This window comes from Anguilla anguilla, chromosome 16 (genome assembly GCF_013347855.1).
Source record: "Anguilla anguilla isolate fAngAng1 chromosome 16, fAngAng1.pri, whole genome shotgun sequence".
Classification (NCBI taxonomy): Eukaryota; Metazoa; Chordata; class Actinopteri; order Anguilliformes; family Anguillidae; genus Anguilla; species Anguilla anguilla.
The window spans coordinates 14,294,351-14,418,588 of NC_049216.1; the positions used below are offsets into that span (position 1 = coordinate 14,294,351).

At 44.2% G+C, this 124,238-nt stretch overlaps 7 protein-coding genes and 1 long non-coding RNA gene across 21 annotated transcripts; 4 read left to right on the forward strand and 4 right to left on the reverse strand.

The window, feature by feature from the left end:
- Positions 1-10,532: 10,532 nt before the first annotated feature.
- Positions 10,533-18,025, reverse strand: LOC118215744 (AN1-type zinc finger protein 6-like). 6 transcript variants are annotated; one of them, XM_035396713.1, is made up of 8 exons: positions 17,682-18,021; positions 17,484-17,572; positions 14,212-14,369; positions 13,301-13,388; positions 13,041-13,102; positions 12,186-12,214; positions 11,566-11,670; positions 10,533-11,382 (listed from the first exon to the last, which is right to left on the reverse strand). In XM_035396713.1, exons 3-8 carry the CDS (start codon positions 14,360-14,362, stop codon positions 11,041-11,043), a joined length of 777 nt encoding a protein of 258 aa, XP_035252604.1. In that variant the 5' UTR covers positions 14,363-14,369; positions 17,484-17,572; positions 17,682-18,021; the 3' UTR covers positions 10,533-11,040. The 6 variants fall into 6 exon arrangements, with proteins under 6 accessions (XP_035252604.1, XP_035252602.1, XP_035252605.1 ...); XM_035396711.1 differs by lacking the exon at positions 17,484-17,572 and having other exon boundaries at positions 17,682-18,025; XM_035396714.1 differs by lacking the exon at positions 17,682-18,021 and having other exon boundaries at positions 17,484-17,662.
- Positions 16,556-20,093, forward strand: LOC118215745. Of its 2 annotated transcripts, none has more exons than XR_004762882.1 (3): positions 16,556-16,640; positions 19,236-19,454; positions 19,907-20,093. It is a non-coding gene; the product is annotated as an uncharacterized LOC118215745 (long non-coding RNA). The 2 variants fall into 2 exon arrangements; XR_004762883.1 differs by lacking the exon at positions 16,556-16,640 and adding an exon at positions 17,298-17,367.
- A 2,224-nt stretch (positions 20,094-22,317) lies between these two features.
- Positions 22,318-47,204, reverse strand: LOC118214836 (major intrinsically disordered Notch2-binding receptor 1-like). 4 transcript variants are annotated; one of them, XM_035395094.1, is made up of 7 exons: positions 46,717-47,204; positions 45,965-46,296; positions 43,146-45,408; positions 39,784-39,984; positions 36,628-36,738; positions 22,918-23,003; positions 22,318-22,843 (listed from the first exon to the last, which is right to left on the reverse strand). In XM_035395094.1, the coding sequence occupies exons 3-7, from the start codon at positions 45,363-45,365 to the stop codon at positions 22,825-22,827; spliced, it is 2,637 nt and encodes an 878-aa protein (XP_035250985.1). In that variant the 5' UTR covers positions 45,366-45,408; positions 45,965-46,296; positions 46,717-47,204; the 3' UTR covers positions 22,318-22,824. The 4 variants fall into 4 exon arrangements, with proteins under 4 accessions (XP_035250985.1, XP_035250987.1, XP_035250988.1 ...); XM_035395096.1 differs by lacking the exon at positions 22,318-22,843 and adding an exon at positions 29,332-29,404; XM_035395097.1 differs by lacking the exons at positions 22,318-22,843; positions 22,918-23,003 and adding an exon at positions 33,393-33,860 and having other exon boundaries at positions 46,717-47,203.
- A 9,241-nt stretch (positions 47,205-56,445) lies between these two features.
- LOC118215738 (A disintegrin and metalloproteinase with thrombospondin motifs 17-like) lies at positions 56,446-74,669 on the reverse strand. Its single transcript, XM_035396705.1, has 23 exons — positions 74,374-74,669; positions 73,727-74,094; positions 71,724-71,889; positions 69,468-69,625; positions 68,075-68,158; positions 67,715-67,872; positions 66,946-66,989; positions 66,255-66,360; positions 65,386-65,526; positions 65,158-65,308; positions 64,629-64,730; positions 64,271-64,416; positions 63,958-64,118; positions 63,408-63,535; positions 63,080-63,200; positions 62,649-62,729; positions 60,772-60,929; positions 60,431-60,620; positions 59,164-59,299; positions 58,752-58,956; positions 58,319-58,471; positions 57,970-58,141; positions 56,446-57,597 (listed from the first exon to the last, which is right to left on the reverse strand). Exons 1-23 carry the CDS (start codon positions 74,444-74,446, stop codon positions 57,446-57,448), a joined length of 3,354 nt encoding a protein of 1,117 aa, XP_035252596.1. The 5' UTR covers positions 74,447-74,669; the 3' UTR covers positions 56,446-57,445.
- Positions 74,670-77,462: 2,793 nt separating this feature from the next.
- Positions 77,463-105,915, reverse strand: LOC118215161 (ceramide synthase 2-like). 2 transcript variants are annotated; one of them, XM_035395620.1, is made up of 12 exons: positions 105,857-105,915; positions 104,844-104,937; positions 85,728-85,901; positions 85,348-85,465; positions 84,777-84,895; positions 83,876-83,933; positions 82,848-82,898; positions 82,060-82,152; positions 81,713-81,841; positions 81,244-81,350; positions 79,813-79,966; positions 77,463-79,130 (listed from the first exon to the last, which is right to left on the reverse strand). In XM_035395620.1, the coding sequence occupies exons 3-12, from the start codon at positions 85,898-85,900 to the stop codon at positions 79,008-79,010; spliced, it is 1,125 nt and encodes a 374-aa protein (XP_035251511.1). In that variant the 5' UTR covers position 85,901; positions 104,844-104,937; positions 105,857-105,915; the 3' UTR covers positions 77,463-79,007. The 2 variants fall into 2 exon arrangements, with proteins under 2 accessions (XP_035251511.1, XP_035251510.1); XM_035395619.1 differs by lacking the exons at positions 104,844-104,937; positions 105,857-105,915 and adding an exon at positions 88,644-89,102.
- On the forward strand, positions 93,778-96,916 carry isg20 (interferon stimulated exonuclease gene). Of its 2 annotated transcripts, none has more exons than XM_035395622.1 (4): positions 93,778-93,850; positions 94,345-95,003; positions 95,522-95,722; positions 96,069-96,916. In XM_035395622.1, the coding sequence occupies exons 2-4, from the start codon at positions 94,362-94,364 to the stop codon at positions 96,264-96,266; spliced, it is 1,041 nt and encodes a 346-aa protein (XP_035251513.1). In that variant the 5' UTR covers positions 93,778-93,850; positions 94,345-94,361; the 3' UTR covers positions 96,267-96,916. The 2 variants fall into 2 exon arrangements, with proteins under 2 accessions (XP_035251513.1, XP_035251512.1); XM_035395621.1 differs by having other exon boundaries at positions 93,779-93,850; positions 94,360-95,003; positions 96,069-96,266.
- rlbp1b (retinaldehyde binding protein 1b) lies at positions 99,202-103,262 on the forward strand. Of its 2 annotated transcripts, XM_035395624.1 has the most exons (8): positions 99,202-99,249; positions 100,156-100,201; positions 100,674-100,802; positions 101,056-101,260; positions 101,701-101,879; positions 101,991-102,149; positions 102,300-102,410; positions 102,572-103,262. In XM_035395624.1, exons 2-8 carry the CDS (start codon positions 100,190-100,192, stop codon positions 102,695-102,697), a joined length of 921 nt encoding a protein of 306 aa, XP_035251515.1. In that variant the 5' UTR covers positions 99,202-99,249; positions 100,156-100,189; the 3' UTR covers positions 102,698-103,262. The 2 variants fall into 2 exon arrangements, with proteins under 2 accessions (XP_035251515.1, XP_035251514.1); XM_035395623.1 differs by lacking the exon at positions 99,202-99,249 and having other exon boundaries at positions 100,092-100,201.
- Positions 105,916-105,966: 51 nt separating the features above from the next.
- On the forward strand, positions 105,967-120,930 carry LOC118215160 (EGF-like repeat and discoidin I-like domain-containing protein 3). 2 transcript variants are annotated; one of them, XM_035395615.1, is made up of 10 exons: positions 105,967-106,190; positions 112,506-112,631; positions 112,767-112,898; positions 114,887-115,000; positions 115,409-115,590; positions 115,708-115,863; positions 116,001-116,145; positions 117,816-118,018; positions 118,331-118,486; positions 118,952-120,930. In XM_035395615.1, exons 1-10 carry the CDS (start codon positions 106,112-106,114, stop codon positions 119,093-119,095), a joined length of 1,437 nt encoding a protein of 478 aa, XP_035251506.1. In that variant the 5' UTR covers positions 105,967-106,111; the 3' UTR covers positions 119,096-120,930. The 2 variants fall into 2 exon arrangements, with proteins under 2 accessions (XP_035251506.1, XP_035251507.1); XM_035395616.1 differs by having other exon boundaries at positions 105,968-106,190; positions 117,834-118,018.
- Positions 120,931-124,238: the final 3,308 nt, after the last annotated feature.

Below are 124,238 nucleotides of genomic sequence, written 5' to 3' on the forward strand. Positions count from 1 at the left end.
AGACCGGAAAAAAAATGCAGCCGGCTAACGCTTTCAATGTTCAATAGCTCCCAGACAATAGGGCCTAGGACCATCAAACCACTGCTAGAGTGTTCACAGACAGCGGCCCCGAGAAGCAGAGCCTATGCTTCGGGCGCTACACCCCGCGCGATTTTACACGAATATTTCCAACTGACTTTAAGCCGCCGACCGGAAGAAATGCAGCCGGCTAACGCTTTCAATGTTCAATAGCTCCCAGACAATAGAGCCTAGGACCATCAAACCACTGCTAGAGTGTTCACAGACAGCGGCCCCGAGAAGCAGAGCCTATATTCGGGCGCTACACCCCGGGCGATTTTACAATATATTTCCAACCCTGACTTTAAGCCGCAGACCGAAAAAAATGCAGCCGGCTAAAGCTTTCAAAGTTCAATAGCTCCCAGACAATAGGCCTAGGACCATCAAACCACTGCTAGAGTGTTCACGACAGCGGCCCCGAGAAGCAGAGCCTATGTTCGGGCGCTACCACCCCGCGCGATTTTACACGAATATTTCCAACCCTGACTTTAAGCCGCCGACCGGAAAAAAATGCAGCCGGCTAACGCTTTCAAAGTTCAATAGCTCCCAGACAATAGGGCCTAGGACCATCAAACCACTGCTAGAGTGTTCACAGACAGCGGCCCCGAGAAGCAGAGCCTATGTTTCGGGCGCTACGACCCCGTGCGATTTTACACGAATATTTCCAACCCTGACTTTAAGCCGCCGACCGGAAAAAATGCAGCCGGCTAACGCTTTCAATGTTCAATAGCTCCCAGACAATAGGGCCTAGGACCATCAAACCACTGCTAGAGTGTTCACAGACAGCGGCCCCGATAAGCAGAGCCTATGCTTCGGGCGCTACCACCCCGCGCGATTTTACACGAATATTTCCAACCCTGACTTTAAGCCGCCGACCGGAAAAAATGCAGCCGGCTAACGCTTTCAATGTTCAATAGCTCCCAGACAATAGGGCCTAGGACCATCAAACCACTGCTAGAGTGTTCACAGACAGCGGCCCCGAGAAGCAGAGCCTATGCTTCGGGCGCTACCACCCGCGCGATTTTACACGAATATTTCCAACCTGACTTTAAGCCGCCGACCGGAAAAAAATGCAGCCGGCTAACGCTTTCAATGTTCAATAGCTCCCAGACAATAGGGCCTAGGACCATCAAACCACTGCTAGAGTGTTCACAGACAGCGGCCCCGAGAAGCAGAGCCTATGCTTCGGGCGCTACCACCCCGCGCGATTTTACACGAATATTTCCAACCCTGACTTTAAGCCGCCGACCGGAAAAAAATGCAGCCGGCTAACGCTTTCAATGTTCAATAGCTCCCAGACAATAGGGCCTAGGACCATCAAACCACTGCTAGAGTGTTCACAGACAGCGGCCCCGAGAAGCAGAGCCTATGCTTCGGGCGCTACCACCCCGCGCGATTTTACACGAATATTTCCAACCCTGACTTTAAGCCGCCGACCGGAAAAAAATGCAGCCGGCTAACGCTTTCAAAGTTCAATAGCTCCCAGACAATAGGGCCTAGGACCATCAAACCACTGCTAGAGTGTTCACAGACAGCGGCCCCGAGAAGCAGAGCCTATGTTTCGGGCGCTACCACCCCGCGCGATTTTACACGAATATTTCCAACCCTGACTTTAAGCCGCCGACCGGAAAAAAATGCAGCCGGCTAACGCTTTCAATGTTCAATAGCTCCCAGACAATAGGGCCTAGGACCATCAAACCACTGCTAGAGTGTTCACAGACAGCGGCCCCGAGAAGCAGAGCCTATGCTTCGGGCGCTACCACCCCGCGCGATTTTACACGAATATTTCCAACCCTGACTTTAAGCCGCCGACCGGAAAAAAATGCAGCCGGCTAACGCTTTCAATGTTCAATAGCTCCCAGACAATAGGGCCTAGGACCATCAAACCACTGCTAGAGTGTTCACAGACAGCGGCCCCGATAAGCAGAGCCTATGCTTCGGGCGCTACCACCCCGCGCGATTTTACACGAATATTTCCAACCCTGACTTTAAGCCGCCGACCGGAAAAAAATGCAGCCGGCTAACGCTTTCAATGTTCAATAGCTCCCAGACAATAGGGCCTAGGACCATCAAACCACTGCTAGAGTGTTCACAGACAGCGGCCCCGAGAAGCAGAGCCTATGCTTCGGGCGCTACCACCCCGCGCGATTTTACACGAATATTTCCAACCCTGACTTTAAGCCGCCGACCGGAAAAAAATGCAGCCGGCTAACGCTTTCAATGTTCAATAGCTCCCAGACAATAGGGCCTAGGACCATCAAACCACTGCTAGAGTGTTCACAGACAGCGGCCCCGAGAAGCAGAGCCTATGTTTCGGGCGCTACCACCCCGCGCGATTTTACACGAATATTTCCAACCCTGACTTTAAGCCGCCGACCGGAAAAAAATGCAGCCGGCTAACGCTTTCAATGTTCAATAGCTCCCAGACAATAGGGCCTAGGACCATCAAACCACTGCTAGAGTGTTCACAGACAGCGGCCCCGATAAGCAGAGCCTATGCTTCGGGCGCTACCACCCCGCGCGATTTTACACGAATATTTCCAACCCTGACTTTAAGCCGCCGACCGGAAAAAAATGCAGCCGGCTAACGCTTTCAATGTTCAATAGCTCCCAGACAATAGGGCCTAGGACCATCAAACCACTGCTAGAGTGTTCACAGACAGCGGCCCCGATAAGCAGAGCCTATGCTTCGGGCGCTACCACCCCGCGCGATTTTACACGAATATTTCCAACCCTGACTTTAAGCCGCCGACCGGAAAAAAATGCAGCCGGCTAACGCTTTCAATGTTCAATAGCTCCCAGACAATAGGGCCTAGGACCATCAAACCACTGCTAGAGTGTTCACAGACAGCGGCCCCGATAAGCAGAGCCTATGCTTCGGGCGCTACCACCCCGCGCGATTTTACACGAATATTTCCAACCCTGACTTTAAGCCGCCGACCGGAAAAAAATGCAGCCGGCTAACGCTTTCAATGTTCAATAGCTCCCAGACAATAGGGCCTAGGACCATCAAACCACTGCTAGAGTGTTCACAGACAGCGGCCCCGAGAAGCAGAGCCTATGCTTCGGGCGCTACCACCCCGCGCGATTTTACACGAATATTTCCAACCCTGACTTTAAGCCGCCGACCGGAAAAAAATGCAGCCGGCTAACGCTTTCAATGTTCAATAGCTCCCAGACAATAGGGCCTAGGACCATCAAACCACTGCTAGAGTGTTCACAGACAGCGGCCCCGAGAAGCAGAGCCTATGCTTTCGGGCGCTACCACCCCGCGCGATTTTACACGAATATTTCCAACCCTGACTTTAAGCCGCCGACCGGAAAAAAATGCAGCCGGCTAACGCTTTCAATGTTCAATAGCTCCCAGACAATAGGGCCTAGGACCATCAAACCACTGCTAGAGTGTTCACAGACAGCGGCCCCGAGAAGCAGAGCCTATGCTTCGGGCGCTACCACCCCGCGCGATTTTACACGAATATTTCCAACCCTGACTTTAAGCCGCCGACCGGAAAAAAATGCAGCCGGCTAACGCTTTCAAAGTTCAATAGCTCCCAGACAATAGGGCCTAGGACCATCAAACCACTGCTAGAGTGTTCACAGACAGCGGCCCCGAGAAGCAGAGCCTATGTTTCGGGCGCTACCACCCCGCGCGATTTTACACGAATATTTCCAACCCTGACTTTAAGCCGCCGACCGGAAAAAAATGCAGCCGGCTAACGCTTTCAATGTTCAATAGCTCCCAGACAATAGGGCCTAGGACCATCAAACCACTGCTAGAGTGTTCACAGACAGCGGCCCCGATAAGCAGAGCCTATGCTTCGGGCGCTACCACCCCGCGCGATTTTACACGAATATTTCCAACCCTGACTTTAAGCCGCCGACCGGAAAAAATGCAGCCGGCTAACGCTTTCAATGTTCAATAGCTCCCAGACAATAGGGCCTAGGACCATCAAACCACTGCTAGAGTGTTCACAGACAGCGGCCCCGAGAAGCAGAGCCTATGCTTCGGGCGCTACCACCCCGCGCGATTTTACACGAATATTTCCAACCCTGACTTTAAGCCGCCGACCGGAAAAAAATGCAGCCGGCTAACGCTTTCAATGTTCAATAGCTCCCAGACAATAGGGCCTAGGACCATCAAACCACTGCTAGAGTGTTCACAGACAGCGGCCCCGAGAAGCAGAGCCTATGCTTCGGGCGCTACCACCCCGCGCGATTTTACACGAATATTTCCAACCCTGACTTTAAGCCGCCGACCGGAAAAAAATGCAGCCGGCTAACGCTTTCATGTTCAATAGCTCCCAGACAATAGGGCCTAGGACCATCAAACCACTGCTAGAGTGTTCACAGACAGCGGCCCCGAGAAGCAGAGCCAATGTTTCGGGCGCTACCACCCCGCGCGATTTTACACGAATATTTCCAACCCTGACTTTAAGCCGCCGACCGGAAAAAAATGCAGCCGGCTAACGCTTTCAATGTTCAATAGCTCCCAGACAATAGGGCTAGGACCATCAAACCACTGCTAGAGTGTTCACAGACAGCGGCCCCGAGAAGCAGAGCCTATGCTTTGGACGCTACCACCCCGCGCGATTTTACACGAATATTTCCAACTGTGACTTTAACCCGCCATTCGGAAAAAAATGCATCCGGCGAACGCTTTCAAAGTTCAATAGCTCCCAGACAATAGGGCCTAGGTCCATCAAACCACTGCTAGAGTCTTCACAGAGAGGAATGATAAATGCATATGATATTGTATTTTATGATACGATGATGTTGCAGGCCAAGGTTGGCTCATCTATTGCTCTTATAAATACAATGAATAAATAATACAGATTTTCAAACAAATAAATTTGACTTTACTTTGCATTATACATTTGCACTGGGCATGCTTACAACAGCATAAACAGACTGGTAAGTTTTCCATTTTCAACTTGGACATATTAATTAGGTCACATGGATGATCCCTGTCCAATATAACGGCACGCTCTAATAATCTTCAGAGGTTTTCTTTCTGAAGGAGCACAAACTTTCAAAGGCGGAAGAGCAGGACTTTATAGTAATCAATCATTTTGAATGCCCTGACATTTCGAGCATAAACAAACAACTGTTGCCTGAGACGCAAGTTAATGAGTGCGGCTGCACGCTCCAGTCAGTCAGGAAGCTGGTCCCCATTAGGCTCATTTCCTGTGTGGATCCCTGCAGGCAGCTTGGCCTGGTAAAGTAGTCATGTTTGAGGTGCCAGGCAGCTCTATGAGCTCTGCAGCAGCACAGCGCAGATCCAGCCTGCTGAAAGGTCAGTCAGGACACAGAAGAGAGAAGCTAAACGCTGTGACCCGACCACCGTTTCTCCCTGTGCACCTGCCCTACTGCCCAGCCCCAGCCACATGCAGCTGGGACGCCACAGCCTGGTCATTCTGGGTGTGTGGGGGTCCTGTGTTCTACTGTGTCAGCATGCCTAACACGTGAGAACTGGCTGATTACAAATAGGAAGTTGGGAAAAAGTCTCTGCATTTTGGCAGGTTAAAGCCACTTAATAATTCAGCATTTTACCTCCTTTACAGCAAGGGGCTTTAACCGCTTTACTCCCAGTGATGGAAAAAACGAGGCTGAAGCTTTTAAATGCCTCCATTATGTAGTTAGATATTTCTCTATTTAAAAGTTCTGTTAGCGTCAAGCTCACAACATTTAAAATAAGCCTAGACAGTTGGCGTTAGGCATAAACTGATTCCCCAGCTAGTACTGTGCAAGCCCTTTGGTTTTGAGGCATTTCTCAGTGGCTGATTTAATTATTTAACCAAGCCAGACTTTTCTCCCTTTCGTTCTCCAGAACAGCAAATGCTCTTTCTTATCCTTGGCACAGTGACAGACACTCTCCCTTCCTCTTGAATAAATATGTATTTAAAGGCAGAACAACATGCAGGGGTTTAGTAGCAGCATTTAAAAAGCACATATTTCTCGGAACTCTTCACTCAGCTCTCGAAAGAAAGGGGCAGAGACAGAGTTCCTGGTGGAGCGGCACGCTGTCAGCAACCCTGGCCTGCTGATTCAGCAAACTACTTGAGCACAGGTACCATCTGTCACCATCTGAGTTTTTGGGGAGGGAGTAAAAATGGATTTCTCCTCCATTGCCGTCTCAAGGGGTCATAAGTATCGTCTCAAAGCAGTTAATTGCCGACATATATCACGAGAAGTGTAAAAATATAACGGCCTTTCAGATTAGATGTATGTTCGGGTGTACGCACTGGGCACATCACTCCAACTTAAGGGGATTCTTTTTTTGGAAATGTGCACAGTTTCATGAGGTTCCCAAGTGTGGAATGAAAATCCTTCTGTAGATGAACTTATAACCCAAGCAATCTTGGGGTTGCTAAAACGACTTGATAAACACACCCAGTGGCAATTTAGTTGTGTTAATGTCATTAAAACACTAGTGTGGAAAAGTGCAATCAAACAGTTTACGGCAGCTAGTTCATTTCCCAGGCCAATTATTCAAACGGTTCCAGTGGAAAAAATACATATACATGGTCCATTGTCTCTTCATTTCTCCCTGCTAGGAAAATGGGAATCAATTATTCTTTCTTGGTTGGCATTAAGAAAATGCGACCACCACACAACATAGCCTTGCAGGGCAATGCGTATGCATAGCAATGCAATGATCCAGAGCTAATAATTAATCCGTAGTATGTGAATATGGATTAAATAAGACATATTGTTTTCCCGCTGAAGAGACAGACATTTTAATTCATGTGCGAAGCAGGAACACAAAAATACAGGACGTGCTTCACAATCCGCTCATTCAATTAATGTGGATGTCATTTAAAATAAATATGTAAGTCTTGGCTCATTTATCTCCAATGATGTCCTTCTTCCAATATCACACAGTTTATATGCTGATTACACAACACAAATGTCTCAGTGGCTGCACATAAAGTTCTAATTTACACTGGCAATTAAACAGCTCTAATATAAAACAAATTGCATGGAATTTTATGAGATCTCGTGTGAGGGACACTACATGACTTACTTCTCATTCTGTAGCTCCTACACACAAGCCATTTCCTCAGTGAAGTATAGCAGTTACATTATCCCAGAATGCATTAGGTCCCACCACTTGTCACCTTTAAGCTGTTTTTAAGGTCAGCTGATCTGCTGTGGTTGAAATCACACACACACACACACACACACACACACACATACACACACACACACACACACACACACACACAGATAAACACACACACACATATATACACACACACACACACGTGAATGCTGTATATAAGGTGTATAGGTGTGCAGAGGCCTTATTTTCCTCCTGGTTTGAGTAAAGGTTTCAATGGAGACCACAAGTCCTGGCATTAGGCAGTTTTAGAGAAGGGACATTTGTTGTTTGGGAAATAGCCTATATTTCTCCATCTTGTACCTGCGAAAGCAAGAATCTCATCTCCTCAATGACCCAATTACACATCTAGCTACACAAAGAGGTTGCCCAAAATATATAAAATATATTTGAAATCATATTTTGAAATGCACATCCATGTACAAATATGCCAGATAACGCCTTTATAAAACTGAGCCAACAAATTAACTGAACAGTGCCAGTGCAGCACAATTATGAGTACTAGTCTATTAAGAGTAAAATAAATCAGGTGATATTGAAGTGTAATTAATGTGGATTTATTTCCCATTTCTGGACCTCCCAAGATTTTGGCCCCTTCTGTCCTAATTAAGGACAAACGGAGCCAGAGTGAGGTGAAATGGAATCATATCATGGCTGCCAAAATGAAAGCTCCAAATGCAGGAAAATTATAAACTGAATGAAAAGACAAGAACTTCTCTTTAATAATTCCTACTTGCACCATTTTAAATGCCAGACTAACCAAGAGTGGCAAGATGGCCCCTATACACAGGACAATACTGTTACAAAACAATCGGCAGGCTTCTTAAAGCATCCCAATTAGACCAGATCTCCACCACATCCACACACACTAACCATATTTTTAATCACAGCAGTATTTACCTCACAGATCCTCCTCCTCCATTCCAGCAGTGGGTGGTAACTTGCAAGCCTGAATGTGCCACCCTGAGCTTTCCGAGCATCTCCAAATTCACAGCAGTCCCACCTCAAGCTCTAACCACACTGGGCAGCCTTTGACCTTGTGACCCCATACAGCAGCAGGAGAGGTGACCTCAGCCAGAGGCACATAAACCTGAGAGCCCTTTACCCAAGTTAAACAAGCCCTGGATCTGCAGCGAGAGGGCACTGTTAAATTAATAGAGGGCTGGACCTCCCCTCCCATCAGCGCTGCGAATGTGCGGAGTGTGGTGTAACCTCATGAACACCCCCCATCCCTACTGTCCTCATAAGCACACACTGCTAACTCCTCCTGTCATCATTAGAGAGAGCGTGCACACGCACACACATACTGCACTGCCCCCTCCTGTCTTCATTAGAAAGTGCACACACACACACACACACACACACACACACACACACAGTCCCTACGACCTGCATCAGACAGGAATGACTCATTTGTGGCCATCTCCAGTCTCAGAACATCAGGAATTTGAGACCACACTACACACACCTCCACACTCACTCACTCACACCCATACCCACTCCCACATACTCACATGTAGGAGAGAGAAAACAGTGAAAGGGGAGGGGAATCCACAGTCTGCATAATTTAGATGGTGAGGAACAGCGGTTACAATTTTCACATATAAGTGGGTCCCATGTGGGAAGCGTGTGAGGAATGCAGCAACTCACCTCATTAAACCCAGGGAACAGGAACCAGCCAGCAGGAGTGTGAGGGTAGGAGGAGCGAGTTGGGCTGGTCCAGGCCTGTAGGTGGAGGGGCAGGGGGAAGGGGAAAGGTGGTTGGGGGGGGGGGGGGGGGCTGGGCTAGACCAGGCCTGTAGGAGGGGCATGTATGAGTGGGGTTAACTGGAGTGAGAAAGAAAATTCTACAGCAAAAAGGTAAAACCTCCATGAGGAGACAAACGTACGATCTCCTGAACTGTCACATAGGTTTGCTGTTCTTTTTTTTTGGCAGCTTCTTTCTCATATATAAACACTCCCCCGCACTGTCGCGCGATACTCCCTGTACATACTTACCATCAGCAGGAACATCCAGACAATGAGCTCAATGCCCTCTCTGAGGGGCCAGCCCACCAGTTTACAGTCCATCTGATGGCAGTAAACAGCACCGCCGTACTGCTGCAGCAGTAAGGGCCCTCTGCCAGTCCAGAGGAGCACAGAGAAGCACAGTGTGTCCTCTGAAGTGTGGTGCACTGCCAACTGCTACCTCTCCTCACTGATTCCACCAGCATCAGTGCAGAACGCACTGTACCCTGCTCGCACAGGTAGGCCGCAAGGCCCCGAGTCACAATCCAGTGGACTGAAACCCACTCTGGTGTTTCAGTATTCTTGTGATAATAGTCATCATTCCATCATGCATTCCTTCCTACCTCAGCTGTCTACTAATTACTAATAATAGTTATCACCACCACTTGAGTGATGTGATACTCTTTAAAGTCCCTCGTCCTCTACTGAATTTGGAAAGCTGGGTTTCAGATATTTTGCACCTTACAGTTGGAATAATCTTCAAATAAATCTTAAACTTGACTAATTACTTTCAATTCCTTACTTCAAGCATATAATTCATGACTCTGACTGAAATATGCACCTGTTTTTAACCTCAGCACTGCTTTTAATTACTGTTACATGGCTGCCTCTTCCTCCACTTGATGTTTGTAATTTGTTTGTCTACTGGCTTGTGTAACTTTGTGTTTTATGTCAGGTCCCCCTTGCAAAAGAGATTTCGATCTCATTGGGGTTTTTTAATAAAGATTACATTTTTTTTTAAAGTATGAGCAGATCCGACCAAGGGCTAAGGATAATTCAATAGAGAGTTCGCCACATTGGCCAATTCTAAGTAATGAACAGAAACATCCAATTAATTGTTCAGCGCTGGAGCAGTTTCTGTGGTAACTAGAGGCCAGCTTGAGAGGTTCCCTGGACAGAGGGTAAGGCCACAGTGATCCCAGCTACAGAACATGCCAGTGTGACTCATGAATAAAGCAGTCATGTTCAGTCCACATGACACTGTCGGGTCACTGTCTTCGAGAGCTCAGCTGTTGGACAGACCACAGCCCATCTCTACAGGTCGACATGCAGGTGTCTCTCATTCCATTTAAAGCATGGGGTATACACTAGAACATGCTGGACAATCACGCAACACGGACAGCAAAATGCAGTCACACCCGGCTCCGCGTAAAACGGCCATCCCGCAAAGTTAAAATGACCAAAACACCAAAGAATTCCTGGAATCTAAACAAGCTACTACTGGAGCGGTTTCACCCATGTGAACACAGGTGGTTACAGGCATATTCACAGGTATCAGTTTGTCATGAAAAGAATCCGTTCAATGAACATGTATGAACATTACTTGATCATGACCTTTCACAAAATGTAAAATGAGTTTATATTTTATTCAAGATTAAAGTTAAGACAGTGAATAAACCAATATAAATACAGCACAATTAATTTAAGGTCATACTTCACTTTGTGCACTCAACTAATCTGTGCCATTCACTGGTTGTGCATAGACGTTACCCATTACCCAAAACGAGCTCACACATACAGTATGTGCACATCACTCGAGGGCACACACGCATCACACACAATCGAACGCACAAATAACTATCAGACCTCACCCCCCCCCCCCCCCCCCCCACACACACACACACACACACACACACACACACACAGCATGAGATCATACACTCCCTAACGGCACAGAACTGTGAGAAGGATCAAGCGTGTGAGACCAAGTATGAAATAAAAAGCTCTTTGCCCCAGACATGGAGAGCACTGTGCTGTGAACCCAGGCTGGTCTTATAGTCCTGCTTCCGAATCCCTGTGTAATTACAATCAAAATGCTAGAGCAGTAACTCAATAAGCCCTAAAGTGTTGAGGTTTCACGAAGCGCAACACTGAGGAGGAAGTGAAGTCGTGTAGGCGCGCAAGAAGCTCTGGAACTCTCTAACGGGGTCCTCCTGCGGGCGGCATGATTCCAGGGCTCCTCGCACCCCAAAACTAAAACAAGCAGAACTGTCTTTAAAAAGATAAAGGAAAAGGTGAAACGGCCCAGAAACGCGCTGCTCCGCAGTTTCAGATTTTGTGGATTTTTTCGCCGACGACAACAGGGTTCTCCTTCCTGATCTTCTCTGCGGCCTCCGCCTTGTAGTCGAAGCTGCAGTTGTGGACGTCCGAGTACCGGTGGGTGCCGCAAAACACGTTTCCACACCGGCAGTCGAAACCTGCAGAGAAAGAGAGAATGCTGTACACCCAAACTCATCTCAGTCTGAGCTGCACTGCTTTCTGATCACAATCTGATTTATGGCAATGATGATTGTATGCGACTGCTACACGGCACCTTAGAGCTGAGAAATGTCTCGCATGCATAGGCGTACACGCACGCGCACACACGCGCGCACACGCACCTGTGAGGCCCACTTTCTTGCGGCAGGTAAAGCAGCGGCTCTTCTTCTGCTTGAGCTGGTCAGGCGAGCGCTCAGAAGCGAGGTCAGAGTTATCCAGCGCCGAGCCTAACAAAAGACAACAAGCATCACCTTTCAGAACACAAGCATCACCTTTCAGAACACGAGCATTACCTTTCAGAACACGAGCATCACCTTTCAGAACACAAGCATCACCTTTCAGAACACAAGCATCACCTTTCAGAACACAAGCATCACCATTCAGAACACAAGCATCACCATTCAGAACACGAGCATCACCTTTCAGAACACAAGCATCACCTTTCAGAACACAAGCATCGCCTTTCAGAACACAAGCATCACCATTCAGAACACAAGCATCACCATTCAGAACACGAGCATCACAAGCATCTCCTTTTCAGAACACAAGCTGCCCCTTAGCCTCGATCAGGCACAGAGCATCACCCAGGCCTAACTACAACACATACCCTGCTATATCCACATTCAGTATGTAAATTTCATCATATAAACTATAACCCTTACCCTGGGTTAAGGTGTCGGGGTAGGCAGTTATGGTATTTAACAAGAACAGCACAAGTTTAACACAATATGAACACACTAACCATTTCACTTTTGTTGTCTTCATTTCCTCCTAAACAAAGTACACAATTTTCAGTATTTACAGATTTTAAATAAGCTTTGGCTTGAGCTGCACAGAACCCTGGTGTAGGAGGGGAAATTAAATGGAGCATTACTCCTGTCTGTACAGCACCCACAGTATATCATCCATTTCACGGGGATGATTTGGCCAGTCAGTTGAATACTTAGACATGCCTGTGTGGGCAGAGGCGCCAGGCTTGTTTGCGTAGGGGGAGGTGAGGTGTGCGTCTGGACACGGACGCGAGTCATTTGCTAAGAGCCGCACTCACCACCTGCTTCTTCTCCCAGGGGATCAGTCTCCTCCAGCTTCCTCTTTCCTCTCCTACAGCTCAGCTCTGACATGGGACCTCCGCCCTCCTGCCCTGCCCCTGAGCTACCTGCGACCTCTGGCTGGCCCACAGTGCACTGTTCTCGCTCGCTAGCTACTCTGCTCTCTGCAGTGCAGCAAGATACCTCTATACAAATAAAGCATGGTCAGCCCTCGTTTCTTTCAACTGTCAGCATAACACAGCATCTGTTCTTAAGATCCCATTATACTCATATACTGCTGAAGAGATCATAGAAATGGATAGGGCTGCATCTGTGAGATGCCACCACAAGGCACATACAGCTCAGGGCACTGAACTGGGATGTCTATCTAAAAGATACCGAGGCATTCAGTTATTTTGGAAAAATGAAATTATGAGGATAGAATTTTATTTTAAAAAATTAATTGTGGAAACAACCTTGGTTGTGTGCGTTTGTAGTGGGTGTCTGTGTCAGATTATCTCCTGTACTGCACAGGTGAGTGTGTGAAGAGGGAAGCGAGGACTTATTACCCGGGGGTTCTGTTTGCAGTCCTGTTCCGTCTCTCTGCAAGGCGATATCTTCAGTGCTCTGACTGGATATGAAAACAGGGCCATTGACACAAACACACACACTGCCCACACACCCACAAACACAAAGCTCTTCAATCTAACAGTTTCAGCAGGCTGTGAGTAAGCAGCATGTTCAGCATTCTGTTTCTCTGTGCAGTTTCGGCCAGCAGTGGGCCATCTCAGCAGACCGCATCAGTGAGAACACACCACCAGTACTGTACCTGCTCTGCTCCGCTGTGGTGGCAGACTGTGCTGATGAAACCGCTACAGTACTGCTCTCCAAAGCTACGCTGCAACCATCAGACAACTCTGCATAAACAGCAAACACATACAATCGAATAAAATAACTTTATTTTTCCCTGGGAAAACTTCAAGTGAAGTTAAAATAAATAAGAAATGACCATTCACATGATACACAAATAAATAAAATTATTACAGAAATTTAATTTAGAGATTCCTAAATGACATGACTATTGTTAAAAATGAAAAATTTTGAACTCTATTTAGAAAATTCTGATAAGAACCTCCATATATAAATTACATTTTACAATTACAAATTACACAGAACCAAAACACTAAACATTCAATTTTATTTAAATGAAGGTGTGCGGTGTTGATGTTGGCACCAAGCTGTTGAGTGCTCAATCTGTTTTAAAGGATGGGGGCCTTACTCTTCTTCCTGATGGCATGATGTCAAACTGATGATTCAGATCTGAGGGAAGGACTATTAAACCTTCTCCTTTCTAGACTGCACGCTCGTCAAAACTGTTTCATAGTTCTTTGATTTTACTACTCAATAATGTCACTCATGCCAGCTTAGTTTGTCTGATGTTAGAGAGCCAAACCAACCTGTTAGACTGAAGTTCAGTGCCGATTGAGTTTGCACAGGAAGAACAGTCTTGCTTTACAATTGGCTCCAAAGCTCAGTTGTTTTGTCAGTTGTTTTTGCTCTGATTATTAGACATTTTACTCAACTCATTGAGCAGTTCACTAAGCCTATCTTTGCTGTGTTTAAACAGGATTATTTGACAGAAAGCATACAATCCTGCAGTCAAATCAGAGTCTTCCTGTAGATGTACAGGATTTCATACAGAGGCCAAACAGTAATGTACAGGTACAGGTTGAACCTCACCAGATGGATTGATCCTCGCAGTGTTGTTCTGTCTCTGCAAACAGTCTTTATAGCACACAGAACACATTCCGTTGGTCCGAGGGTTTCCATAGAATCCACAGCCGCTGGCACAGAGCACAGGCGCCTGCGTCTGCTTGGTCTCCTGTGCCATCTCCCTCCTGCAGGAAACACAGCCCTGCACAGTCACACCCCCGCTCTCTGTCCCACACGCAGGGCTTCTGCTTTTACCAAGGCCCAAAGCTGTGACACTGTCTCACTCCGAGCACACAGCCAGTCATTACTGAATGAGTCAGATTGAACCAGGAGGACACCCTGACTCACAAGCAGGGTATTTTTTCCAACCCAACACAAATTAAATGTCTTCTCCATTTATTTGCTCGCATGCACCACATGGAGGATTTGGACAAACAAGAACAGAATGTATTGGACCTTCCTCCAATCCAAATACAAACAGCGATACAGCCACAGGCCACCACATAGCCACATCTCCTCAGGCCGATGAACTCCAACTCAGCTTCGTCAGGTCACAGATTCCTATCCTGGACTATTTGTTCATTTATTATGAAGCCAATTTACTGAACCCCACTTATGGGTCAGATTCAAGCACCTAGCAGACTCTCCAGCACCATGGTCATGGTTATCTGTGCACAAACTCACATCAGTGCTCCTCAATACACAATACTTTAATAGAGGCAAAACACAAATAGCACTACAGAGCAAGAATTTAACATTTTGGCTCTGAAACACACCTTCAACTAACAAGTTTGTTCATGGGACACTAGCAAATAAAATACATCAGCATAAGCTTAAAAAATTCTGCACTTGGGGTCAGTTAGTGACATATACTAGCTTGTGCGACAAAGGAGACTTTTATTGATCAGGAGAATTGGTATAATTAATTAACAGCTCGCTTTGGCCCATTAGAACCATTAATGTTCAGTTTCATGCATATACCGCAATACTGCAGCTATGATACACGTTAATTGCGTCAGATTAGCTAGCTACTGCTGTCCGTCCATCCATCCATTCATTATCAATACCCGCTATCCTGGTCAGGGTCGCAGGGTGTGCTTAGAGCCCATCCCAGCGTGAACTTCAACCGTATACATAAAGGACAAATTAGAGGCAGTCAAAATATTCGGGGACACTTATTTTAATGGTGAATTTATTTTGATATTTGTAACTAATTAACATCAGCCATCAATAACATCATTACGTATGTCAATTCCGCTCTAGCTAATTGTTGGAAGCACATAAATAGCGATGTTGTTACTTTACCTTCGCCATTGGTTAATGTAATGCAAATTTGGTTAATGTAACACAGACGTTAACAAGTACCAAGCTAGTAGGCTAAATGGCAGTGCATTATAATGTTTAAGGAACTGGGCGTGCAATTCAACGATTGTAGCACTTCGGTTCCCAAGTGGAACGCTGCATTTGCATCATTGAGAACGTTACTTAACTTTGCCGGCGGAAAATACCCAGCTCTATGGACTGGTTGTACAGACCGTGGAAATGTTACACTGTGTGAGGCTAACTGAGCAACAACACCAACTAAATGCCTAAAATATAAATTAAAATCTAGCTGGTACTACAATCTTCCAAAGTCACCCTCTGATACCTAGCGAATAGCTAAGGAAATCCAACTAACCAGTAAACATGCTAAACATAAACAAAGAAAACATCAGCTGGCAACAATAGCCTCTATTTAGAAGAAAAAAGATTTCAAAAACTACCAATTTAGCTAACAAACTGCAAGTAAACGACCATAAGTTGACTGGCTAAATTTCTTAGAAAGCAAAATATTAGCTAGCTAACCAAGTTACTAAACTATCTAAACAACAATTTACAACGGTTGGGTAATTGACAAACGGCTGACAGTCATTATTAAGTCAAACATATGCATGTCAAATTACATAGCGAAGAAAACCTATTAAAGAGCAGAAAACAGCTGAACTAGCTATTCTAGGCGGCTATACACTACTTCTATAACTAACTACTAAGCTAGCTAAAGTAGCTCGTTAGCTAGGTAATTTCTGCTAGCAAGATACATCACATCTAACATGCTAAATGAACATCCATTAGCAACTTCCTGTCTTGAAACGATGTGCTTTCATTCTGCTATCTATATCACAAACTGGATGGCAAGTATATCTTTGAAACAATGTATTTTTGGAGGAAAATACGCTTATACGTTTGTATGTTCATTTTTGATGAAGCGCGTTACTTTATTATCAAACCTACCGAAATATCGTCCGCAACTTCCCCCGTACTCCTCTGCTCTAAGTTCCTCCACTCATCTAAAACTGGAGTACCCTCCGAGTAACCGCCTACTCGTCAGTGCGATTGGGTACAGTTACTACATGCCATGCCCACGTCTCTCATGGTTGAAAAGGTGTAACGTCAATCATACCTATCCATTCAACAAGGTAGGTTGAGAAAAAAGGAGCCCTTTCAAAATCTGACATTTTAAAGCGAAAGTGGGAAGAGGGCAATATCTGTTTCTGGTTTTCATGCCAACTTCTGGCCTTAATTATTTAATTAGCCCTGATAATTACGCCATCTGGCACGTTAGGTCCATTTTTGGAAAGCGCATAAATGACAGCGGCATAATGTTCTTGTGTCCCTATATTCAACTTTTTTTTTTTTTTTTTTTACAGTAATCTAATCTACATGTGAAACAACATTTGGTGTATATTATTATCATTATAATAATTATGAAGTAGCCTACATTTTGAATAACTTAGCAGGGATCACATGTAAGGGGTTAATGAATGTTTGCGGTTAATTAACTATAGCTGACTAACCTTCTGAATGAATGCCAGGTCATTAATTAACGGTTTAAAATAACCACTTAAGGGCTTCATTAAAAAATGTAAAAAATAAAATAAAAATTTCCCCAAAAACATCCAGAAAGACAACTAGGTACTGTAGCTATACTGTGCTAATTATTATTCCAGAATAGCTCATTATTTCGCTAAGGTTATTAACAAACATCACACTCAGTTCAATTTTAGGCGGCATGGCATTGGCTACAATAGCTAGAGAAGCGGGCTTTGTAAAACAAAAGTAAATGGCTGTAGCCTAGCCTAGGTGAAGTGGGATTGCAATCAGTTCCTGTGTATAGCTAACAATACCCAATACGTTCTCAGCAAAGTAAGTAGGCCCTACGCGTGTGAAAATCTACCATCGGCTATAACGTTAGTTTTCACTTTAAAACTAAAGCAACCTTTAGAAAAAGAAAGACCAGAAAAGACACTGAAAGGACTTACCAAAGCTTTTCAGCGAAACATCGAGTCCAGTATCGCTAAATTAGGAAAGATACTTTGCCAGGTTGGCCGTAAACACGGCAATGCTACACCTTAGTTACAACACCAACGGAAAACACGCATCATTTCAAACTCCCAAACTGTCTGTAGCAACTGAGGACTCTGCGCAAGCAAGAAAACAGCAGTTATGGAATGAGTTACCTATTCTTGTCGGTCTTTTTCATGTTTATATGTCAAAGATATTTTGGCATTAACTATGCCACCACTCCCCACCTCCTCCCTGTTTGAAACTATAGGAGGCTAACGTTAAGTTTTTGTCAACCCTCACTGTAACCTGGATGGCGGCGTCATCAATGTTCTGGAAGTAGAATTCGATTAGCAACGGTTGGATTTATTTCTCTACGAATACTTTGGAAAGTGTGCATGGACTTTTCCCCCCCAAATATTCGGACTCCTGTCTGAACGCCGTGTGTCGTGGTCCTTTTCTGGTCAGGCAGGAAAGACGTCAAATCAGAAGTGGTTGTAGACATGCAAAGGTCAAATCAAAGGCCAAAAAAGAGATAAAATCTAAAATATTTTTCTGTTGCTTAAGTTTTACATATAATGCCTAATTGCAGCAATTAATAAAACATCAAGTAAACTGCTGTGTTTACTTGTACAAAGGATTGGAGTAAATCGAGAGTAAAACCACGAACGTTCTGGATGAAATTATTGATCGTAATTTGACGTTTCAGCTTTGATATAAAATCTTGCAGTGCCATCTAGTGGCAATAATTAGTTACGCAAATAAATGAGGTTTAAGTATATCAGAAGTATGGTTAGCCTACTTGATGTAAATTTCAGTCTGCATAATTCATTTTTAAGCACTTATTCTATAAAATATTAAACCCACATAAATGAACATTTGTAGAACGACATGTGATAAAAGTTTGCGGAAAGTAGGCTATTTGATATTTGGCTTCACGTTAGTCATAGATGACTGAAGGTGGAATGGTTTTCAGTAAATTACCAGGCAATTTTTAATCCAATAAAGGTTCTGTATTTTTCAGTGTTTGCCTACATGACAGACGCTGCCCGAGAGATAAAGAACAAAGTGTTGCACCAACAAACTGATCTGATATTAAAACTCTGTCTAACTTACATCATTTAATCCTTACGTGTGTCGATGCAGTGTTACTTCTGTGTTAATAGTACGTCCGCTGAAACGGTTTGCGACGGCAATATTGAATAGTTTGTAAAGCTCCTTCACGCTGAGGATATGTCCAGAAGATGACGCTGTAACGCTTCAATGAGAGAACAATAGACCGAATTTTGTATTTTGCATCTACATGGTACAGGAGGCAGAAAGGAATATCTGAATTGCTTGCTTTATACAAGTGAATACATTAGCTCCAAATTACAGTCGTAGTTTATCCAAGGAGATGTGCAACATTCCCGTGCCAGTAGCAAAATGTATAATGGTTTTAATAATCAATTTATTTGTTAAAGATTTATTGTTCATGCTGGCTGGAAAAATCAAATATGAGCTGGAAGGCGGTGGGTTAACCTGGTTTACCCATCTTCATATTTATTCACCACATGGAAATAAAATAGTTTATTTTTTAACTTTCTCTGTTTGATTTTATTTTAGCAGAGCATTGTATTTGAAAGTCTGGTTTCACAGAATTATATTTTGAATGGGAATTTGACAGCCATTGCTGTCTGTTCTGTGCTATTATTCTTATGACATGTACTTTATGCATCTCACCATGGCAGCTTTGTAGGTTACCCAGGACAAGTGTGCCAGAGCATCAGCTGAATGAAAGAAGCGCTATGATATGGGCATTGGGAATGTGTGTGAAGGAATATGTGCCATGCTCTGCTCACTCTGAAAAGGCTGAGTGATGCCCTGTGCCTGGGGGCCACATTACACCCATACCTGTCAGATTCTGCAGTTGTGCTGTAGGCATGTAACTGATTCACCTGCCCTGCAAGGTAAATACCCTCTCTCTCCCTCTCATACACACACATTCTAAATTTACTTGCTTACATTTTGAGATAATTGAAGTTAAAGATTTTGCATTTTTGCATTGTAAGCAGTTCATAACCTCACAGCTCCACAACTCTGCTAATAAAGTAACATGTCATCAGCAAATATGGATTTTTTTTCATAATGTTATTTGTTGTGATGCACTCCAGTCCATTTGTACTGTACACACTTACACATACACATACACATACACACATTTAGACCTGGGGGGAGTGCCTGAGCATAATGTGTGCTGGCTACCTGCTATAACATTACAGAGAAGACAATTAGTAAACTCCCTGCTGGCCCGTGAAAATGGAAGCCAAGATGTTTCCTCCACAAAAAGGCATTAGGGGCGATGGAGCAGCCATTGCTCTAAAGTACCTATGCAGCAAGTGCAATCTTCCCTCTCATTCAGATTCAGTGCACAGACCAGGGAGAGACTGTGGGAGGACCCAGGAAGTTCAGAGGTCACAGGCTCAGCACTGCCTGGCTGCTGATCAACTCCGTATCTGCAGCATCTCACTGGCTGAGAGATGGGGGATGGGCCCCAAAGTCCACTGTGCATAAATAAAAGCGCATCAAAGTAAACAAGTTTAAATTTTGAATGCATTTCTATCATTGTTTCTCCATGGCTCCTTTGATAACTGAAGGTGCTTTTTGCATGGACTGTTTTTCACATAGGCATCAGGGATGGTGGGGTATATCTTCTCTCTAGGGGTTTCGTCATACTTGTTCCTGGTTATGGTTATACACTTTGTTGTACGTCGCTCTGGATAAGAGCGTCTGCCAAATGCCTGTAATGTAATGTAATGTAATATAAGTGGGGCAGGATTGAGCCTCTACAGCTGGTGCTGTTTGCTGAAACGGGTGGGTTGTGGTGGGGGTAGTTGTTTTCTCTCTCTCCACATAGTGTATAATGGACAAAAATAACACAACACCAACCAGAGATCAGACTGACAGAGCAGCTGCCAGCTCCTCAAAACAGCTATCTGCAGCCACACTGGCATCAGTCTCTTACCATATCCCATTGCCACCTGCAGGGGGCACTTTCTTGCTGCTGGATAATATGGAATGGGAGGATCCAGTACAGTCCACACAGTACTACAGGAGAGCTATATTTCCAAAAAGAGGAAAAGAATCACACAAATGGTAGGCACATGGTGTGTCATTGGGAGGAAATAATGCAGCAGTACTTCAAAGAAACAGCAACTTAAACCCAGCAGCAGGACATGGTTAAGTGTACCCTGCCAGACTGCAATCTGCCAGCCATGGGACAGTCTGAATTTGAGGTGAATGCCTTTACTGACTACTGACTGAGCCACTCAGCAGCTTGTATGAGGGAAGATTTTCAAGTAAGATATAATGGAGTCTGTGTGAGATTGAGGATTTTAAAAGGAGTGAGGGAAGTCGGTTGAGGATGAAGGAGTGAGCAGAGGTTGGGTTAATTTCACACATGTCAGTAAGCAATCATTTTTCCTGAAATCACAAATCCTACAATGTGTCTCATACTATAGTCATATTTTTTCAGAAAAGAATGATGGTCTATGAAGTCTAGTTTTAGTAATGGATAGACTTGACAGTTACATATCACTTCCACTTAGAGACACACAAAGAACGTGTCTGAATGAATTAATTGTTCTGTGGATTGTTCGTTTAAAAAAGACTTTCTTGCAGATTAAATCTTTGTCCTGCAGTCTGTAGTCTGAAAGCAAAAAAAAAAAAAACACTCCCATGGGAATCTGTGTTTAAGTGCTTTTCCATCAATATACTCCAGAACACAGGAAATAAGTACAGTTCAATTACACCCTAATCAGTCTGGAGGAAAGGTATGCATAATGCTACTTCTTAGTTTTATTCAATTATTAATGAATGACAGAATTCTGCTTGTGAGAACATTCTGCTTTTGAAATATTGATGGTGATTGTGTGGGGGAAAACTCACAGGAGCAGAGAACTGGCGTGGTTTCTTTTCACAATAGATCGTTGTCTGTCATAACAGACAAGGACCATTGAATGGAGATGATTGTGTATTGAAACAGAAGTTGATGGGCTTGGGATGTAATATAATGCTTAGCGCTTCATCTCAATCATTCTGAATAGTGTTTTGTCTTAGGCTGCTGGACCCACTCATTCAACTTCCCAGATTGTGGGAGTGAGTAGGACACAATTTCATTAATATATTCTGTGTATTATTCTGTCATTCTTCAGAATGTGGTTGTCTAATATTTAGAGCTTAGATGTCTTTTTCATAACTGTTGCTTCTAACCAAAACTACAACAGGGCATGGAACATGTGTTCAGTGTGTTATATGCTGTGAAGAGCTCTGAGCACAGATCTCACTGTTTTCCTCCCTCAATATACTGAACTTTTTCTGGCACGGTATCTTACTGAAATGGGACTGGAATGGCACTTTTAAAATATTATTTTCCCAAGCACCCCATACAGACTAAAACAGGAGAAAGGTGAATACTCCAAAAATAACACTTTCTCATGGATTTCTTTTCCAATGTGGAGTTTCCAGTTGAATCGAAGGGCACTACCTTGAAAACATAAAAAATAAAACAATCTGATGTTTTGTCATAGAGACCCCTCATTATCAGGATTACAATAAAACTGTGAAGGGAGAGAAGCGTCAGGGACTACGTAATGAGGAACCTTTCGGTTTGGGGAAGGTACACATTTCAGAGTCAAGGTGTTTTTTTTTAGCACATACAGGAGGACAGAATTATTTATTTTCTGAGAGACAGCTTCACATAATTTATGTAACAGTACATAAGTTATTTCTTATTTACATTTAAATTTAAACATTTATATTTTGTAACTGAAATGATGAGGGACAAACAAAAGCAGGAAGAAGCAATGTTACTTAAATCAAATTTCAGAGAGATTATTTCAATCAATTTATCATGTCCATTTAGCTACCTGCCATTTACAATCACACTTTAAAGTAGGTATTTTCCAGAACAAATAAAAAATAAAACCCCATTTTAAGTCAGTGTGAGAAATAACTAACACCAGAGGCCTCTATCTCAGCAAACTGTGTTTGAATGGTGTTTTGTTTTCATGGCAAATTGGTATTATTACAGCTAATATATGAAATCTGAGGGGAGAGAAAATCCCGTCTGACAGCTGTTAATGTAATAAGAGCTCTGCCGACAATCAGTGGCCTGGTAACATAAGCCTTCTGCCAGGCACGCAGAGGCCCAAAGCTACTTGCAGCCAAAACACACCAGCTCAGGCCTCCTTTCATGATTTCACAAAAACAGTGCAGCACAAAATGTCCATGTTTATATAAGACTTGGAGCCGGCAGCCAAACTGCTTGAGCTGAGTCTTTCAAGGCCTGCTGGAAGAGCTGTAGGTGAAAAATAGAGAGCTTCTGGAAATAAATTAAAACTGCAAATATCATAAAACTACAAAAAAGCATACCTGAGTTTCACTCCGAGGGAAATGAAGGTGGACTGGCTCTGTATTCTGGAATCCCTCTGGAGGTAAAACAGAATCCCAGCATTCCTCTGGGGGTAGGAATGTGTTAAGACATAATTTTTTTCAGTGTTTTCCTCTTGTTATATGAATACTGCATGTTCCTTGACCTAACTTTCAGGGCAAACTTGTAAATTTTCACAGGATCTATTTGTTTTTTTTTTACCACAGAAACATAAAACATCAATAAAAAATTATAAAAAGTAAAAGAGAGAGAACGGGTAGTGAAAGAAAATATAAGCAGCCACATTTGGAGGAACTTTGAGTTCCTCTTACAAAATGGGTTTTCAAGTCGTAGTTTCAAAAGCGATCTGTCACTGTGGTGGGTGTGTCATCCCAATGCCTTGTGAGGGACATCTTTAAAGACTGATTCCCTATTGCAGATCACAGTCACCTCCATATTTTTCAACCCAATACCATCAAACATCATGTCAATATTAGATTATACCTTCATTACCATATGTGCTGTATAATCAATATTTTGTATGGTGTGGTTATTCTCATGATGTTCCCTCAAGTCAATAAATGTAAACGTTTCCAAAAAAAGCAAAGAAAATGTGCTCAAAGTAAACTCTTTCTAAAATCAATGAATTAATGTACATTCTGATGCTTGTGAATCCTCACTGTGATGTTTCCTTGTAACATTGGTTAAAGGTTCTTGTTGCTTCACCTGATTCTGCTGTGAGAGCCCATGTGAAAATAGTATGCTGAAGTATACCTGAAGTATACTATTTCATGCTTATACCTGAAGTATAATTGAAGTTTATATCAAATATGCTTAGTATACTATTTTTCACATTGGGAGAGTGTTAGATGTCTGTACACGTTTATACTGTGTGTGTGCCTTCTCTGCCTGTGTGACAGAGCTGTTAGTGTTCTGTTACTCTGCGCTGTGGAGCTGTACTGTAAGTGTGCTGTGGAGCTCACTATGCTGTTACTCTCAGTGCCAGAGCCACAGTCAGCCCTGACAGAGCTTTCTTTTCACCAAGCTCAGCACAATCAGAGTAATCTGACTGGCTGATTCAGGATTCACAAGCTGCTTTGTCCAGTAGATAAAAGGTGCAGGTCAGTCAAGTCATAGGCATTCACTGAGGTATATTCAAACCTGCCACAATGCCATCCTTTACGGAAAGTACTGGGGGAAAATGATTTAGCTATTTATGGAATGACTGTCCTATAAAAGAGTGAATGGATGAAGCTCTGCCTATTAATTTCCAGATGCACTGTGTTTAACCATCACAAAAATACCCTAATACTCCCCAATACCCTACACCCCAAGTTCTATACCCTACATCCCTAACACAGCAGCATGGAATGTAAATTTAGTATTAATTCCTGCAATACATTTTTCATATGTGTCAGTGATTGCACACAAACACACATGCGTACATGCTGTATGTTCACACACTCTTGTACACATTTACTGTACACACATACATGCATTTACACACACACACACATATATATATATATATATATATATATATATATATACACACACAGACGGGTTACAAATTAAAGTAAAAATGAGTGGAGAAACAACGAATGCTTCCATGGAGGTGTACTGCATGATAAAATGATACAAAATTAAGCAATTAACATCATATCATGCTCTGTGGCATGTATAAAAATGCTGAACAGGCCCATTTGACTTGGATTTTGGATCAAGATGGCAAGAAGATAAAATCTAAGTGACTTTGAATGAGAATTCATTATTGGGCCAAGGATGGCAGGAGCTTCAATCAGAAAGACTGTTCAATTGGCTAGTGTTTCAATAAGAACAGTGACTAAAGTGGCTCTCTGTATTTACATCTATGGGAAAGATGGCAGTAAATAGGGTCGTAAATTGTTGTCAACAACGCATATTCGATGACTGTTTTGCTTGTGCATTAGTGCCATATGAAGGGGAAAACAGAAGAGCAACTCCTCAGGTGACTGAAAATGTCAATGCAGGACATGATCAGACTATGTCAGCAAGAACAAGACTGTCAAAAACTTCATAGTGATATATTATAGTATGGTTGCAGTCCATAAGCCACTCATTACAAAGACAAATAGACATTTGAGAGTTCAGTGGTGCAAAAACCATTTGCACTGGTCTACAGAGATGTGGAGAAAAGTGATATGGTCAGATGAGTCATCCGTCACCATATTCTTGACAATTGGGCATGTACATGTGTGGTGTACACCAAGAGAACGGTACACACGCACACACATGATGTTACACTGTCTCATTGTTATACACTGAACTTTTTAATGCTTTAGTGATACCTTTCCTCTGAATTGTTACGCATCAGCACTTGGGAGATCTCCTGGGTTCCCTGAAGCCCAATCTACTGACAGAGATGCTGAGTGTATTAATTATGCAGAACTTTAGTGAGGACACAGTGTTCATGATCATCTCTGAGCAGCTGCCCTCTGATTCCATTCCTGCAGGAACAAATCATGAATCTCCTCATGTACGAAACATCACCAGTGGTCACAAAAAGTTCTCTTGCACTCACTCTAATTGAAAATTAATTTTGGAAAGACAGTTCGTTTTGGTTGAATTCTGCTATAGCTTGCAGGGAAATGGAATGGAAGCTAGCAGGACCAACAGTGGGGAAATGTGAGTGGATGTAAACTATCATTAACACAGAGCTGTAACATTGCATTGGTCTATTGGTCTATTGTACATTTTAAACTTTGTGAGAACTTGCACTATTCTAACTCTTCTAACTTACACCGATCATGCACAGTCTGTCTCAGCTGAACATTTTGTTCATATGGGCTAAAAAAGTATTGTTTCTGAAACAACATTTAAAGGGACTTGTATCAATTTCCTTTCTATAGTAAATATTTAATTTAGCCTAGAATGAAAATAAACATTTTTTGGGTCATTCTGAATAATTCATAGAGTCATTATAATATTTGCAATAGGATTTATTCATGTTCACACTGGGCCTTTTCAGTATATCTGAAAAGAATGAAAACAATCAGAAAAATGTATAAGCAGGAATAACGGTCTGGATGAGAGATGGAGCTACAGAGTGGATTCAGTCACGCTTGTCAGTTTAACTTCTCTGAAACGGCTGAACAAAATTAGATTTTCAACTTTCCAGTTTTCTGATGGACATACAGCATTTTCAGTTTTGTTCTGGCGAGAATAATTGAGTTTTGAGTTTGTGGTGTAAGGTATATTTTTTCCAGCCTGAGAGAAACTGAAAAGGCTGCAGTCAGAAAATGCTGCTCAGAGCTGTTCCTGGATCAGTGACACCCTCCCTCCCTCCCTCCCTCCCTCTCATTCTAAGGAAAGAATCTACAGACCTGCCCTGAAATTCATTCACATTTAATTGCATTCAATATGCTCCAGAAGTGCCGAAGCTATAGAACGGTCATAAGAACCCCCACACTCAAAAACACGGTTAACTCTTGGAAGCAAGACTTTTCACTAAACAGATTGATTTTTGTGCAGAACTTGTGACCAGAGTGCCTTTTTTCACATTCAGACAGCTTCTCCGTACTTCCCTGAAACATGAGCTGGAAGCGTGCGTGCACAAGCAAAATTAGTGATATCCACAAATACATCAACCTATCATGGTCCACAGAAGTTGATGGGTTTCGGGAAGAAATTGATTTTGAATCCGGATGTTGTGCCAACTATATATCACAGCAGCGAGCATTGTAAATTTACATATTCATAAATTCTGGCATTCTCAATGAAGGTAAAGGTGTATAGATGCTACTAAGCCATTTTCAAAATATATCTGGAGGGCTACTTAAGTATTAAGCTACAGGGAAAAATTAGATGGGTATCTGTGCTACATACAGCAGTACTCCAGTGTTCTTAGTATTAGAGCATTATTACACCAGCGCTAGATAGGGGTAGTGCAGAGTTCTCCAGATGCCACTCAGGACTGCTGGAAACTCCATTAGAAGAAGGATTATGTTGCTGTAGATATAAGAGGATGGTGTGTAGGCTGTTTCACCAACATGGTGGCCCCATACCAGGATGGTATGCCACAGGTTAGGGGCGTGTGATTTTTCCAAGTATGAATTTAATTAGCCAAGTATTCCTCCAAACCTGAAAGCAGCCATCTGGGTACTGCTGATAGGCTAAATGAGACCTTTTCTTTGGCAGCAAGCTGAAACTAATCAAACACAGTGCTCCCTCTTTCCTCTCTGCAGGTCTCAAATAAGGACGCAGCTAAACCACAACCAATATTTCACTGTGCTGAATGCTTGATACACGTGTTTCATTGTGAGTGAAACAAAAAAACATCAGGGCTTGACTGGGGTCATGCTAGTACCTAGTTGTAGGCCGCCTGAACCTCGGCAGGTCTCAACATCACTGGAAAATGATAAAACCTTTTTAAACAAAACATTAATAAGGGGAGGTGTGAGGTGGAGGGGTGCTGGAAACAGTAAATTACAGAAGGTCTTTGTGCAAGGTGATTTTGTAAGTGTAGAAAAAAGTATTTAGTTCAGCAGATTGAGATAATGGGCATGTTCAGATAAGTGGCTATGTGGAAATGTTCCCTTGAATCTTTGTGTAAAATTCAGACAGATTTTACAACTGGTATGCAGGGTGACTCCTTAATAGAGTTGAGAATCAAAATTTATGTCAGGCTAAATGTTGCCATTTACTTCATCCCATGTTCTCTTGACTGCATTGTTCCTATGGATACATTTATCCCAGTAGGTTAACTGAGTACTCAGATATCCTTTCCTGTGACATCCTGGGCAATCAAAGTAGGAACAGAGTGCATGGGACTGTGTAGCCAATCAAATGTATGAGATGGTTAGGTGGGAATTTGGGCAGGACACTGGGGTTAACACCCCTACTCCTTCAAGAAGTACCATGGGATCTTTAATGACCACAGTAAGTCAGAAAACTTAGTTAAATCTAAAGGATTGCACATTCTACTGCACAGTCACCCAATCACTGTGGGAGTGGGGGATTGGGTTTATATATGGCACCTCTTCCAGCTGCAACTTTATTTTTCCAGCCACATACTAACCAAGCCCATATCTGCTTAGTTTCAAAGCTTTTACATGAAAAGCATGCTGGTTGGAATGGTTGCTGGGAATTGGCTGCTGGAATAAACATCTATATGCGCACACATGCACACATGCACACATGCACACATGCACACATGCACACATGCACACATGCACACATGCACACATGCACACACAATTAAAATCCAGGATTTGTTGTGGTTTGCAGTTTGCCCTGCCTGCCTTGTCATCACATGCTCCTCACTGGATTCTCCGGCTTCCCCATATCATCCTGCTCTGCCTGCCAGCTCCCAGCCCCCTTCCCCACCGTGCTCTGCCTGCCAGCTGCCTCCTCCTCCCCTGCTATGCCTTCCAAGCGCCCCTCTCAGCATAATGGATAGTTTAATACATACAGGAAATGGATTCAGACACTCATCTACTATGGAGAAAGTGCTGCCTGTCTCCGTTTGCACTGAATCCCTCATGGATACTTACACAGACAGGCCTGTCAGTGAAATGGCTTCACCCACTTTCAGTTGGGCACTGGGGACTGCGGGAGCCAGCAGTTCCCAGAAACCTCCACTGTCATTACTTTAGCAACAACAACAAAGAGGGTTTTACACACGTCCACCTGAAGACAAAGTATCCCCGGTTGACTTGAAAATGCATTCAGACCTAATCTGTCTTCTTGGAATGAAATATGCTGGAAATCGCTTGCATTTCGTAAATGAGTGATGATGCCCAGAGACCACTTCACAGAGCTGAAGAAGGCAAACCAAAATACTCTGAACATCAGCCTTTTAGGAGATTCTCATTGCTCTCGATAGGAAACAAGGAGACATGAGGGCAGTGGGATGGTTGAGCACACCATGCCATGGGGCGGGGATGGGGTCAGGATGGCGACAGGGGGCTACACTACACACATCTGGCTTCGTCTCCCTGTCTGAGAACACATTTCACTCCCCCCAACCTCCACCACCACCACCACCACCACTCGGCCATAAAACACCTGATGCCATGAGATCACTTTCCTTGAGCTGCATTAAAGCTGTGAGCAATGCTGAAATCTGCTTTATTCAATCAAACCTGTTTGAATATCTGTTAGCAGAGCACAGTCACAGCTGCTGATAGGCCAATTGAGACACCAATGCTTGAATATATTACATGCTCTTTCTGGTTACAGACCTGGCATAGCTACAAAGAATGGAGGCAAACATTTCAAAAGATTGTCGTAAAATATGACATTTCATTTAAAGTGAGCACAACATTCCAGTCAACCACAGAAACACAGCCTACACCATGAACATACCTTCGAGCCCACAAGACAACATCAAAGTGTCCCTCCAAATCCCAGCACACAGAGATCCCTTCTATACTCACCCTTCTACATGGGGATGAGAACAGGTTCCTTTGCCTCTATGATGCAATATGAAACACTATAGCAGGAAAAAATCTACAGGGTAAAAAACAGGATGGAGTCAGTGTGATGCTTTAAAAGAGGTCATGTTCCTTTTTTGTTTCTGAAACCTCTTTTACACTGCAATACATTACAAACTTCTAACTTCTAACTTCTTTAGAAGATGTGCTTATCCAAAAAAACCTACACAATTTTAGTGTCTCCTTATACAGCTGAATATATGACGAAGCAGCCCAGTACCTTATGCAAGAGTACAACAGCAGTGCTCTACCACAGAATCAGACCGGTAGCCTTCAAGAAATAAGACCAGTTCTCCAACCATTACACTACACAGCCACCTTCATCCAGGGTAACAAGCGATGCTAAAGTGCTCATCCATCAATCCATCCATACATCACCCAGTTGTTTATTGACTGAAAGAATTCAGGTTAAGCACCCTTTTAATTGCTGCATATTGCTTTCAAATGAGGATGGAATTATCCTCTATTTGAAATCTATTCCCCTAAAATGACTGTAAGATTTATATCCAGGACAGAACCAAATTGTTTATTTAAATCAATATGTAACACAATGATGTGGACACTGAGGCCAGGCTATTTAAACATTTAAGGGCAGTACAATTTACCCTCAGCAACTTTATGTTTCATGATAATATTAATAATCATAAATCTTGGAAAATCAAAATCATGTTTGTTTTCAAAAAGGGGGATGCTAATGTTATGATGGCAATATCATGGAGGCAAGGGGTCAGGAAGAAAAGAAAAGAAAACACAGGATTAATAAACAGAAATATATCAAATCTGGGATTACCTACAGGGAAGAAGCAAATGCGCTGATGTTTATGGCAAGGAACCCAAGGCATCAGCAAGTTCATCACAATCTCCGATCAGGTTTCACCAAAGGCCATGATCACAATGAACTAGGCTTTTATAACAGGCCTAATGGAGTCAACCAGCTTCAGCTGTACTAATTAACAATCACCCCCAGCTGTGCACGCCTGGGGGTAATGCTGTCGCTGTCCATGGTGCTGAACACTTCTCCTCTTCATTACAGACAGCAGGAAGCAGCTAAAGAGGAGGAGACATTTCTGCTAGCATAAAACTATATTCCATGAAATATGAATTCACTGGGTGCATACTTTCCATGTCTGAAATTGCAGACGCTCTGGCTTTAGCCCAAAAGCTGAAAGCATATTCCCTCACTTTCCAAAGGAGCAGATGCTCCAGCTAACCAAGTGTGTGCTTCCTTTTCTTTGTGATGGCAGCTGCAGTACGGGTCTCCATTTAAATTCTGGCTGTGAATACATTCACACAGCTAGCATTGTGTTTAAGCAGCATAGGAGAGAAAGAGGTTAATGGAGCTAAATGACACTGCTATCAATACCAGAAGCAGTGCAGGAGAAGCAGAAGTTTATTTTGATGCAGAGGTTTAGCATGGTGCAAAAGAAGGTTAGTATGATTCAGATGATGGTTAGTATGGGGAAAGTTAGGGTATATTCATGGAATCCCTAATTGAGTGCAATTTGTATTTATTTATTTATTTATTTATTTTCTAAATTTGTTCCATGGAAACATTCCAAAAAGGGCTGCAACAAGATAAGCATGCAGGAGCACTACACACTGATAATACACTAATATTTAAGGGAACCTCCATTCCATAGACAGAGCAGTGGAGGACTGCCTGAACCACTGAGAGACAGCTAATATGGAGAGAGAACCAGAAACACAGATTACATAGACAGAGTTCATCGCTGAATCAGCTAATGTGGAGATAATTCAATCTAAAATGGGTTGTTACTCTTTACAGAATCCCAGTATGTGATTTATCAACTCATAGGGCCCAGAAGCTGTTCATTTTCCAGAGCTGCACATTCACTTAGCAGCTCACCTCTATTACTGTTCATCCTGTGGGCTGCATGGATTGGGCCTAAAGACATTCTAAACCAGGCCCATTTTTATCAATAACAATGGCAGAATTTGTCTCTTCTGCAAAACAAGGCACAGATACTGGGGATTGTGGCCGACACTTAAATTAGTCTTACACAAACAGCAATGTAGGGCACTACTGCTACAGTCTTACACAAACAGCACTACAGGGCACTACCGCTACAGTCTTATACAAACAGCACTACAGGCCACTACTGCTACAATCTTACACAAACAGCACTACAGGCCACTACTGCTATGTCCTACACAAACAGCACAACAGGAGACCAGCAGTCAGCATAAGCACATGGTATGACTTGAAGGCTAGAGTCAGACAGGACAGAGAACATAAATCACACACCAGTGATAGTCTGATGACTCCATCAGTATTAAGTGGCCAATTATTTATCCTCTCATCTGTCTGTCAGGCCACAGAATGCTATGATTAACTTAAATAATGAGAGACTTGCATATGCTGGGGTACTGCAAATGAGGGACAGAAAACTGGCAACTGAGAGAGCCTGGTCAATCACAAGCAAATATGACCACTGAAACCACGTTCAAGTTCATAGCAATAACAACCCCACAGGTACAGTACATAAAGAAGTCTAGAAATGGTTTCATTATGAGAGTTCTGTAATGGTCAACCAGAGAGGCAGAGGGGATCATTTTACTTTACTTTCAGTATTTCCAGTTTTTAGCCTAGTCCAGCAGCATTATTCTGTCAAAGAAAACATTTAGACATGAAAACATAAAAGAGAGTTATGTTATTACACTTTGCTTGGCACAGTATAGCAAAGCAATGTATTTAGTAACTGGATCTCTAAGTCAGGGAACTCCAGATCACAGATCACTGAAATACTGGATCATAACTTGGGAGGCTGAGTTAGTGGATCACAGGTCATTAACATTTTTATTATATTTTATTATATTATATTATTATCATATAATCATTAAGAAACGCAGTTACCCCATGGGATTTATATCAGCTACAGCTTCATTTATACATTCAAATGCACTCTTCTGCAATATGGATATTGATAATGTCAAGAGATGGAAATACTGTAACAGAACAGAAATAATAATTTTGTGGCTATTGTTTTCAGTGCTAAATGGAATAACTGAAAAAAGCTCTGTGTGTTCAAGGGCCACTGGCAGAGGAAGTGACGTTTGCCTTCTGAAATAAAGATTGTACAGATCTCATTGTATTTACATGTTCAGCAAGGGGCAAGTGGTTAGAATAACAATGTTATATTGGGAAAAATCTTTCTACACTGGACTGGCTTTTAATATGAATTGTGAGGTCAAAATTACCTGAATAAACTGCCACAGTCAGGATATGTATGCAGCTGGCCTGAAACTGCTCAGTAATTAATCATTCATAATTAACTCCTGTTCAATTTTCAGGTCTTGTAATCCATATGCTGTAATGTTTGTTAGTATATTGAGGCATTTCAGCAGAAACAGACAGAAATGAAGATTTACCCCTGCAATCCAACCTCTTTAGAGAATGATTAACTTTGCACATGCATTTATGTGAAACACATACTGTTAGACTGAAGCCTTTCTGTGGTGACGGGCTGGATATGAGACATGCAAACAGGTAGGTTCAGAGCAGGTAGGTATGTCATATTTTGACATATAGAAGACATGCTCATGCAGGTAAATTGTTCCCATATTTTCTTTTTGTCAGAGCAGCCACTCAACAGTGTTTTCTCACTGATTTTCCATATATTTTTAGTATGTTATATTAGACACAGTGCTGGGGTGCAGGAATGGCAATGGGTAGCCTCTCACTGGAAACTGAAGTTTACAGGATGCAATGTTTCAAGAATGCTTTGAAGTCTAAAGTCTACCACACAGATTTCTGGAGACTATCTAGGATGCAGCTATGAAGACTTCATTGGGATAACATGGTTACTCTACACAGTTTGGTGCTTTCAGAGGTCAGTATACCCATAATACACTGACACTCTAAAATGTTGGAATGTGTGTGTGTGTGTGTGCGGCAGGGGTGGGGGGAGGGGCTCACTCATTACAAGGCACCACAGTTAAAAAGCAAACAAAAAGCAGGGATAGATACTCAGGGTAAAGCCTTTTCACTCCACCGTTTATTGCCAAGCATTCTGGGATTACAATCTCCCCACACAACCCACAAACCACCACCGTACTTCATTTCCGTGTACAAATACTGCTAAAACAGCACACCATGCTAAGCACACACACACGCAGAATGCTGACCACTGTGTAGAAAATAGTGGATGAACACAAACCCCAAATCCTACCCTACTGCAGGCATGACCAAAGTACCACAGCGGACTGAAAGGTGAACCAGTTGCACAGACTTCTTACCACTGATAGACTTCCCCGGGCCAACTAAATTAACTTCTGTGAGTTTGCCAGTTTGCACAGGACCGTATCATTCTGTTCCTACTATGAATCAGAGGGCTAAACCCGATTGAGATGTTTTGCTAATAGTGTCTGAGATGTGAAAATCTTCATCAGGTGCACAGCAGGTGGCACTTCCCAGCATGCTCTCACACTGTTCCATCTGTTTAACCACCAGCCTGAAAGCACAACATGCACTAATAAGCCATAATTTCAAATAATTCATGCAGAACAGAATTCTGGAAGAATTAAACAGCATCTACTCGGATGATCACTATGAGTCTACACAAGAGCAGGCACTCACTGAAAGTAATTTACTGACATGTCAGGAATAATGACTCTGTGTTTTTTTTATATGTGTCTCTATCAGTATTTCTGTTGGTTTATAGTATCACATCAAACAACGGGTCTTTATTGAGTCTGCCATTCCTGCGTCTTGATCAGCTGTGATGTGCGGTTTTGGCTGTGAGTGCCGCTTATCTCTCTGTGTGTGATGTGCAGGTCAGTGCCCTGTCACACACTGCTCTTTCTGCAAAATCTCTGTTTCTGGAGGAGTATACCCTTCCTCACATGAAGAACTTCCCTCAGCTCATCCTTAGGCAACATTTATCCCTCACATCACAGGACAAGTATCCTTTTTAAAAGAGTGTACAGTGCCCTTTAAAGGGCTCCCAGAGATGGATCCACAACCTCCTTATCCCATTACTTTACATTACAGGCATTCAGCAGACACGCTTATCCAGAGCGACTTACACAACTTTTTACATAGCATTTCCATTACATTGAGGCAATGCAGGTTAAGTACCTTGCTCAAGGTACCTGGAAATCAAACCTGTGACCTTTAGGTTACGAGACCGGCTACTTACTCATTGTTCTACACTTGCCTCCCATATCCTCCAGGTAGTCCTTTACTGCCATACTCTAGTCTATATTTAATGCAAATTAAATAGCTTGATCTCTGGTGTGACTACCCCAGTCAGAGAAGAGAGATTTTATTTGAATTGTTGATGCAGCTTTACATAACTCCAGAGCACAGTTTCCTGGGAGGCTTGCTGCTAACATAATGTTTGCCAAATTGTCTGGAGACAGAAATTTGACATGTTATTTTATGGCACAGTAATTATAACAGTACATGTCAGTACATTTAAATAGACACTTCTGGCTTTGTAAGTTTGTTTCAGAAACTAGCAGTTTGGATAAAGTGTGACAGATATGCATATTCATGAAACAATTAATTAACTTTCCTTAAGTAAAAACAATCTAGATAGCTTCACTTTTTGGATTCCTCCAGGCAGTCTGCTCTTCAGATACTGGAAATATACAGGTTAGCTGTGTCTTTCTCTATTCAGCCCTGGTAAAGCTTGAAGAGTACCAGACAGAGAGTGGGATGTGTTTCAAGAAGGTTTGCCAGACAGAGGGAAATGTGTATGAGACAGAGAGATAGAAACAGCAGACACAAACAGTGACTCACAGTGATGTAAGGGCAATGCTGTTTTATTGTTTTATTGGGTCTCAGTGTCATTGACATGGCAGGTCCTGTTCAGAACATCACAATTCACCCCAGGCTCAGTCAGTCCACATTGTCAAAGGCAGATGATGGAACTGACCATCCTGGACCTCCCCAATAAACGTAAGTAAGTGCATCCAGACCCATGAAGCCTTCCCCCAAGCCTCGGACTGCTGTAGATGCAGGGGTAAGAGAAAGACTGTAGCTGGAGGGCTTGTAATATCAGGTGGTTCATAAGAGTTTGTAAGGGCCATGAAGAGACTGATGTTACAGTAATGGCATTTTGTCTCAGACTCGGGCGGGTCAGAGCAGTCAGCACTCTTAAACTGAATCAAATAGACGCTCTCTGTTAGGCAGCACTCACTGGTGGTTGGGAACAACTTCAAGAATATATTATTGGACAACATTTTACCCAATCAGAGAAAACCTGACCCAGAACAAGCAACAACCTTCTGTACTCTCGACAGCCTGATTGCTCAGTTGAAAATAACATTTCAAGGACAGCAAGAGGCTTTTACAATGGTGAGGATAAGCTCTGCTTTATGTTATACTATGGGGTTTTCCCACAAACACAAACTTCAGTCAGTTAATTCATGAAAATAACACTTAAATGCACAGATGTATATAATTCTATTAAAATAAAAAGATGTCAAGAGTGTTAAACAATTAAGAAAATAACCCTGGAGGAGATAAAATGCCTGTACAATGCACCAGTTGCAAATTATAGAAATGTTGTTTTTACACAAAATGATGTAACAATATTTTCATACACAAACATATGAAGGTATGTATTGCAGAACAATGTGCTCATTCCGTTCAAAATAAATTGTTGGTGAAATACAATAATATATAATTAAATACACACAACAGCAAAATCATTTGAACATCTTAACATTTTCTTCTCTCCATCGCAATGAGTATAACGCATATCATCCGGTGTGGTTTAAAAGGACCAGGAGCTCTGGCACATCACTTTGACCAGTCTGGAAATCTGGACCATTAAACCAGTTTGCCATTTGTAAGACTGGACCATTAAACTGGTTTGTATGTCTGGACCATTAAACCAGTTCGCAAGCCAGGAGCAGTACACTAGTTAGTAAGACTGGACCACTAAACCAGTTTGCAAGACTGGACCATTAAACCAGTTTGCAAGACTGGACCATTAAACCAGTTTGTAAGACTGGACCATTTAACCAGTTTGTTAAATTGGACCATTGAACTAGTTTGTAAAACTGGACCAGTAACCAGTTTGTAAGACTGGACCAATAAATTGGTTTGTAAGACTGGACCATTTAACCAGTTTGCATGTCTGGAGCATTAAGCCAGTTGGTAAGGCTGGATCACTAATCTCTTCATGACTTCATGGTACAAATTGGAACAACAATTACCAAGATCACAGTGCAGGCGGCCGCCACAACCAGGGCTCGGATCTTACACACCTTCGCCCTCCTGAACTCCGCCTCCTGGCGCTTCAACAGCGAATCGTAGCCCGGCGTGTAGATGTCCTCCATCCAGTACTCCAGGTTGTTGGGATTCAGGGAGTCCTGAGTCTGAAGGCAAAAGGGGAGGAAAAGCTATTCAGTCAGCAGCAGATGGATTCATGTGAGAAGACTGCTAATTACATGCACTGCCAACCACTAAATCCGCTATGCTCACTGGAGGCTCATGGGAACACTGCCTGTTAGTACAGGAAGTCCAGCTGCATTTCTGATGCCATTTTACACCATTTGGACAAGACAAAACAAAATGTGTGACAAAAGGAGAGGGAACGAGAAAACTAGGCAGGCAGGAGGAATTTTATTTCAATTAAATGTAAATTTAATTCCCCTTCAGCCAGAAAGCAGAGGTCACACTGCTGAGACACCAGGGTTCTGAAGGAGGGACATTTAAAGGGGCAATTTTAATAAAGTGCAGCTGCACTTTCTGTTGACTGGAGTGTGGGAGATGAAAAATAAACCAGCAAACAGCCACCCCTCATACCCGTGGTGTCAACCATACAATTACAGTGAACTGCGCTGCCATCCTATGGAACCAGCACTTCTTATGGCTCAAGCGCACACAAACCTGCAACAGCCAAGCTGCTGACAGGCAACAAAATTCACTCCAAGAGCAGTGAGCCAAACTAGACTTTTGTGGCCATTGATGACTCTAATTTCTATCACAGTGACAGTAGGCAGCCAGTACACAGACAGGTCTGACTCAGAGGATTCTCTTTCTGTTTTTTTGGGAACTTCTGCAGTGGAAGAAGGGTAGATATAAGTGCAAAGAGAGTAAGCATTAGCATTTAATTCTGTTAGCCAACTTTAATATTAGCATTTCACTCTGTTGGAGGGCTTTTGTGTTAGCATTATATTCAGTTACAGAGCTACAGTGTGTTAGCATTCAATACTGTTATACTGCTTTAATGTTAGCATCATATTTTGTTTAAATCACACAGAGACAGCCTAAGCTAATGAGCAAACCAAGAGGCCAAATCTGCTGCACTGTAATAATCAAACACGTTGGCATGGTAATTATCAGAGCAATTATCCATTTAGAAAATTATAAACTGGCAAAACATGAATGCCATGAAACCTCCTGGCAGGAGATTCATATTTATATATTGCTGTTTAAGCCTTTTTTTAACTATTATTTAATGAAAACAGAGATGTTAAGAGTGGTGTTATGTGAGTGAGAATACGACTCAGCGACAAGGAGCCTGTATCACAGATTGGATTGGAGCGCACTCCTGTGTCTATACGATCACTACTGTTCTATACTCATAGCCTACATCAGTGCTACACCTATCCTTTACCAGCTCCAGTCCTAAATCAGCACCACCCCGTCGCCTGTGGGCACAGTTCTCTTCTCCATGGTGTAGGCACTCAAACTTAATCTCATGCCCTCCTATTGGCAAATTGTCTGAGCGATCAGAACTTTCAGTACTACACTGGTTCTGGTGCGCAGCTGCAGTTTCCACCTGGACAGACAGTGCTGGCTCTGTCCCTTGAATGTGCATTCATCTGCTCTGCAAATTATTTGAGCTCAGCTGTGGGGGTTTTTTCCGTACATGCCTTGACATACAGGGCAGGCTAATTAATTACAATATGTGAGGCGGCCCCAGAGAACGAGAGACAGGTTGGGAACACATGTGTGATGATGACCTCACTTAAAGGTGTAAAGCCATGATGTAGTCCACAAGCTTAGCACCACACTGTAGTAATGGGAGCAGGTCATATAAACCAATGAACCAAATCAAATAATTTGCACTCTGCAGCACTAACAACTTCTAAAGTTGGTTCAGTTCAGGGATCACTGATGATGTGCACTAGCTTCACCAATGGTGAGGCTGACAAACCTGACTCTGTCATCACAGGACCATACACTGTTTTTCACACATCACAGAGACATACACTGTATTTCACACATCACAGAGACATACACTGTTTTTCACACATCAGAGAACCATACACAGTTTCTTCATACTCAGCAGATAACAGCACAGGCTGCAGCATGCTATTAATATGACAGATGTCTGTTTGTGTGACTTCACACTGCATGGTGATTCCCTTCCTGTCAGGCTATCAGGCAGGGGGGTGCTAAATCACTCACTCAGTGCAGTAGTTACATTTTCATCCAATGAAAAACAAATTCTCCCTCTCTCTCATCAAACAGCGACCCAATCTCCCTGGCTTTATGCTATTACACAGCATTGTTAAATTCAGAGTGAGCTTTTCAAACCTCTCACAGTCAGCCAAACAACACTTCAGTCTCCTTGGAGAAATGACTTAATCTAGCTGAACTCCTTGTAATCTCAAAAACAGTTTCAATGTTTCAATGTTTCAAATTAATAGCATAATTACGTACAGGACAGACAAAATGCTTGTTTTAAAAAACACTAAGTGCGTAATAAAAAGTAACGTTATATTTTATGAGATTCGACCATCTGACTAAAACCAAATACTCTTTCATTGTAAGCTCACAGTCACTCAGTGCTCAGCAGAGGCTTAGCTACACCCTGCACCTTAAGTGCAAAAGAGGAGAGGCTCTCAGTCTCGGATATCAGCTCTGCATTCACAGCACCTGCTCAGTCAGGCGCCAGCTCTGTGGAAGATGGACGGCTCTTCTGGAGTAAATGTAATAGACATTGATCTGTGATCTGTGGGAGGCGCAGGGGGGACCGGCTGTGAGGAGAGACTCAGAGCGCGGCACTGCTTCGTCATTGGTTAACTGGACTCAAACGGCCATCTTAACCCCCATAAAGCATCTGCCCATGTGCATACAAATGAGGCATGGTATGAGCATCGATACCCAACATTAGATGTGCTCTAATGAGATGGCCAGGGTCATAAATGATGCACTCCTTTGCTTTCAACACCAGCCCCCTCGCACACCCACCCCCCCCATTCTCCCCACATTCCCTCGTAGACCATGAATCTGTTCGCCCTGTCAGAGTGTAGGCTGATGCGCTCCCCAGAGGCTAAATCTTCACTATGAACACAAAGCCCCGTGGATCATTAGAGGCCGGGCGTCAGGATTGGCCAAGCCCGTGCGAGCTGTAAAGGCAGCGGTACAGTATGTGGCCCTGTGTGGAGAAGGTGACGGCGGGTGCTTGCCTGCAGGTCCAGTGCGGGGAGCTTGCTCTTGTCCAGGCCCCAGGGGGGCGCCATCCGCTTGCCCTCGGGCAGCTCGCTCAGGCGCAGGTCCGTGTACAGCGGGCTTCCCTTCATGTGGGACTTGATGGATGGTGGGAAGGGGGGCGGGCTGAACACCTGCTCGATCAGGTAGGAGTCCTTCGGCACTTTGGACCGGTCTATCTGCGGAAAGAGGTCAGGGAGGCGCTGAAACATTTCTCAGAAGGAACAGGTATGATGAACTCTGCCTACTAAAACTAAGGGTCTAGGGCACACACTGGCAGATGCACATGAAGCTTGAAGCACTGCAGCAGTACCCAGTATAACTATTCTATGAGTCACACATAGATAAATCAAGTATGTGAACCCTGTCAGAATAAAAACATAATAACATATTTAAAAATACTTTTTACCAAAGCAAACCAAAGTGTGGGAACAGCTGAAATGTACAGTACTATTTTACTTCTTTGGCCTCTAATAACATGAACACATTTAGCGGCAGTGGTGAGCACCAGTTCCTACTGAACTTCTATCAGATCAGCTACTAAGATAGTCTCACAGTCATACTGAAGACCGGCACTGACCCACAGCAGTGACTGGTAGTCTCTCTGTCTCCCTGCCTTGATGCCAGTCACTGAGCAGCCAGGGCCCCAGCCCTCTCACGCTAAAGCAGAGCTGCCCAACCATGCTTCTGTTGGGCCACAGTGCCCGCGGGGCTACTCAACCTGGTCAACCACCTGATTCAAATGATCAGGCAAATACGTTCATCTTGATTGAGCGACTTCTCTCCCCAAAACCTGCAGTATTATGAGTTTTCAGGAGCAGAGGCGAGTAGATTTTGTTTTATTGCTCTCTGCAAAATGCATGGACACACACACACACACACAAACACACCTACACACACTGGCACCTACAAATCCATGCACACATGCAAGCACTCACACACACACACACACACATGCACACAAATACGCTCATACACACACTTAACCACTCTGACATGCAAACATACAGGGATTTAGCACTGTTTCTGGCCTATGTTTTATTTTTTCACATTGTTTCCACATTGCTGGTTGACAGTGGGCACAGCACTGAAGTTTCACAAGTTTATGACACTGATCTATAACTATGATAATGTAACACTGATATATAACACTCTGTCCCATCATCCTCCACAGAAGGTATACAATGCGTTATACGCATCAGAATGGGATGAGGTTAGGCATTTCACTGGTCCTAATGTACTTAAAACATTAAATGAAATTTAGCGAAAGTCCAGTGAGCAGAAAGATCTACTGTAGAAGAACAGTGATTGAAAACATTAGACATCTCAATCACATTTATTAGTTGAGATTGATACCAATAAAAGCTAATCTATGTGAATTAGCCTCCATCAAACTGCACTTGTTTTCTGATTTATCCTTTGAGGGAATGTCAAAGCAGTACTTTAACTGAGTGCCCAGGAATTAATGCTGCTATCAGGGAATGTGGTCAGAGGGACCCTAACAAACTCCAGAGAGGAATCAGAGTAATGTAACTGGGTGGTGGTTGACTGGGGTCCCTAAATCTACTGAAGTAAAACGGAACACATATCTTCAAAATCAGACTACAGTCGGACCATAACTGCTCACCAAGATATAGACACAGTGCACATGCCTTAGGGTGACTGACCGATACTCGCCCACATTAGAATAACTGACAAATGGTTTTAGCTGGGGAAAGATAGACAGACCACACTGGCAACGACACAGACCACACAGACTGTGATTCATAGAAAAAGTGTAATAATGACAGTGGCCTTTGGGTTGAGATGTGGAAGTAAAGGCAGTCAACTTGGTTCAAATCCAGCACAGAACTGAATGTTCTACAGGCTGAGTTCGTGGAAGACAGAACACACATACAAAATCAGGAAGCAGAGCCTGGGTCTGAGGCCGACCATAAGCACTTACCAAGATACAGGCATGAAGCACATGCGTTAGGATTACAGACAGAAATATGCATGCACATTAGGATCACCGGTAGCAGATATACATACACTTATTAGATTTACTGACAGAAATGAATACGCATTAGGGTGCTACACAGAAATCCTAACACACGTTAGATTTACTGGCAGAGATGCACGCATGTATTAGAGTTACTGACAGAGATACTCAAATGCATTTGGTGACTGGCAGAGATACTCAAATGCATTTGGTTTACTGACTAAGATACACACACTTGTTTGTCTTTCTGCTAAGACTGCTCAGATGAACAGCCATTCCAGCTCAAAGGACCACAACTCAGCACAAAAAGGAGGGGGTGATAAAATGACCAGTCCGCAAAAACGTTGGGTCAAAACCTTGTGTCCAGTCTTGCATGACGTCTGTCTCTGTCCACATTGCCTTGTGTTGGGTAATGAACATGAGGTTACATAACTCCAGAATTCTCTGGAATTTGGCAAATGTCTCCCCAGCCACGCCCCCCTCCTGTGTGTCAGAAGGGCTGGCTTTTATCAGCCCTGCACATCTGCTTCATTAATCAGAGAGCAGGAGTTAAAATCTGGTTTGGGATAATATCCACCGCTGCCATCTGCAACTGCACAAACAACCTGCTGTCACATAGCCTATTGCTCAAGGAGACTTTGGGCACAGATTTCACTGTATGGACGAACATGCATAATCAGGGGTTGATATATGTAATGTGAATTATACCTGTGGAATCACAGATTCAGGGAGAAAATGACATTTGAGTGCATGAATAATGCATTTCAGAAAGTGCCACCATCAGCAACATTCTACTAACATGTTTGATTCGGGGAAGGTGATCTTAAGTTACCATTAATTTGCTTGGACAGCCCCACACTGGCCAACAGGGAGGTGCTTTTACAGAAGGGCTCATTCTAACCTGGTATCAGACAGCGGCATACTGTAGTACCTTCAGTTCATTTTTAACTGCTGAGTGATAGCAGAAACCAAAAGGATCCCCGAAGACCCAATAAATTGCTCTACTCCACACTGACCTACACTCTACTACTCTGCTTTCCACATTACAGACTGCACTTCACTCTGCACTGAGACACCCACTTAATAAGTGAACACATTTTCTGTGAGTGACCCCCTTATTGAAATATAACCCAACAAAAATATGGAATTTTTATGTTTTTACTGTATGTGAGAATGCCTGTATACAGTATAACAAATGCAGTGCATGTAACAAGTGCAGTGCAATGGAACCCTTAACCCACCTCAACCCCCTCCTGAGTTTGGGACTCAATGTTCTATGCTACACCACAGCCTGCAATGCACTCTACGCCAGACTTCATTCCACTCGTCTCTACAGGCTGAACTATGCCCAGCACGTACCTCTTTTTGTTTGCGGTGCCGGTCTTTGCTGTCACGGTCTTTCTCCTTCCCTTCCTCACTGGTCCCAGGCCGCCAGTCACGCGGCGAGTTGGAGATGCTGGCGATTTTGGACTCTGTGGCACTGTCCTCTGTCAGGCAGCGGGACGATTGTCGTGAGAACAGACTCCTCTTCAGAGACTTCACCCGCCTGCCGTCACTGCCCGCCGCACTGACATCCAAGCAGCACCATTCGGCCTTACCGTCGGCTTTGGGCACGTGCCCGGTGGTGTGGCAGCGGAAGGCTATGGGTGACGAGTCCATGTTCAGGCGGAGCTCGCTTTGAGGGGACATTTCTTTCTGTCTCCCAACGGCCTCCGGCTCCTGGATCTTCTGATCCAGCTTGTTGAGTTTGGACAGGACCTGCGAGATCTCCCCCCGCACCCCAGACAGGGACTCCAGCTTCTTCTCAATCTGTCCGATGCGCAGCACCAGCTTAACCATGCTGGCCTTAAGCTCGTCGTCTGTGCTCTCCAGGGAGTGGAAGAGCCGCTCCAGCTTCTTAGCGCCCTTGCCTAGCTTTGCGCTGCTCTGCTCGGGTGAGCTGTCACCATCCGACTTCACCTGCGAGAGGGAGCCCACACTGTTGTAGCAGGATGACTGGATGACTCCTGTGGAGCCGCATACACTGATGTCGTCAAGGAAGCGGAATATGTCGCTGATGTCATCGCTATCCTCCTCGGAGCGGGTGAAAGGGTGCTTCTCACCGTACTTGCTGAGGCTCACAAAGTCCCTCAGTCTTCTGCGGTCACAGTTCTCTGTCTGTGTGCCCACACTGAGCATGTTCTCCACCCCTCCACCCTGGAGAGAAGTGCAGTTGATGCTTTTGTCTTTGAATCGCTTCATGCCTTCTCTTCTATCGGCCCCCGCTCCCCCAGCCACGGAGCTGGCATCCTTCATTTTGGGCCCAGCGAGTTTGGCTCCAAACGCAGAGGGGGAGATGGCTGGTTGCTCCTTGGTGGCCTGATAATGGTGCTCGTCATCCAAGCTGCCACCGATGTGGCGCCGCTCATTTCTAGACTGCTTCAGGAAAGACCGCTCAAAACCTGGCCCCTCTTCGGTATTCAGGCTCAGGCTCTTGATTGGCCAGGCTGGCTGCCGGCCTGGTTTCCCCGGTGTTCTCCCGCCACCAGCACATTCAGTCACCGGTGTAGGACCGAAGTAGGTGGACGCCTGCAGGTCATCCAGGCTTTCATGCTTAGCACGGCGGGCCTCTGGGCAGGGAGAGCGGGCAGGCTCACTGTACGGGTTGCTGTACGGAAGCTCAAAGCTGTGGTTGAAGAAGTTGGGGGGTTTGCGTAGCTCACCCTGGGGGTACGCTCCACCTGACTGGACCCCAGGCGTGGAGTCCGTGGTGATCACCTGAGGCGAGAAAGCTGGGAGGTTGTGAAAATCCTCCTTAAAGATGTTCCTCTTGTGGACGCAGGAGTGCAAGGCGAGGGGCTCCGCGCTGGACACTAGCGTCTCCTTGACGGCCGGGTTCAGGGAGTCGGCGTCGGTGGTGGACTCGCTGTCGATGTCCGTGGGGAAGTAGGTGCTCTGCATGTCGCAGGGGGAGGGTGAGCGGGCGCTGCCGTAGTGCAGGAGGTGCTGAGGAAGGTGCTGTGGGAGGTGCTGCAGTTTGTCGAGAGATGCCGCTCTGCACTTCAGATCACCACCGACTCCCAGAAGGAGGCTGGGGTTGGGGGCCGGAATGAAGTGCTGACAGCCGTTGCAGTCCGATTTAGGGCAAGGCGAGGCTCTTGAAGGGGGAGGGGCCCCGCCATCCAGGAAGTCAAGGGCCCTATCACGGCCTGAGTACCGGTACACGTCACTATCCGACCGGCAGGACTCAAAGGATTGGTTCTTGTGGACTTTGGGCCGGTATGAGGAGGGACGTTTGTCTACAGTCGCCCCCCCATTCATCTGAATGAGATTGAACATGGTGACGATGTCTGCAGCCACGGTCCGCTTCTTGGACTGCTGGTCATCCCCGGAGCACCTCATCTTTTCCCTGAAGAGGGTGGCGGGGAAGCTTGGGTCCAGGCGGGCCATGTAAAACAGCAGGCTGCGCAGCTTGGTTAAGTGGGCTAAGTCAAACCTGGTGCACAGGGACTTACACAGGTCCTGGTATGACACACTGCTGTACTTGGTGTCCAACTCGTCAAGAATCCTATGCAGAAAGAGCGAGTACTCTGGATCCATGTCTGCTCTTGTCTCTCCTTCACTTCAGCAGAAATCGTGTTGCCTGCGGGAGGAAGAACTGGAATTAGCAGACAGTTGCTGCCAGCACTTTTACACCACATTATAACTAATTAAGCATCGCCGCACGCGGAATCTCATTAGGATATGGATTCAAACTATGAACCGAAAAACTATTTCATACAAAAAACGTGGTAAAATCCACTAAATCAGACGAGTAAATTATTTTAGAAGATTAAAGAAAGAACTAACCCCACAAGGCACTGAGAAAATAAAAAATGAGCCTTGTGCAGAAGGAAAATAGCGCATAGCTCCAGCAGACCGTATCTTCCCAGCCATACAATGGCAGCTACTTGCAGGGGGGAAAAAAACATTTTTATTTTTTACGTTTCACTATAAAATACCGTGTTGAAGACATAAAGCATAACGTGATATCCAGTCATAACTAGTAGGACACGTAAAACCACATGTGCGCTCGGTCGTACTTCTGCATACAACAAGGCTTAATATTCAGGGTGCGTAAAAAACACAGAGCACTAGTGCCAACGATCCTTTGTGTAATGTATGCAACATTTAGAGCGATGGAAGGGGAAAACACGTACCTCATGCGCCATCCCATCTGCAGTCGTGCATGATTTGATTAAAAAAATATTAATCTACTACAAACCTGCCGACAGAGCTAATTTAACGAGTGTGCATTTTTCCATTGGTTGTACACTCAATGCGTACGGCTTTTTAACGCATTCTTTTACATATGCTCCGTTTACAGAACTCCACGTCTCACAAGTGATGTTTTTCACCCGGGGGCTGATTCTCTCCCGACTTCAGACCGACCTCGGTGAAACGGAGCTGTCCACGGTCTTGAAGCGGGCTGCTGAAGGAACGCGGCTTTGTTACTGCCGGCTGTAATGACGTAATCATACCATCGCACGATCTGCAGGGTGAAAAGCATCGTTGGTTACTCCTTTACATTAGATCACCCCTTAATGTCTCTCACATTGTTAAATATCACCACTTCATGGAGACTATTAACACCGCCATCATTAATAATACTAATCACCAGGCATTATTTATGTTACACGATTATTAATTACTGATGATAAACTTTTGAATAATCAAGTAGCCTGTGCTACTTTTTTTCAGTTATTGACCAGGACCCATCTTCAATGCTAAACTAAAAGAAAAGTGGACAGAGAGATCCACCGTGTAGGCTGCCCATATAGCCGACTGCACTGTACCGAAGAAATGCATTTGGGAAATCTCCCATAGAATAAGAAGATAATATAGAGCAACGGAGTACAAATCAATAGCATGTTTAATTTATGCACTCTGGGGAACACTATAGCCTAGTTACCTGCGCAAACCGAGGTGAAGTTGGTTTGAAGTTGGAAATTCAACAGATATTCGGACACCCAGTCTCGCCGACCCTTTCCCGCTTTGTCCCGGGATTAAGAGACACAATGCAACGGTCGTCGCAACGTTGGGTATTCAAACATTCAAACAGATATTCACACAGCCAGGCTCGTATCGTCTTATTTTCACGATTTAGAAAGCTAGTGAAAGAGTTCTCAGGGGGATTGACCCACTCAGATAAATTCGTTGATGCATCATGGTGGATGTTTTCACAAGATTTTAAAAAATGAAACAGAGCTCTATTCATACTGCAGTAAGAGTGAGTGAAGACAACCAGCATTGCTAAGCCAGAGACCAAAGGAATTCTGTCCCGTAATCAGTATGGTTTCCTTAGCAACGGACGATCTATAGCTTCAGCAGCTAGCCAATCAATCACAGCAGTTCAATACTCCGCCCCAATGCCACCGTGCGAGAAGCAGTCGTATGCTTTCAGTTTTTATCAGTAGAGCACTTCTTTTCTCTTGCACACATTGCTTTGTCATTCTGAATAGCACAATATGGGAAGTATTAAGGCGCACTAATGTTTCTGGAGTTCTTAATTGCCACATAACTGTCTCAGTTCCTTCAACCAGCTTTTCTGAATGGTAGTTTTTTTTATCGGCGCCCACATGGATTAAGAGTGTATGGTGTGACGTAGTCACAAACGCCACTGTATTTGCGCTGCTTCCTTAAGACAACTCAAGACTTGACTATCATTGGACAATCATTATTTAAAATTATATAATATTCGCCGAGAGACAGTGATTGTGACTTCGGCCGTTGTTTAACGCTGTTTATGTGAGTGCATCAGAAGATAGTCACTTCACCTGCATACGCCTGTGGCATTTTACAGGAGTGGACAGTGTATCCCTACACAGTAAAATGTCCAGTGTTAATTTAACTCTTAACAGATGACATTTGGTCCTACATTCCAGAGCAGGACCAAATGTTATCTGTTAAGAGTTTAATTAACACTGGATATTTTTCTGTGGAGTCCTGAAATATTACCGGGGTCATTCATAGGGGTTATGAACGTCGTTTGTTCACAAAGGTTGATCAATTTGTTTCTCAGGCGGAGAAAAAGTGGAAAGGGGAATATTCGTTTTTGAATATGACCATGCACATTAACATGCGCATAAAGCTCTACATGCAGATACTGCAATATAGGCATAGAGACCTGAGAGATACATTGGAGACAGCATGCTCTGTAGAACCATGATGGATACTGCATTTAAGGAACAGGAAATTGTAAGCCGATTCCCCCCAACACATTTAACTCTAGACTGTGTCTGCAAGATGTACTGCAGGATAAACTGGGAGGCAATTTCAGTAATGGCAATGGTGCGTCTGCAGTGTTGGATTTGATTAGATCTCACTATGTCAGCACCAGCTGAGATAAACAAGAACATGCTATCCAATCATCCCCATTTCACAGCCTATTGTGTGTTGTATGCGTGTGTGTGCGTGTCTGTGTGTGTGTGTGTGTGTGTGTGTGCTTGCGTGCGCAGTGTGTCTGTGTATGCAGCGAATCCTTGCGAGTGAGAGTGAAAGCATTCATGAGTGTTTTACCCTGGTAAGATTATATGGTAAATATTATATGGTTTTACTTGGTGTAAGGCTGCTGTAGGTGTCGGATATTTTCTTCCTCAGGTTTAGGACACATCTGACATTACTTTAAAATACACTTTTTTTTAGTGATATTAAATAGCACCACCTAAATGCATAATTTTAAGCATACAATGCATTAACTATATGAAATGCATTAACTATATGACAAATTCATTTTGAAACAGTAGAAGTAAATTCATTTTCATTCTTTCCTGGCAATTCATTGCTCAAACGTCAAAATCACTAAGCTGAGTTCAGCTGAAGTTCAGTTTGTTGTCACAGAAACACCTGAGATGTTGTTTTGAAGGACAACAACATCTCATTCCATAAACACTGCTTCACTCCGGAATCTTTAATAACATCATGTCAAATGTCACCATTTTCTGACCCTGGTATTTAGGTATGTGTTGCAAAATATGTATATTCATGCTGATCTATTGGTTCTGATTATTCTAAGACTATAGTTACCATCACCAAGGTTACAAGATCATTGCTGGCATGCTGCCATTGTGCCACACAAAACTGCCCATACTTTGCATCAACAGTTTGGTCAAAGTGGCTTTATGTCCCATTGACTGATGACTGCAGTCCTTGAGTGGACAGTGCAAGAAAGCACCCAACTACCGATTTACTGTACCTGCCTACCTATCCGTCCAACTGCCAGTTGTGCCTACTCACCTGCCTTACTTCCTGAACATGCCTGCCCATCTACCTGCACTGTAATTGGGTCCATACTGTACATGCACACTGAGTCAGGACTGCTGTACCCAGCAGGCCGAGTGGTGGCTGTAGGACTGAAGAACCAGCTGGACCATCTGGCACCGACTGCATCCTAGGCACTAATTATAATTACACAGTTTCAGCAAAGCAATGCCAACTATCCGGCTCCTCTACTCCCAGCTACATTAAATATCCCTGCTATCTGGCATCAGACAGGAACTCCTGGGCCAATTAGTTAAAGCAGGAGTACAATATGAAACGCCTTTTAAACGTGTCCTGGGAAACTCCTGCTGCCCTGAGATCTCATCTGATCTGGCATGTAAACAGAGCTAAGAGAAGAAAGAGTTGGGTGTTGAATTGACACACACACACACACGTGTACAGGCATGTGCACACACACACACACACACACGTGTACAGGCATGTGCACACACACACACATGCACATATGCACACATGCACACACACGCACAGGCATATTCCTTTCTGTTTTGATTTTATTTTCTGTCGTTTCTCACAGGACCGATCATGGTCACTGTATCACAAGCAAAGGCACCAACCACACAAGGCCGTGAAGACTGAAGCACTTACAGCACAATGAACATCCTTGAACCTCTCGCTCGTACCACCATGCCCCCCCTTACTCTCCTGCTAGCACCACCCTGCTCCCCTCTCCTCAGCCTTACCTGCAGCTGAAGTTTGGTTCTCGGTGGATTGCTCAGTATGGTAAACAATGCAGCTGCTGAAATTCAAGTCCTCGGCACTTAGCAACATCTCAGATTTAAATCATGGCCTGGAAAAAAGAATTGCATTCAGAGTAATCAAATCTACACAACATTAAATAAGGCGTTACCTTACCTTACTCCTTGCCCTCTACCACAAAAAAGTTTGCAGAATGAGAATTGCCTGGCAAAGAGCCTGTGATAGAATGTGTGTGAGTGTGCGGTTGTCTGTCATAGTTTTAATGGCCCTTATGTCAGATATTAATGGGAGTCATTAGTACACTCCCTTGGGCTGCCTGTGCTTTTAGGAGCCTCAGAGGCAGTTTTCACACTGATCCAGGGAGAGCCCCTGTACAAACTGCTGCTGTCCCATGACTGACCCAAGGTCAGTCTCTGCTGTTTCAACAGAGTCCTTTTGTGCCTTCTATGCATGTGCAAATTACCATCTAACTTCACTCTCTGTCATATCCACCTGATATACTGACATTTCTATTCAAGTAGGGCCTATGCAGTACTATGGTGACCTGTTGATGACCGTTTTGGTATAACATTTTTTTTGTGACTGATCCAGGTTCAGGTACTCCTCTGCTTCTATTCCCTCCACAGAGGGAACTGCTGCAGAACATGTGTGGATAAAACTGAATTACCACAAGCATGTTGAAGCAAGTGTGTTCATGTGTGTGCATTAGTTAATGTTCATGCATTGAATAATACACAACCATGACTTTAATCACTCAGTTTCAATCAGCCAGACATTAATGTCTGGTAACTGTTATTTGATGTCCTTTAGAAAACAATCAGTCCTGGAACACCATTAGAAGAGGATGCAGCCAAGACTGTTTTTACAACATAACAGAGCCCTATAAAGCATTTACTGAGGCTGCAGCTTCTATCGCCAGTAAACTCTGATTCAGTCAGTGATAGGCTCAATACGTATGTCAATCAGCAGGCGAACAGGCCTCATTGGTTAGATGAAAACTGAGGCGAACAGTGAACAATGATCCAGAACCACATCAAGCAAGGAAGAAAAGACAGTCATAAGATGTTGTCAGGTTAAGGCTGAAGCCTGACATTGACCCAGGGGCATACAGAAGTAACGGCCAGAGAAAGAGAGGAAGATGACACAGAAAAACAAAAACAACCATTTCAAACACTCTGTACCTTATAGCTGGGCTTTGATTTGCTTCTGGGCGATGCTGCGGAGTCTGAGTTCCAGAGCAGCGAATAACGGGCATTCTGCTTCTCGCTTGCTGCACTGCTGAATTGGCTCAATCTCATGAATATAACTGGCCATGAGCCACAGAGAAATGACCTTTTTGCAGATATAAATCTGGCAGGCTGGGGAAGGGGGACATTAGTTTGAGGGCAGGCACTGTCTCTGGAGGGGGGAAATGACAGACGTTTGTCATTTGGGCAGAAGCCCGATAATCAGGCGACAACTCTGAAGCAGCGCATGTCTGATAGCTCTCTCTCTCTCTTTCTCTCTACTCACTCTTTTCTCATGCTGTAAGGGAATGCTGTAACTACTGGGTAGCATTGTGCATGAGTATGCATATATTACCCAGGGTTCTTAAATTTGCAGAGATAAATTAAAGATATTTACTTACATCTGTGGGTGTTCCATCTTGAACACATTTTTAATGTTCTAAAGTGTTTTGGAATAAAATGATGCATAATGCCTGTCATGGGAAGTTTGACACGACTGAGATGCCACATTAGAGGTGAACTTGTCCACATGAACACAGAGTTCCATATCTTAAGTCACTTTTCAGGAGGTTTATTTTTTCACTAACTCTGGTAAAGCATCAATATACATCTCATAAAATCCTGTTTCTTCATAATAATAAACAAAAAAAACATTTTTCTACTCTGTTAGTTGGAAATGTGAGATGTATTATATTCTGAAATTAACCTGAGGGCTGGTTGTGATGGTTGTGGCTCATAACTTATGGATATAGTTTTGCATGAAGTGCCCACTTTCAGACCTTTGAATGATGCTCAGAGATCACCCTTTTAAAAGTTTTCTTTAAGCTGGAAGTTAGGCTCTCAGAAGTTACTTTTGTAAATCCCTTGTTACAATTTCACTATGGAAAGTGAAAATGCGATATATGTGGCACAGGCATCCATAAGGACTCTGGAGTGACAGGAGTTCAGGACAGCCAGCTATTGATCGTACACAGAGGTTTCCTGCTGAAGCTTAAGGATCTATAAATCCTGACAAGAACCCCATAAAGGTTAGAGGTAGTGATTTATTTTCAGGATTGTCATAACTCTTATGCTTTCTTCTTTCCAGCAGCATCATTAAATATGTACAGCAAGAAAATTGTTGGGTAGCAAGTATTCAACCTGTCTTCCATTTTGCACATTTACAGTTTGACAGGGTAATTTATTCTTGGGGTCCAGGTGGGGGAGGGGGGGATGCCTCAAGTCCTGTAATAGAGACAGAAAATATCTTGTTCTGCACCATCAAAGACAGCACTTTGTATGGAAAGTAAAACATAATAAGTCCTATGAATAATTAGTATGAAAATGTTGGATTATAGAAGTCAGGGGATATATTGACTAATATGTTTTGAACAACATAGTTGATAGGTACTTCTTTCAAAGAGACCACTAGAGGGCAAAGTCACAGATCTGATTGGTGGGTTATGTATGGAGCGAATTTAGCGCCAATATTATTTATACGTGTTTCACAACTCACACGCGTTCTGTGAACCGCAAAACACAATTCCTACTTGTTTTACGCATTGCTTCGAAAATTATGGCCATTATTATGGAGATGGTCCAGCCTTTGCTGTTATAACAACCACCACTCTTCTGGGAAGACTTTGTATGACATTAATTAACCTTTAATACATAACCTATGTATTACAGGTTATTGTAGCTATCCTATGACATCATGCATTTAAAATATAAATACAAATGGAAATTCCAGGTTTAATTAGATAAAAAATTAATAATCATACAACATTATTTGCCGCGTAAGTCAATGGACAACTGTATAGTTAACGTGAAATACCACAACGGACATCTTGTAGCTGGACTCAAGGCCATGGCAGTTACTGCTATGCAACTACAGCAGGTGGCTGCTGGCTAGTTAGCCATTTGGCTAACTTGAATACCCGCCAAATATCAAGTAGTAGCTAGTGATTGTGTAAATAAAATGAAAATGAAAATATTTAAAGGTTAAGTCTCTATGAAAGCACAGAAAAAGTGTTATTCTTTGGTATTATTAAATGCTTTGCTGCACTCACTTGGTATGAGCTACTCTTCCCCTGATTGGCAGTGGATACCTTAATTTTGATTGGTACACACACATGGCCAGTGTGTGTGCATCAATTTTGTGGCCACAGCTTGAGCTTTGACATTGGTCATTTTTAGTTTGAGATCTGTAAAACAGGATTTGCAGTTTTGCGGCACTTAACACACGTGTGAATTATTTTTTGCAGTGCACAAAACATGCATGCATTGCAAAACACATTTAATTAAGATTGGCATTAAATATGCTCCATAGTCATGCTGTTTCCTGGGCTAACTGCATTACACTCTGGGTGAGGGATATGTGCTTTGGGGTACTGCAAGGTCATTAAACTAGTGCTTTGGGGAATGATGAGGTCATCAGAGAGGGGTGCCATGGGGTGCTGTGAGGACTTCAGGCAGGGGTAGTATAGGGTATAGTGAACTGTTCTGTCATAGCCATGGCCATTAATAATTTGTTCATACCCTTGTAAACACCATTGATCTTCCTGTCAGAAGGGTTTTTTCAAAATAGATCAAGATCTACGACTCATGATTTTCATTTAGGAGTAAAAGGTAATTTTTCCTGTCAAACTCTCCGCAGTCCAGCAACAAAAGAACAGAAACACCAAAAGTACTTAGCCAAGGTAACTGCAGCAGGCAATGACATGTTCGCTGACCTCTGCTGCATCAGCACATCCCTAATGATACTCTGAATGCTGCTGTCACTCTCCCTCCTGGAGCTGTAGGAAAGAGCAAGGTCTCTCAGACAACACAGCAGGCAGCAGGGCACACAGGGAACGGTTTAAATTCCCTCTTTCACTTCACATGAAGCCTCAGAAAACCATGGTTGACCCTGAGACTTAATGAGCTGCACCACTGTCACCACCATATGGGGGTTAGGCGGGGAAGGGTGGGCGGGGGGACTGAGGGGGAGGGTGTAGAATGGGATTTCAGTGATAAACAGCACATAGCTCATAGCACAGCACAGCACAGCTAAAAGGAAAGGTTATTAGCTGTTATTTAGTATTTAAATTAGAGAAAATGGACAGGAACTGTCACAAATTTTATCACTGTAAGAGGTTGATAAAACAGCCCCAGCTGGACTATCTGCTTGTCTGCAGCCCACCACCAACCTAAATGAGACCCTCCAGCCTTTACGAATGCAGGGAGTGATCAGGAAGCAGAATCCTGGCTGCAAGAGAAGGTGGGGAGAATTACAGATAACGTACTGTGCTCATACCTGAGGGTAATCTGGAGTATGTTTCCTTAGCAACCAAACTGACACTAAAGCACCTGTGTTTTAAGCAGACAGGATGCAGACATTCTGTATCCTTCCAAAACAGCAATTTCCTGCCTCCATAGTAACATTCTTCTGCCAAAACAGCAATGTCCTCCCTCCAAAAGAGCAACACTCTCCCACCAAAACAGTACAGTTCTTCTGCCAAAACAGCAATGTCCTCCCTCCAAACCAGTAATGTTCTTCTGCCAAAACAGCAATTTTTTCCCTCCAAAAGAGCAGCACTCTCCTACCAAAACAATAACATTCTTCTGCCAGTACAGAAATGCACCCCACCAATAAACCACATTCTCCAGTCAGTATAGCAACATACACCCCAACCAATACAGAATGTTCTCCAGCTAATACAGAAAAGTTATCTTGCCAGTATAGCAATGTTCCCCCTCCATTCCAGCAGCTTGGTGTAGATTGGAGATCAGTACTGACACCGCAGGTCTCCTGCCACCCACAGACAAAGCACTCTTTATAGACATTTCCCTACTTAAACCCACTGAAATCAACCAGATCTGTGTATCCTACTTCATCAGCATCAAACATCACTAAGACCAAACACATGCACAAGTGCCACAGATGAATACAGCAATACATTTAGTGAGTGATAATGTATGTCTCTGCCAACCTCTCCATTATGAAAACATGAAACTGAATATTGAATGTAAGTTTGTAAATCTTAGGTTACAAATGACAAGGAACTTGTGACTCTATGGTCCAACATTTCAGTTATTTGTTGTAATTCTGTTCATTAAAAAATAGTTAATTTAAAAAATAAATAAAATCAACTAGGACAGACTGTCCTGGATGCCATCCGGTCTCGATGCAGTGGCATCCAACTCCCTACATAATACATATTGATTCATTTCATAGCCTGGCTGCTTGGCAGACAAAAGCTTTGATTGAAGCCTGCTTTCAATGTGAAGGAGAAACATACAATGTAATTGAATTATCTCAGGCAAAACTGACTAACGCATTTCAGACCACTGAGGGGTGAGGTGAGGCCGTCTCCACCTCCCTCTCCCTCTCCCGCGACTCACCTCACCTCAGTTCTCCCAGGTTCGGCTGGCGAGTGACTCACCAGACACCTTTCTGCCGCAGACACCTCAGCCCTGGTCTCATTTCCTCTCTGCCTCAGGGAGCGGCGAGGGGCGAGTGCCAAGCGCTAACCGCTAAAGCACGAAGCGTAGAGGTTTAGAGCCCCTCTACTGGACCACCTGTCACAGCCACTCACAAGAAAGCGCCCTTACAGCGGCTCTGTAAGAAGTGTTGTTAGAGCCACTCAACAGAAAAGGCTATTTAAGCTGCTCAATAAGAATTGCTTTTTGGAGCCACTTAACAGGAAGTGCTATTAGAGCCACTCAACTGGGATGCTGAGTAGGAATTGTCGTTAGAGCCACTGAACAGGAAGTGATGTTGTGAGCTGCTTAATCTTAAGTGATGTCATATTCTGATTAAAATACAAATTCCTACATTCCTGATTATGCAAAACGTGCACATATAGTTGCATATAGTCTGGCTTTTCCAGCAACAGCAGCTGATGGAAAGAGGTTTAAATGAACAGCGTAAATAAACGGGTAACAGTACGGAAGTTCCTGCCCCTCTTGCTTGCGCTCGGCCCCGGAACAGACACAGCGGCCCGCTAGCCAACTGCGCGCCCTCCTCAGGTCACTCTGCCTACCTCCACGTCTAAACACAGGACAATGTGAAGCTGTTACATTATGAAAATAATATGAAAATACTGAATACAGAGGAAGCACCATTAAGCAATATCTTACACTGAATTTAGTATTAATAATAATAAGAATAATAATAATTTTGTGTGTTTATGACTCATGGGCATTTTATTAGTATGTTTTTCTCCTACTCTATCACTGATCCATGTTTATTTTTGTTCCTCACACCTCATTGTTTGCTCTTATCTGTGAGCAGAAACATGCACGGCTCAATTACTGTACAAATATACCCTTTGGATCCAATACCGGTTTGTCTTTTAGCACAAATTCTATGCATTTTGTCATGTGAAATGTGTTCTAATAAAATGTATAACATAAGTTCTCATTCTGACCAAGTAATAAAAAACAAATGAATTTACAGTACACGTGAAAACAGAAATTTTCTAAAAGCATGACTATTTTACTTTACAACAGTCCATGTATGCAAGTACAAAAATTGTAAACAATACTGTTTACATTAACTGACAAAATGGTTATATCTCTGGATTATACAAATATTTCCTGCATTTAATACAAAAATTTTCAGCTGAACCAAATCAGCACCATAGATCTTCATGAGCATTTTATATTCAAATGATCTGTGCAGCTGAAGTCTTACAGTACATGGATATCAAAACATTTTGGATTAATAATAGAAAAGTAAATAGCAACAGTGGTAAAGAAATGAACCAACAGGTAAGGTGCCATTTAGTATTAATAATAAAAAACTATAATAAGCAGCACCAAAAACAGTGGGAGTAACAGAGGTTGTGTGCCTTATGCAAGGCCAAAACGAGCAGCGGTCCATGTGACCAAACCCACAGCCACCTGGGTATGTACCCAGTTCATTACCCATGGTACCACACTGCACCAGTGTGGGTGGGGCTCCACATCAACACACTGCGAGGTACAGCCCAGCTGCTGTCGAAGATAATTTTCTCCAGTAAATATCATTCCGGTCGAACAGTAATCAACCTGGAGAACAATTCTGTGGGAGTGGAAGTGGGAGTGCCCCATCCCCCCCCAGTGAACCCTGCTCTCTCCCACACCTGCCTCCCTGCCCGTCTGTCCATGACCCTCTCTATCCATCTCAGTCCCAGTCTGTGAATGGGAACAGTGGCATGACCTAGACTGAGCCAGGAAAGATGCATGATTCTCTGTTCAATTCTTCATGTAATAGCTGGAGTTCCTCTGAGCGTGTGCAAGCTGTAGGACCTGAGTGTTCCTGTTTCTCTGTCCACGGTTACTGCACAAACCCAGGCCTCTAATCTTAGGTGACTTTTGGGAAGCGACTCCAATGTCCAATGTCTCGTGCTTCTGGGTTATTTTGTTTAAATTAGCATACTAATGATGACGGAAGATAGAGTCTGGGCGATGCAGCACGGCCGGTGAGCGCCGTTAGCCGTTTCGGGGGGTGGCGTCTGTGGTGATGTCCTGGCAGGTTTGGCAGCAGTCCTGCTGCCATCTCCTGTCCTGGCAGAGTCGCTTCTCCCGGACTACCTGGCACAGACCGGACCAGCGGTCCCGCACACAGCGCTGGGTCAAAGCCACTGGACGGGAACAGCGACATCATCACCATCCACCTCAACAGCACTGACACACCCAACGCCCCCCCCACACCCACCCAAACGCACTACTCCCTTCTGTACTGCTTGAAAAACAAATTTAAATTAAACATCTGACCAAACACAATAAAAATGTAATAACTGAATTTATCTTTACATATTTATGTAACTAATCATTACAGGTGAATTGGCTCACAGTCTTCTTCACGTTTATTTAAAGATTCGGGTCACCTGTCACTGTTTCAGAAGATTTCATCCATTGCTAACTGACTTCACATGGTTTTGTTGACTTAAGTAGCCATTAAAATGGAAAATGACAGCCCCACCCAGCTTAGCACTGAAATTGTGTTTACATACCCAGCCTGGGGAATCTGATATTATTCATGTTTTTTATGCATGGTCCCTGGCTGCAACGTCTGGAGGTTGAGGGCTTGAAATATATTGGACAGTCGTTTCCATGGCGTCCAGTCACTTTATGCATACACTGGACAACCCTGGATTGATGGCCTCTGCCACAAGTTGATGAGCACTAAAAGACAGAATGACATAATATGACAGTAAATAATATTATATATAATATTATAGATAATATGCTTGTATGTATGTGTGTGTGTGTGTGTGTGTGTGTGTGTGTGTGCATGTGTGTGTATGGGCGCATGTGTGTGCGTTCATAGTCTACTCTGAGTGATAGGGCTGTGGTTAACACCTTTGACCACTCTCCAGTCTTCCACTCATTGCAGTGGGAGTGGTCCTCACAGGGCTCCTCCTCTGTGGGCCGGGAGGCGGAGTCACACATGTCCTGTGGGCCGGTACAGGTGACAGTGCGCCTATGGGTGCCACGCCCACATTTTGAGGAGCACTGAGCGAGAAATAGAGATAGAGACATTTAAACACAGCTACTGCAGTTTCAGCTTAACTATTAATGCAAAGACTGTCACACTGCCCTCTTCAGGCTAATCCTACAGAATCATCTATCCTACAGTAGGTCATGGGTTTTATACTCATTCATTGACAGTGCAATGAGATTTTTAAAAAATATGTAGAGGAAACATTGGAACGTTCAGTGTTCAGTATTATTACACCACTATTTGAATCACGCAAGTCTGGTGCATTAGCCCATGGCAGAGGAAGGGTGAAACCTTAGTCCACTCAGACGTCTCCCATTGGGGAGGGCAGCTGGGCTGGTCACAGCTCTGTGCGGACGGGGGTTTGGGTCCGGAGCAGGGCCAATCCAGGGTCCGGGTGTAGGAACCATTCTGCAGCTGGGACACGCAGCCCACCTCCCGTACCTGCAGCCCCGCCCCACAGGTAACGGAGCAGGCCCCCCACTCACCTGGCATCCACCTGCAGAGCACAAGCCCGGCCCGTGTGAGGCGGGGGGGCGGGGGGCACAGAACCCAATCTAACCACAAAGCACGCATTTCCCTGCATCTCTTTCAAAGCCCTTCCACATTGCACGGCATCAGACAGGCCGGCGATTCCAAATGTCAGCTTAATCTCCCATACTGCCTGAAAGAACGACTCTATCTGCAACAGAAGGCGGGCTCTTACTGGGCGGGGCACGGCTGGGTGTGGCAGCGTCTGATCTCGGGAGGCGGCCGGTTCTCCAGGCGGCAGTAGCTGTCATTGACCACAGTCAGAGTCTTGTTGATGACCACTGCACAAGAAACAACTGTCTTCTTCTCCCCTACAGACAGACAGACAGTTACAGCGCAGTGGGGTTACAGTTGAATATGATATATAGTGGAACAGCATGTATCATAGCAGGACATGACTGACTAATTAAGAGACCTAGGCTGTTCACCTAAACAGCATCAGTAAACAGCCAGCTGTCAGAATGGACTTAAAGGAATGAAAGTCCACATTTTCCTGGTTGAGGATATACAGAAAGAAAGAAAAAAATAAACAGAAAAGGCTTCACTGTAAACTTCCCCCAGCCTTTCTAGCACAGGAATAGGAGTAGCACACTGCAATTGATTTTGTAATTGATTTTGTACGTTATTATATTTTGAACACTGCTGTTAGCTGCCCCAGAAGGCTCTTAAGACTGTGCTTAACTGAAATGAGTTATTGGAAACACTGGAATACTCATCCAAGTAAAATAGTGGCTCCACGGCCTTAAGCTACATTGCTCTCGAAAGAGTAACATCACTGCTTTCTGAGACTGAGGGGTAATCAAGAAACAGAAGACAGTTCATTTGAAGCAGCTTATTATAACAGCAGCCACCGTTGTACTGACAAACTGTACACACCACAGTAGTCCTTTTAGAGCCAGATTCATACAGAGGCCGCTGCTGGCCAATCACGGGTGAGACGAAAGCATCTGAGACTACAGAACTCTTTTTGCCTTCGGCTTCCATCAGCTTGGATTCTCTCCCACAATCAAACGCCTGGCATGCACTGGCACGCACAGACCCAGAAGTCATACAGAACACACCAAAGGCAAGGACGTATGAATAATTAAACTGACAAGAATACATGCTGTTATTTATTTACGCATACAAACAAAAAGAAAGAAATCAAAGGCATGTATGTATGAGGACAGAGAGTACCAGTGTCTGTATGCTTAAGGGTTTTATGCTTATAGCACTTTTTATACTACTCAATATGCCAATATGCATAATATGTCGCATGGCAGCAATGATTGTTATAACGCTTTTTTCAAACATTTGATAATCCAATATGGTTTATCCTATAGCTCTAGTAAAGACTGCCATAGCAATGTGAATATGTCTTTAATCTCAATCCACTTCTGCACAACACCTGTGCACTCTTATGTGACTTCCCCCTGCAGCCACTCTCGGAGGTGTAGACTCACCTCCTCCACAATGGACGCTGCAGTCCTCCCAGCGGCTGTGGACCCAGACGTACAGGAGCCCCGGCTCCTCCTGCAGCTCTGGCTCCCCCTGCTGGCGACCTGGAGGTTCTGCATCCTTAGACAGCGAGCGATTGAGGGAGATTGTGTACTCGTACTGGATACTGTAGGCCTGGTCATGGAAGAGCAGCACCTGATGGCAACATGACAGCAACTTTCAATCACACTCCAACACTGCACCTTGTTCATACATGCTATTACCACTTACATAGAACAAGGGTCTGGACAGGACCGTGAGCTATCCAAGGGGTTTTTAAGGTATAGAACCAGGGGGAAGAGAGTACCATGAGGTGCAAGGGCATCTTTGTGGGTCCCTTGGCGGACATTTTTTCCCAAAGGCCCCTCCTCACATAGCGGACCATGGTTCCTGCCAGTTCAAATTCCCCAGGCAGCTCAATCTTCCAGTCGCTGTTGATGGAGCCATTACTAGAGTCTTTTATGGCTGAAATAAAGAAAACCTGTCACCATACCATTAGGAGAGCTCGCAGAGAGAACTGACCACAAACCATAGCTCACAGAGAAAGACCTGACCATGACCACAGCTCACAGAAAGAATCAATTTACCACATCTTTCACACAGACTTTCATCAGCTCCAAAATGGGAGCTGATCATATGTACTTTCAACCACAGGATGATCAATGGTAGCTTCACAAAGCCTCCCATCCCTATTCCCACTCATAGTAATAGCAACAATGTGCCCTTCACAATGCCCTCCTTCATCTGAGTCCCTCAGCATGCTCTCTCAGTACCATTGCACTAGTCCTGAGGGCAGCATCAACCCACACCCTATTATTGGGATGATGACAATGACAATGACAGCCATAACTATTATCGTCATGAACATAGGTCTAGGAGTGAATTTGACATTGGGGGAGGACACATTTGTTCCCCAGCCCCTACCACCACCTGCCCCCACAATAAACATTATAGATAGTGGAAATGTTCATCGGTTCCACCAGAGCCAAATTATAGGTATTAAAGATGCAGGCCCATGCTAGCCTCATCCATTCTCACTTTGTTGTGACTTTGTAGTTCTCTATGAATGTGAGATATCTCCTAGTCAGTAATAGGCTAACAGTAGACAACCTGAACAGGGCACAAGAATGAAAGTGTTTCATCACTTAATTAAACTGTATTTAACTCTGGTATTTAAATGCGTGAATTATAATACATCACAAACATTATATTTTCTCAACACACCCAAACCCTTTACTGACACATATGGAATTTATCAAATCATATTTGTTTACATTATCTGAGAATATGACATAGGGAAAGACAGAAAGATGAGATAGTTTGTCTTCAAGAGGAAATTCTTTTCAGTTATATGCAGGCATATGAGAACATTCCAAAAACATAACATGGCTGAGCTGGGCTCAGTTATTTAAGCATTTTCATATCCTTCTGACTGATGCGCATAAAGGAAAGACATGAGAAGAGACAGATGCTGTGAATTAAATTGCATCACAGAGACCTTTCCTCTGGCTCTCTGGGGACAAACCAATGAATAACAAAGAGCATGCAGTGAAGACCCCGGCACTGATGGATTCAAGTAAGACTAATTCCAAAACATGAAACAACTAACTTCAAATAGAATATTAACCACTTCCAAAAATAATATTAATCGATATCAAAAGGAGTTAACCATTTTGAAACAGAATATTAATATTTATCTAACAGAAATATCAATAGTTTCAAACTGAATATTAACAAATTCCCACAGGATTATGAGGCTTCCAAACATTAAATCTCTTCCACAGACAATATCTACCACTTCTGATCAGAATATGAATTCATTAAAAATAGAATATCAACCACTTTCAGATGTAATATTGATTACTTCACAGTAGAACACTGGGTGTTTCAAACAGAATATTGATGGCTTGAGAACAGAGGCCCCAGCAGGGGCAGACTGCTTTCTTCACAGCAAAGCACTATGACTGGAGCAGACGATGACTGCTGTTCTGGGGCTTCAGGAAGCCCCACTCTACTGCCACTGCGGTACACATTAACAAAGCCAGAGCAATGTGGCTTTGGAAATGCCAAATATCATTTTTATTGCGTGCTTACCCAGTCAGAGCTTACTTAATCACATCTTACCCAATCAGAGCTTACCTAGTCACAATTTACCCAGGCAGAGTTCACCCAATAAGACTTTACCTAGGAAGCCTTGCGATGGCACATTCTCCTCTACTTTGACCCTCCATGCACCGACCGGGATGACCACAGCCTCAGTGTACCCTATGATGAGGGGTAAATAGAGGAAGCAGTGGGAGGGGGGAGGAGAGAAAGAAGAGGTGTTTACAGAGTTGAGGTAGGGAGCTGACGTGTGCGGGAGGGGGGTGTCAGTAGAATGAAGCCATGATCATACAGAACAGCTCTGTGAAAGGGTAACAGCCACATTCTCAGAGCATTTCCTACTTCTCATGGGGCCAGTGAGAAATCAAATTCAGTCCCCCAAAAGCAGCTCCTCATACTACCAGCCCATCCTCAATCTACAGCCCCACATTTCCCAAAGAGGTCATGGAGTACCTTTGCATAAGGGGTTATGGAACACACTCAGTGCTTACCAAAGACACTGTGTGACTCACCGTTTCCAGTGCTTTGATTGAAGTGTCCCTTTACCACCTCACAGGACTGGCCGTCACCTCCGCAAACACCGCAGTGATCCTCCTCAGCCAATGAGCCAATGATCTCATCGCAGCCAACCGGCTGAAATCAAGAGCGCATTCTGATGATGTCATCACATCCAAACACAAACTACTCATAGCTCTGCCATACAGACAGTGTAGGCTACCTGTATACTGAGTGAAATAATGTAGAGTCAGTGCCTAAAGACTGCACTGCAGGTCAACAGGCTTTAGTGCGCACACGCACACACACACACACACACACACAAAGCCAATGCGAGGACCTCACCAGGCACAGGCCGCTCACACACAGGTCTGTCTCATAGGGCCCGCAGGGCGTCCCATCCAGAACCCGCTCCGCCACCAGGACCGGTGCGTCCTGCCCCACAGGGGAGCAGAACAGGGCACAGGGCTTCTCTAAAAAAAAGAAAATCGGAAGAATATCAAAGATCCCTTACATCACAGGGTAAGGAGCCTCTACATCATAGGGTAAAGATCCTCTATATCACAGGGTAAAGGTCACCTACATCACATGGTAAAGATCCCCTACATCACAGGGTAAATATCCCCAACATCACAAATAGACTATTTCCTGCTGTCTATAGGACACATTGAATTATATCATTGCAGAACTTATAAGCTATCAATTCAAGCAGCTGGATATTTACTGAACCAGTTCAGAACACATATCTTCAAAGGCACAGCAGGAATCAAGCCTGTAACCCCTCAGGTTTTATGGGCTCAGTGCACCACTGTACCGCTACAGCAGACCGCAGCCTCTGCATGGCCTGTGCAGCCTGTGCATTTTGACAGCGTGTGCGGGGACTCGGCTGGCTCACCGTCATTGATGATGGCCATCCACATGTCCCTGCTGTGCTTAAGGGCGTGTGACTGGCACTGCTGGTCTCTGAAGGTGGGCAGGCCCTTGGCACACGGAGGCCCCTGGCAGGCCTGCTGCTCAACGCTGCCACCCTGGCAGGGCCTGCCCGTGGGGCCTGGGCTGAGCTCAGGACAGAGAGACACTGTTTAAGACTGCAGAACCCAACATCCCCGAGTCCCACAGACAGACAGACAGACAGACAGACAGACACAGAGCCGGTATAGCAGCCTCCTTCTCCTCAGTCAGTGGTCAGTGGCTGCAGTCAGACTTACGGCGGGTTGTCGCACTTCCTCTGCCGGAAGCGGGCGCCAGTCCCACAGGTGCGGCTACAGGTGCTCCAGGAGCTCCAGGGGCCCCAGTCACCATCAGCATGCTGGGGGAGAGGAGCCTTACTGACACAGCTCCCGTCCCTGCACCACTAAGACACACACACACACACACACACACACATATGCACACACACACACACAGACGCACAGATACACACACACAAACCTGGTCACCCACTGATCCATACAGCTGCCTTTGATTACATGTTTGATTAACACCGGTGATAGCATGTTGACAGAGAAAAACTTTCAAAATCAGGAAGGCCAATGACCAATGAGCCCCACTGGATTTGGGCCTCACCTTGTCAGTGCCACACTCTGTCCCTTCCAGAGGGGGGTCCAGTTTGGTTTGACAGGACTCCACCCCCTCCACCAGACACCACAGGCCTGCGCACATCAGGTGCTGAAAAACAAACCTGAACACATCAGCCTCACTGACCACCACAATCCAGGAACACTGCCATTTAAAGAGGTAGGGAGCATCAGTGTGTGTCTGCAGGAGACACAGACCACTCTCCTCTGACCACAGCAGCTCATGTCCCAGAGGCACGCCCGAAAAAGAAAAGATAATGGACAGTGTGCCATACATGGTGTATTTTGCACATTATCCATTAACACAGTTAATGAAGGTAATGTGAAAGACTGGGTTAAATACTCTCCTCCAAATGTCCAGCAGCAGCAGGAATGCCTGGGAACTGAGTATACAACCTGTTTTTAAGTCTAGTTTCCATGAAAAGAAGAAGGCTTATGCTGTGTTGGAGATATTCTGTATTTAAACCAGATTTGCCATCATGACAAACTGCCAACACCAGTGGTGAGTCACCCCTTACCTCCATGGCTGTGCAGAATGTGGCATTGGTGCCAAACAGGATCTGGCACTGCTCTTCAGGGCTGTAGTGCATGCCGGGGAGTTTGGAGGGCCGGCGAGTGGCGGTGTGACCGTGCGGGTCCGTCTGCAGCAGGCAGGCACTGGCTTCCGACCTGATCAAGAACACACGGTCACACAGACTACGGGCAAAATGAGCAAATGACACACGTTGACTTTACTCTGCTCTTGCCTGAGGAACTTCTCCAGGTCGTCAGAGCTACAGGGGGACCAGGACAGGTTGCTGGGGTTGCGGCCCTTGACCCACTCCCCGGACATGATGTGGGAGTGGCTGGTGCAGGAGGCGTGGTCGTCGTCGTGGCTTACGCCCAGGCTGAGAAGTGAGACCAATATCAACGCGTTAATGCCACTCATAAATGGGACACTCCCACCTCCATGCCACACAGGTGAGAGTCGTCAGTCCTAGGAGTGATTCTCCACTGATTCTCCACCAGCATTCTGCAGTAGAGACTAGACAATGTGATTCCTCTGCAGAACATTAGCATGTGTTTCGGCCCAAAAATCCTGACCTACATTCACAAATGAAAAACACCAGACTCCTCTCAACTCAGGGGACTCAAACAATGAATAAAAAAATCATTGTGAATTCCAAAGTAGAGCAGTAATTTCCAGTTTTCCTGAAAGCAATATTAAATGTAACCGCTAAACCCTATATTCTTTCTGTTAAACCCCATATTCTTTCTGGTATTCATTCTCTTTTTGAGAATTGATAAAAAGCTAACAAAAGAGTTATCCAAAAATCATCCCTGTCAGACTAAGTGCGCTCTTGGTGGATAAGTATATCCACTAAGAGCAGTAATAATTTATATTTCTTGTATCGGTGTGAATAGCACTGCTAAAAACAAAAATACCTCTCAGACTCACACACTCCAGTTTAATGGCAGTTCTCCATCAGCAGGATCAGTACAGTGCTGTGCATAGTCTGAAGGGTTTTGTAAAAGCAGCAGTCAAAGGCAGCAATGTGGGTCCCCTCTCTTTAAACTGTGCTGGTCCCCCCACCCCTCCACCTACCAGCTCTTCCAAACGGCCCCCCTCCCTCACCTGTGGCCCAGCTCGTGGGTAATGGTGAAGGGCAGGTTGAAACCATTGTCTTCCACCAGCACACACCTCCTCTTAGGGCTGCAGGTCCCTCCCAGGTAGGCAATTCCTGGAAGAGCAAATAAAAAACATCATTCTGCACAGTTTTTGCAGGCAACCTACCCTTTAACCTAATAAACACCTGGAGCCTCACCCACCTGTAAGACACACACCCACGCATCAGCACCATGCTGTGATCATGACTCCAACAATACATGAAAAAAATGCTCTCTACATACAGAGAGGTAGGACCCATGTTTTTATAAGCTGTCTGGACAGTTCCCTCCCACTTGTATGTTCCACAGCCCAATTACTATTCCCACTGTGAGAGGAAAGAGATCCCAGAAATGCTGTCCTGTGTATAAAACCAACTTTTAATGGAAGAGACATAAAAGTGTATAATCCACAGCTCAAAAACAGTCATAAACACCAAAACGCTGACACAAACTCATTCAGTCTTTCCTCCAGAAGTTCTTTTGCTTTAAAAGCGGTGTTCTGGCTTTCATTGTTTACTTTCCATTAATGACACCTCTCATATTATCTAAAGGTTTTTTGAATGACCTAATATCCTAATCAAAGAAAAAAAGTACATTGTCCCTTTTTTAGTGCTTAGTTCTGCAAACCCCCCAATCACAAACATCCCATCAATACTCACCCACGGTGTCGCAAGGCTCGTCTTTAAGGACACAAAAGTCTGTCCTGAAATGAAAAGCATTCCGATCGAACAGAAAGGACAGATTCTCCACATTGCAGCTCATCCATAACGCTAAAAGACATCAGGAGGCTCCGAATTAACACCCCTTCCCAAAAACAACTCCAGGTTCCAGAGGCCCTTAAATTGGGTGCAATATACAAACAGCGGGATGTAAATAATTCTGCTTTCACAAGCTTCATTAATGCAAAGTTATGGCTCACATATGTTTCCATATTAACCAAGGTCCTGAAGTTGTGCACGTGGCAATCTGTAAAGTGGTGCTGGCAATGTTGGTCCAGCAGTTTGGTAGAACATAAGAGCAGAAAAATGATCAGTGAGCAGTAGGAGACAGCAGAGGTAGATATTAGCAAGAGTGGCAGTGAGATCAGTAAAATATATCAGCGAGGCAGACCAGTAGGAGGGATCAATGAGGAATATCAGTGACTGAGGTGATGAGAGCGATCAGTAGCAGAGATCAGTGACTGAGGCAGAGAGAGCAGACCAGTAGCAGAGACCAGTGACTGTGGCAGAGAGAGAAGATCAGTAGCAGAGATCAGTGACAAAGGCAGTGAGAGCAGATCGGTAGCAGAGATCAGTGACAGAGGCAGTGAGAGAGATCAGTAGCAGAAATCAGTGACAGAAGTGGTGAGAGCAGATCAGTAGCAGAGATCAGTGACTGAGGTAGTGAGAGCAGATCAGTAGCTCAGATCAATGGAGCAGCCGACAGCACCGGGTAATGAGAATAGCTATGTCCACCGCAGGCAGGCCATCCCTTCCTCCAGGAATCTGGTTGTTTCCCAGGTTACGGGCATCACCATACTCTTGGTGCTGCCAGCGGCAGAAGCTGTGGAGGGAGCGCTCTCCATGATGCCCGATCTTCAGGCTCTCCTGAAGACATGAAATATAGCGCTGATACACACCCGCACAGACCTCCCCACACACCTCAACATACACCTGAACACATGTCACTAATACCTATGAAAGTGTATGTGCATGAATGTGTGTGCGAGTGTGTGCGTGTGTGTGTGTGTGCGTCTGTGCGTGCGTGTGCTCGTGTCTGTGAGTGCGTGTACATGTGCGAGAGACTCACTGGGCGGCTGGGCAGCAGCAGCAGTTTGCTGAGGCGGACATTGATGGGAAAACCCAGGCTCTGGTGCTGAAACATGCTGTGAACCTGCAGGAACAGAGTGGGGTCAGTACAGAACAGTTTAGGGGACAGGGTATACGATTTAGAGCAGATCTCCCTGTCCCTGCAGATCTACCATCCTGTAGGTTTTCATATCAACCCTATTTTGGCACACCTGTTTCTACTAATTAGTAGCTCAACAAGACCTTTAGCCGAGGTGTGCTCTGTAAGGGTTGGAGTGAAAACCTCCAAAAACAGGGTTGGGTAGCTCTGATGGTTAGAGGTCAAAATTTTGGGCACAGGGCCTATGATTTAAGGTTACGATTTACGGGATAGGGTGTATGATTTCAGGGTGCAGGGCTACAGTTTAGGGGATATAAAATATGGTTATGGGGAGCATGGGTAGTTTACAGGTTAAGCAATATTATTTTGGGGTTATGGGTTCTAGTTTAGTGTTAGGTATTGTAGCTTAAGGGGACTCTCTCACTGCAGAGCTCCAGAACTCTGTAGATTCTGGCTATGCTGCTTTAATTTCACAGTTCTGGCTGCAGTTAATAGAGCAGTGGGCTGTGTGCTTGGTTGTGATGGCCGCAGGGGGTATAACTGCAGCCTAGTTTCTCTCTCTTGCCCTTGACAAGGTGCAGCTGCCGGCCAACAACAACACCAGATTCCTGTCTAACTGAGGGTGGGGGAATACGACCTTTGACCTTTTACCGGTGGGTGGCTATTTCACAGCTCAGCGAGCCTGAACGCAGTGCTGCGTGAACAGAATCTGGGCTGAAACGCGTATCTGTATCCTGTACAAAATCCAGTCAGCTACTGGCTGAGAAGGTTCACAATTAATGACCAGAAAGATAACATAAAGATAAATTCAGGTGACCAAGTTCACAAAGCGTATAACATTGGACATAAACACTTAATTACTGTGTATCTGAGATGTAGCTCAGATGTGGGGTGGGGTGGGGGGCAGGGGGGGTGAGCAGTTTTAGGTTTGACCCCTCCGAAATGTTGGAGATACCCATAAAGTATGTGAAAGTTCATTGCATAGAACCTAATAACCCACTCCCGCAACCCCACCAAAATCCCAATACATGCCGAAGATCACTACCGTAAAACTGGAAAGTAGCCATTTACCCCTTACGCTGGCAGAGCATTCTGACTGTGGCTATGAAAGAGGAGCCTGACGACCCTGTGTGTGACCAAAGACAACCTCACACGTCTCACCCCAGCTACTGTAAACAGGATATGTGCTATTTTGATTCTGAAAAAGGGGTTGTGAGGGTCAACCGTGTTCAGTAAATACACTTTGGGAGGAGCCCTGTGTGTTCCGCGTACTCTGTATATTCGGGAAACTGACCATGTTCATGACGGTGAGGATGAACCTCCGTGCTGCCTTAGCACCATGGTACTGCACCATGTCTGCATCGGCCACCACCACCGTCTCCAGCGTGAACTCCCCGCTCAGCGGGGCGGTGCTGTTATGGGGTCGCCTGTGGGTCTCTCGCTTCCTCCTTCCTGTTGTACGCCACACAGCAGACGGGCACACGCACAAGATCACACACAGACAGGAAGTACAGGAGCCTGATTTCTCATGTGCACAGTGGCTCTACCCCTCTGAAAGGAGGGGGGATGGGGGGTCACACCACGCCCTGCCCCGTTGGCTTGTAATGCAGGGGTAATTCCTGATAGTGTGCATCTTTGAGTCTTCAGATTTTTTTCAGTCCTCAGTATTTCTGGAAATGCAACCATGGTGTGCGGATTCCATGTGAACTCCACTTCTGACACCAAACCAAGGCATGTCTGTGCCACACACTACTGCACTGTTAGTGTGTCTCAGGGCTGTGAGAGGGTTAGTGTGCCTGTGTCGCAGGGATGGAAAAAGCCAATGCAACAATGTGCAGGCCCTGGAAAAGGTTTGCATTGTAGTTTAGGGGGATTCAACATTTTTCACATTCCAGGTCATTCCTAAAGCTGGCCGTGGAAGAGCCCTGACTCACACTGCGCTGCTTCTTCCTCACATTAAGCATAATTACCAACCACCGGTGCCAGGGATCCAGCTCTGCAGCTGCAATGCATGTGCGGCAGCACCCTGAATGCACAGAAACTAGTACTCCCAAGCCTGAGTCATGGCCCTTTCACAGTCCTGGTGGGCACAGAGCAGTCTGCCACAGCATAAAAGGCACACACTGGCATGGAAGCTAGCGCAATTAGCTTATTAACATACGACTCATCCACCCTTCCGGATGAGCTTGAAAGCACTAAGCCTAGCCTGCGTCAGTAAACACCTGGCTGTACAAGGGGGTGATGTATAAAATATGACACACAAGCTGCAGTGGTTTACTGTTTATAGTGGATTATATGATGTAATAAAGAGCACCAGACAGCCCCTGGGTCTTTACAGCAGGGGCCCTGCAGCGGGCCAGACACAGGTCTCTTTCCCTCACCATGGCTCATTCTCTTACTTACAGATGAGGAGTCATGCCACACAGCCTGCACTAACCCCCACAAACCAAACATACACAATGCGCATTTGGGGCGGTTGTCAAAAGGTGGTCTTTTTTTCCCACAGGGATTACATCACATGTATGGTATATTCAACATATTCCACATCTCCGAGAATCAAATCCACTCCTTATTTGCCTCAAAAATAAATGACAGCAAAATGGGCTTATTGATCGAGCCCTGAGGGACCGCAGCGGGTGCCACTCGAGCACAGCGGGATTTGTATAGACAGAAACGGTGGAAGGCCAACACTTAATTCCAACAATCAACATTTCTCCCTGCTGTTATTAACATCTACTCAGCATCCATCATTTATAAATGAATGTAGTATTCAGTGGCCAATTTGTTTCATATAATCTTTGTAAACAAATTTGTCAAGGGACTATGTTTTAGAGGCAACATGTGTAATATGGATGTCATATTAAAGACTGTACTGGTAACAGCCTTCAGATGTCTCAAAAGACAATCTTGGTAGTTGCAAACTTAGAACTTCCTTTCTGAAATTAGACCCATAATTCACCTCTGCTCAAGGGTAGTTCCTGTCTTATTTTGGACCCATAGTTTCTGTTCTAAATAGGGCCTAAGGATTTGTAATCTGAAGACTGATACCTGCTTGTCCTGAGTATATGAACATATGAACTCCCCGCAGGGAAACAGACTGTGAATTTAGCAAACAGATGAGACCATACACACGCTCCCCAGAGCCCAAAAATATGTGAAGCATCAGGAGAGAAGGGAGGGGTACAGCAGCCTGTGCTTCTGCCATTGTAGTGCTCAAACTGTGATTCAGCAGGAGGAGGGCAGAACTCTGCCTGAAAAACATCAAACGGCAAGGAACAGTAACACTTAGGAATATTGTGCTGCCAGATGATCTACGAGCCCTGCTGCTCCTGCATGTTAATACACCCCAGGGGACGACAAAGAGTCACAGAAACAACAAGTGGAGAGAACCAAAGCAATGAATAATCCATAAACCTTCCTGCAGTGTCACTGCGTTTCCTGACTGCATACATCCCTGCAACAAACCTATGAATACAATAAAAATGTGAATGGGAATGTTGATAAGATAAAAGTGTGATGTGGTCAGTGCCCCCCCCCCCCCCCATCTTACCTGACACAGGCTGACAGTATTTGGGGTGTGCCTTTAAGGCAGGAGAGCTGGATGTGGGGAGTCGTCTCTGTCGGACCACCCTGTGCTCCACGCCAGAGAAGAAGTCCTGCCCGTCTCCCACAGGCTCGATAAACATGATGTCATTTCCTGCTCTTACCAGGCCTGTCTGAGCACCAAAAACACCAAATATGAGTCACATGCACATAATCGCCCTTATATTTAAATACACACTTCAGGCGCTACCCTTACATATGTGTGTACACATGCATGCACACACACATACAACTCCAGAAATATGCTAACACAACTCAGGAAATACACAGGTTCAAAGAAAGTTCAGGAAAACCACTCGCACAACAAAGTCATTGCTTTATCTTCTACAGATTTACAAGACAGGCTGAGAAGATCCATACATACATGGTTGATGTTGATACATTTTACTTCAAACATTTCACATAAACTAAATCAACATGAAAGCCTCCATGTTTTGTGAACAACACTTTAACCTCAGCTGTAATATTACACACATGGCATATTGCTAGCCATGTCACGGTCTGTGTAGACACAGAACGTGTGCGCCATTACACAGCACAAGGAATGTAAGGATTCCAGTTCCAACAGCAGAACTAATGAATCAAATGTTTTCACCTCTTTTCACTGTTGCAGAAATGGAATTTTCAGCCATGCAGCTGTAGTGATATGGTACAATCTGGTGTAAGATAATAATACAGTGCTCTACAGAGTTAGCTGTAGGCTACAATGTGATTTGGCCAGTTGTTGTTTAGATAAGGTCAGTTATTACGGGTTCCTTGCACCAAATAGGGCCCTAATCAGACAAAACTGTCCCAGACAAGAGCTTCAATTTTCCCCCTGGACGAGTGCATCCAAGAACCTGCCTGCCAAATCTAAACAGCACTAACACCAGCCATACTAGCAGCTAGCCGGCAGATACACAACATCCGACACTACATCCAGGCCCGGGCCACACTGAGGCCCAGACCCCATCCAGGCTGGCACAGATCATTGATGACACGTGCAGAGGAGACTGTTACCTCCCTCTGAGGAGTAGCGATTGGCTATGACTGGGCGATGATGCTACAGATCGCCCTCTACTGGTCAGAGCAGAAACAGACCACCTTCTACTAGGTGAAGCAGGAAGACAACAAAACTAAAGTTTCTAAAGAAGCCACTTGATGCCTGCACAACTTGGAACTGGGCTTTTATTAATCAGACTCCTACCAAGACACACTGAGATTTGAACACCACAGCTTAAAGTCATTCAAAGTGCCAATGAATTCACAGGCTCTGTTGTTTAATACTAAGACTTGCAAACTTTTACACCTAGAATGATGATGCTATAGAATGGATCACAGAAAACCAGCAATTTAACAGAGAAGAACACACTACTACAAAGCAATAAAAAGGTGGTACTTCATATGAAAAAAGATGCTCAAAAGTTCAGCATGTCTCCAGACAATGCATTGTTCATAAATACTGAATTGGCACTTGCAGCAACTGTCAATGGCAGGTCAATTGATATTCTGCAAGAGCATGAAGACAATTTTACTTTAAAACCAAAATGTCGACAAAAAGAACAACCGGACTGACAATAAATCCACAATTCTAATTTGGTGTACAATCAGGTAGTCTGACCCGCTGATCAGATCAATCAGCTGTACGTCACAAACATCCTGGATAATGCTTCTCTGCTCAGCAACATCACTTCACGGCAGATTATCTCAGCGTGCATAGACGCGGGGCGGACACCAATAATTACACTGATGCATCCATGCGGAATAATTATTTGTGGATTTGGCCCGCACCTATTCTAAAAATGTGTTTGTAAATAAACTTCCACACTGTCGAACGTAACGTCCTCAGGTGCTTGCAGGTTTCAGACTGAATGTACGACACCTTCAGCGCAAAACTGTATTATTTCCCCGGCCCTTCAAAGTGCACACTCGCAAAGATTATTGTGCAAAGTGTTAAAATAAATATCTTACCAGGCCACCACCACAAATGCGGAAAGATGCCAAAGAGTTTGTGTAATTGAGAACTTTCCCGGTGTAAAAGCAGAGCTGGTAATCAGAAACATTGGCCAGCCGTATGGTACCGTCTTCGTTCTTTTCTTCGATGGCAAAACGGTCCGAAAGAAATCTGGCATCTCTTTTGACATGTAAATACAGTTCTTTGCCGAAAGCCGGCAACAAAAGAAACACGTCGTTCTTGTCAGACTGAAGAACTTCCGACTCGGCATTAGAGCGCTGTCTGCGTCTGTTCCAACTTCGCCCAGACGCGTCCTGGAGGAGGTGAAACTCGCTCCGGGATAACGCCAGCGGTACAACCATTTCCGTTTCGTCCCCATTGTTCGCTAATTAAAAGAAAAATTACAAACACTGTCACATGCATTCATGAGTATGGCCTAATTTAATCGTATTTGCATATGGCCACACTGCACTGCAATACAGGCGACGTAGCCTACTAAAGTAAACATGTGGTTTTGTTAGCCGTTATAAGACGCATGAAGATCTCTAATGAGGTGGTGAAACTTGCGTGGAAACTGTGTAATGCATAGCAAAATGGCACATTAAAAAAAACAACTGAAGTCATTAAAGTTCTTCAGTCACAAAATAACGTTACGGTGTCTTACCCGTCGTAGCACTTGGTCTGGCGCTAAAGAGAACAACAGACAATATGACTTGGAAAATATAGCTGTCAGTCATAGCAAAGAAAACGCCGAGCCACGGCTTCAGTACTGAATGTACTGACCACTGGGACCCTGACAAAGTTCTAAAACAAGTTCGCAAATTTAAACTAGCCTACTGCAGCCAAACTAAACCTGTTATTAAAAGACCCCAGTCTGGGTTTAGGACCACCTCTCGCCCAGTGCGATTGGTTAAAGTACAGCACGAAAACGGATTTCTGGGACTGGATTTAATGGCTTTACCATCAATCACCGCCATGTGTTTTAACTGTAGGCTACATGTGGTTTCACTGCAGTCAGATTAATTGACACTAGATGGCGTGCTACAACCCGGGGTCTTTCATATTTCCGTTAAGTTTCGGTCTCATCTCATTTTGCTTAGTTAATATTGTTGACACGCCGTTTGCGTTTACATAATTCCACTATGTTTAGTCCAGATAAGGTAATTAATAAAATACATTGAGGGAGAAATGTATTAATCAGATGAGTTTGGGGGGAAAGCATATACTTTAAATGTATATGCTGCAGTTATTCATCATTCAGAACAATTAACGCATATATTTTGAGAAATGCCAAACTACACCCAGCTTTTCTGCTGGCGGCTGGTATTCCGGGCATTAGAGGTAAGTGAGGCCCATAAACGCTTCTTCAATCAAATTTATGTTTGAGGAGAATTCTATTATACCAGATATCTCATAGATTTGCCACTCACCCTTAATCTAAGATTAATCAATTAAGTGAGGGACTGTAAAAAAAAGTTTTGGTGTACTGATATCTTAAGTGTCATGTATACTACAAGGTTCGCTCAGCAGGGTTAGAACTGACTGCTTAATGATTGGCTGGGGTGGTCATTTACTGTACATTAATACTTTGTCAAGAGAATTTTACTTCAGAGGAGGCCCTTGCTTAAATTAAACAAACTCAAGGAAACAAAAATAGGTCAAGCAGGTCTCCTCCAGAGTGGTGCATGATGTTGGTGATTAGAAACCACTATTTTAATTAGTAAACTATAGAAATGACACATTTGTCCATTAATATTTCCTGAACAATCCACTTTTCCTTTAGCTAATACAGATTTACATTCACATCTTCACATTTGCACTTTGAACATGCACACTCATGCATACACAGCTTACTTTGTGGAACTCTTTTCCTTTGCTTTCAGGGTCAGGGTTCCTTCTGTCATGGTGGAACATGGTCTCGCATCAAATTTAAAACATTGGTCCTAGCATACCAGGCAGTCAAGGGATCAGCCCCAGCATACCTCCACAAGATATTCAAACCCTACATGCCAGCCAGATGCCTCCGTTCTGCTACCTCAGGACGCCTGGCACCTCCCCCTCTTCGCACCTGCACTTCCAGAACACGTCTCCTGTCTGTTCTGGCCCCACGATGGTGGAATGACCTCCCCGTGGAGGTCAGAACAGCTGAGACACTGACCCATTTCAAGCGACGACTGAAGACTCACCTCTTCAGGCTGCACCTCTCCCCATCCCTCCCTACCCCCCTGTAAATGACTGTAAGCTTAGGGTTGTAACTAGGCAGCTGTTTCGTAGGTGACTTAGGTGCATTAACTGTCTTAACTACTGCTTGTATTTTTTTCCATAGACTGCGTTGTTGCCGTTCTCGTTGTGGTAGTGTTAATCAGTTTAACCTTCAGGGTCCAAGTTGAACTATGCGGTTGTTCCCTGCACTTGGACCGGTACTTCTCTCTAGGGTTTTCGTCATACTTGTTCCTGGTTATGGTTATACACTTTGTTGTACGTCGCTCTGGATAAGAGCGTCTGCCAAATGCCTGTAATGTAATGTAACATGCAGTGAATATGGCTATAGATTAATCATGCGCATGGTGGCAAGAAAGCAATTGATTACTGTCCATATCACAAGCACAACACTGCATCAAAGGTGGACAGTGCTCATAAGGATTTTACATTTACTGTCTGTTAGCAGCAAAGACCCTGCTCTGCCATGATTTAACTACAGCAAGTTGATATTCAGCATTACTGCTGATTTCAACTGCTCCAATGGCTCCCAAACCAATCAGATTATCCCACTGGACATGGCACAGTGTAAAAAAAATAATCCCAGGTCAGATGTGCAAAGTCTCGTTATTTCAAATAAGCAGCAAACTTTGCAGATTCAAGAGATAGGCCTGTCTTGCTTTTTATTCTTACTATGTGTGGATTCAGTGACATGTTTATATATTCAGGGGAAATTAAACACAGGCGAAATCTTTAATTGGGTGTCGAGTAACCACAATTCTTTAGTGAGGCAAACTGTAAGTGTGAGATTTTATGGAAACAAAGGAACAAAATATGGTGCCTGTGCCTTGTGAATTTGGCTGTACGTTGTGATATGAATGAAGCTGATTACAAACAGATGTATTCCCTCTGTTACCCTTTGTGAAGGGAGCAGGGCATAATGGTGATATTCTGTGAGAGGAGCAAGATAGCGCAGTTTAAGCTGACTTCACTGTGTCTGCTTTAATTTTCTCACTCTGCATGGGAATTCATTTGTTCTATATTGTATCAAATTGACTTAGTGGCCTTATCATATGGCGGTTATAAACAGGAAAAAGAACATTAGCTGTACCAACGCAGGGAAATGTGGCATTCGCATTTACAATGTAATATATGATGCCCTCTAGTGGCAGCACAAGTAAACTGCACAATTTTCTAGTCGTATTTTTCCTCGCGGTTTGCCATGTTTGTTGTCCAAGGAAAAATTACAACTCTTTAGATAGAACATTCTTAATGGCTGGATTGTTATCAGCTGTAGTAATACGGAAAACAAAGAGACGTCTCAGGCGACACACAGCACGTGATGAGAAAGACTGCTCAGGAGACATGGGCATGTGAGGAGACACTGCCCTGGACACACAGCTCTGAAAAAAAAAAAAAACCTATGCCTTAACAGCATCAGTGCCCCTATTTATTTCATTAATGTTTATCTGGTGATGGCCTCCATTAAAGTAATGACACACAACTGTGCAGCTGATTAGGACACAGACAGTGATGAAAATGCTTATTCAGATCTTCACCGAACATGGTTTATTGTACAATCTGAATAAAACAATCAAGTATTTATTTTTATGACTTATTTTATGGTCTCGGATATGCATGTTTCTTCAAATATTTCACATTTTACAATAAATGTGTGTATGATACTGTCCCTCATAACCATAGTATGGTCATACTTTCACATGTGGTCTAATCTCCAAAACACAAAATATTTGTATCCACAAAAATTCATACAAATGTCTGCAGTCATATAATTTAACCAATTACAGACTTAATTGTGCTTAATTGTTTCCTAGACTACATGGCCATCTATGGTCTCTCCCTTCACTTTCAACTTCTGCAGTTAATATAAGTCTCAGTTTCAATGTTAATATGTGATGCCCTGTTTCCAACACACTTTAAATTTCTGTGTAGGGAATGGAATTTTGGCAGCTCTTTGGCCATTTATAAATATTTGAAATATGGACCATCTGAAATATGTTGTGACCAAAATGAAATATACACATGTATATATATATATATATATATATATATCATGATATTTTGGGAAAACCTTAAAATGCATTACACTTTTCATAAGCAGTAACATTGACTTCATAAACTATGAATTAACTACCAGATATAAACACAATCAATACTGTAGGTGTGTGCATTTTATAAAGCATTTTCCAAGCACACTACTTCCATTGGCAGTTCTCATCATTCCAGAACATAGTAAAATTAAAAAAAAAATTCAGCTCACATTGGAAGCCAGTTGTCAGCTTGTAAGGTCACGCTTTGAGGAATCCCCCACCGCCTGGACCAAGGCCTCATACCGGTGTAATGATTTAAAAGCCTCTGCAGAGGAATCCAGCTGAAGATTCTGCACGGTGCGTAAATCCCGTCCTACTTGCTGTTTGGTTTCTGAAGTATGCAAAGTCAGCATAAAGTGTTGCAGTGCACTGGCCCAGAGTTGCTCCCGTCCTGAAGGAGGACTGTGATGCATGGCAGCATGCTCAGTGCCTGCTGTAGTACATAGGCCTTGAGCTGCTCATCAGGGCAGCAGCAGGAGGAAGGAAGGAGGCTCCACCAATCACTCTCCTTCTCACAGACCTGCCCCAGGAGCTGGAGCCATGTCCCCTGTGCCTCCCCATGCTCTCTGAACCCGGTCCTGTGGGGTCAAATATTCATGGTCCTGGGTATGTCTTAAACAAGGTTTTGTGGGAAGACGAATTCCAGAAACAATGTGAAGAGTTTATCAGAGTATGACATGGACCAGCCCAGGGAAAGGGTGACCTCAGCATGATGGCTCAGACAGATCAGAGAGGGTTTCTCCAGCTGACATGAATTTGTTTTGTGTGTGTATGTGTGTGTGCATGTGCGTTTGTGTGCGTGTGTGTGTGTGTATGCGTGGGCATGTGTCTGTGTGCGTATGTGTTGAAGGAAAACATTTTTCTAGATAATTTATCTCCACACCTTGAGTTGGAGTATAGAGTTAGTAATATATAATGTGTGTAATTTATGTGTAATGTGTGTTGCCGGTGGGCTTGAGCAGATTGTCCCCCGGGGCTGCAGGGGGCATCAGTGATCCCTCTGAACACCTCCAGCTCCTGAGCCATTCTGCACTTTCAGATGAACTTCCTCTTCCTCTGGGCTCATCTCGTCCTCCTCTTCTTCGTGGTCACTTCTCTCATCACCAGTCATCTGTGGAGGGGGCAGAGTGGAAGCAGAGGTGTGGGAGGGGGCACAAGCATACAGACATTAGCCTGATTAATTTCAATTTTGTTTCAATGAGAAATGAAATCATTTCATTAAACAACCACATAAATATATACCACAGTTAGGAATTTTTATAAGTACATCCTCAAAAATATCACATCAAACCATAGATTGGACAGAATGCCTGAGAATCATGTACAATTTTTTCCCCCAATGCAATCATTATTACTGCAGAAAACAAGCCCAGGCAGAAGCATGTGGACTGGGAACGTCTATAGGCAGCAGAATCCGCCAGAGGGAGCTGCAGCCATCCAGTGAACTCCTCCTGCACTGCTCTCTTTGGCAGTGTAAACTGACCCACAAAGCTCCCATAGGTTGAATAACCCTATTTACATAGCACACTGTCTGCAGGCCACACCTTACCTCACATCCTGTGTCCTTCACCTACCAAATAGCTCATAGCTAACCTCTATAGCATTATTATTCATACCCAGTATGCCGTTTCAGTAATTAACTCTGTTTAGAAAATGCCCATAAGTGACACAGTGACAGAATTCCGATTTTCTTTTAAAAGTTATCTGTGGCCCAGAATTTCCCTCTGAAATCTGTATTTTCTGTAGAGGCCACTGTGGTTGTCTAAGAGCCCAGACTAGCGAGTGGTACTTACATTACCAAAAATGAACTTTTTGACCATGCGCAGGATCAGGTAGGCCCAGAACAGGTGCAGAAGCTGCAGGACCATAAGCATCAGGTTGAAAAAGTAGTACCCAAAGAATGGAGGGAAATCCAGGAGGGGATACACCCATGTGCAGTGGATCAGCCTGAAACACACACATGCAAGCACACACACACACGCACACACACACACACCATGGTCACAACTGAACATCTTCATTAGTGCTATTCATATGCTGGGAACACATACTGAGGGAAGGAGCTGGTTTAATCCTTAGTGAGGTAATACAAAATAAACCAGCAGAACAGAATCCTTGCAGAGAGCTAAACACATTATGAAAGGTCCTGAAGGCACTTTGGAATGACTTGCTCCCTAGCATAAGGCCATACAAGTGCTGTAGTCATGTAGTTGCAATTTGGGTTATTCTTTAATGGCCAGTGTACTGGGTTAAATGGTTGATGTGAAAGAGGGGACATTTTCTAGAGGAATTGCAGATCAGTGTAGATGAACTGAGCAGAATGCTGCTCTGGCTGCTGGTCACATGCTGCAGTTCAGGACACAAGAGTTTTGTTCATTTCTACCCTTCTGTGGTTATATTTGACATATAATGTGAACAGACAAACAGAACTGACAGTGAACAGAACAACCTAAGAGATGTGAACCACAGAGTAACAGAATAACCCGTCAATCAAACAGGGTATCATCCAAGGATAATAAAGAATATGTCATTATCCCTGATAGGAACGCAGAAGTAGCATAAGATTTTCAATCTTCTTATACAATATACAGATTTGTTTTGTTAATATCACTGGTGCAAAAAAAGCATTAAATGGAAAGGAGTCATATTTTCCGCTGATGCAAAAAAAATGGAAATACACTTCTCCCTCTAAAACTGCAAGTTAACACATTTGAAATAGGTTTACAAGAGAACAGAATAATTTAACAGAAAGAGCAGTACCATCTCATGCTTAGTAGTAGGCATCTTAATGTGACACATTGACCAAGGCATTTATTCATTAACACTGCTTGAAGCAGTTTAGCTTAAGCTGCATACCTTGTTCAATGAATGTTGAAATGAACGTTCTAATGAGTTCCCACTTGAGGCTTGTTTGATGGTAAGGCAAAAATAATGCAATTAGCCATTCCAACAAGTCTAACTGCATAATTCTAGCTACCGAAATCACAACCGGTACATTTTAACATCATTTTCAAAGGCATAAACATTTCAGTTGTGATTCACCCACATTCTCAAAGAGTTCATACAGTATCTCTGAGATTCTACCATACTAAATGCATGAACAAACAACACCCTCACCAACCAACACAAACATTCTGACAAATACGAAAGCATGCACGTACACACACATGCATGAATGTCACATAAATAATTTATATTTATATTAATAAAAATCACATTTTTACCAGAAAGGATAGATGATCAGTCTTGTTACCATGAACACCAGAGCAAACACTACAAAGATAGCATTACAGGTTTTCTCCCACTTGGCATAGTTGAATAACTTTCCAGACTAGAGAAAAAAGAAAAACAGAAAAATAAACTTAAGGTTATACACAAAGACTAGACTAAAATTTTTATGTTTCACTTTCAATTACCATGTATTTGGCTGCAACCACTGTGACTTCATCAATATACAGCAAGGGCACACAACAGGGGCTGATCCATTTCAGTATTTTGTGCCAACTTCTGCTTATTATTGAATAAATTCACTCAATAACATCTTGATCTGACATTTGTACAAGCCCCAGCTACAGCCACAGACTGCAAGTGTATTCTAGAGAAAAAAAAAACTGAGGCAATTGGTTGGAACAAAAACCAGCATGTAGACCAGCCCTAGACTCTAGACAGCAGCACCAGTTTAGCAGGAGTTACCTCCAGAAAGACATCAGAGGCATCATGGACAAGCATCACCATGGTCCCAATGCGGATGTAGTTAGCACACCAGGAGAAGGCCAGGAGAATCAAGGTGGCCAAATGGTGGATAATCTGTTCTTTAAAGTCCTGAAAACAAATATGAAATTATACTACAGAATGTGCAATCATCTTGTATCTAAGGATACATTCTATATTACAGTATAATTTGTTGTTATTGCAATGATCCCAAATCCTTACTATTTGCTTGTAATACACCTCATCTCATTTGTTCCTTGATGTCTGTGTTTCACTGATTGTCATCTTGATGTTTGTTTTCTGGATGTTGGCATGGTGATGGGACTCACCTTTCTTTTGACGTCAAATGCCACGCTGAACAACAGTGACCCGTAGAAGCTCATCTCTATGATGTAGTACCAGTACTGGGAGTCCAGCATCGACTGCACAGGTACAACCAACAGGAGATCATTATCAGACACAGAGACACAGCAGAGACACAAGCAGAGGCACAACACAGCTGGTCACAATCAACGACACAACACAGTTAAACGTAGTCAGGAACACAGCACAGCTGAACAGTTAGACACACATCAAGGCCATTTGCCTCCACCATAGCACAGTTAAGACACAATAGTACAGCACATTGGAGCTTCATTCCATAGACTACACTTAAATTGTTCCTTTGTGTACATGCGTGTGAGTATGTGTGTGTGTGTGTATGTTTATTTGAGGTCTTATATTATCCTGGTGTGTGCCTGACGCTTCAGCAAACATCACCGTTCGTCAGAATGGAACCTTTAGCTGCAGCAGAATCTGTTTCTATTTTGTTTAAACTCCGGTTCACCCTCCCACACATTTGTCTTTATCTTTAAATAAAGATTGGAACTTTGTACCGCAGACAAATGAGGACGGGAGGGTTGGCAGGGACATTTATGACAGGGATCATAAATGAGTGTTACTCAAGCATTCATTAGCTGTGTACGGGCAGCAGAAAATACAATACACTGGCATCCACACAAGCTCAAACTAAAATACGTAAAATTCAGAGTGTGATGAGATTGCTTATATTTCTGTGCCATACATGAGGTGAGATCAGTCTGCTACGAAGCTAAACCTGCGTGGTGAATATACATACCTGCTTTGGAAACCCCGCCCACACCTCTCGAGTGTCATAAAACCATGGCTTCTGGATAACAGAGAGGCGAGAGTGTCAGCCACAGGCATAGTGGTTAGTAGTCTCTATTCCTGTCCCTGTACAGTGAGCTACCATCACACATCTAAACCCTTCCTCCTGTCTTCTGCCTGGCCTGGCTCTCTCTCTTTCACACACAAACCAAATGAGGCGGTATGATCCTATGATCCTGAAGCTGGGGACATGACTAATTTGCTCAGTCAATAAATCAGGACTCACACTCTGCCATGTGGCGCTATCCACTGCAAAATTGTTATCAATCTATACTCTTACCCAACTCAAACACCACCATGAAAAGTATATAATTTAAAAGACAAATTTTAGAACTAGTAAGACTACAAACAAAAAATAGATATATTTTCCAAAGTAAATATGCAGAATCGTTACATCAGAAAGTGTGCAAATTGTATGAAAACTTCAACAATAAATACACAAGAGTGTTGAGCAAGAACGGTGCAATTTTTGCTGTTTTACTGTACATACACTTTGACAAATGCTAAAAATATTTGGCATATTTATGGGCAATGCAGGTACATTAGTGTCTTGATCAGTGGTTTGGACTGCTGTCCAGAGAGAGAGAGAGCCCTCTGTGGGCCTCTGCTTGTCCTTTAGCAGCACTGAGGATGTGTTCATGCATGAAACCAGCAGAAAAACAAAACCCGTTGGAAAGAAATCCCTCAGGAGTCAAGACACCTCTCTGCAGGACTACACTCACAATGGGAGAAACCCCACAGGGATGACTATATATATGTATGTACACACACACATACAATATATATGTTTGTGAATAAAATCAAAGTAAAATTGTTCATGGTATAATAATTATATTTTAAGCCATTTTTGGTTCAAAGGTCTGACCCTTCTGAGTCCAGACAAGCTGAGACTTGAACTCTTGCGTGTAGGCTGAGATGTTTCAGAGACCCTTCCCTTCAGAGTGAACGTGGAATGAAATCACACTGCTGGACACTTACATCATACAATGCTATCAGCCCTCCGACGAATGCAGACAGATAGAAGGTGAATCTCCAACTGCAGAGAGAAAAGATGAAGCTATTCAGTGAGGCTATATAACATAACCTTCATATCACCATAATCACCATGTAGTATTACTCTTTCCACAAAATAAAATGTTACAGAGGCTAATAATACCACTAACTTTAATTACAGAACAATTAACATAGCTTAATAAAAATGACAACATCTGTTGCAATCAAAGGTGGACATAAAAGCTTAACGGAAGTGTAATATTTGCTAACTGCCCAGTCTTTCGTTATCTAGTGACTGTTAGATGATGTAAAAGGTAAAGTGTTTGCTAGCTGATTAGCTTATGATAATTAAATTAGGTAGCATGCTCCATCCACCCATTTATTATCTATACCCGCACCTGAGCAGGGTCACAGGGAGGTAGCATTCTATGTTTTACAATTTTATGGAAAGTACCCTCATCCTCTTACAAACATGAACTTTTGAAATGTACATTTGTTTTAAGTGATAGTTAGTGTGTGCTGTGCTGTGAATTCCACTAAATTTTAATTTGTAAAATTCAGATTTTATTCTTTTTTAGTAATGGTAAATAAAAAGTGCTAAACATTTTCTAATAATAATCACCAATAGCTCAGTTAGAGGTGGTATGTGAAGTTAATTTAAATGTATCTTCATAGCTGTGGGAGGAACAAGCCGAGTGATTTAATCTTTATATGGTACTAAGGGCCAGAACCACAGCAATAAGTAACCCTGGCAGATAGCAGATCTGTTCTTGCTTGTTTCATTAACAAGCAAAATATCATTACACAAAATATATATTAAAATGTTCATTTGATAACAAATAAAATTACACACCTTTTTCAGATAACATTAATACAATTTCTTTACCTGGCCTCCCTAAACTTCTTCAGAATTCCTGGTCTGTCCTGGTTGCGCCTTTGGCGAAACCAGCGCTCCACCTGTCTGCTGGACCAGCCACATTTCTTTGATAGCCCATCAATTTCCGACTATAAGAGAAACCTCAGATAAGCAGCGGTTGCAAAATGCATTATCTGCACACACAAACACACACACTCTCATACACATAGATACATTCATGTACCATGTACACCTGTTGTCTAGAGCTATCCGTGCCATGTGCTTCAGTGAGCATAGAATAAACATTGTGTTCTTTACACTTTAAACATTAACATATATATAAATGAAGACTATCAGCATGCAGTTTATAATGCCTATGGATGGCTATAATGCTGTAAGGAAAATTTTAAAAGATTACAGATCCTTAGTTTTGTGAATAAGAAGAGGGGCACCATTGATGCAAGCTGCATTAAAACAGAAGCTCGTGGTGTCAAAATGAGAAGGATCACAGACGTTTGGTGGTTATAATAAGGAGAACCATAAAAAGCCATATCTATGGTGAAAATGGAATTCACCTGGGCAGGTGGGGTCTGTACAGTACCTGTGTGGGGGTTCTGCTGAATGAGCGGTATTGTCTCTCCAAGATAACACTGTCTGCAGCTCTGTGCCGGACCCTGTCCCGGATCCCAAAGGAGGCTGCAAAGGGTGTGGCAATCAACCTGTGGGAAACTAGATCTGTTAGGGATGGGCTTCAGTGACCATCCTAGATTCATTCAAAACCAGGAGCCTGATTTTATCTGGTATAATACTTGGGTGAAGCTATCAGGAAAATGTGCCCATCATAATCCCTCTGCTGTGTGTCCTCCTCATTAAGCTCATCATAGAAACTGACCACTCCTTGGATTGCAGCCTAGGAAAGCAGAACTAAATACAGGCATTTTTATAGGTTGTGTAACACATTTAAAGGCAGGTATAGCTTACCTCTCAAACAGGTATCTGATTATGAGAAAGGCTATGGAGTATGGCACCGTGACGTAGAGGTGCGATGCTTTGGCGTAGACTCGCCCTTGACTGTCTTCTAGGTCGGACCATGTCAGATTGACAGGGAGCCAGATCCGGTCCCACCAGAACCATTCACTGATCGTCTGCAGCATCCTGAACCGGGGACAGAACACAACTGGGTCAGTGCTGTGGGCATCTCCATAAGAGTTTCCCTCTGTGAGGAGCAGACTCGGACCAACAAGTTCTTTCAAGGAGAGTCATTTTTCCTGAAGAGTCTCCAGGAAACCATCTCTCCATTGGAACAGCATACAATTTTAATTTTTGTTCCTGTTCTGGATTCTCTGCATTCATTCATCATAGATGCAACTCCTCATCAATGTACATAGTGACTGGTTGAATCAAGGAATGTATGGCAGGTATGTCCTAGTCATCAAACTAGTGATTTTGTCATGATTGTTGTGACTGGCTGATGGTTGTTATGGCTGTTCACATCTGTAGGCTGAATACTGGCATTCTGAGTGGTCACAAAACCAACATTTCACAATACTGCACAATAAATATAGCGTAGAATTGGTTATGCAACTCCAAAGTTTGCTGTTGTGCAATGGCTTCATTAATTATGCCACCAAAGAGAAGCAGCAATGATCCTAACATGATCAATGCTTTCAGCACAGCCCCAACACAACATGATTAATGCTCTGATCACAGACATCTATACAGTACAGAGTAAGGTAAGTGCACAGGGAGTATACAGCATGTACCAAGCTCCCAGCTCTAGTGGCAGTCTAGTGTCTGGCAGCAGGGGGATTCGTGTTAAACTGTACAGTCATACTGTCTGACCACCTATCAGCAGCGTGGGAACTGTTAGCTCTCAGCCCCAGGAGGACAATGAGGGTGGGACTACACCTGAGCAGGTAAGAACGAGCCAGAGCACAGGGCCTCTCTCTCCCTGTGAAATAATGCCTCTCTCGCCCCGTGAAACTCGATCATTCCTGAATCACTACCCAAAACTGCCTGGCCAGTTTGAACAAAAGCAGCAATGCCTGTCCCATGGCTCCTGCTCTAAGCAATAACAAGAAATGCCAGGATGAATCTATTATTTGAAAAAATGTACTATAAATATGAGAATTCAATTCAATTTGTCTACTCCCCTTTACCAGAGATACTGTCATGAACATTCTTTACAATATAATATGAAAACATGAAAATTAAGCATGAATTCCTGAATAAATAAATAAGTAAGTAAATAAATAAATAAATAAATAAATAAATCACAACCAAAAACTTCCCCAGTGGGATAAAAAACACGAGGTAAAACTAACCTGATGGGGAGAAATCTCAAGAGGGAGAGAGGGAGCCCGTCCTTGACGGTTGGACCAGTGCCAGTAGCTATAGTTAGGCTAAATGGTACTGTAATAGGGAGGTAGTGGGGAATCTACTGGCTAATCATTTCAGTGGTTGGGCAGATTTTAGATCAGGGTATTAGACTAACTGGTAAAAAAAGATCAAGCATATCAAGTGCATATCAATAGGCAAATCAGGAAAGCAAGGCGATACATATAGGCCTCCAGGTTGCATTGTAGTGTGCAGAAACCAGGAGAGGGTCAGCCTACTAGGTGAATATTGACATATAATCCAAAGGGTAGATCAGAGGGATGGGTCTGCTAACGGGCATTTCTACTAAGAAAATTTAAAACTCCAGTTTTTACTGTCTAGGTACCAGGCAGCACATTGCACTTGTACATCTTGCACTGACCATAAAAAAGAAGTGATATTTATCTCTGTACATATCACAAGCTTGCCTCTCACATTATCAAATCATGATGAATCAAAAGGAAATAAAGACAGGTCCATGCAACACGCCTATCAAACTACACTCAGATATCATTATTATTAAGGGTTGTTAAAGTTTTACTATCATAAAGCTCAATTTTCTGTGATCTCATGGGACAGGTGAAATGAAAAATGTGGCTTGCTCAGAATGTGCTTAGTGACCAATCACAGGGTGCAGAGCATGTGACAACTCATTCTTCTCATGGGTAACCTTCCTAATGTACAACACGCCCACTCCACCACCACCACCACCATCAGAAACTCCCTCCAGTATGGCCACAAATAATGGCATCTTCCATCACAATAATCGGAGGCAAACAGTTCCCCGGTTCAACAGTCACAGACATTCTCAGATGTATGAAAGGAGAGAGGACAGGAATGCAAATTAAGGAATACAATTTCATTAGTAGTCTGAATGATCAGAAGCTGCCATGTAAAGCCAAGCAGTTCTGAAGCACTTTTGTCTTCCTGCTCATGTTGCTTTAACAGGATTTAAAGAGACACCATATGCTCGGGGGCACCCAGATAAACAGTACCAGAATACCTTGTAATTTCTGAACAAATACAGGCCACTAAATTACAGAAGAAAACAAAGAGCAAAGAAGCAAAGCAAACACGATTTAAATGTCATGGCGCAATTCATATCCAGCTTGGTCAGTTATCCAAGAGCGCTTGTGTTTACTAAGGGTTAGTATCCATGGGGATTTGGACCTACCTCCGGCAGGGAATAAGAGCTCTTACAGCACTTTGGCACTGAATGTCTAATTATATATTTTTGGCGCTGGATTTTATACAGAAAACACCGGTATGGAATTTGGAAGAGAAATTTTAAGCTTTGTTGACAAGCTGCTGACTCAAGAAAAGTAAATATTATAGAACTATATTTTCAAAGAAGCCAGTATTCTGAAGTATTCTGAATACTTCTGAAGAAGTATTCTGACCAGCTGAAAGAACGTCAATGAAAAAGGCCTCTCGCCACACAGTACTTCTATTATTCTCTGCATCCATGCGAATATAGTAGTGGCAGGGACGCTGACTGGGCTGAAACTCCCATCTACTCACCTTTTCCACCTCAGTTTCTCTTCTTTTCCTGAAAAAGGTTATTTTCTCCTCCAGTAAACCGCAAATCTCTCCGAGTGTGAGACAGCTGTTTCCTGCTTAAATTCTGCAGGGTGCCGAGAACAACGAGGAGCACACTCACTCAGCCTCGGTGAGATGAAAAGCGGAGACTTTAAACCCGGCTCAAGTCCACCCTCACTGCCGCTGTTCACAGAGGCTGCCCTGCTCCAGGTGAGATGCAGAGCACGCTCACCTTTCCCTCACGCTGATCTCAGCAAGCTAACTGGGACAGCGGCGCGCACACACACGCACACCGGCACAGAAACACTGGCGCACAGCAGCACATGGGCGCGTGCACACACACACACACTGAAGAATCACTCTTTGAAAGTCTTTAGGGTCACACCCAGCTAAGCTGCAATCCACATTGTGGCTTTCGCGGCAGAGTGACGCAGTATAATGGAATGACCATACCTGCAGAAAGGAGAGCCCTGAGGCCCCGCCCCGTGAGGGGGAGGGAGGGACATTGTGCTGTGAGGGAGTAACGGGGGGAGTTCAAAGGGGTGCATTCACAGACGAGTCCTGCTAAAGACAGAGTGATTAGACAACAGGAGCACGCAGCGGGGTGGGAGTACAGCACCACACACCCACAATGCACACGTTCACTTTTTAATCCTTTATTACATTCATGACATAACAAGTTTGTCTGCATGAATCTAAAACAGCACAATGACACAGCATCATTTATAACACAGTGAGTCTGCCTGCATGAGACTATAGCTTCATGGCCTCCATGAGTGCACTGCTGGACAGAGTGTGGGTAAAGGTAGGCGTGTGTGTTTACTCAGAGAAAAGCTGTTTCCCTGGAGGGGAACTCCACAGGGAGGAACTGCTCCTGAGTCTCCACAGCATGTTTGACCAAAGGTGCCTGTAGAATGGGGAGTCTCATTCCAGTGAGGGAAATCAAGAACTCAAAGCCAGTATTCAATCAATTAATCAGAAGAGAAAATTTATAATCACAAAGTGTTTATTTTATGTATGTAATTTCCATTATAAATACTAAACAGTTCTTACCATTCATGAACGTTTCTCTGGGGAAAGATTGCCCCCTACTGTAAGATAATTTCTACTACAAATATCCCTGCCTTCGTTACCCGTTTGTATAAAATTTGAAATCAGAACGCCACAAAATGTGTAAAACAAGAGCACTAGACTATTAGAACATTGTTAGAGGACATGGTAAGCATTGCACCACAGTGCACTAACTAACAATAGCATCAACATCATAGACACATTTCCTTATTGCCATGCATCGCATATCCATAATTTTGTCCACAACCAGGCCTACAGAGTCTCACAGAGCCCTTGTGAGATGAACAGAAAGCAGGAGAGTACAATCTTGAGAGCAATGCATCAGGCACCATCAACACGCTGCCAGGGGGTAGTTATACTGCAAACAAAGGAGAGCTTTTCACATGCCTTAAAGCACACATAAAGCACACTTAAACAAAGACACTCTCCTGCAGCTCTGATGACAACACACTGGTGAGAAAACAAGAGTCTCGTTAGCATTACAATCTGGGGGAATGCACGGTAAATAGAGGCTTCTTTTAAAATTCAGTTAAACAATTTTTGCTTGTTTTGGTAGTAAATACATTTGCATACATGTATACATGCTGTCCTTTTATCTTTATAGCCATATCAAGGCATGCACCTCTGCAATGGAAAACAACCACAAACTCCTTCCATCTCTGACTGCCATACCATCAAACTAGCTGAAACTCAAACTCTCACATCAACTTAGTTAAAGGGGAACAAACTCAAATAAACTTTGTTAAAGGGGAACTTATTGTGCATCAAAAAAGAACATGAACTGTATGGGAATGTGTTCCAGGATCACAGTGTAATGTGTAAATATGCTGTTTCATTTCTCTGTTACATACAGAGAAGACCCGCTGATTAAATTACGCAGACTGATGTGTTTATTGGCACGTGATCTTCACGTGACTCCAGAGTGAAAAGTGATATGACGGGGGAAAGGGGAATTCAAGAATTGTTCCTGGAAGGAGTGGAAATACTCTGCATGCGTGTGTGCATGCACATGCATAAGCGCAGGACTACAGAAAAAGGATCTGTTCCAGTTAGGTACAGCAAGACACAGGAACAGTTGGTGATTGTGACAGAGTGCATGGAAGATCAAACACTGCAACATTTGCCAGTGGAACAAAGACCGATTGATTGGATTTTGGTATAGGTCCAGGCCGAGCCTGAACTACCAGTTTCTGAGTACAACAGACACAGCACAAATTTCACAAGAGATCATCTACTGTCAGGTTTCATGCAAAGAAATATTCCAAGTTTTGATCAGATATTCCCTGTACTAACTCCTTCTCAAAAAAAAAAAGCCCTAAAAAAAAAAGACGGGTAGGGTTGTGCAGAATCATTATGGTCAGTACATGGAATATCTGTTTAAAAGTCCAGCAATATGACTGTCTGTGAACTCCACATTTCAATACCCCTAATTACTTGCAAGTCTATTATTGTAATGAAGTTAGCTCCACACTAGGTGGCAACAGGTACCTTATACTATGATATTGGGATAGCATATGCCGACTGCCAAGTTAAAGATTCTCAGGCCATACACGACAAATTAGACATTAATGTAACTGTATATTTACTGAAGCATACACAATATACTGTATTACACATCAACACAGCACTATATCCAAACACATATCCATATATTACATGTTTATAAAGCACATATCCATGCTGTTTTTTTGTGGAAAATGTGCAACATACATGCAAATCTGGAAGAGAATTGCTTGTTGTAAATACTGAAATCTTGCACAGGATGAGGCCTTGGCCTCTTGGGCAGTTTTAGAAGCGTGTTCACTGGCTTCAATCACAACTCTACCAACTGTGAAAGACCCCTGTGACCAGGACACACATACATCTTACCTTACTGAATTAACTGCCACACATGCACAGACCCACTGCATTACATTTTAGGCATATAGCAGACAGCTGCCATTCTTTACATGCAATGAATTCATACAACTGGATATTTACTGAAACAGTGCAGTGCAGCACCTAGGAATCAACCCTATGACCTTGTATAATGATTAAAATAAATAACCCTAAATAATGGTTAAGGAACTGGGTTTCAAGCCCAGTAATTCTGCTGTTATGCTACCCTGCCTCGCCCTCCCCTCTTGTGTAGTTTGTCCTTGGAAGCTGGCCAGGATTCTTACATCACCTTCTTGTATCATGCATTCCTCTATGTAAGTGTATAACAGGCCATTGGTTACTCAACTTTTCATAACGGCATACCTATTGGTAAGAATGCCCTAAAAACCTATTTTAACTAACATGTGCACAAGGTATTGCTCAAATGTTCAAAGATACTCTACTTCTTGATGAATTAATGAATTAATAATTTTGCAAAGACTACAATGTACTGCAAGCACTTGTCCACATCAGGGTCAATAATGCCAAGCTAGAGAGAAGTAATAACAAGATAAACAAGAAGAGAAGCATTCTAGAGCCGCCCCCTTTTTTTCTGCCTGGAATCTTTACAAGTAATTAAAACATATGACACGTCCCCATTATTACAGCCGGTTTTGGTGTTTGGACCCCATTGCCTGTTGATGGATTTGTATTTTTCATGCACATGACACAGGGGAGCATGTGAGAAGGATTAACTGTTCCAATCACATGCTGCCTGTTAATGAGAATGCTGCATGGAGGCTAACTGCACTCATATGCTAACAGAGGGAAAGTATAGATTATAAAGATGTGAGTTCCACTAAATTGTGTTCATCATATTGATTGAGCATTGGAGAACAAATGGGGGTCAGAACAGCTGAGACACTGACCCATTTCAAGCGACGACTGAAGACTCACCTCTTCAGGCTGCACCTCTCCCCATCCCTCCCTACCCCCCTGTAAATGACTGTAAGCTAGGGGTGTAACTAGGCAGCTGTTTCGTAGGTGCATTAACTGTCTTAACTACTGCTTGTATTTTTTTCCATAGACTGCGTTGTTGCCGTTCTCGTTGTGGTAGTGTTAATCAGTTTAACCTTCAGGGTCCAAGTTGAACTATGCGGTTGTTCCCTGCACTTGGACCGCTACTTTTCTCTAGGGTTTTCGTCATACCTGTTCCTGGTTATGGTTATACACTCTGCTGTACGTCGCTCTGGATAAGAGCGTCTGCCAAATGCCTGTAATGTAATGTAATGTAATGTAATTTTAAATGGTTATAGTTATGAAATATGAATTGCATTGTTACTTGTACATTATGTCTATTACGGTGACTGTTACAAACTTTCCTGTGTTTTTACGGCCTGGATACTGTATCAATGAATTACATGAATGACACTGATTGAGTGTTGGAGAACAAATGGGTTAGAAACAGAAATAGAAATGGGGTAACATGGATGTAAAATCTAAACTGTACTTGCATCATGTACCATGCAGATTTACCACAGTTCTAGGCTAACTGTCCCCATACACAGTGAGGCAGAGGGTTAGGGGCAATGAAAAAAACCCACTATTGAGAAGAATAAATGAAAATAAACACAGAATTTGCTAAACATTGCTAAAACATTTGCTTAATAAACTTCCAATACCAAATATATCATAACGATGATTTTACAGACTACCTTTAAATGCATTTACAAATCATTTTCCTTTACACTTCATTTCTACAAACACAGTTCATTCTTATATTTAAAATATTTTTGTCTAAACTTTTATAAAAACTTGTAGGCTTATCTTTTAAATGGTTATGGTGATGACCGGGATTACGTGACGTGTCTTGAATATATGACAACCGCAAGAAAATACCGTATTCTCTCATTTTAGTAACTCTATAGTATGCTAGGCTGCCCAATCGCTGTATTATATCGGTGTATCATATTCAGTTATGAAACTATGTTCTTCATTGTTTTCTCTTTTTTTAATTTTAATTTTTGGTTTCCGTCGATAGAAACCATGGTTTCCACAAGCATCCATCAATATAACATGCCGATCTGCGAAAATATGCGCAGCGGAACCAGTTCCATAAACAGACACAATGTACTAGTCTCAGTTTCACGCAAGTGGGAGTGGCGTTTTTGCGCCGACCAATCGAGGTGCGAGTACTGGCCGACATGCCTTGACATGTTCTTCCCTGGCTGAGAGCTAGTCCGTATCCACGTGTCCGCAAGGTAAGGTGACATTATTTATACTTAGCTAAGTGATATAGTTACTGGTTCTATTAGAAACATATTCTTAATTTACATCACAGTTGTAATGGACGACAAGATATAAGAATATTTGGGGAAAAAACGTGCTTGTGCTGTTCCGGTTCGGTTAACAATGGCGATCTAAATTTCAGCCTTAGCATATGTTAGCTGATGTTAGATATGCTCTCCTCTTTTATATCTCAGATGTGGACAACAAATTTGAATACCGTGACAGACGGAAACCTTTATGATTTCACTATTCTGTGTTAGTTTATTTTATTCGCCAGCTAGTTTTCGCGGAACAGTTCGTAGCGATATTCTGTGGTAGTTTAATGGTTCAAATAATTCATGCGGTGCCATTTTAAATGATTCCATAAACGAGTAAATAGTGTCATTTTTGCACCGCGAGTATCATGTCCAAAGTACCTAGCTCATTCATTTTCGCGTGCACGTGTTAACTAGCTGTGTCACTGCAGCTGTCATTTCCACAGGCATGAAAAGACCGAATGTCAGCGACTGTGGAGGGACCGGAAGCGGAGGGGAAACGCTTCGGAAGAGCCCCTTGCCTGTATCCCGGAGCACTGCGTGCCATTTTGCCTCCCCTTCCCTTGAGGCAGACACACAGGGAATAATGGGCCCTGCCAAGAAGAGAACTCCAAGCAAGATTCAGAGGGTGGCGCGTCACAAGGAAGCACTGAGGAAGATGACAGTTCTGAAGAGGAAGAGGAGAGACCTGTGCTTAATGCTCAGGGGCCAGAGAGAGACAGGACATGAGATGGGGTCAGACCCTGCTGGGAAAGCCAGCAAGAGGGTGAGGACCGCAGCCGGTGAGCAGTGGGAGCTGGACAGCGGGTTCTCTTCGGAGGTCAGCCCCCCCACCAGCGGCCGCAGCTCCCCGTGTGCTGGGATTGGACCGGCTCAGCTGGTGGCTATGGACTGCGAGATGGTCGGCACGGGGCACGAGGGCCGCTGCAGTGAGCTGGCCCGATGTAGCCTGGTGAATTACCACGGCGAAGTCCTGTATGACCAGTATGTCCAGCCCCTGCTACCCGTCACCGACTACCGCACCCGCTGGAGTGGCATCTACCCACATCACCTGCTGCATGCTGTGCCCTTCCAGCAGGCCAGGAAAGAGGTGAGACGGGGGATCAGTGATGGAGTAGAAGGGTAAGAGAGGGCATCAGTGAGGAAGTAGAAGGGTGAGACGGGGCATCAGTGAGGAAGTAGAAGGGTGAGACAGGGCATCAGTGAGGGAGTAGAAGGGTGAGACAGGGCATCAGTGAGGGGATAAAAGGGTGAGACAGCTTCAGTGATGGAGTAGAAGGGTGAGGCAGGGCATCAGTTATGGAGTAGAAGGGTGAGACAGGGCATCAGTGAGGGAGTAGAAGGGTGAGGCAGGGCATCAGTGAGGGAGTAGAAGGGTGAGACGGCATCACTGAGGGGGTAGAAGGGTAAGAATGGATGTCAGTCATGGAGTGGAAGGATGAGATAGGATTTCAGTGATGGGGTGAGAGGTGAGACGGTGCTTATTGATTGACTGAAAAGGTGAGACAGTGTGTTTTTCACAGGGGAGAGGTAAAACAGGCTGCTAATGATTGTGGAGAGAGTTGTGTTGCTGTGTTCTGGATGATGATGCCTTAAGTTTGTTTTCAGATACTACAGATTCTGAAGGGGAAGGTTCTGGTCGGTCATGCCTTACACAATGACTTCCGGGCGCTGGGCTTCATTCCCCCCAGTCACATGATCCGGGACACCTGCTGCACACGTCTGCTCAGACAGCTATCTGGCATGCCGGCTAGGGGCAGCATCTCACTGAAGAACCTGGCCAAGACCCTGCTCAACAGGAACATCCAGGTGAGATGGCCTTCTGCCCAGCAAACAGGTGTACTTCTGTAAGGAAGAAAAATTAAGTCCATGTTATCAGTAAGATCTGTTTTATAGAAGTTGTTGTGTCTTCATCACTGTTAACTTTGGGCGCTCATTTTCGAGTGGATATTTTTGCCCAGTCCTTTGTTCGGTTCTGTATGAAATTTGAACTGGATATTGATAATGTTTAGGAGAGGACAGCGTGAAAAACGTTTAAATGATTATGAGGTGAATAGAGGCCTGGGGTTTGGGATGTTGTTCATGGATGCGATTAGACGAGTGTGAGATAAACGAGTGAAGCATGGTCGGTGACTGTTCGCCTTTCTCTCCTCAGATGGGTAAAGGGGGGCACAGTTCGGTGGAGGATGCAATGGCTTCAATGGACCTGTACAAACTGGTAGAGGGGCAGTGGGAGCAGGACATCCTGAATAAAGGCCAGAACCTGAACGCTTGCCCATCCCCTGAGCCAGAGTCCTCCGCCAGTCACTACATGCAGGACCAGTACTGGCCAGCAGACCTGACAGAAGACTGAAGAGCCAATGGTTGCTAAGCAGCTGTGCCAACCTCAGCTGCTTAGCACCCAAGAGCTAGCGTTCGTGGTACAGGAGGACGATAGCTCATAACAGACCCTGGTTCATCACCGAGGGAATGTGGGGAGCTGTTGTTAGGACTGTGTGGGAAGATGGTGCTTTTCTCATCAGAGATGAGAATGATTATCATGCTACACTCAAAAGCTGTGATTTGGTACAAGCCTTTGTGCTGAAATTGTTGAACTCACCACTTAAGCATTTGGGTGATATGAGCACTAAGTAGACCTGCGTAGCACCCTGGGAAATGTGATTGCCACAGCTGTGGGGGACGCTGATAAGTAGGAACATGAATATTATTATTTACATACCTCAAGTGCAGATGTGATGGTCTGTGATGTCACTGAACTGCAGCATGTTGCTGTGATGCCTAAAGCTGCAGATTTGGATTGTGAGTCATTTTTCTCATGTGTGATAACTTAAACATTATTTAATATAGTAAGATGTAATTGTCCATTGCTAGTGGAAAGGAGGAGGTGACTTCACCCACAAGTCGGGGTAGAATCTGTGATTAAATGACAGATGTGCTCCTTTAAAATATGAAACATGTCTGCAGTGTTCTGCCAGTCTGTTAATAAAGGGTTTATTAAACTGATCTGAGTGATTATGGTGCTCAAAGCCGTCCATGAAGAAGAATGTGCACTGATGGTGCTAGCTAACCCCCTACCATTCGACAGTGTTGCACAGATGTTGTATACACAAAGAAAACAAAGAGTACTTTATACCTGAGATTGATTTTCATTACACATCATTCCCCATTCCACACACACTATATTAATTCAACCTTTTGGTCAGGAAGCATGGATCTGGGTGTCAAGGATGAAATCTGTAGCCTGCCTGCACGTGTTTCCACTGACTGTGCCAGGTCCTGCTTGTGGGCCTGTCTGAGGGTATGTAGGTTTTCCTACAATTAAACTTGACACATTAAGTAACTAAGTAATTAATAAGCCTGGACACAGAGAGGGTCTTAGAGAAAAGAGTGTTTGTGCTTACTGAGTGTTTCCACCCCTCCTCACAGATTACACCATCAGTGCATTACAGCAGTGCTGTGCTTCTGGAACACAGGCAGTGCATTACTGCAATGATGTGCTTCTGGAAAACTGGAAGCGCATTATAGCACTGCTGTGCTACTTGTATTGCTGTTTTCATTCTATTTCCAGACAAAATTAAGTTGAACCTTAATATTTCACTAATAAAACAATAAAGCACCTGGAAAATCACCCTCTGCGCAATGGGGCACAAACCAACACAACAAAGGTAGATAACATGTTTAATTAAAAATGCATTTAACATATTAAAAACAAACAGGAGAGAATGTCACAATCACAATGAAGTGAGATTAAATTAGTTAACAGGACACAAACGCACAATCTGATACATCTTACCTTGGGTTTGGAGTCTGAGGAGGATATCCCATCTGGCCGTAAAGTTGAGGATGTTGACTCCGTCCACTCCCCATCTGATAACGAATAGAAAAGCTAAAGAGTTTGGGATGGGTACTGGAAACAGCTGATAAAAGGAAGTGTGGTATTTTTATACCTGTAGTGAAACTGTTTACTGGGATAAACTAATGGAATCAACGAGACTATCAATGTCTTGCCAAAATTTTGGTTTAAAACTGCAATAGTGAGTACATCAACGCTGCAGTTCTGGCCATTGGTAGATGCAGTTTGGGCACAAACAGCCATGCCACCAGCTGCAGGTCTTGAATGAGAGCCTTCACAGTAATGCCAGGAAGTAAAACATGTAGTTTCATGATTGCAGATTCTGGACTGATTTCAAAACATTTCCAAACCCAGCTTGGCCCAATTCTCTCTTTTAAAACAGATGAAAGGGGTGATGTCATGTGTGGTTCAGGATGCGTTTACCTCACGGGTCCACGCTTAACCCATTAGAGACCAAACCGTGACCATGATGACGAAGTTTACACAAAACCTTGCATCAGCAATTTGTGTACGAATCAACAATTCCCCACTGTCCTGACAGAGCCATTGTCCGCTGTTCGATTGCCGCGGCAGCAGAGCGGCTGGTGCAGAGCTGGGCATGGCCTGGCTAACCCGCAGCACAGAGCCCAGCATTGTTGTGGCGATCCGGCTGCTGTCGTAACATACGGTCCTCTTTAAGGGGATAAGGCTCGTATTTGCAGATTACCTGGTTGCAACAGCGGGAAACTTGTGCCAGGTCAGATCGTGCTGCGGGCTCCGGGATGTCTATGGTGACCCCAGGAGAGCAGTGATGGAGGAATCCCCCAAAATGCAGGGGGGTTGTAGTGGGACTCTGCACTGCGTTATATGCCCCAAGGACCTGAAGTATAACACTCAGTACAAACCGCAGTCCCAATATGGGTACACAGAGGGGAGGCCTATAATCCCCCCAGTGTGGGCAGTTCAGATGGGAGGGGGGGTCCTGAAATGACCTCGCCTTCACCTCCGCACCTTTGGGTTGGGGGAAAGATGGACACACACTGCGGTTTCATCAAGCGCACGTGTGCTCCCATGTGAACAGACTCCTTTGCTCAGCCTCCATGACTCGGGTCGTGAACTGGACAATGGTCATTTCTTATTTGTTCTCATAAGCACAGGAATTTAGTCAAGTCTCTTGGTACATACGCAACCCCCAGCCCCTCTCCAAAAAAAAAAAAAACCCCAAAAAAACCATTCTACTCTCTTCCAATCGAGTGCTCTCCCACTGACTCCTCCTCTGCGCAAGCGGCCTGAGCCACACTGCCATTGGCTAAGGTGATCACGGTTGCCGTGCCTCTCCCCTAATTGCATGCGTAATCTGCTCTGAGTTAAGCCGTGTGACGGGCTAATCCCACTCTGGCCGGCGCTACAAATCGGTGGCTCACCACTGTGGTCCTCACACCTCCTTTCAGCTCGCTACCACTCTTGTGCCTTACCGCTCTGCCCGTCTCCTGGCCAGCGCAAGGTAAGCTCCAGTCTCGCTCTAAGGCACCAGGCTGTGTGTGAGCTCCCCCGATGGGCCGGAAGAGTCACTGCATCACTAGAGATTTAAAACATTTTAATTATAGGTTTTGAAAAATATTTCCTCTATATACAATCTAGTGTGTAAGACATATTTAAGGAGCTTCTTTTTCGGTCATAATTAAAAAACGAAGAGTGGATTTACAGCAAGGCTTCAGATCATTGCTAAACTGATTAATTAGATTCTTGTTTTTCTCCTGTTTGATCAACTGTGATAAATAACAGAAGAGTGTTTGATCAGTGTTACTGCTCTGTATTAATGTGACCCTATCAGACTGACTCAGATGTATGACAATGCGTTTATCATAGCATTGTTTCCTGTAATGACTGTTTTAGTTTTTATTTAGGTTTTATTTTATGGTAGCTATTTTGTTGCTCTAAGACCAACTCAATACATGTAAAGTGAATGTTCAAGTGCATGATAGGATATTTATGTTTAATAAATGTATGTTTATGTATTTACATCCCCAGTTGTCTGGGTGTAAACTTGTGATAATGCTGATTGAGCTGGCTTAAGGTTGGAAATTTAGAATCATGGGTGCTCAGCCTGTTTTTGTGCTCACTGTCCTTAATTATGCTCAGGTGACGGACTGAATATTAATCGCCTAAAACAACCAAATATGGTTCACTTGGTGGTCACAACTATATAACAGCACAGGACAAAGCCATACAATCATCCAATCATACCGCAGGACTGAAACTGTAGACAAAGTTCTACAATCTCAGGAGGAGCTGATGGTGAAAAGGTTACTGTATATTACTGTGGGTCGAGGGGTGGGTGGAGTAAACTGACTGTAGAGAAAATTGTTCCCAATATTCTGCACTAAAAAAAATATTTTTCTTTTCTCAGTACTTGTGTGAAGCTGCTGTAAGAATCTGGAGAAATGGCTGTTACTGTAAGTGCTTTTCATGCATGGTTTCATATAACTTTGATTTAAATTGCTTTTTAGCATGGGCTACATGTTACAGCTCACCATTGTGTGAAGTTTGATTTGTCGATCACACTGTGATTTCGAATCAGTGGATATGAATCACCCCATGAGTGGATTATCAGCGTGTTGTTCCCTCTGCTGCAGTGCAGTGGGGCCTAACAGGGGTCTTTATCTCACGTGTAATCTCCTGAGAAGGCGGTTGCAGGACCCTCAGGGCTGAATGCACTCATTGTTGGGGCTGGAGTACAGTGATTGCCTAATCTGAATCAGAGAGCCTTAGCAGGGTCCCCGGAGTCATACATGGCCCTGTTGAATGGGTACAGTTTGTGAGGGGTGCAGCGCCAGCCCTGGCAGGAGATTAGCGTGTTCGTAAAGCTGCGTGAGCCGTTTCACGTGTCGCTGCTAAACGGGTCGTGGACCCATGCCTCCCCCACAGACCGGAACTTTCCGCATGGTGTCGGAAGAGGAGCAGGCCCTGCGGTCAAAACTCGAGCACCTGACCGTGAAGGACCACGGGCCCGTGTTCGGACCCTGTGCCAAACTGCCGGACCACACCGCTCAGAAGGTACGGCCATTTCACCAAACACAGAATGTCACTTTCGCGCTGTGTACCCATTATGGCCCACAGGGGGCAGCATGTATCAATGACCCTGAGAAAAATATGAACATCAGAACATCACAAAAGCTCTCAGGATGTATAACCAGCGGTCGCACCTTTCCCTCTCACAGACACACACATACAGGCCATTATCTTGGATGCTCGTACACACACACACACACACACACAAATGCAATCGTTCATGCTGTGGCCCCTACAGGCGAAGGACGAGCTGAACGAGACTGAAGAGAAGAAGGTGTCCGCAGTGAAGGAGCTGCGGGGGATAATGAAAGAAAAGGCCGATGGAGGGGATGACCTGGCCAAGGGTGTGCAGGAAAAGTTTGGGGACAAACCCGATAGCCTGCTGCTGAGGTTTGTCCGTGCCCGCAAATATGACGTGGCCCGAGCCTTCGAGCTCATGAAGGGTAAGAACAGAGACATAGCAAACCGTACTTTTTAGTCTCAGATAGATAAAAGCTATCGTCCATTTAACCATAATAAGCAATGCTGTAGATCAGAGGTGTCAAACCCCAGTCCTGGAGGGTCACAGTGTGTGCTGGCTTTCAGACTGTTTCAGCGCAAGTGATTCATTGGTAGCTCCACGCACGGTGTTCTCAAGGCCTCTAATGGTTGTTGATTAAATGGAACCACAAGTACTGTATCTGTGGACCCTGCTGCCCCCAGGACTGGATTTTGACGCTCCTGCTGAAGATCATTTAGTCTGATACAGAACTGTAATTCACCAAACTGTAGAGCATTGTCTCTCACAGCTGTAGTACATTGTCTAATACACAGAGTTGTTGGGGGTTTGGGTTGACGCTCGTCAGTTGTCATGATTACAGTACGAGGCTACGTGGGTCCGCAGGTTATGTGCGTTTCCGGCAGCAGTACCCCGAGCTGTTTGAGAACCTGACCCCAGAGGCTGTGCGTAGTACCATCGAGGCAGGGTACCCCGGGATCCTGCCCAGTCGTGACAAATATGGACGTGTGGTGCTGCTCTTCAACATCGAGAACTGGGATTACGAGGAGATCACCTTCGATGAGGTCCATCCCATATATACTTTGTGTGTGTCTGCTTATATGATTACAGTGTGCATATGCATGTATTTGTGTTCGAGTCGATAATATGACTTCAGCATGTGTGTGTATGTGCAGATCCTGCGTGCTTATTGTGTGATCTTGGAGAATCTTCTGGAGAATGAGGAGACCCAGATTAATGGCTTCTGCATCATTGAGAACTTCAAGGGCTTCACCATGCAGCAGGCCTCTGGAATCAAACCCACTGAACTCAAGAAGATGGTGGACATGCTGCAGGTGCTGACAGGACACTTAGGCCAACCACACAAATCACAAAAATACTAAAAAGACTCTCTTCACTGACCACTCACACAGTCCACCTTTAGGTACAGCACACACAGCCTGTGGTGTGACCATGGTTCTCTCTGGTGTCTTCCATGTGAACAGGACTCTTTCCCAGCCCGGTTTAAGGCTGTGCACTTCATCCACCAGCCATGGTACTTCACCACCACTTACAATGTGGTCAAACCCCTCATGAAGGGCAAGCTGCTGGAAAGGGTAAGGGGCAGGGCAAGGATGGCATGGGGGGTGTGGGGAATGTGTCAATGGGGAGGGGCCAGGGGTAAGGACCCTCAGAAAGACTGCTGGGTAAGGGGGAGGGGCCATGTGGTGTTGTGGCTTTCTGTACTGCAGAGACAGTTACATTCTCTCACCCACAGGTCTTCGTTCACGGTGATGAGCTGGACAACTACTACAAGGAGTTTGATGCGGACATCCTGCCTGCAGAGTTTGATGGGAAGGCACCCCCCTACGATGGAAAGGCAACTGCAACCAATTTGTTTTAGAGAATGTCCTTAGAAAAGCACAATGATGCATTTTTGTCGTTTTAAGAAGCTAATTATAACGATACACAGAACAAAGCAAAGCAAACAGTGCAGATAAGTCCAGGCCTTCAGCAGAAATGCTGTGCTCCCTCACACCAACCCACCCCACCCCCTGCCACGAAGAGAGTCAGATTTATTAACACTGCAAGTGTTTAAGAACAGGTTCTCTTTTTTGCCTTAAAACTCACCACGACCCACTTCCAGCAGTAATGCCAGTGCTAACAGAGTTGAACACAGCAATAAAACAACCAGGCGAGCATGATACAGAACCGCAGGGGCTGCTGTGATCAGTTAATGGAGACGCACTGGCATGATCAAAAGGGTGGGGGTGGGGGTGTAAGAGGAGAGGACTCCTCTCTGTGCTGCTGTGGTTTGCTTTGTTCATTGATCTCGGACCCCTGCTACTCAGGTGGGTGATGGTCTGTGCGCCTGCCCAGAATCCTCTGCGGGATACCGATGTGGCTTTGATCAGCCAGCACGCAAGGCCGCAGCCCCCAGCAGAGACCTGTAACCTAGGGCCCCGCTGACTCTGATTCTCACCTGCTTGACTTTGTGTAGACTAGACGTGTGTCAGTACACAGAAACAATGTTTACAATAAACATGTACATAATGACGACTGCTTGAGTCTTCTGTCACGTGAGGTAATCTGCTGTACTGAACTTCCACCAGTAGGGGGACAAGTACAGAATGATATTCCACTCAAAAATCTAATTTCACAAATTTTTAATTTGCATTGAGTGTTCTTGAGTGTGTTTTTTTAATACTTGGTTTTTTAACCATTATGGGACTCTTGTGTGGCTCCTTTACAAATATTGTGTTTGATATATTTAATTTATTAGATTCAAATGGTTAGACCCAGCAACTATAAATCTCAAAACTGTCAGCTAAGACATCAATTTTATAGAAGTTTCAAAAGCTTCTGATTCCTATTTTAGGTTGTGGGATCCTGAAAATCAGGAACACATGCAGAAAGGCACATTCAGTACAGCAGGCCAAAGTAGTACAGGAAAATGTCCACTTGGTGGCGAAAAATCAGGTAATATGAAATCTTCAAACAGTACAGTGTTCATATCTAACAGATAAAGGCAACTACAGTATGGTCAGCTAAAGGGATATATTATGGTTTTACAGGTAATTACTTTAACTGTTGAAACATTTTGTAAGGTGTCTGACTACTGTTCAAGGTGAAGAAAATAGGCAAATCTGGCTTGTTTTTTCCAGTTATTTTTCTGGAAACAAATGTGGCAAAGTATCATGTTTAGCAGATTTCACATTTCATTACTTTAATTGGGACACGTTAGACAATGCAAGTAACCAAGTATTTAATAAAAACCTTAACGTCAAGCCCTAGGTTTTTTCTATGTTTTTGCCAATTTTTTTAATTAGTATTATTTTTAAACCTATACTGTAGCTTAGTGCAAGTGTAGAGTTAAAATCTAGTGAAGTGACAGTCGGCAACAACCACCATTTCCAAGGTATATCATGACATTTTTAAAAGTTTGTTTTTTTACCTTCTGGGCACACTGTTAAAATGATCTGGGGTCTGCAGTAGACCCCTCGTGCTCTCATGCTCACTACCAGATGTAAGGCCTCAGCACTTCCGCTACTCAGTGGCAATTGAACGGAATTGTTCTACATCTCACCAATCTCCTTAAATTACACAGGTGCAATGCGGTCAGGTATGTAGATAAATCAAAACTGGCCAAAGAAAATAAATTCATTTTTGAACAAAGACTGAGATAGAAATGTGTCCTCATTAAACATACTATTGTAGTCCACTTACTTTCCCCCTGAACATTGTATTTTGGAAACTATTACATGAGATACTGTATATATTTATTTATTATTTTATAGAATTAGTGTAGTGAGCACATCCTCTTGCTGTGAGATACCACCCCTGTTACAACTACACAGGAACTGAACTGGCTCCAGAAGTGTGCAATAGACTAAACTGAGGACCATTCCAGGCCAGCACCTTGACACCAACCTGCAGGCCCATATGCATCACCCTGCCCACCCTGTAGCTAGGTTCCTCCTGAGATTGCTTCCTCTTCGGGAATTTTTCTCTACCGTTTGAGTGTTATTCTAGCACTTGGGAGTTTTTACCTCACATGCTTGCTTCTTGGGGGTTCACGTTTCTGTCCAGTTTTCCATCTGTTTCTCTGTGAAGCATCTTTGCGGCAGTTCTTCGTCAAAAGCGCTATATAAAATAAATTTAATTAGAAGAAAATGCAGGCATTATTACACTACATGGCAAGTTTTAAATATTGTTCTGGTCGGAAGATCAGTGTTTTTAGGAATTGTGTTCATCATAAAAGATACACATATTTCCATGCCAGCGGGGCTCGAGACAATTGGTAACCACGCTGGGCTTCTAACTTGTCAACAAATTCCTCCACCATCACTGAACATGTGTTCAGGAATGCGTTGCTCCCGGCATGCTCCTCGTCCTCGTCAACAAGTTAATTTGTCTATTCGCTTAACAACTCCCACCTCTCTAAGGTGAATCACTGTTACGCAACCGTTATATTAATTATTGTCAGAAAGGAATGTCAATAATTAAATCTATACCAAAAACAATTGATCAATTTCAAAAATATGAATACGAACACAAAAGGCGACGTGTTCTTTTTGGCGCTTAATAAATTCTCAACACAGTAGAGTAGTTACGAACGATAAATCAATCAATAGTTGCATCCGACACGGTCGGTGCTGTTTACAAAGCAAATGTGACTGATCACCGGCTTTGTTTACTTAACATTTTAACTATGTCATAAACTATAGGTTACAGTAACGATACAACTCCAGTTTGAAGCCATTTATCAGTTGCCTACATTCTACAATTAAGTTATTTTTGCAAAAAAGTATTATTTAGGCTACCCGCAGGCCTATGGCAAAAAATAAATTCACCTAAACTGAACCATGGATGCTCCAAGCCTTTCCATCCAAAACGAATAAAATCAGGCTTGAATATTACGCCGGATTTTAAAAATAACATTGATAAAATAACCTACAATTTTGGTTACACGCTATTTCATTCCGTTTAATTTTCATAAAGGCAGCAATTTGTAAGCGCACATACTCGGTAGCTTTCTTTTTCTCTTTCTGTCCTCACTCACCAGCTGCACGCTGACGCCACACTTGTGAGAACGCTTTCTCCGCCTCCTCCCGGGGTGGGTTATTATTTAAAACTGGGTTCTAATTGGATAGCAGCATAGAAACACGTGCTTCTGTTAATCATCTGGCCCAGCTAATGCCGCGGCCGCCCTTCATCTGCTTCAGTTTGTCCCGAAGTCTAAACAGTGTTGTGCTCTCTGAAGAGATATACAAACAAAAACGCGGTTCAGGAGCAGGACTGACGAAAAGGGTCCAATATGAACTCCCACTGCCCTTCGCTTTCTTTAGCATTTCTAGCCACTTGTTTACTACTTGGTACTCTTGGCACGGCGAGGGGTAAGTGTTTTCATTGAGTACGCTTGTTTTGTTAGCCTTGAAACACTGTTTACAGGCATCTTAATCCACCTCTCTTGGGAATTTTAGTTGGTTGTTTTAAAGAATAGTGCGGTTGTGAGCAATGCAAACGTATGACACTTTTGTTTTCGTTTTTAATGAAAGTATGGATTAGTTTTTTTCTATTATAAATGAATGTTTATTATTATTTATTACAAAATGCGTTTATTTAAATTGTTGTGCTCAAGAAGTGTTTTTAATGCAGCAGTTCAGTGCAAAATAAATAGTCGTCCTTGAGTCGTGGTTCCCTTAATTTCCGTTTTTATATATTCACTTATCTGTACAAATATTGCACAATCGAACTAGTCCGCATCGAAGAAGAACCCGGTCTATCTTTGTGTCTGGCTTAGGTCTCATCCAGTCTCGTTTTGTCTCAGGCACAATATTTATCAAACCTGAGTGCTTGATGTTAGCTGTCTGTGGCCTTTGGTTTTGATTGAATTAATTGTCCCCAGAGAGCTGTGGCGGGCCAGTCTGGACTGCAGTGGCCCTTATCGCTCAGTCAGAGCAAATGGTCACAGTTTGTTCCTGTGGATGCATTTGGCGCACTGCTGACCGTCCCTACAGTCTCCAATCAGCTAATGGTTCAGCTTTTTCTTCCCAACAGTGAAAGATAATTACAATAGATAGGCAAAATGGTTGTAGTTACCATTTAGCCATGTGAAACAAATCTTTTTTGATGTCATTTTATTATTTTTGATAATGTGTTTCTCATTAGCTGGTTGTTTTTAGCATGGGTGAAAACTACTGTATAAGTAAAGAACCTTGTTGTTGGGGGGAAGTTGGGTATGGGTGGCCCTTCCCCCTCCCCTGAGCAAGGCCTTCATACAAATTGCATGTAAAGGACAAGAACAGATGCGTTCACGCAGAGATGGATCTGGTGTGCCAAGTGCTGAGTGCTTCTTCGTGTCCTCAATACTGAGCCTTTTGTACAGGCGCATAATGCACGTAATGCTGCAGACATGCCTTCAATCTAATGTTCCTCAGGACATCTGAGTCAAGTGAAAAGCCTGTGTCTTCTGCCCATACCACCCCCTTTAGGCCTGGGACATAGGGCAGCATGTGGCAGCCACTAACTTGCATTTCACATGGTCCCTAAATTACGATGTCCCACCAGTTTCAGTGTGGAAAGCAAAACTGGTCATACTCTACAAAACTGTCCCTGAAGTTGCTTTGCCTTTATTTGAGAAATTCTGTATTGTTTTTTCCAATGATAGAGGTGGGTGCACATGACTCAAACTCAGTAGCTATGTATTGATAATATTGCCTCTGTCTTTATTAGTAGAGGTGATGTTTTAATAGGGAAATAACCATTTCTCAGACTGAGGGTGTGAGAATGTCATTATGTTTATGTTGGTGTTGCTGAAAATCTGTGTCACTCTATGAGATTTGGTGAAGCACAGTGACTTCTGACCAGTGTGCTGACTGTGCTCTCCAGACCACAACAGAAAACGATACTGCCTGGAAAGTCCCTAGGTTGAAAGTCCACATAGAATCAGTGAATCTGGATTTTCCTGTTCTTGGTGAACTTGGCATTTCTTCAAAGAAATATTATATTATTGAAGAGGAGAAATCTGTCACTCGTTCCAAGCATGCAATGACTTTGCTGTCAAAGCTGTATATCACACACTGAAGAAATTTCCAACTGTTTTGCCCCAGAGTAACTTGCAGATACCACTAATCCTGGGCCAGACAGGGGGTGTAGTGATGTCCCAGAGCACTGTGGATTGGAAGGTGGAGGTGTGATGTCATAGAGCAGAGCTGTCAAGGGGGCTTATGGTGATGTCACAGAGCACAGAATTCCCTTGGTTGGGAAAAGGAGTGATGTCACATCACATAACTATCATTGGTCCTAGCATACCAGGCAGTCAAGGGATCAGCCCCAGCATACCTTCACAAGATATTCAAACCCTACATGCCAGCCAGATCCCTCCGTTCTGCTACCTCAGGACGCCTAGCACCTCCCCCTCTTCGCACCTGCACTTCCAGAACACGTCTCCTGTCTGTTCTGGCCCCACGATGGTGGAATGACCTCCCTGTGGAGGTCAGAACAGCTGAGACACTGACCCATTTCAAACGACGACTGAAGACCCACCTCTTCAGGCTGCACCTCTCCCCATCCCTCCCTTCCCCCCTGTAAATGACTAAACTTAGGGTTGTAACTAGGCAGCTGTTTCATAGGTGACTTAGGCGCATCAACTGTCTTAACGACTACTTGTATTTTTATTTATATTTATTTTTATTTTTCCATAGATTGCGTTGTTGCCGTTCTCGTTGTTAGTGTTAATCAGTTTAACCATCAGGGTCCAAGTTGAACTATGCGGTTGTTCCCTGTACTTGGACCGGTACTTCTCTCTAGGGGTTTCGTCATACTTGTTCCTGGTTATGGTTATACACTTTGTTGTACGTCGCTCTGGATAAGAGCGTCTGCCAAATGCCTGTAATGTAATGTAATGTAATGTAACTGAGTCCCCAGAGGTGGTGTTGGTAGTAGAGGGTTTGTGAGCAGAAGGATAAGGGGTGTGGGGTGGGGTTGCATTGCCCTGTTGTGTCTATCTGGAGACAGGAAATGAGCCTTTTTAATTTCTGAAATTATACGGACGGCAAGTTAAGGAGAGGCTATATTTACTAGCTTTCGGTTTCGTTTATTTGTAAATCCATGGATTGTAAAGCAGCTTCTTCACACCCCACAACACACGGCTGTCTGGCTGTTCCCAAAGCGGACTGTGCTGTGAGCTGTTTTTACCTGCGGCTTTGGTGTCTCAGATAAGGGCTTACTGGAGTCTTTCTCAGCCTTTCTCAGAACATTGCCTCGGTTATCACTATAATCCTGTTATGTTTAATTTTTTGTACAGTTAGTGTGAAGTTTGCTCTGTCAGTGTTGCAACATGGTTTGGTTTGTATCTGAAGGAAATGTCAGGTCCTGTTTGGTGGAGATTTAGAGCTAGGCCATGTGCAAGGTGTCCATAATTGCTTGCATGTTGGAGAAGTAGAATATTTCACACTTATTTTTGCTCTTCAAAATGACTGCAGTTTAATATTGAGGGTCTAAAATGATTATTACTAGATATGCTCTGTTTATGGTAAGTGGCAGTTATTACAGAGACATTTATAAGATTGTTGTGATTTTAGGGTATGTGTTCTGATGTAGGCTATTGTGTTGATTTCAGGGTTTCGGAGTATTGTGTTGATTTCAGGGTTTCTGTGAGCTCTGGGTATTTCAAGGTTTGTGTGTGTGTAGGTGATTACGCGGTTGTTGTGTGATCTGGTGATTGAACGGTTATTGTGTTTTCCGGTGATTTCAGGGTGGATGGTAATACTTCAGGTGACAGGTTTGTTGGCCATGGCTTCCTGTCTGGCATCTGCCATTTTCACCTTATTAAAATTCCTCTTGTGGTGAAAAGGCCCCCATTCTGTGAGTAACTCTGAGCGTTTTCCTGGGCTATTTATAGTGGTGAATAAGCTGCAGGCTGGAGGCCGGCAGGTTGCCTGGTGCTGCTCTGCACAGCGTGTTGAGAGGCTCAGCTGGGCCCCTGTGTGTGAATCAGGCTGGATCCGTGTGTGCGTTCTGCAGGGTGGATATCCTGTGCATGCTGTGAGTGAGGCGCGAGTCTCCGTGCGACACTGATGACAGGCCCTCGTACTCGCGGGGCTGTATCGTGCATGAGTACACCCCCCCCCCCCCCCCCAAAGCACAGCAGCACACCCCACCCCCACCCCATCCCGTCACTCAGTCCCTCTAATCGGGTTTGCTAAAAGGTGACGTACCCTCAAGCTCAGGAACATGCAGTTCTCACAGTGTCAGGGTAGTGTGTGTGTGTGTCTGTGCGTGTGTTTTGTGTGTCTGTGTGCCCATGCACCTGTGCATGTGTGTGCGCATGTGTTCTAAGTGTGCCTTTGCGTGTGCATGCATGCGCCCCTGTCTGCAGGCAGTGGAGCTGAAAGCATGTTGTATAAAGAATGCTCCCACGTAACACGGTTCCATCTGTGTGCTAAGAATAGCAGAGCAGAGCAGTGATCTGGGGCACACTCCACAGGGTCACTCATCCAGCCCTGTTTAAACTCAGCCCGGATAGGGGTCTGTCTGTGCCCCAGCTGGCCAGTGGGACTGGCATTGTTCAGCAAGATCGCCACCGAGACGTCACAGCTCCGCCTACTGCCTCCAGCGGCTGTGGAGATGCCCCTCACCTCCAGAGGGGACCTGCTCTCTAACCATCTCCCACCATGCGTTTGCGTGCGGGGCATGTGGGGTGTGTGTGTGTGTGTGTGTGGTATGCACGTGATATTTGTTATTACTGAAGCATGTTGACAGGACTCAGGTTTGCCTCAGGGTAAACTGCTGTGTGCTATATATTTGCAGTCATTGAATTTACTGTGAAATCATTCTACACAGTAGACTGACAAGCCGTGTGATCATACAGCTGCTAGTCCCTGTGCCTGCGATGGCAGCACAGCAGGAACATGTGTACTTAGTGGCACTTTTTAAGTGTATTCCTGGAGCCTGTGACTGAAACCTGCCTCCGGTCCACGGCACGTGCACATTATAGAACCCTTTCATCCCGGACGCTGCACTCATGCTGCACATACATGTAAGCCAGTCTGTGTTCTCCTTATCTGTGTAAACATGCTTTGATCTGTGAAAGCGATCTTGGATTGAACTTATTTTGACCTTATTCTACAGAGGATCTACTGTTGTCAGAATGATTGATCCAGCCTTTTGGGCCTTTGGTTGTGTGTGCGTGCGTGCGTGCGTGCGTCAGAAAAATGTTCCATTTCTTTTTTCAACTGTGCTCTGTGGGCAGGACAAGAAGTCACAGGCACAGCATAAAGTATGTTTATAAACCAGGTATATTTAATATATAGTAACTAACTTGGATGGGCTGAATGGCCTGTTACTGCCATTGTGCAGTATGCTCTTCTATGCATGATTCTGACTTCATTTATAGACATTGAGCAGTCCTTCCTAGTGCCTGTAGTACAGTGTAATTACAGAACTGAACAACATCAAACCCAGTGCTGTCCTACAGACCGCACAGATCATTCAGGTGAAAACTGCTAACGTGTGGATTGTGATGTCATTCCTTTGCCTGCGGTCTTTCGTTTCACGTTTAAATGGAAAGTTGAAGATTTACCCAGCTGTATTAAGGGGGGAGGGGGGGGGATTTCTCCTCCCTAGTTCCTCCTCTCTGTCACTGCTGTGAGTTTGTTCTCTGAGGCTCTTCAATTATAAGCTTTGAACAGATTTATGTTGTTTGGGTTTTGGGTGGGGAGGACTGATTGAGGCGGTCAAATGCACTTTGTTTTTAGTTTGGTTCTGAATTTTGTTTTTAAGTTGACAGTTGAAGTAAATGTGGGACAGATCTGAGTTTTCCTCCAACCTGTTTTTGGCCAGATGTTCTGGTGTGGTTTAAAGCTAATTGGCGCAGAATTCTGAATTATCAGAACTGAAAATGGTCACTTCTCTATAAAAAAAAAAAAAAAAAAAAAAAATTGTCACAGCCATTACTGACACTGTTCATGTCAAATACCAGAATGCAGAGGACGACTGGCTCATGGTTTGTCCCAAAATACTTTTGATTGGTTCAAACAAGTCAGTGAAGTCAGTAACAGTAGCTACACCTGTTTTTGGTGTCAGGATACTGCATACAGTACTTACTGCCTTCAGCTATAGTATGAGTAATTGGAACTTAATTTCCTGATATTTACTGCAAATATCCCATGCTCCAGAGGCATTGGCTTTGGTATCTGTATTATTACAGACCAGTAGCTCTTGGGCTTACAGTGCACAATGAGACTGGAGGAGGATGCCGGAACATTCCAGGGCAAAGATAAACGGACTGCGGCCAGATAAGGAAATGCCCACGCCTGCGGGAGCCTGGCGCTGCTGCCCAGCTCAGCACGGTCCGTTTCAAAATTCAAATTTCTGTCGGAGGAAATGTTTCCCTCGCAGTCTTGCAAGGTTGTTTTTCTGACCCCGAGTGAACCCCGTTTGCATTTCAGGACCTTTTATAGTAGTGAGCGCTGGAGCGGGACGCTCGCCAAAGTGTCGTTCTCACCCCAGGCTGCCCAAACACACAAACACAAACTGTGACTTATTATCCTGCCGTGTGACTTCTCAGTTTCCTGTCATTCTGACACAGACGAGGCCTGTCTAAACATGTGCTGTACGGGAGCCTGGGAACAGGTCTCTCTGCATGTCGAGTATTGCGCGTTGCATGCTGAAGCTTTCTAACCCACACTGGCTCCGCCTCTCCTCAGGTGATTACTGCGAGGTGAACGTCTGCCTCAACGGGGGCACCTGCGTCACGAGCGTCGGCGACGCCCCCTTCATCTGCATCTGCGCCGACGGCTTCACGGGGGACACCTGCAACGCTACGGAGAGCGGTAAGCCCCTCCCTCTCTATCTGCGCGTACCGTGGCACTCTGGGAGGTGCCATCCCTGCTGTAAATGCTGCGCTTAGCGTGTTAGCACGTGGGCATGCGATGCTGGCGCTGACGGTGTGTTTAACGCGCACTCAGGTCCCTGCAGCCCGAACCCCTGCAAGAACGAGGCCGTCTGCGAGGTCATTGGCACCTCGCGGCGCGGCGACGTCTTCAGCGAGTACGTCTGCAAGTGCCAGCCCGGCTTCGACGGTGTCCACTGCCAGAACAGTAAGTGCCCCCTGACCATGCCCCGTTATGGCTAACGACACTCTCTCCTCAGCGTTCAAGAAACTTGCCCCCCCTCCCCAAAAAAAAGAGATGCAGCCTGTTGCTTTTTTGGGGCAGCGGTTCATTTTGGTGGGTGGACACATCTGGATTCTCAGGGCTGTGATGGGTGCGCTTGTACAGTAAGTCAGAAAATCGGAGAATCCAGTGAGGGTGGGGGTTCGGCGCTCTGTTTAGCACCTGCCTGCTGGCCTGTGCTTCTGCAGGCAGGCTGTGGTCAGCACAGTCTCTCACTGTAGCATCAAACAGCCTCAGGCCCTGTAGCTGCTTAGCCAGGTCACACCAGATTAGGCAACACCACCAGGCCTCCAGTCTTACAGTAAACTTCAAATAAATAAACAGATTTTGTTCAGTATCATCAGGCTGGTGACAGTAAGTCCTCTTTTCTGTATCCGCTATTAGTCCTTCTGGGAGCAGTTGCAGATCTGGTTGTAGATTGATGTCTGTAACTATGCCCTGTAAATTAAATCTATAGCCGGTGTTGTTTTACTTCCTGCTGGGGATGCAGATATCAGTGCTGATGCAAGCGCTCAGTGTGGCACAGACCTTTCTGCCTGTACCCCGTGCAGTTTCTCAGATATTAATAAAGTTATGTCTATTAAAGCACTGAAGGTGGGAGCGTAGGAATACTCTCCTAGTGCGAGGTGGTATCAGCAGGTATTGACCAGGCCAGCAGCACTGCTGAATTGATAAACATGACTGAATTGATCTGCTCTTGGCTCTGGCCCCTGGTTTTTGATGACAGAGTTGCAGTCAGCAGTGTGGAGGCTATTACTGTGGAGCAATCTGCCCTCTGATCCAAACACACACACTGCTGCCGCAGCACACTTTCCCCCAAACTATACACATGCCAACACACACATGCGCACACTGTGCACACACACACACGCACACATACAGCATTGCAGCCATTTCAAAGACATTTGAGTTGAGGAGTGTGTGGTGTCCCAGGCTGGCTACTTTGCTTTCTGGGATATGCACAGACTGGCAGATAATCCCTTTCAATCTCTTGTCCTCTCTAGAACCTTCTCAGACTAGCTCTGCTGGGCGGGGCTCTGTGTATGTTCCGCTACCATGGACATACATTTACCCCCTTCCCCAGGTCATGCTCTGCAGTGTCAGAAGACTATTTAGGATGTCGGCATTGGACTTTACGACCTCAGTCTACTGACCTGTTGTACAGATGAAATACCTTTTGAGGTCTGGTGCTGATGTGCTTCAAAGCTCCAGACTTGGGGATGTACTCAGATAAACTCATGGTTTAGTCACACTAGGTTTATTTATTTAGTATCTCTCAATTATATTTCAATGCTTCATGTTTCTGCAGGCCAGAGGGATATTAACAATGTTTGTGTTGTACTGCTGTTGGCGTCTATGATTTGTATGACTTGCCTACTGTACACCTCATGATTCATTGTTTGAAGTCAGTAAGATTTATTTTCTGTATCTCACATATTACTTTTTTATCATATTCATCTCACTGGTGCGGTTGTGTTGTGCCATGCTATGCAGCATTCTAACACAGCAAATGTAAGCGTGCATAATTTAAAGCTCTGGCATTTTGAAGACAAGTTGTCCCTCTAGTGGAGGTCTGGAGGCATTGCAGTTACTGACTGACAGGTGAGCAAGCGTAGACAGGAGAGCACATTTATGCTTCTGTTGTTTTTAAAACTCTCGCCCTCATTGGTCTGCTCGGCTATTCATACATATTGTTATTTTTTCCTGTTATTGTATCATTTTGCTGAGTAATTTAGCTTTAGTTGGAAAATAAGTATTTGAGAGGGAAACAGGCTGAAAATCCAGATGTGGAATCACTGGTCTGTTAGGCAAAATTTTGAAAAACGGCTTCATCTTTTACACTGTGGTGGAAAAAGGTCATATTTTAGCGAGTGCGTTTGCCTACAGCGAGTGCGTCTGCTATCTGTTTGCAGATGTGAATGACTGCGCGTCACAGCCCTGTCAGAATGGAGGCACCTGTTATGACCTTGAGGGAGATTATAACTGCAGATGCCCCTCGCCCTATGTCGGGAAACACTGCCACCTTCGTGAGTATCAGCCACGCCCAACCGTACATCAGGCACGCCCAACCCTACATCAGCCACACCCACTCCTACATCAGCCACGCCCAACCGTACATCAGGCACGCCCAATCCTACATCAGCCACACCCAATCCTACATCAGCCACGCCCAACCCTATATCAGGCACACCCACTCCTACATCAGCCACGCTCAACCGTACATCAGGCATGCCCAACCCTACATCAGCCACGCCCAATCCTACATCTGGCACGCCCAACCCTACATCAGCCACGCCCAGCCCTACATCAGCCACACCAAACACTACATCAGCTCCTGTCTACAATCAAGTCCTTTTTTGGGAACAGTGAGGGTGCTACTGCAGGGGGAGCATATCAGCCAGCAGGGGGCCTCTTTTCCTCCCCCTGTGCCTCAGGCTGCATCTCTCTGCTGGGGATGGAGGGCGGGGGCATTGCTGAGTCTCAGATCTCGGCCTCCTCCGTGCACTACGCCATGCTGGGTCTGCAGCGCTGGGGCCCCGAGCTGGCGCGCCTCAACAACCAGGGCATCGTCAACGCCTGGACCGCCGCGACACATGACAAGAACCCCTGGATAGAGGTGAGGGGGCCTGGCGGGGGGCGAGGCAGGGGCGGGGGGTAGAGTCTGAGGGGCGTGGCACGGGGACACCAGGCTGTGCAGGCGTGTTTGTGAAGCCCCGCCTCCTGTGCGTCTCAGGTGAACCTGCAGAGGAAAGTGCGTCTGACGGGGATCGTCACGCAGGGCGCCAGCCGCCTGGGCACCGCCGAGTACATCAAGGCCTTCAAGGTGGCGCACAGCTTCGACGGCAGTGCCTACACGGTGTTCAGGGCCGAGGGTCAAAGGAAGGAAAAGGTAGGACCCCTCTGTGGGTCAGAGCGTGCGGCAGCGGTAACCACACTGGTCCTCACGGCCGACGGACCGGAACGACCTTTATCCGGTCATCACGTCGGCTCCTTCCTGAGGTGTTCTGTGGGACGGTCGTTTCGCAGGTTTTCGTGGGGAACGTGGATAACACCGGCACCAAGACCAACCCGTTTGACCCGCCCATCGTGGCGCAGTACATCCGAATCATCCCCATGGTGTGCCGCAAGGCCTGCACGCTGCGCATGGAGCTGGTGGGCTGCGAGCTCAACGGTAAACCTCCTTCCTTCTCCTGTCCAATCACCACTGCCGCTGAACGGAGCGGCCACATCACATCACAACGCATTTCGACTTTTACACAGAATACTTACGCATTCTGTTTACACGGCTGGATGTTTTTTTACTGAAGCAATTCAGCTACTTTGCTCACAGGTACAACGGCTGTGTCCTAGTTGGGAATCAAACCCGTAGCCTTCGAGTTGCAAGCCCAGTTCCCATTTTATTACACCACTTCCGCATGGTCAGGAAAAAGTAATCACTCTCACAAGCTGTCAGATACAGTGACCAATTACACATGTACCACACCGTCAGGAACACTGACCACTCACATATGTACCACACCGTCAGGAACACTGACCACTCACATATGTACCACACCGTCAGGAACACTGACCACTCCCATATGTACCACACCGTCAGGAACACTGACCACTCACATATGTACCACACAGGAACACTGAGCACTGAGTCAGAATGGCATCACTGCACAGGGCAGAGGAGTGTGTGCACATTCAGTACACCGCAGTATTAGCCTGTCAGTCTTCCATTTACCTGGACTCCTTCCTGCCAGCTGTGAGTCTCATTCTGCTCATTCTGGCTCTCTCTCTCTTTCATTGTCTCTCTCATGCCGTCTCTCTAATTGGCTCATTCATGCAGCATCTTTCTTTCTTACTGGCTCCTCCGCCAACTGTGCGTCGCCTTATGGAGCTACCGGCCACACTGGCATGTTCTGGATGTGATCCAAGACCATGGAGCCCCGCACCATGATTTTTTTCGCTCAGTGTGGCACTTTCAGTATAAGAGATGCAGCTCTAACCTCACATCCCAGCATTCACCACTGCATGCTGTTTTATGCTGTACCTCAATCACACCATACCTGTCTCACTCTCACTCTACCTCAATCACACCATACCTGTCTCACTCTCACTCTACCTCAATCACACCATACCTGTCTCACTCACACTCTCTCAGTCACACCATACCTGTCTCACTCTCACTCTACCTCAATCACACCATACCTGTCTCACTCTCACTACCTCAATCACACCATACCTGTCTCACTCTCACTCTACCTCAATCACACCATACCTGTCTCACTCACACTCTCTCAGTCACACCATACCTGTCTCACTCTCACTCTACCTCAATCACACCATACCTGTCTCACTCACACTCTCTCAGTCACACCATACCTGTCTCACTCACACTGTACCTCAATCACACCATACCAGTCTCTCACACTGTACCTCAATCACACCATACCTGTCTCACTCACACACTGTCACACCATACCTGTCTCACTCTCACTCTACCTCAATCACACCATACCTGTCTCACTCACACTCTCTGTCACACCATACCTGTCTCACTCACACTGTACCTCAATCACACCATACCAGTCTCTCACACTGTACCTCAATCACACCATACCTGTCTCACTCACACACTGTCACACCATACCTGTCTCACTCTCACTTTACCTCAATCACACCATGCCTGTCTCTCTCACACTGTACCTCAGTCACACCATGCCTGTCTCACACCGCTCTGCTTGCCACGTTACTGCATGCTCGCTCTACAGCACAGGCCCTTGCCCTCCTCTGTGTGTGTCTGCATGCGCCCGTGCTTGCGCCCTGTCTACCATGCGGTCTCTCTGTTCACAGTGTATTTAAACACGGCAGGTTGCTCTGAGCCCCTGGGCGTGAAGTCTCGTCTGATCTCAGACAGGCAGCTCACCGCCTCCAGTAGCTTTAGCACCTGGGGCATCGACGCCTTCACCTGGCAACCGCACTACGCTCGCCTGGACAAGCAGGGCAAGACCAACGCCTGGGCGCCTGCCACAAACAGCCGAACAGAATGGCTGCAGGTAGGCCCAAACCCGCACGCAGGGCAGGTTATTAGCGGTGGGTCGTTGAAAATGATATGTTCTTTTTGAAGGATCTTTTAGGTGAAAAATAATTAAATAAAAAACTACAAGTACTACTGAACAAATCAGTGAACTAATCTTTAGTACGCAGTGACCTAAGACTTATTCCACTGTAATATTTTATTCACGCTATTTGTTTTTCCCCTTAATTTTGATTGTAAAATGGCCCTGGAAGAGTCACGTGTAAGAGTTGTTCTGCGTTATACTGGAACTGCAAACTGATGATGTCACAGTAACCGTGTCTTCTTGCAGGTGGACATGCAGACACCTAAACGGCTGACAGGAATCATCACTCAGGGAGCCAAAGACTTTGGAGTGGTGCAGTTTGTCTCCGCCTTCAAGGTGGCGTACAGTGATAACGGCAAGTCCTGGAGTGTAGTTAAGGATGAGAAGACCAGGACAGACAAGGTCAGAGTCAAAAACCTCAATTTCCTGTGGATTTCCCACTGGTGTTCTATGTCACTGTCCACTCTAGAGGGGGCAACGGTCACGCTGGTGTTCTGCGCTGGAAACCTGGTGCTGCGTTACATGCTTTTTCCACTAGAGGGCTTCACATCCCTGGTCCTGGAGAGCTGCAAGATATGCTGGATTGTGTTTCCACTTTAAAATCAACAAGGAGTTGTAATCTACTTCAATTTATCAATTCAGTGGTGTGTAATGATGAGAACCACTGTGCGTATCTCCTGGGCTAGGGTTGAGGAGTCCTGTCCACTGTGTCGCTGCTGCCCCCTGCTGGCAGACAGACCCATGACACCCAATGTAAAAATCTGGGCTTCTGGCTCTTAAGCGCTGCGTGATGACCAGTGATAAAAAACCGAACCATGGAATATTCTTCCATTTTACTCATTGCCAATACCCTTTTGTGTTTTCCAGATTTTCGAAGGCAACAGTGACAACAACGTACACAAAAGGAACATGTTTGAGGCCCCCTTCTACGCACGTTTTGTGCGTGTAATCCCTTGGGAGTGGCACGAGCGCATCACTCTTCGTATAGAGCTCCTGGGCTGTGAGGACTAGAGACCTGCCCCTGCCCCTGCACCACCCCTCCCCCCCCCCCTGCCCCCACCCCCACCCCCACACTGTTCCCATGCCTCACCACAGCCCACCTGCTGCCTCAGCTGCACTCTGGCATCACACCTACAGGAGGCAAAGGCACTTCTCACAACACCCTGCGAGGTTGTTACCTGATAACATGCCTTATATGGGCTCAAACACATTCTCAGTCTCTCACAAAGCAGATTCCAACACCTTAAACCTGTAATCCCATGCTAAGGAACTAGCACACTGTGCTACTGTCACCATTTAAATGACCTGATTCCGACATACGCATCATATCCTTTATGAACATCCTTCCCCCTGCTTTTTGGTACATATTTCATGTGATTTTCCTGCGTACTACAGGGCAAATTGTTTCGTTCGTTATTTAGATTTTCTATGCCGAATTCAAAATGGATAGGGCCTAATGCTTTACTTGGTCATGAAGCTGTATCATTTGTATATCCAAAGATGGGGGGTAAATGACTCAAACACAATATTTTTACTCAGGTTCTGACAAATGTGTTGAACTCCTGCTGCTTTTTGTTACAGTTACAGTGAGAACAGCTGTATAGTTTGAGCAGATCAAACTAGTTTTTAAAAAATCTCCTGTCAGAAACGTTCCTATTATTATTTAATGGTTACTTTTGCTCTAGTTTCTTCGAAGGTAATATTTTGGTTTCTTCAAACATACCTGCATCAGGGAGGGGTAATCTTTTGGGGTTGTTATTTGTTTTCAAAGCATGATGAAGGAGAATACTTTGTTTTTTTCTTGCCCCTAAATTTTAATGCTTACCTGCATTTGTGGACCTGTCTCATGCTGCTGTGTTCTCTGCCAGTTTTGGCGAGGTCAGACTGTGCGCTGGACCCGAGCTGCACAGTCATCACATCCGAAAAATAAACTTAACGCACAGCTGGTACACAGACTGCCGGTGCTCAGTCATATCACAGGAGATTCTGCCACATAATGAGACGAGGACAATCTCTCCAACTCTCCCTCTATGGTTACTCTCCCTCTATGGTAACTCGCCCTTTGTGGTAACTCTTCCTCTATGCTATCTCTCCCTCTATGGTAACTCTCCCTCTATGGGCGATGCTATGGCCAGTTATGCACAGATCTGCCCACAGGTGCCAGTGGCACTGTCAGGATTAATTTCCAGACTGTGAGGTGGATCCTTGCAGCCAGTGCATTAGTTGGATTACTCACCCAGCAGCCTCAATTTCTTTTTTTTCAGGTAACTTTTGAGCAGGAGAGCACTGAGAATATCCATCTCACGGTCCCTGTCCCTCCTCAGGGATGGACCTGACTGCAGAAACAGGGCAAAAAGAAAATAAAGTGAGAAATTATTTCTGTGGTGGTATTGAATCTCTCATGAGTCTAAAAATCATCTCCAGGACTATGAAATGACTGTGCAATATACTTTGGATTTAAGCAAGTAAGTTCTGGTAATGCTCACCAGAAGAAAATATATGGGCTGATTTGCACAGTAGGATTGAAGGCAGATTAACAGTGTAAAACATGTACAGTCAAGATGTTGTGATGATGTTATGATTGAAGTAGTAGACATCGGTAGTGTTCGGAAGTTGACAGTCCTGTTAGAGAGCTCAAAGTTCTCCTCAGCAACAGTACTGCAGCCCACACCCCTCAAACTGACCGGGATTTTCATTATTTATTTTCAAATAAACTATGTACTTTTGTTATATTAGTGAATAGTTACATATAGCAATACATGATTTGTTTTCTTGTTTTTGAAATGGAATTGTTGTTTTTCCCCTTTTTACTGACGATATAAATAAACCCATTACATTATATTGAATTATCTGTTTGTTAGGGGTCAATCAAGGGCACTGAACAAATAAAAATTGCATTCACACTTCGCCACCATTGCTGAGTGAAACCCACACCAAATGCCATACAGCCCCACCACCGTACACTAGGGGTACTTAAGCTTTGTATCAAAATAAAAATGTGTAGCTAAAGCTAGCAGACCCGCAGAATAATATTTGCACGCATTGTTAAAACAATGAATGCATTATGTTTCAATTGGCAAAGAAACATAAACATGCTTAATTGGATTAAAAGCATACAATTTGAACTGGGTAAACGATCAAATGAAACAGAACGCAATGTCCCAAGAACGGGAATTTGGGATGCTCTCACTAACCACACTAACCCCACAGGAAAAGCGTGCTCCTGCGGAATCTGCGGAAGACTGGCACCATGCTGGGCGGGTTGGCCAGGAAGGATTCTCTTGTGGAAAAATAGCTATTTTTGATCAGGTATATGCCAACCCAGCAAAAAGCATATTTTCTAAGACCACACGCCTGCAATTAAATACTCAACACAACAGTTTACCACCTGTCGCCCGTTTTAGAAATGGCAAAAGGAAAATTGCTTACAGGGAAACTTCAAAAAAGACTACCTGACCGTTTTACCTTTACCCGCCTTCGTCAATCACCTATATAATGCGCGCATGTCTTTTGGTGAATGTGAAACTTTAGCCCAAATATTGTCGCTTGCAGCAGCGTTTCCCAACCGGTGTGCCGTCATGCGAGGTCAGGTGTGCCATGTGAAAAATCCTTTAAAAAAATTTTAATTTTAATGTTCAAATGAATTAAAAAAAAACTTAAATGCACAAATCCCATTCAAAATAGCCAAAATAAATGTCATTAAAAAGCATATTGCTTAATTAATACCCCAAAAGAACATTTAGGCCTACTGTTGACACGACACATCAACGTCAGTACGTCGTTCACGGTTTTTTTCTGTCGGCGTGGTGTGCCATGAGATTCTGTAAATTTGGAAAGTGTGCCGCGGAAGGAGAAACGCTGGCTTACAGGTCACGAGAGAGAGAGAATGGCAATGTTTGGCTCTCTTCTCTTAAACTCCACTCCAAGAATGACAATTATGCGTTTAAGTGTAAACGCTTGTGCTAAAGACGCATTGTGTGCGTTTCAATATTTGTCCAGATAATGTTACAATATTTTATACAGCAGAGCGTTTTACACAGCGAAGGAGAGAGACTGAACAAAATGTAACGAAAGAGGTTAACTTAACCTTTTTACTGGGATGAACGACCGTTTAAAACAGAGTGCCTGATTGTGCCTATGAGATCGCCGCTCTGGCTTACCATGCGTTTCAGCTGCTCTCTATTAGTCCCTACACCTTTTAGTTTTGTCGTAATTATACAGCAGACTGTACAAGATTGGTCATTCTGGGAGGAATCCTGTGCCCGGAACAAAATATTAGCCCGCCACTCATCCCGAAGCGGCCCTATTGCAGAGATTTTAATGTGGACCAAACCACAATGTATCGCGCTCCGCCGCGTCACGCGCACAGCCCTCTTGTTTTTCAGACGCGCTCGGCGCTCAGGCATTACCTGAGCCCAAGTTTATCACATCCGCATGATCCCAACGGCCAAGACTGTCCCTGTATGCGTGACCTCCCGCACCCGCTTTCACCTGTAAGCTTTTCATTTGTGCGGACAGACACGCCTCAAACGTGTCAAAGAGCCGATCGGGTTGTGGAGTGGAGATGTACGCGTCTCCTCACTGTCATCGGCGGGCGGAGTGCTGGGCTTCCTGGTCGCTGTAAAGGCCGCCGAGCAGCTTTTTCCTCCCGTGACGATACACTGGCTTGTCCTAATAAGCAGACCCATCCCCAAACTGCTTTAGGGTGGAAAGACTTCAGCGACTGTAGGAAGTTGAAGCCTTCAGAGTGTATGGTCCCTGACTTTTTTCACGGTTGGGGTGAAGGTGGGACGAACTGAGAGGAGGTATTCAGTCCCTGTTCTGGGGCATGTGACTCACATAGGAAACATTTCACATCTGCGGTGATGACTTTTTCTCAGCTTTAAGTATGCACATAAACACATTTCAAAGGTCTTCAGGGATCAATGGAATTTCAGATGTTTTTTCCCCCATCACAAGACCTATTTGGACAGTTCACTCATAGGTGTTTAGTTTTCATGGCGTTACTTGAGGTCAGTGTACTGAAGCATAGCTTTTCTTCAAGTGGACAGAAGGTACTGGACAGAAGGGACCAGGGACAGGCGTAAATAGCCCTCAGAATCTCTCACATGCTCGAGAACCTTTTCTGAGCAGTTATCAAATAATGTATTTTGCCATGGCTAAATGACTTGACTGGTTATAGGGAAGAGCCACCATAAATGTAACACGGTCAATAACTTAATGTACAATGTGGTCACAGAAGCCATGTCAGGTTTGTACATGTGTAGTTCAGTCCTCTACCACCTCCCAAAGGAACCGAGCAACGTGATGACCTTCGTGGGAAGTATTTCTAAAAACAGTTTTTGAGCAAGCTAAATAAAAATTTGTCTCAGAAATAATTTTCGGACATAAGGCTTTATTTTTATTTACAAAAAATCTAATCATACATCATTTAAAAAGTTATCTGTCATTGAAAAGTTAGTATGGTTTTTGTGTTTTAGTGGGAATTGGATAACCAAAAACAATGTCCCTGTCTCTATAAATGTAACAGTTTATACAGATATGCCACCTATGAGTTGCTATAATGAACAACATGCTGTCATATGTTTGCAGAATCCACAAAGAAAACAAGAGGGTTGGTACATAGGGAGGTCATGGAGATAGCTTCAGATTAGGGGATTAGGGACACTAGATGGTGTTGAAGCCCATCTACATGTAGTGTCTTTTTGGGAAGACTTTAGGAATTTTAAATGTTGTTTAATATTTATTAAATAAATTAATTTTGCTCTTCAACTTGTTCAACTGTCACGTTAGCTCAGTGTTTAATGTTAAATATGTTTATCTAATTTGCTTGGGCATTTATAAAAGGCACACACCGGATTGGTCTGTATGGTGGGCTATTTGCTTTGTAAAAGCTTACCTGGGTATTAAGAAACAAATAAAATCAGCTTTCATCTTCGATTTGGACATTACCACAACTGTCTTCACAGTAAATTACAACGTTTCTAGAGCACCAATGTTTACAGTCTTTTTTCATGAATAAAGCCCCATGCTTCATAATCTGAGGATGTGGCTGGTCTCACGTTACCACTGGAAATGTGTTTCCTTGATTAGCAGTAGTATGCATAGAAAAAACCTGAGTACGCACATTATAGGACATTTTCATTTTCGCTTA

Coding starts and splice junctions, on each gene's coding strand:
- LOC118215160 (XM_035395615.1), top strand. CDS start 106,112: ATGAACTCCCACTGCCCTTCGCTTTCTTTAGCATTTCTAGCCACTTGT. Junction 106,191..112,505: donor TACTCTTGGCACGGCGAGGG/GTAAGTGTTTTC, acceptor GCCTCTCCTCAG/GTGATTACTGCGAGGTGAAC. Junction 116,146..117,815: donor GGTGGGCTGCGAGCTCAACG/GTAAACCTCCTT, acceptor CTCTGTTCACAG/TGTATTTAAACACGGCAGGT.
- LOC118215738 (XM_035396705.1), bottom strand. CDS start 74,446: ATGACTGACAGCTATATTTTCCAAGTCATATTGTCTGTTGTTCTCTTT. Junction 65,527..66,254: donor ACCCACGAGCTGGGCCACAG/GTGAGGGAGGGG, acceptor CTCACTTCTCAG/CCTGGGCGTAAGCCACGACG. Junction 64,417..64,628: donor CAGAGTGTGGCACTGACAAG/GTGAGGCCCAAA, acceptor TGTGTGTCTTAG/TGGTGCAGGGACGGGAGCTG.
- isg20 (XM_035395622.1), top strand. CDS start 94,362: ATGAAAAGACCGAATGTCAGCGACTGTGGAGGGACCGGAAGCGGAGGG. Junction 95,004..95,521: donor TCCAGCAGGCCAGGAAAGAG/GTGAGACGGGGG, acceptor GTTTGTTTTCAG/ATACTACAGATTCTGAAGGG. Junction 95,723..96,068: donor TGCTCAACAGGAACATCCAG/GTGAGATGGCCT, acceptor TTCTCTCCTCAG/ATGGGTAAAGGGGGGCACAG.
- LOC118215744 (XM_035396711.1), bottom strand. CDS start 17,704: ATGAAAAAGACCGACAAGAATAG. Junction 14,370..17,681: donor AAAAAGACCGACAAGAATAG/GTAACTCATTCC, acceptor TGTTTCCTGCAG/GAGGGAGATGGCACAGGAGA. Junction 11,383..11,565: donor CAAGAAAGTGGGCCTCACAG/GTGCGTGTGCGC, acceptor CTTTCTCTGCAG/GTTTCGACTGCCGGTGTGGA.
- LOC118215161 (XM_035395620.1), bottom strand. CDS start 85,900: ATGCTGCAGACGATCAGTGAATGGTTCTGGTGGGACCGGATCTGGCTC. Junction 83,934..84,776: donor AAGAAGTTTAGGGAGGCCAG/GTAAAGAAATTG, acceptor TTCTCTCTGCAG/TTGGAGATTCACCTTCTATC. Junction 79,131..79,812: donor AAAAGTTCATTTTTGGTAAT/GTAAGTACCACT, acceptor CCCCCTCCACAG/ATGACTGGTGATGAGAGAAG.
- LOC118214836 (XM_035395094.1), bottom strand. CDS start 45,365: ATGGATCCAGAGTACTCGCTCTTTCTGCATAGGATTCTTGACGAGTTG. Junction 36,739..39,783: donor TCCCCGCACTGGACCTGCAG/GCAAGCACCCGC, acceptor TTTTGCCTTCAG/ACTCAGGACTCCCTGAATCC. Junction 23,004..36,627: donor CGGAGTTCAGGAGGGCGAAG/GTGTGTAAGATC, acceptor TCCTACCCCCAG/AGGAATGCTGGGATTCTGTT.
- rlbp1b (XM_035395624.1), top strand. Junction 101,880..101,990: donor AGGAGATCACCTTCGATGAG/GTCCATCCCATA, acceptor GTGTATGTGCAG/ATCCTGCGTGCTTATTGTGT. Junction 102,150..102,299: donor AGATGGTGGACATGCTGCAG/GTGCTGACAGGA, acceptor CCATGTGAACAG/GACTCTTTCCCAGCCCGGTT.